This window comes from Prionailurus viverrinus, chromosome D3 (assembly GCF_022837055.1).
Source record: "Prionailurus viverrinus isolate Anna chromosome D3, UM_Priviv_1.0, whole genome shotgun sequence".
NCBI lineage: Eukaryota > Metazoa > Chordata > Mammalia > Carnivora > Felidae > Prionailurus > Prionailurus viverrinus.
The window spans coordinates 17,508,526-17,651,127 of record NC_062572.1 but is presented as its reverse complement, the minus strand read 5'-3'; the positions used below and the strand labels follow the sequence as shown (position 1 = coordinate 17,651,127).

General features: G+C 52.5%; 1 protein-coding gene and 1 long non-coding RNA gene across 6 annotated transcripts; one reads left to right on the top strand and one right to left on the bottom strand.

The window, feature by feature from the left end:
- Positions 1-24,636: 24,636 nt before the first annotated feature.
- WSCD2 (WSC domain containing 2) lies at positions 24,637-140,252 on the bottom strand. Of its 4 annotated transcripts, none has more exons than XM_047828258.1 (9): positions 139,850-140,252; positions 78,935-79,815; positions 67,630-67,744; positions 63,228-63,412; positions 48,690-48,811; positions 46,084-46,258; positions 39,831-39,995; positions 32,745-32,945; positions 24,637-26,672 (listed from the first exon to the last, which is right to left on the bottom strand). In XM_047828258.1, exons 2-9 carry the CDS (start codon positions 79,311-79,313, stop codon positions 26,320-26,322), a joined length of 1,695 nt encoding a protein of 564 aa, XP_047684214.1. In that variant the 5' UTR covers positions 79,314-79,815; positions 139,850-140,252; the 3' UTR covers positions 24,637-26,319. The 4 variants fall into 4 exon arrangements, with proteins under 4 accessions (XP_047684214.1, XP_047684215.1, XP_047684216.1 ...); XM_047828259.1 differs by lacking the exon at positions 139,850-140,252 and adding an exon at positions 137,832-137,942; XM_047828261.1 differs by lacking the exon at positions 24,637-26,672 and adding an exon at positions 27,777-28,879.
- Positions 95,620-100,532, top strand: LOC125149351 (uncharacterized). 2 transcript variants are annotated; one of them, XR_007145902.1, is made up of 3 exons: positions 95,620-95,958; positions 97,198-97,820; positions 99,683-100,532. It is a non-coding gene; the product is annotated as an uncharacterized LOC125149351 (long non-coding RNA). The 2 variants fall into 2 exon arrangements; XR_007145903.1 differs by having other exon boundaries at positions 96,091-97,820.
- Positions 140,253-142,602: the final 2,350 nt, after the last annotated feature.

Here is a 142,602-nt window from a genome sequence, read left to right as displayed (position 1 = left end):
GAGACAGAGGATGCGCGGGGAAGGTTAGAGACAGGGGAAGACACTGAATCCGAAGCAGGCTCCAGGGTCTCAGCACAGAGCCTGACGCAGGGCTTGAACTCACAGACCCAAGAAATCATGACCCTAGCTGAAGTCCCTGACGCTTAACCGACTGAGCCACCCAGGTACCCCCTCCCGGCTCCGTTTAAAAACGCTTTGACATAATCGACCCCTCTTTATTTGACTTTTTTTTTTTTTCTTTTTTGGCAGCTTTTTTAAAGATTTTACAGCTTTGACTTTTTTACAGCTTCCAGGTGGGGCTTGAGGAATGGCTAGGGGTTGCCTGCAGCCATGCTTCCCAAACTTGACTGCACGTGCAGACCCCCAGGGATCTTTATCTTGTTAGGATGCAGATTCTGACTCGTGGGGCCTGAGATGGGTTTCACGTTTCTGATTGCCTCTCAGGTGATGCCGCGAGGCTGTTCTGAGGATCCTGCCTTGAATAGCTAGACGCCAGGGGTCGGCGGGGAGTCGGGATCCGAGGACAGTCTGACCCCAAAACCTGCCTTCTCATGAGCCCACCAGGAGGATGAGGGAACAGGTACATTGGGACATCCGGCAGGGGAGGTGGGCCAGGGGAGCTGTAGCCTGGGAAACCTCCTTGGCATTTCTTTATTTTATCCTGAACTTCTGTGGCTGTTTTGCATTGGACGCTGTGCTGCATTTGAGCCTTTTCCGATATAGAAATAACCATGTCCGGTATTTTCGCTGCAAACTTTTTTTTTTTTTTTTGCCACGTAACTAATTGGCCGTAGCGAAGTTTTGCCGTAAAAGAGAAAATCACGAAGAACACAAGAAGGGCGTTCGTTACAAAGGACATCACGAAACACAAAAGAAGACAAAATGAAAATTCTGCTCTACTGCGGAATAACAAAATATTTGAGTGCATTTCAAGTGTGTGTAGAGTCCTGGCAATCCTGTGGGAGTAATCAATTTTCTGAGTTGTACCTGAGCACTTAACTTCAAAGTCTTTCGTTCGTACTGTCCTATTTGTTGTTGTTGGTTCGGCATCACATTTTCTTCACTGAAATGTCTTCCTTCGTTAAGACAGGTATCCGTTTCCCCATACCAGGATGCTTTGGGTTGTGTCGTGAAAGGCCTTGTACGCTATCCTTTGTTCTTGGCACATTGTCACAAGTGCGTTGGTGGACCTTTTAAAGTTCTGTGGGAAATGTGCGTTCAAAACTCTGTGCCTGTGTGTAGCCCATTAGGAGGGCTGAGATCAGTGGGGAAATGGAAGGGTCGACCAGTTGATAAAACCAATGAGCTGTCAAACCAAACTCTCAGCCGGCTATTTTGTTTTTTAACTGTTTCCAGCAAAATTGCCTTACAGCCGATGAGGTCCGCAGGAAAAATGTGTGTTGTAAAGATGCTTATGGCAAAAGTACTTAGAACCAAGATCGCAGTCCCCTCCCTGAAGATTCTTCTAGTACAACTGATAGTCCAGAAAGCAGTGACTCCCCATATGGTCCCACCAGTGGGTGGTGGGCATGTGTGATTGCTGGGCTGGACACCCGTTTACTGGCTCTTCCTGGGTCTGTACTGTCTGCCTTGGGCCCCGTCTCAGCCCGACTGTGTGAACTCCGAGAGGCGTGTGTCCTGAGACGCTTGAGGTGGGTTTTGTTAATGCAAGAATCCTGCGTGGAGAGCGTTCTATAGGAAACCCCTGGCACCGTGCCTCTGATTCTATCATTAGGGCTGGAGATCTGGGCTCCAGGGCTGGCCTTGCCTCTTAGCAGGTGTGTGACTCGCTCTTCCAGCCCTAGCTTCCTCGTCTGTAAATCGGGGCTTATGACAGCACCCCCCCCCCCCGCCGGGGCTGTTTTGAGACCTAAGTGAAAAAGGGGGGTGTACGACTGAGGGCACACCTGCCCATTTTAAGTGTTCACTAAGCATGTTGCTATCACAATTTGAATATAACCGTGTCGTGGGCCTCTAAGTGCTTCACGTGTGGCGTTCATTGATGTGCTTAGTTCTTTCCTCCCTAAGGTTCTGTTTGCTCAACCGTACCGTAAGAGAGTTGATCTAGTCCAGGGGTTGCCAGACTATAGGCAGTGGACCTGCACGCAGCCTCGTTTTGCAAATACCTCATGGATCAGGGGTGCTCGATCCTGCAGAGTCAAAAATCCACATGTAACTTTGACTCCTCAAACAGTAACTAATAGCCTACTGCCGACCGGAAGGCTTAGTGATAACATAAAAGTTGATTCACCTGTATTTTGTATACTAAGAGGTATTATGCACTGTATTCTTACATTAAAGTGAGCTGGGGGAAAGGAAATGTTATTGGGGATATCCTAAGAGAAATTGCACATATAGTCCTGTGCTGTAAGAAATCTACATATAAGTGGACCCGTGCAGTTCAAATCCGTGTTGTTTGAGGGTGAGTTGTACAGTTTTATTGGCCCACGGCCTTACCCATTCCTTTATGTACCGTCTGGCTGCTTCCATGCTATAAAGATTGAGGTGAGCAGTCTCAACAGAGACCTCATGCCCACAAAGCCTAAAATATTTGCTATCCAACCCTTTACATAAAATGTTTACTGATCTACTCCAGCGAATTGCAAACTTTTATTAGCTGATGCAGGGGACACTTTGGGTTGCCTCTCTGTTGCACGTCAGGTTTTCAGAGAAGCAGGCTCTGAAATGGAGTTTAACGTGCGGGATATTCCTTAGGGCGTGCTTTTGGATCACCACTTGTGCCAAGTGGGGAAGGAAGCAGAAAGAAAGAGGTCGATCTGTAATGCAGGCTCAGTGACCGCCTCAACTGACCCCATAGAGAGATAGGATGGCCTTTTGGGGTTGTCCTAGGTTGGGGTAAGGTGTTCAGCCCTTGAAACCCTACATTAATCAGTTGTTGGATGTCCGCTGTCCCGGGAAGGGTGCATGCTCCCTGGTGAGGTGGTTGTCTGCAGCTGAATCAGTCCTTAAAGGGGCTGACAGCTGAGGTCAAGGGCTTTATTGAAAGACTATATTGAAAGGGGTGGTGGGGCACCTGGCTGGCTCAGTTGGTTAAGCGTTCAGGTCATGATCTCATGGTTCATGAGATCAAGCCCCGCGTTGGGCTCTGCACTGCCAGCATGGAGCCTGCTTGGGATGCATATTCTCTCTCTCTCAAAATAAATGTAAGAAAAAAGAAAGGGGTAGCAGATTCCACAGTCTTCTCACTACCCCACAGATCTTCTTGACATCTGCCTTGCCATCAGAACTCTGATTTTGTGGGGCGCCTGGGTGGCGCAGTCGGTTAAGCGTCCGACTTCAGCCAGGTCATGATCTCGTGGTCCGTGAGTTCGAGCCCCGCGTCGGGCTCTGGGCTGATAGCTCAGAGCCTGGAGCCTGTTTCCGATTCTGTGTCTCCCTCTCTCTCTGCCCCTCCCCCATTCATGCTCTGTCTCTCTCTGTCCCAAAAATAAATAAACGTTGAAAAAAAAAAAAGAACTCTGATTTTGTTTGAAGCAGCAACATGATGAGCCCCCAGGATACATCCTGACTCTGTTAAGCCTCTCCTGCTTCTCGCCTGGGCCTGTGCCACCTATTTATTCTTCAGCCTCCTTTACAGCCAGCAGTGGTTTACTGGAGTCTAGTTCTGGCCAATAGAGTATAAGGGGAAGTCTGCAAGGATGGGGCAGTGTGGTTCTAAGAAAGACAGTTTGTTTTCTGATGGAAAGGGACAAGCATGAGAGAAGGAAGAATTGGCTGGCAGCCCCCCTCCGCTTTCTTCCTGCCTCAAATGTAGGCATTGATGCCTTGGGCTGTGGCAGCCATCTTGAGGCCATGAGGCAACACCTATGCATTCATCATCTTTTGATGATGACACTAAGAATGGCGAAAGAGAAAGAAAGACAGAAAGAAAGATAGATAGATAGATAGATAGATTGGATCCTTTGTGTCATTATATGAATCATTATATTGGGCCTGGAACTATCTACCTTCAGTCCTCTTGTTCAGTGGGATAATAGTATGGCAGGTCATTCCTTGCCCCAGGCACTGGGTTTTCATTCTCCATCTGTAAAATGGGATAAGAATAATACTTCCCTTGTGGAGCTGCTATGAATCATCAAATATCTTGGCATATTTAAAGTGAACTATATAGGAAATAAAGCCAAGGAGGATTCTATGGTAACTGATCTAAAGAGAGGAATGACAAATATAGTAAAAGCCATCGTTACCAATGAGATCACCAAATTCCTAGAAAGAAGCAGTTGGCAGCTTGAGGCAATTAGCTCTACAAGATTTCTCTTACCTTTTAAATATATAATACATGATACAGATATGTATATAAGGATCTATATAAAGATATGTATTACTATATATATATATATATATATATACACACACACACACATACACACTATGAGTTAGATATTCTAGTACTTACTGTCCCAAGCATTCTAAACTGATAAGGCAGGGGATTGTTTCATCATATGAAACCTTGCACAAAACTTCAATGTGTGAACAGAAAACTATCACAATTCTAGTTAAAACTAATTTGGCGACTTGCATCGCCCTCCTCTACTCCCCTCCTTCTGGACACTTTCATAGACCTTTAGAACCCTGAGGGAACCCTAGTTTCAAACCCCTAGAATGGGTGGTATATCAGTTACCTATTGCTACAATGATGCTGTCTAGCAACACAACATTTCAATGCACTTAAAAATCAGGGTTCGTTGCTCTTTCGTCTGAGCTGGTTGGCTAGACAGTTCTGCTGATCTTGGCTGGACTCCCTCTGATGTGTGGGGATGGCTGATTGTTGACTGATCTAGGATGGCCTAAGCTTGGGCAGTCGGGGAGAGCTTTGCTGGCATCCTCCAGCAGGGGTAAGAGGCATGTAAGAGGGAGATCAAAGCTAATCATGCAGGTACATTTCCCGCCTCTGGTTACATCACATTTACTAACCTCTCTCTGACTAAAGCAAATTACATGGTCAAGCCCAGAGTCAGAGTGGGAGGGTGCTTCAAAGTCCCATGGTGACAGGTATAAAGAAGGGTGAAAAGCTATGGCTTTATATATATACATGGTGTGTGGGTGTGTGTGTGTGTGTGTGTGTGTGTGTGTGTGTGTGTGTATCACCTGTGGTCTCGGAGAATCCTCCTGATTTTAAACACATGATCTTGAAACTCCATAGAAACCCGACCTTAAAAAGGTGGCTTTTTCTATTTCACTGGTTGGGCCTCATGGTGTGTTGTTTGTTTTTTTTTCCTTAGGGCTTATGCTGCAAAAAATTATGTGCTCTCAGATGTTCAGGCCAGCTAGCTGTTGATCAGTTCCCCCATTTGTGTGACTACAAATAGGACTTACCCACCATCTGTATCCCTAAGTTTAAGCACAAGACTAGAAACATTGCACTAGGGGGATCAAGGAGCTTATGGTCCCAACTCAAATTGCCTAGAGTGGGGAGGGGTGACTCGTAGTTCAGCAACACAGGAAGACTGTCAAACGTCCTGATGATATGAAATCAGCCATATAAAAGAGTGGAACTTAAGTCACAGTTCTGCTTGTTCTGTGATGCATAATTTCATCAGGATAAAAAGGAAAACACGAAGCATGCTTGTATATCTAAGTGAGGCTGACACAGCAATTAGGCCCTGTTGATGGGGGCTTGGTTTACTCTCCTGCTCCGAATAATTTATTTGTGTGGCACCCACACAGCTTTGTGCCACTGAGCACATGTGTTCTCACTCTCCTGTAAATACTTGATTTTTCTAGTCCTGCTCCCAAGTGGTTTCTTTCTTGGGAGCTGCTACCACTTGAAAAGTTCGTCCAAACAAACTGACCAAGACCTGGTCAGTCTTTTAAGGAAACTGTCTGCCTCTATGCATTTTGTTTTTATTCATGTCTTTCATTTTTCTCCTCTTTCACCTCGATTAAAATTCCCAGGAGGGTTGGCTTGAAGTTATGGGAGTCTGTAGAGAAACAGTGGGTATGGAGCATACATGATGTCTCAGGACCACGGACAGAGCACCTCCCGCTGTGTGGATCTCGTATGCCTACAACACAGCCTGTGGAGAACAAACCTGTTGTTTAATTTTCCTCTGTGTAGGGCACCATTTCATCAAGAGCTGGTTCAATGGTTAACAGCTTGAGTCTGGGGTTAGAATGTCTGAGTGTAATTTTGCCATCTCTCCCGTTACTAACCGCTTGACTCAGCCTCGGTTTCTCATCAGTAAAATAGAAATCATAATAGTGTCTAACTCCCTAGAGTTGTCGGGATTAAATGGCATGGTAAATTGAATCATTGGCCCCGATTCTTCATTCCTACTGGTTTGCATGCTATGAAACTTGGCAGTCGACAACATGGCTTGTTCATCCTATAGAATGGTAGCAGATGAGATGTAAACAGTGACAACAAATATGCTTAGAAACCCTCTCCTGTGCTTCTGTCCTTACCATGAGCAAAGCTTCCCCTAGGTAGTTGCTTCCTCGTCATCCTGGGCCCTGGGGTAAACCTATGGGGTCAAATTTGAACTCAACTCTCAATCTGGAACATAGAGTCTGGAGCCCCGTCTATCCCTGCCAAGTTGCAGCCCATACCTAGACCCATAAGAATAAATGATTGCCGTATCGAATCACTGAGTTTTAGGGCTGTTTGCTATGCAGCATAATTGAGGGAGTAGCTAACCAATAAAAGTAAAACAAAGTATGTAATACACTTAAAACAGTGCCTGTACAAAGTAAGTGAATTATTCATTTTGGCTCTCCAGGTCATCATTATCAGGAGATGTGAAGATCAGTGGTACATGACTAAGATCTGGCCGTCTGGCCTTGGGCAAGTCATTTAACCTCACTGGTCCTCGCTTTGCTTGTGTACAAAATGAAGCTAGGAATGCCCCTTCTGAGTATGTCTGAAATCATCAAAGGAGATCTGAACCTAAAATGGTATTGGAAACTATAGGTTGGTCAACTGTAAAAGCAATGTGATCAGGTGCTTCTGCACATCAGCAATGTGATCAGGTGCTTCTAACACATCCTATGTGTTAGAAACAACATTCAGATTATGAAATCCAGTCTGAAGACCCAGTAATACCAATGGGGGAAAGAGCCATGAAACCAAAAAGCTTCTAGTTTTAAACTGATTTACCAGTGCAACCCTTTTTACTGATTTGATGCTAATTCCCAAATACAGAGTCAGGCCTCACCAAAGAAGTCACACGCATTGTGTAATTAAGCATCAGGAGAAGATCCAGGTAGTTCCCATCCAAATAGCTCTTGGGTCCAAGAGACTCTCCAAGTAGTATCTTGTGATGGCTGGAAAAAAAATGCTTCCATGAGCAGCATTCTCTTGGAATAAGGATCTTGATTTTGCAGGTCACTTTGAAAAGGTGTCTAAGTTACTAACAGACACATAACAATAGTTACACATCTAGCAAAAGATGAGCAAGCTGTCTACCAGCTGGAAGAGGGAATGAGACTGAGAGCAGATGTGTTCTGATGGTGGGGGTGAGGTAGGCTGGAGGGACAAAACACAAAACATGAAATCCAGTCAAGCAGGAGGAATTCTGGGGGGGGGGGGGGTGCGAGGAAATAGACAGTGGTAATTGTGGAAGGTTGTAGGAATTCTCAATATGCCTGGGTTCATAAGAGCATGTGGAATTTACACAAAGATTTCTTAAATCGGATGCAAGAAATACTAAAACAGAAGAACTGATAAGTTGGGCTTTGTTAGAATGAACAATTCTTCCCCTTCAAAGATGTTAGGAAAATGAAAAGGAAAGCCACATACTTAAAGTAAAGCCCTTACACCTAGAATATATACAGAACACTTATAACTAATAAGAAGACAACACAATTTTTGAAAGGGGCCTATTATTTATTTTAAATTCTAGTATAATTAACATGCAGTGTTATTAGTTTCAGGTGTACAAATAGTGATTCAACAATTTCATACATGACTCAGTGCTCATCAAAATAAATGTACTACTCTTCATTCCCTTAACCTATATCAAACATCTGCCCACTCCCTCTGGAAAACACCAGTTTTTTCTCTATAGTTAAGGGTCTGTTTTTTGTTTGTTTTTTCCTTTGTTTCTTAAATTCCACATATGAGTGAAATCATGTAGTATTTGTCTTTCTCTGACTTATTTCACCTAGTATTATATCCTCTAGATCCATCCATGTTGTTGCAAATAGCAAGATCTCATTCTTTTTTATGGCTAATATTTCTCTGTGTGTGTGTGTGTGTGTGTGTGTGTGTGTGTGTAAACACCATATCTTTATCCATTCATCTATGAATGGACATTTGGGTTGCTTCCATATCTTGGCTATTGTAAATAATGCTGCAATAAACATAGGGGTGCATATATCTTTTTGAATTAGTGTTTTCATTTTCTTTGGGTAAATACCCAGGAGTGCAGTTACTGAATCATATGGTAATTCTAGTTTTAATTTTTTTTAGAAACCTCCATGCTGTTTTCCACAGTGGCTGCACTAGCTTACATTCCCACAAACAGGGCACAAGGGCTCCCTTTTCTCCACATCCTTAACAAAACTTTTTGTTTCTTGTGTTTTTGATTGTAGCCATTCTGGCAGGCGTGAGGTGGTATCTCATTGTGGCTTTGATTTACATTTCCTTGATGATTAGTGTTGTTGAGCATGTTTTCATGTCTGTTGGCCTTCTGTATGTCTTCTTTAGAGAAATGTCTCTTCATGTCTTCTGCCCATTTTAATTAGATTGTTGGTGTTGTATATTGGTCTTGCATAAGTTCTTTATATATCTTGGGTAATAACCCCTTATCAGATATATCATTTACAAATATTTTTTCTACTTGGTTATTGTTTTTATTTTGTTGATGGTTTCCCTTGCTGTGCAGAAACTTTTTATTTTGATGTAGTCCTAATATTTTATTTTTTGTTTCCCTTGCCTTAGGAAACCTTTCTAGAAAAATGTTTTTATAGCCAGTGTCAGAGAAATTATTGCCTGTGCTCTCTTCTAGGATTTTCATAGTTTCAGATCACACATTTAGATCTTTAATCCATTTTGAGTTTATTTTTGTATATGATGTAAGAAAGTGGTCCAGTTTCCTTCTTTTGCATGTAGCTATCCAGTTTTTCTAACACCATTTGTTAAAGAGACTGTTCTTTACCCACTGCATATTCTTGCTTCCTCTGTCAGATATCTATTGACCATATAATTGTGGGTTTATTTCTGGGCTCTCTATTCTGTGCTGTTGATCTATGTGTCTATCTTTGTGCCAGTGCCATACCATTTTGATTGCATAGCTTTGTAGTCTATCTTGACATCTGTGGTTGTGATACCTCTAGTTTTGTTCTTCTTTTTCAAGATTGCTTTGCCTATTTGAGGTCTTTTGTGGTTACATACAAATTTTAGGATTATTCTAGTTCTGTGAAAAATGCTATTGGTATTTTGATAGAGATTGATTGCATTAAATCTGTAGATTGCGTTGGGTAGTATGGACATTTTAACAATACTTGTTCTCCCAATCCATGAGCATAGGATATCTTCCCCTTTGTACATGTCATCTGCACTTGCTTTCATCAATGTTTTATAGTTTTCAAAGTACAGGTCTTTTACATCCTTGGTTAACTTATTTCCTAGGTGTTTTATTATTCTTGGTGAAATTGTAAATGGGAATGTTTTCTTAATTTCTTTTTCTGCTACTTCATTATTAGTATATAAAAGTGTAACCGATTTCTGTATATTGATTTTGTATCCTGTGACTTTACTGAATTCATTTATAGTTATAGTAGTTTTTTGGTGGAGTCTTTAGGGTTTTCTATACATAGTATCATGTCATCTGCAAAAAGTGAAAGTTTTACTTCTTCCTTACCAACTTGGATGCCTTTTACTTCTTGTCTTTACTTCTCGTCTGATTGCTGTGGCTAAGAGTTCCAGTACTATGTTGAATAAAAGTTGTGGGAGTGGACATCCTTGTCTTGCTCTGCATCTTAGGGGGAAAGCTCTCAGGTTTTCCCCATTGAACATCTGGATTTTTCATATATGGCCTTTATTATGTTGAGGTGTGTTTTCTCTGAGTCTGCTTTGTTGGAGGTTTTTATCATGAATGGAGGTTGTACTTTGTTAAATGCTTTTTCTGCATCTATTAAAATGATCATAAGGTTTTTGTTCTTTCTCTTCTTGATGTGATGTAACACATGGATTGATTTGTGAATATTGAACCACCCTTGCATCCCAAGAATAAATCCCATCTGATTGTGGTGAATGTTTTTTTTAAATATATTGTTGGATTTGGTTTGCTAATATTTTTTGAGGAATTGTGCATCTATGTTCATCAGAGATATTGGCTGTAGTGGTTGTTTTTTTTTTTTATTGTTTGTTTTTGTACTGTCTTTATCTGGTTTTCTTATCAGGGTAATGCTGGCCTCATAGAATGAATTTGGAAGATTTCCTTCCTTTTCTATTTTTGGAACTAGTTTGTGAAGAATAGGTATTAAATATTTTTTAAATGTTTGGTTGAATTCACCTGTGAGGCCATCTGGTCCTAGACTTGTTTGCTGAGAGTATTATTATTATTATTGATTGAATTTCATTGCTAGTAATCATCTGTTCAAATTGTCTACTAATGATTCAGTTTTGGGAAATGATATGTTTCTAGGAGTTTATTTCTTCTAGGTTGCCCAACTTGTTGGCATATAATTTTTCATAATATGCTCTTATAATCCTTTGTATTTATGTGGTGTTGGTTGTTATTTCTTTGCTTTCATTTCTGATTTTGAGTCCTTTTTTTATGAATCTGGCTAGAGATTTATTAATTTTGTTGATCTTTTCAAAGAATAAGCTCCCAGTTTCACTGATCTGTTCTATGTTTGTTTGTTTGTTTGTTTGTTTTTGAGTTTCTATTTCACTTATTTTTGCTCTAATCTTCATTATTTCTATCCTTCTACTGGTTTTTTTTCTTTTTCTGGCTCCTTTGGTGTAAGATTAGGTGTTTACTTGAGATTTTTCTTTCTTCTTGAGGTAGGCCTATATTGCTACAATCTTCCCTTTTAGAGATGCTTGTGCTGCATCCCAAAGAGTTTGGACCCTTGTGTTTTTATTTTCTTTTGTCTCTGTGTATTTTTAAAATTTCCTCCTTGATTTCTTGGTTGACCCCTTCATTATTTGGTAGCATGTTATGCTACCGATATGATTAGATTCCTCCATGTATTTGTGTTCTTTCCAGATTTTTCTTGTGGTTGATTTCTAGTTTCATAGTATTGTGGTCAGAAAAGATCCATGATATAGTTTTAATCTTCTTGAATTTGTTGAGACTTGTTTTGTGGCCTAACATGTAATCTATTCTGGGGAATGTTCCATGTGTACTTGAAAAGAATGTGTATTCCACTGTTTGGGGATGGAATGTTCTGAATATATCTATTAGATTCATCTGGTCCAATGTGTCATTCAAAGCCACTGTTGCTTGTTTTTTTCTGTTTGCATTATCTATTAATTGGGATGTTAAAGTCCCTACTATCATTGTATTCCTATCGATTTGTTTCTTATGTGTGTTAATAGCTGCATTATGTATTTGGGTGCTTTCACGTTGGGTGCATAAACAGTTATAATTGTTACATCTTCTCTATTGGATTGTTCCTTCTATGAGTATATAGCATCCTTCTTTGTCTTTTGTTACAGTCTTTTAAAATCTATTTTGTATAATATTAGTAATGCTACCCCACCCTTCTTTTCACTTCCATTTGCATGATAAATGTTTTCCATCCCCTCACTTTCAATCTGCATGTGTCATGAGGTCTGAAAGGAGTTTCTTGTAGCCAGCCTAAATATGGGGCTTCTTTTTTATCCATTCCATCACACTATGTCTTTTGATTGGAATGTTTACTCTATTTACCTTCAAAGTAATTATTGACGTGTTTGTACTTATTGCCATTTTGTTATTTGCTTTATTGTTGTTTTGTAGTTCTCTGTTCGTTTCTTCTCAATCTATTTTCTTGTGGTTTGATGGCTTTCATTAGTAATATGCTTAGATTCCTTTCTCTTTATTTTTTGTATATATGTATTACAGGCTTTTAATTTGGTTACCATTAAGTTTATATGTAATATCCTATATATAGAGTAGTCTATATTAAGTTGATGGCCACTTAGATTTGAACCCATTTTAGAAGCACTAAATTTTTACTCCTCCCCACCACAACACACATGTTTTAGGTATACGGTGTCATATTTCACATCTTTTTATTTTGTGAATCACCTGCCTGATTTTTATGCATACATTTCATTTTTCTGATTTTCTTCTCCCTACTTTTCTTACCCCTGTTTTGGTCTTTCTTTGTCATTCAAAGAATCCCCTTTAGCATTTCTTGTAAGGCTGATTTAGTGGTGATGAATTCCTTTAACTTTTGTTTGGGGAAACATTCTCTCCTTCTATTCTGAATGATAGCATAGCTGGATAGAATATTCTTGGTTGCAGGATTTTTTTTCCTTTTAGGACTTTGAATATATCCTGCCACTCCCTTCTGGCCTGCAAAGTTTCTGCTGAAAAATCATCTGATAGCTTTATGGGGTTTCCCTTAGATGTAACTGTTTTCTTTTCTCTTGCTGCTTTTAAAATTCACTATCACTACATTTTGCCACTTACTATGCCTTGAGTGGACCTCCTTAGGTTGATTTTTTTTTTTTTTTTTTTTTTTTGAGGGCTCTTTGTGCCTCCTTGATCTGGATGTCTGTTTTCCTTCCCCAGATTTTGGACGTTTTCAGCTATTTTTATTCAAGTAAATTTTGCTCCCCTTATTCTCTCTCTTCTCCTTCTGGGACCTCTATAATGCAAATGTTATTACACTGATGATGTCACTGAGTTCCCTTAATCTATTTTCACTTTTAAAATTCTTTTTTCTTTTTCCTGCTCTGCTTGCTTGATTTCCATTACTGTCTTCTAGCTCACTGATCCATTTTTCTGCTTTCTCTACTTTACTATTTATTCCCTCTAGTGTATTTTTAATTTCACTTACTGAGTTAATCTGATTATTTTTTATATTTTCTATCTTTTTGTTGGCAGTCTCCCTGAGATCCTAAGTCTAGTGAGTATCTTTAGGACAATTATTTTATATTTTCTGTCAGGCATATTGCCTATCTTTTTCATTTTGCTCTCTTGCTCTGATTTTGTCTCCTTTCATTTGGGACTTCGGCTTCTGTCTCCTCATGTTGTCCAACTTTCTGTGTCTGTTTCTGTATACTAGGAAAGTCAGCTATGTCTCCTGCTCTTGAAAGTAGGGCCTTGAGGAAAAAGAGGTCCTGCAGTAAAAAGGACAGAGTATTTGAATAGATACTTCAGCAAAGAAAATTTAGAGCTAGTGAGTGTGTGAAAAGATGCACAACATCATTCACGATTAGAGAGATGCACATTCAAACCACAGTGAGTACCACTCACATCCAATAGGATATCTAAAAGTAAAAAGACAGACAACACCAAGGGTTGGTGAGGATGTGACTTCTCTACTGCTGGTAGAAATAGATAATGGGACAGCCTTTTGGGAAAACAGTTTGGCATGTTTTTTAAAATAAAATTCAACATCCATTTGTGATCCAGCAGCAATTCCACTCTTAGATATTTACTCAAGAGGATGAAAACTTATATCAACACAAAGATCTGTATGTCAACATTTATAGCAGCTTTACTGATAATAACTCCAAACTGGAAAGAAGTCAAATTGCTATCAATTGGTGAATGAGTTAAAAAAAAAAAATGTGGTATGTCCATACAATGGAGTACTACTAAGCAATGGAAAGGAGTGAACTCTCGATACTGATCATGCAACAATATGGAAATATCTCAAAAGTATGAAGTTAGCTGAAAGAAGAGAGACTTGTATGATTCCATTTATATGAAATTCTGGAAAATTATAATGATAGAAAGCAAACCAGTGGGGGAGGGCACAGTGGAAGGAGGAAATCAACTGCAAAGGGCATGTCAGAACTTTTTGAGGAAATGGTAATGTTCTATAGCATGAAAGGGATGGTAATCCTATGATTATCTCATGAGTATTAAAATTCACCAACTCCTATACGTGAGATTGGCAAGTTTTGTTGTATGTAAAATATATTTCAATAAAAGTGACCCAAAAAACCCACCGAGCTCGTGGTAAAGAAAATATTAATATTGACAACAATAATTAAATCCCTTTAACGAGTCAGATGCTCTGCATACATTTGTCTTCTTTTCTAGATCTAGGAAACACATGCTCAAAGGTATGGAACAACGTTCCTAACGTCACACATCAGGGAAGTAAGTGGCAGAGCTGGGACTTGAACCTGGAAAGGTGAAGGCACAGCCTACACATTTTCTACAGGACCCCTCAACTGGGCTCTGAGACCAACAACCTACCATCCTGTGGCTTGGAAATGGAGTCAATTGCTGGGGAAAGATGCAACCCTAACACCTGAGGAGCGCCTGGTTTCTCCTTGGGAATTAGCTAACAATTACCAAATCCATGCATTTAATGAGGTGGAAAGTGGCCTATGATAACAGTAATTAGCACTTAACATTGCTCTTTAATATTAGCTTGCTTTAAAGGCATGTTTATTAAACACTTTCCACAGCCCTGGGAGGCAAGAGAAGGATGGAATGGCTGGCTTTCCAAGAAAGCCAACCGAGGTGAGGAAGTGGGCACGTTATCTTCCAGGCCAGCCTCCTACCAGCCTTCCATAAGAAAATAGTGGCCTCAGTTCATTCAGCCAACAACATGCAGAGAAAGGGCACATGGTGGGTGAAAGATCTCTGATTCACAGCTTTGATGTCAGGGAAAGTAGGTGTGAAATGCGGTATGCCTTTTGGCAAGGCCCTTCCCCTCTCTGGGCATGTTCCCCCAGTGGGTTAGTATGCGTGATTCCAAGCCCTGCATATGCCCCTTGAATTCCCATTCCAGGGATGACTGAATCCTTAGGGGATCACCCAGTTCAGCACACTGGTTTTGCAGAGGGAGTGACTGAAATCTGGAGAGGGTGGAGCCTTGTTTAGGCAGTCTTTCTGAAGCAAAGTTTAGTTCCATGATTTAGGGAGGGTGGAATGAATAGGTTTGGAATGAAGGAGGAGTGGCTGAAAAAGCCACTCTGTGGTTCAGTACTCTTGGGACAGCCTGAATCTGAGGGAGGGCTGGACACATTTGGGGAATATGTTGGATAAATAGAACTCACCAGTGAGTGAGTAAGGGTGTGATGATAAGTAGGTTGTAAGCCAATGAGTTTCCAAGGAGCGAGTGACCAAGCGAATGAATGAATGATAGGCCGTACTTTCCTGTTTCTTTGCATGCTTTGTGCATTTTTTGTGGACAGCCAGGCATTTCGAGTATTATATATAATGTGGTAACTCTGGAAATCAGATTTTCCCCCCTTCCCTGAGGTTTGCACCTGTTGATGGTCAGGGGTTGCACCTGTCTGTTTAGTGACTTTTCCAAACTCCCCCACCCCCTATCCCACAGAGATTGTATTCCTTGTCAAGTGTGGTCACTGAAGCGTCCACTCGGCTATCCCAGTGGTCAGCCCGAGACCTGAGCCCTGTCATTTCCTTACAATGCAAACATTCAGTTCTTTTTTTTTTTTTAATTTTTTTTTCAACGTTTTTTATTTATTTTTGGGACAGAGAGAGACAGAGCATGAACGGGGGAGGGGCAGAGAGAGAGGGAGACACAGAATCGGAAACAGGCTCCAGGCTCCGAGCCATCAGCCCAGAGCCCGACGCGGGGCTCGAACTCCCGGACCGCGAGATCGTGACCTGGCTGAAGTCGGACGCTTAACCGACTGCGCCACCCAGGCGCCCCAACAAACATTCAGTTCTTAAGTCATTTTCTTCACAAAGCATTGTCCTGGCTGTTGGAAGTCTTGGATTAGGGGTCAAAGCTTTGATTTTTGTCCAGAGTTGACTTCATCAGGGTTCGAAAGTTTGTGGCGGTTTGAGTGGAGGCTCTGATTCTCCGAGCGGCTTGCTCCATGATTTCTGGTAATGCCAGTGGGATACAGAATTCCCAGTTAGTCACGGTTCCCCATCCTTCCTATTGCCCCCCACCCCCCGTGCCAAGTTAGCTGCCATGTAATGCTGTCCTGGTATATTTTTCTCCGAGAACTACCTCTCTCTACGTGTCTCTAATAAAAGTGTGAACATTAAATAAGGGATATGAGAACCCCGTGTTTTAAGAAAATAAAAGGGGGAGAGTATGTTTCTATATGGAAAAGAGGAATATTATTTTGTGCTCCGTGTGTGGATTGACTGCATGCGTATAACTCACTTGCAGTTACTCATGTGGTTTTTCTCCTTGGGAGAGTGGAGAAAGGAAGATTTTTGCCCAGTCTAGCTGAGCCAGTGTCCCCTGGAACCTGCTAGGAAGCGAGCCCACAGGTAGGGGCTGGGGGTGGGTCAAATGAGCTCCTCCGGGAAGATCATTATTGTGACATTAACCGCCAAAGAGCCTCTTGGTAACTCCCTCCCTCCCCTGCCAACCTGTCCTCCACCCTTTGTCTCAGAGTCCCTCCGGGTGACCCAATTTCACTTCCTAGGAATTCATTCTATGGCAGAAATCACGTCAGCCAAGCTCACGAAAGTGAGGCAGATCGCAGAGGCGGGAAAAGCCACTTTCAGGTCAGGGCTGCCACTCAGGCAGAAGGGTGACCGCTCCGCTTTGCTGAGCACCTACTGTATGCTTTAAAAAACAAGCTCATCCCATCCCCCCAGCGGCTCGGTGAGATAGGCACCATGACTTCTACCTTATAGAAGGGAAAACCAGGACGGTTTCTTCACTGGCGGAGGTGAGATGTGAACCCAGCTAGGGAATTGTATGTCCATGGTGCCGCACTTGTTTGCTCACTTCCGTCTATGCTCACTTCCAATCAGTTGCGTCTGGTGTGGACAGTTCTGTGAAGGCCCCTATTCACATCCTCTTTCCTGCCTTGCCTCAAGTGCGTGCTACACACCTTGCTTTTGGTCCTAGGCCTCTCGAGTGCCATGAACTCCTGCTGCATCTTGTGGGGACCCCCACAAGGGAGTCTGAAGCCCCGCTGAAAACCCTTGACCAGTGAAGGTGGAGAGCTGATGGGCAGATGGGCCTGGGAGGCGTTCTGTAGACTTCTCAGGAGGTCCTGGTGAAATGGCCCCTTCCCTTCCCCGCATGGCCCTCAGCCAAGACACATAATACACATAACATGTAACATTGGCCTTTTCTTCTTCTTGTCTTGTTTTCTCTGCTCCCCGGGGTCGCCCCTTGATGAAAGGACCTGCACGCAAAGCCTCACCCCAGCTTCTGCTTTCAGGAGACCCCACGCAAAGGCAGGCAACATAGATTTCTTGGATCAGGAAGCATTCTGGAGATGGATGTTGGGATTCTGATTGGTGAATGTAGGAGGGGTAGGTATGTAATCACAAGGTGGAGTTTTGCACAGACTGCCAGACCAGACATGCCCACGAGGGGGTTGTCTGTCTTCTTCAAGACAATCCTTATGCCCAGTGTCTTGCTTCACACTGATGGGAGAAGTTCCTACACTTTGGGGCTAGCTTACAAGCTACCCAGGGGGAAACCGTCCCATGAGCACACTGTCGTGCTAAGTTTTCGGTGCGACAAGACCCCTCCACGCGACAAGACCCCAATCGTGTCCATTGAGGCTGCTATAACAGAACGTCACAGACTGAGAGGCTTAAACGACAGGCATGGGTTTCTCATGGTTCCGGAGACCGGAAAGGACCCGCTTCCTGCCTTCTTGCTGGGTCCTCCCTTCGTGGAGAGAGGGAGGGAGGTTGAGTCACTTAGTGTCTTTTTCTCCATTTATAAGGGTATTAATCCCATCATGACCTAATCTAATCCTAATTGTCTCTAAAGGCTGCCCATCCTAATACCATCACACTGGAGATTCGGAGTATACCTTTTGGGAGGACACATTCTGTCCTTAGCAGTCTCTGGTCCCTCAGGTTAGCCAGTGAGAGATGCTTCTCCTACTTACTAGAAATTGAATCCCTCGGGGCGCCTGGGTGACTCAGTCGGTTGAGCACCCAGCTCTTGATCTCGGCGCAGATCATGACCTCACCGCTCATGAGATGGAGCCTTTCATCGGGCTCTGCGCTGGCGGTGTGGAGCCTGCTTGGGATTCTCTCTCTCCCTCTCTTGCTGCCCCTCCCCTGCATATTCTCTCTGTCTCTCTCTCAAATAAATTAAAACACACACACACACACACACACAACAAATCGACTCCCTCATTTGTGAGATCTTCCCCAACACCATTAATAACAGTCATGCTAATAAAGAGAATAATACCCTTGTTCTTTCCTTCTCCTGTAGAGATGGTCCTGTGCCCAGGACAGCAAGCCCTGTAGTTCTATTTCATAATCTCCATTTTAGAGATGAAGACATGAAAACCCAGGATGTGTAGCAGCTGGCCTCAGGTCACACAGCTGAGTCCCAACGTGAGTCAGGTTGGATGTCAGAGGAGCTCTGTATCCCACACCTCACCCAGTTCACTGAATGAATGAATAGCTCCCCTTTAAAGTATTTTTTAATGTTTATTTTTGAGAGAGAGCGAGAGAGAGAGAGAGAGAGAGAGAGAGAGCGCCTGCGCGCGCATGAGTGGGGGAGGGGCAGAAAGAGAGGGAGACACAGGATCCGAAGCAGGCTCCAGGCTCTGAGCTGACAGGGCTTAAACCCACGGACCACGAGATCGTGACCTGAGCCGAAGTCAGACACTTAACCGACTGAGCCACCCAGGCACCCCTACCCTTTCTTGACATTACCCCAGAGACTGTCAACCTTGGCACTATAACGTTTTCGGTCAGGTCCTTCTGTGTTGTGGCAGGAGCCGTTCTGTGCGTTGTGGGGTGTTGAACAGCATTCCTGAACTCTACCCAGTGGATGCCAGTAGCACCTCTCCCTCCCCCCACTGCGACAGCCAAAATTATCCCCACTCATTGTTAAATACCCCCTGGGGTGCAAGATCGCCCCTGCTGAGAACCCCACTATTGGAGGTATCACGTTCGGTTTTGATTAAAGCTAGGATTCCGTTGCCCTCATTTGGAAACCACTAGATTAGATGATTTTTTAATTTCCTACTTCAGGTCCCAAGGGGTTTACACGCTTCCCTGAAACTACGCACAGAACTCTGTGTGCGTGGGTACACGTGCATGCTCATGTCTTGCCAGGGAAGTAATTCATATTTTCATGGTATTTTTTTTTTCTTTTTAATTTTTTTTTCAACGTTTATTTATTTTTGGGACAGAGAGAGACAGAGCATGAACGGGGGAGGGGCAGAGGCAGAGGGAGACACAGAATCGGAAACAGGCTCTAGGCTCCGAGCCATCAGCCCAGAGCCTGACGCGGGGCTCGAACTCCCGGACCGCGAGATCGTGACCTGGCTGAAGTCGGACGCTTAACCGACTGCGCCACCCAGGCGCCCCTCATGGTATTTTTAAGGTGGCCTGAGAACCGCCTTCTGCAGTCCCTTTCCAGTCTGATGACTGGGCCTTTGGGGTTTTCAGCCCCTCTTTCTCTTTGCTTCTGCCCCCTACCCCAGTGTCCCTGCTCCATTGTCCAAAAAAAAAAAAAAAAAAGCATCTTGGTTCCTCCTTTCTCCATTCCTCCTGGGGAAGAAGCTGTCACCTTGCCTCTGGGGGCTGGGGAGAGTGGCAGTGAAGGGAGGAGGAAAGAATTTCTAGAGAATCACTGAGCTGTGGAGTAAGAGATTATTGCCGAGCTGTTGCCATGGGGATCTATAAATCAGCCTTGCTGCTTAGAACCCAGAGCCGTCTGGCACACCAGCTCCCTGCCTGCTTCCCCAGGGGCAGCCTCGTTTGCTTGCGCCACACCCCCCCCCCCCCCCTTCCGGGGTCCTCAGCCCCGGAAAGGCCAACCCTTCACAGGGTCTCTTTTCCTCTCTCATCTCCTGTGCTTCGGCCTGTCTTCTCCCTATTGTCTTGCCAGACCTGCCCCTTCCTTCTTGGCTTGGGGCTCATCTCTCCCCCTGGGAGGCAGGGTAGTGATTAAATATACAGACGCTGAAGCTCGACCGCCTGATGTCAAAGTCCAGTTCTGTCATTTCCCAGCTGTGCGACCTTGGGCAAACTACTTACCTTCCCTGACCCTCAGTTCCCTGATTGCAAAAGGGGGAGACTGAGTCTCTGCCTCCCAGGGTCCTGGTCATGACTCAGGGACGTTACACGTGTGAAGCTTCTAGCTCAGTATATCTATAACTAGTACTCCAGAATATAACTAGTTCTCCATAAATATTAGCTCTTCTCGTCGCTGTGAGTAGTTTCTCATTTCCATTTCTTATCAGCCATTGTCCAGGCAGCTGGATCCTTCTATCCATTCACGGCAAAGTTTGTGAGAGCTGAGGTTGGTAGATAGTGTTAAATGTGATTGAACAACTCATTCTTCCATTGGCTAAATGTTTGTTCATTATCTAGTCTTTGTTCGGAGGTGAAGGCATGGTTTCTGTCCGAATAGAGTTCATACCCTGGTGAGAGAGAGACGGGGGCGGTGGAGCAGCTGGGGGGGGGGGGGGGGGGAGATCCCAAATTACTGAAGTGATAACAATGGCCACGTCCAATGCTGTGATCCAGGGGGTTAGAGGAGGAGCTGAATTTGGTCTTTGTAGTCAGGGGAGGCTGCCTGGAAGAGGAAGAGCCTGAGCCAGATCTTAAGGAGGCAAAGATGTTAGCCAGATAAAGCCTTTCCAGGAAGAGGGGACAGTAGGAATAAAGGCACAGAAAAGAAGCATGAGGACAGTGCACCTGTGTGCTTGGGGCCACCCCCCACCCCCCACGCCACCAAAAAAAAAAAAAAAAAAAGACAACCCTGCTTGATTTGGAGCATTTGCCAATATCCATGGTGTAAATATTGTCACCACAGCCAGTTTCAAGCTCCCAGTGCGACATCACGGAGTGTGAATATGAGAAGAGATGTGCACAGTTGGTTCTCAGGGGTCCGTAGGAGCGGGCTATGCCACGCCACCGGCTTTGGGGACTCAAGCAGGGGGTCGGTAATTAATTCAGTATTGCTGCAGATAGAATCCAGCGCAGCCAAGGGAGTAATAACTCAGGTCTGCTTTGGCCGCTGATTTGTGGCTCTTCTCTGAGTCCCAAAGCATCAGCCTTGAGTATTCCTTAACTCCCTGAGAACAGTCCACACACACTTCCGTCACACCTACTATGTGCCAGGCGCTGAGCTAGCTCCGGGGGTACAGAGATCATAATGCCAAAGAGCCAGGATGCACGGATGATACCAACCACGGTGCACTGTCTGCTGCAGTGACTGCCCAGGCTGGCAGGTGTAGACACCCCTTTGCCTCTCGGCAAGCACAGAGGGTCCCTCCCACCCACTGCTGGGCTCCGTCGTTGGGGGAAATCTGACTCTGAAAGTCTGACCTCAGGCCTGGGCATTCCGAGTTTTGGAAGCCCAGGTAACTGGTTAGAGGTTGGGTGCTAACTTGGGTCACAGAAGAGAATCTGGTCCTGGAATTGCCCCCCCCCCCCCAGTTTAGGACACTCCCAAGTGTGGTCCCCACCAAGATGGACTTTCTCTCGCGCTTCTGGCCGACTGTTCGTTCCCCATAATTATTTAGCACATGACTCCAGAAGACCCCTGAAATCATTTTGCTACACCACATTCCATTCTATAACGACTGTTCGTTTCAATTAGCCGTCAGAGGCCTGAGGTAGAGACGCTGGGCCCTGCTCGGATACATCACCACCTTTGTTTGAAATTGGATTCAAGGCAGCCGGGGCGTGGGGGGTGGAGTGGGGCGATAAATATTTTATCATTTCTTCCTCCCCGATGTTCTGCTGGTTCTCATTTCCACGTTTCTCCCCCTGCACGGCAGCAGATTGCCGACTATAAATTTGAAGGGAAAATAGTAAACGTGCGAACATGATAAATAAACATGTTGCTTTTGCGGGGACGGATATTATCATCCAGATTTATGGCTCTCCTCGCCTGCCCGTTTTATTGCATTTGGGGAAAAGCCGAGCGAGGTTTCCGTGTTCCATTGATCAACTATCTGCCCTTCGCCCTCGTCACCCCCCAACCCCCCTGAGTCACTGAAATATCAACCTGGACCGGGGACACAATTTCTCGCCCAGGAAGTGAATGCATCTTGACAGGTGTTTTCTTTGGGGACAGATATTTATAGCTGCAACCACGACTGCACCGCTGGGCACTATTGTCTACACCCGCCCCTTCCTCAGTTCTCAAAAATTGAACATATTTTTGTTCTCCGGGTGGGGAAAAGTGGCAAATCAATGATTTAAATCTCCGCTCCTCTGTTTCTCTCTTTGTGCCTCTTTCTCTGCCTCTCCCTAGTCTCCCCCTCTCCGTCTTCCACCTTCTGGAAGGTCTCTGGATCATTCCCAGGTTCAAATCCCAGCGTTGCCCCCGATTTCTGTGTCACCCGAGCAAATGACTGACCTTCTCTGAGCCTCTCGCCCTCGGGGCCACGCCTTTTCTCTGGTGTTCCTCGTCACCAATTTACAGGGAGAAATTTGGGAATTATTTCTATGCCTGTCTCCACCTTCCCTCCCCGGTCTCACCCAACTTGCTTGGGGACGAGGGGCTACATCAGCTTGCCTCCTTTTCTCCCTCCCGCACCTGCTCCTCCGCCCCATGTTCTCCGTCTGTCACCGACCTCGACCCGGGACCTGCCCCGGCAGAACCTTGGTGGCCCCTTTGCCTTCTTGGCTGCTGCCTCTCCCCACTTCCAGTCTGTCACCAAGTCCTGCGGATTCCTCCGTGTGCCTCTCTCTGCACCCCTCCCCAGCCCTCCACCTCTATTTTTGAGTATCCCCAAAGTGACAGGCATTGAGCGGGTCTGGACCACAGTCCCGTCTCAAGAGGATCGCTCCAGCGGGGGTCTTTGCCCCGCCCCCCTCCCCCGGCTTGCCGCGCCCCACCCCCACCCCGTACTTACTGTAACAGCTAAGGGACACCCCGTGGAACCCAGGCCTGCAGTTCTGTTGCTAAGGAAACCACTTCCTTGGTTACCGGCCTGGGTAGCACGTTGCCTCACTGTGTCTGCCTCCAGCAGCGTGGCCCCCTGTCTCCCCGGGAAGATGAGGAGGCGGCAGGAGAGGACAGCAGGGGTGGGGGGTGGTGAGCAAGAGACAGGCAGAGAGAGAGAGAGATGGAGAGATGGAGAGATGCTTGCCCAGAGCAGAAATCAAGAAATCGCTCCGGACAAAACGGAGGCAGAGGCGAGGCGAGGCGAGGGGAGGGGAAGGGCGGTGAGGGCAAGACAAAAGAAGTTTAATAAGCAGCTGGAGGAAATAACAGCGCAAAGAGCGCCGGAGGGCATGTAAAGACAAAGAGCCAGAAAGAAATCGATGCGAGAGCGAAGGGGTCCAGGCCTCCCCGTGGGCCCTGCCCCCCAGCATCCCCTCGGCCTCCCCATCCTTCTCCCCCTCCCACATTGTGCCCCAGAAACACGTTTGCAGCCACCTCCTGGGTTACTGGAAAATTCGGGAAATCCCAGCCGTCAGCAGATGCCGGGCGCTGCCTGGTCTCTAGAGGTGACAGCAGGATGAGCCAGGGGTCCTGGCTTCCGGGCTGGGCATGCCCCCTGCGCTGGGCATCCACTGGAACCCCCAGCTTTCCTTCCTCCGATGCGCTGGTGCCGTCACTCTGGATGTGCAGAGGGACTTTTCGGGGAAGGCCCTGACTGGCCAGTTTCTGCCATCACCTCTGTGGGACGTGGGCCGGTTCTGGCTAGTGACTGGGCATCAGCATGCAATGCCCCAGTCCACCGGGGTTGAGAATACCCTCCTGGGGTCAGTCACAAGCCACCTAGGGGCTTTCCTTCTTTGCCCCCGCCCCATCCCCCTCCTTAAAAGCTTTCCGATTACGTACAAGTATCTGCTCGGTACTTGGTAAAATGTAAACTGTGGGGACCAGGATTTTTTTGTCCCTTTTTAAGCCTCTAGAAGCTAGAGGAGTGCCTGGCCCACAGTAGATGCCCAGTAAAATATTTGTTGAAGAAACGAGGGAATGAATGAATGTTGCCTTGGTTCCTTCTGGGTCTGACCTACAGATTTGATTCAAGAGGATTGCCGAAGTGTGATACAAATGGGCAGAAATTGGCCAGAGAGGAGGTTGCCTAACTGGCCATCCTGGCCCCGGCCTAAAGGGGTAGGAAACCCCTTGCCCCCTGCCCTGCAGTGATCTGTGGTGGGAGAATATGGCAGAGAGTCTGTGAGATCTGAGGAGGAGAGTCCAGGAAAGCATGGGGCTGCAGGTTCCACGGCTTCCCTCCCTTCTGGCCAGGGAGGAAGAGATCATAGAAAGGGGAAAGGAGATTGGCATAGGGCTTCAGGGCTCAGCTTGGGACCAGAGTCAAGGCTCTGTCTGAGGTCAGATGAGGGCCCAGACAGCGTTCAAGGTCAGAGCCCAGAGTGACCAAGCAAAAGCCCCATCCAGGACTAGGTCTGGGGCTCAGTCTGTGGCCACAGTCAAAGCAGTGGGCAGATTCAGGCTCCATCTGGAAATACCATCAGGATCCATTTTGGAGGCGGGCCAGGGTTTAGCCTATGACCCAGGTGGAGTGCTGTCGGTGACTTGGGTCAAGACTCCGTGGACACTTATACCTCTCTCTCTCTCTCACACACACACACACACACACACACGCCCATTTGTGAAATCGCTTTACACAACACTCCATGACATGGTAGAATACTCAACAAAACTCGCTTTTTAATGATGGTGTTGACCTGAGGAATCTTCGGACTGAGGCTTGTGGCCTGAGTGGCCACCAGCAGAGCTGGCCCAGGTCTTGGACCAAGAGTCACCCCAGAGAGCGCTGATCTCTAAGTGGGAGGGGAGGCCACGCCCTCGACTGCTTCTCAAAAGACTAGAAATTAGCCTGGGTGGGGGGTGGGGGAAGAAACATGGTATAAAATACATTCAGGGCCCCCTGGCTGGGCCCTGCGGTGGCCCGAATCCCACAGCTGAGGGAATCAGGGAAGAGAAACACAGGCTCAATCCCTAAGCCCTTCTCTTCGAGTGGCCAAGTGCCAAGGGGCAGAACGTATTAGTTCTATTCCTCTTAAAAAAATATATCTCTTTACACGCTCCTTCTCCCTAGTCTCTTGGGTATTTGGGAACGAGCATTTTTACCTGCCCCCCGAGCCTTCGAAGGGGCCGAGTGGGGGGGCTGCTCCAGACAGAATAGCAAAGATCTGTGACCTATGGCTTTTGCATCTACGTGGTAGGGAATGAGACAGGTGCACGGGTATGGGCTGGATGTGAAGCCACTGGTATCCGAGGCGGGGGAAAGATGGGTCCTGAATCGATGCTTTCAAAGACAGATAATTAGCAACCCAGGTCCTTGAGAATCCTTTGGTTTGAGGTCTTAACCACCAAGGGGGCAGTGCTTGTATGGAAATGAAGAACCATTCCCATTCTGAGGGAGGCCAGCCCCACTTGGACTATGACCAAGGGGAGGTCAATGGTCTGAGAAGGTAGTAGGGTCCTGGTCCCACCTGATTTGGAGCACTTTGCTCTCTCATCCGGATAGCAAAGGACCCACTGGTAGGGGTCAGAGGGCAGTGTAGGATCAATGTGTTGGGCGCCACAACAGAGAGCTGTGCTACTCAAGATTCTGCATGTGGCCATCCTAGTGGGGTAACTATTGGCGCCTGAGAACCCCCAGAAGGGAGATCAAAGATCCCAAGGTCACCTTCTGGCTACAGCAGGGGAAGAAAAGGGCAGAATTCCGGCCCTAGAGGTGGCCAACCAACCCGATGGCTTCTCAGGAGCACTGTGGCGAGAGGTGGGCTCATGACAACAGCGGCCCCACGCGGTGGTGCCTGTTAACGTCCTGTGAGCATCATGGCCTCCGCACCCCACCCGGGGTGAGACCCTTCTTCAAACAGAAGCGGCCCGGATAAGTGTTGGTGCCTGTGATTCCGGGGGTGGAGGGGAGAAGGTGGGGGGAGGCCGTGAATGTTCAGCCCAGAAGGGAAGAGAGTCTGGGGCCAGTCCCTTCCACCCTGGCATCGAGGTCCTTGACATCTGCAGTGGGACATCCATGTCCTGGGGCCACCGTGAGCCCTCCCTCCCACAGGTGGGGCCCAGAGTGGCGGGGGGGGGGGGCAGAGGAGACAGAAAAGGGTCCACGTGGCTAGAACGTCTCCAAACCAGGGGCCCCCTGCGCCTCCAAGGGTGGGGAGCGCCCAGTCTCTTCCCTCGAGCCTCCTTGGTCATGCAGCAAAGTCACTGAAGGCCGACAGCGGCCAAGGGGATTGTCCCCAAGCCAGAGAGAGAGGACAGATGGGTTGGGGGGGGGGGGGCGTCCCCAGGAGTCTCGAGACCCCCGCTCGGGCGGGACTCCCGGCCCCTTCCCCGCCTGATGCATCATCTGGGGTAGTAGTCGTCGGGAACGCCGGTGAGGTTCCTCCCCTTCAGGGCCGCGTCCACCATCTTGATGTAGGCAGAGATGACCTTCTGCATGTCGGCCGTGTAGGGGTCGTACTCGAGCTTCCGGAGCCCCGAGCGCTTGAAGTTGCCGTCCTTCTGGCTCTCCACGCACAGCAGCCGGTCCTCCCTGACGGCCACGCCCAGCAGGCTGACCATGCGGCCCAGCTGGACGAACAGGTCCCGCTTCAGGTCCTCGAAGTGCACCACCAGCACCTTCTTGCCGAACTTGAGCCAGTCCAGCGTGTGAGTGGCCCACCACGGGGCGTAGTTCCGCACAAACTCCGGCCACTCTGGAGAGAGGAGGCAGGGCCGGGTCAGAGGGAGGAGGGGCTCTGGGGGCAAGGGTCAGGTGGCAGCGGACGCAGTGACTGACAGCGACACCCTTACCCAGTCCTTCGGATCCCCAAACTGGCCTGATTCCTGCCCCCTCCGTGCCGCCGCTTCCGCCTGGAAGGTTCTTCACCTTGTCTTTGGGGATAACACCACCACTCGTTTGGTGCTCACTGTAGGCCCGGCACAGACTTATCCATAAATACGTGTATTTACTGTACCTTCTATATGCATTTGTATTCACATACAATAAGCGTATGAATAGAGCTACTCATTCATTTATTCCTCACGATTCTGTGCGACGGGTACACTCGTTTTCATTAAACAGGAAAATAAAAGAGGCACAGAGAGGTTAAGTCAGGTGCTCTTGGACACACAGCTAATCATCGGTAGAGCCAAGATGGGACACCAGCCTGGCTTCAAAGTCTAGGCTTTTCACCATCAAGTTACCCTGTGTAGTAGCAATTCTCCTCTTTGGTAACGGTTATCTACTCCCAGGTCCTACGATAATAGGACCTTTGTATACGCAAGCGGATTAAAGCATAGGAGGTTTTGAGCATGGGGCCCCAGGCCCAGGAAGTGCTCAATAGGTGTTGACTCAACACTATTCCTGTCATTATCCTGAGATGAGATCTTGTCTTCCCCGGCTCTCCTGGCTCTGGGCTCCGCAGCCCCCTTTGAACTCCCCGCGTATGTCGTCTCTGATGGACTGGGCTGGGGGTAGAGTCGTAGTCAGATGCTCTATATCGTCATCTTTGCCTTCGTGTTGTTTCTCTCCTTTTTATCATCATACACTATGTCTTGTTTTGTGGCGTATTACCTTGCCAGGGGAAAATGGCAGGGTGCATTGTCACCAGCATCGGGAAGGTGTTTGGGGATGGTCTGACTCGAAAGGCAGGCTACAGGAGAATGTGAGTGAAGGCTTGGGGAAACCCTAGAGAGGACCTCAAAGAGACACCAGCCAGCCCTGGAGCTGCTGAAACTGACAGAACAAGAATCTGGGTAACTGTGGAAGGCGATCACAGAGGATGCTGGAAAGGCAGAAAGGGATTCCAAACCCCCACTAGGACAATCAGAGGGGGCAGGCGCCCCAAAACGCTGAAGCCAGACCCTCTGCTGCTCACAGAAGCACCACCGCCCTGCCCCCTCCAGAGGGATTTGTTTATTGAACGACAGTCTGGTGAGTTTTGCACGCTGGGTTGGGGGAGCCCAACTCGTTCTTAATAACTAAATCCTCAACCTTTGCTGGGTGATGGGTGCCCATGATCTCATTTAATCCTAAAAACTACCCTGCAAGGAAAGGGCTACTGTTCACTTGTATCACCAGTGAGGAAACCGAGGCTCAGAGAGGGTAAGTGACTGGCCCGAGGTCACACAGCCCCAGGCAGCACCCTCCAGACCAGGCCTGTCTGATCCCAGGTCCTAATCCTTCCCAGGCACCAGGAGCCTCACCCCCACTGCCTTACACCCAGCAGGGGCTCGACAAATGCGTGTTGAACTAAATTGAAATTCCCAACCGCCAAACTGTGACGTGATGAAGGGCTCCTCTTTCTTTGCAGAACACATCAAGACCTGTGGAGAGGCTCCGGCTCTCCCAGTGGCCCCCCCTGGAACACCACCGCTGCTTGGGAAATCTATATCTTGGTGACAAGGATAGATTTTATCCTGACGATAAATTATTTACAATGTATCTGGCTAATTGGGCCCACACTGTTGTAATGGGTTAAGACCAGATGTATGAGTGATTAAAAGAACATATAGCATGTGTATAGTTTTTTTTTTTTTTTTCTTTTTAAGAATCTCTCCACTCCTGAGTCACCTCACGGCGTCCCGGATGGTTGAGGACACCTGCTGCTCTGATGGCAGAGGCCCAGGTGGACGGAGATGGTACTCAGTCACCTAGTAACACGCAGATCGGATTTCCAGGCTTGGCCGCTTCTGACCATCTCAAATATTTGCTGGAGGGGGTGCTGCGCGGTGGTCGTCGAGGAGAAGGAAGGACCCGCCTGCACGGTGGTCAGAGTCCTGCAAACGGGGCTCCTGGCCTTCAATGCAGGCGGGCGGAGACAGCATGGCATCCTTGCTGACTGGAGATCACCGGGGGATGGGGCCGTATGTTGCCTGAGCACCTACTATGTGTCGGCCACCTCCCCTTTTCCCAAGAAGCCTGGAGAGTGAGAATTGGGCCCATTTTACACACAGGAAAAAGGAGGCTCAGAGACACGAAGCCAGTGGCTCAAGGCCACACAGTAATCACCCAAGACAGGATTTGAACCCTGACTGAGCCCGGCTCCTGCCCTCCTAGGAAACCCTTGGGGATCAGCTCCTAGTTTACCACGGCTCACTTCACCTTCGGCTGTTCTACGACTCGGGGTCTGTTCACGGACAACTTGGGAGTCAGACGGACAGCATTCGCGACCCCTTTCCTCCCTAGAGTAGCTGAGGGGCTCGGTGGGTCTCCCGGTGGCTCAGTTTACCCATCGGCAGAACAACTGCGCGAAGACCTCCGTCCTGGGCGTGCTGGGCAGAGGGAATGGAGTAAGCGCGGCAAAAACCCTGGCACCCAGCCTGGGATACAGCAGGTGCTCCGTAAGTGCTGGCTACGGTCACCATCATCCTTGATGCTGGTGCCCTGGCGTCACCGAAGTGCCCCAGGTGCCCCACCTGTCGCATCAGAGCTTCCGGGCAACACCCGAGCTGCCTCGGCAACAGCTGTGTGCCTACCCCAAAGATTGCCATCCTGGCTGTTCCTAACCCACTTCGTCAGAAAGAAGGATAAAAGGTGAAGACAGATGCCCCGATTAGCACAGGATTCCCGGTAACTGATCGCTGCCTTCAAAGCGGGTAATAAAGGCAAGCCGAGCCACGGACCGTTGGTCACCAGAGCTGGTTCCACTGGAACGGTCCCACACGTGAGCCTGGCAGGGCCCCTCGGGCCCCTCTTTGCTCCCTCTTGTCGAGAAGAACCGGGGCCTGATTAATAGCTTAACTGCACTTAATTCCCCACGGAATCATCAAACACAGTCTGTTTCATTAGACAGATCAGGACGATTCACCTTGTGTAATCATATCACATAAAACTTTGCTTTGGACCCACTCCAGGGAGATTGTAAAATTAACGTTATGGAACCAAAAATGGGGGGGGGGGGGCGGGGAGGGTTGCAAGGGCCTTGACCCAGCTCTAAAGGGGAAGGGGGCAGAGGCAGGGTGGGACGGATGTGCTCAGCAGCTAGGGGGGCTCTGCTCTTAGGGAGGTGACCGTCACCTGCTAGGGGAGGGCATTCTAAGCCAGGTGTTCTCAAACTTGCAAGTGCCTAGGAAGCTTCCCAGAGAATCTTGTTAAAATGCAGATTCCCATTCAGGGACCCTGGCAGGGGGTGGGGGAGGGCTGAGATGTGCTTTTTGAGAAAAGCTTTTTAGAAGCTTCCAGGTGATGGACACCACTGATCCACAGGCCACACTCTGAGCTGCAAGGTTTTTATGAAGGCAGTGGTTCTCACGTTGGGGCATCAATGTGTATCAAACATCTGGAGGGATGGGTAAGACCCAGATTTGCCAGGCGCCCGCCCGGAATGTGACTCCGCAGGTCTGCGGTGGGGGCCGCAGAATGTTTTTCTAACCAGTTCCCAAGTGATACTGATGTTGCTGATGCAGGGACCCTAAAAGCAAGGGTCTCAAACAAGTCCCTCCAAGGGCCAGGCGTTAAAGCAGAGAGAGAAATGGTTCTTTGGGGGAAGGCTCTCAGAGCACTTAAGACCGGGGTCAGGCCTGCCTGGGAGGTGATGCAGTGGAGAAGCCCCCCCCTCCCATCCTGGACTGAGGTTGGGACCCCAGGCCCCCAACAGGAGATACATTTGCTGGAATCTCTTCTCTCCCATCCCCTGCAGCCTCGTGGTTGAACCTGTCCTGACACCTCCCTTACCTTTGGTTTTCAAGCTCCCAGCTGCCTTGATCAGGAAAGAGGCAAGGGGCTCCTGGGAACTGGAACTGTCTGAGACCAGGCGCTAAACCAGGAAAGCAGCAGTGAACTCATCAGGAGGTCAGAGACCCCTCAAGGTAAGAGAGCCTGGTAGCTAACGCCTGGGGTTGAACCCCAGCTCTACCAAACCCTGGGGCCTCGGCCGGTGAGGTGAATAAGCCTTCCTGGGATGGTTTCCTCGCCTGTGCAATGGAATGCCACCTTGACCACAAAAGCCTTTCTTCCCTCTTCCGGGAATTAGAAGGGTCGAATGCCATGAAGCATGTGAAGTGCCTGGCCCCATGCGAGCCTCCCAAGTGAGTCCCCTCCCTTGTCCCTGGGGACATCGGGATACATGGGAGCCAGAGAGCTGGATTCTACTCCTGCCCTAACGACCTTGGCAGGTCCCTGCCTCTCTCTGGGCCTCGGTTTCCCCATTAATAAATAGACAATCAGTGGTTCTCAGTGCTGCCTGTATCCTGGATGCTTTAAAAAATACCGATGCCTGGGATCCACCACAGCAATGGTCCGGGTGCAGTCTGGGCACTGGGACTTCCCCACACTCCTCCAGGGATGTTGACGTGCAGTGGGGGCTGGGGACCCCTGGGCTTGGTCAGCCCCAGGTCCTTTCCAGCTGGACCAGCAAAGTCTGTGCTCAAGACAGGCCCTCTGCCCTGGGCGCCTGCAGACTTCTCAGCCTGGCCCTGAGTGGTATTCATTTTCGATTATTCTGTAAGTAAATCGGAGGACCTTTCGGGGAACAAGGGCACAAATGTCACCGCCTACGCTTCCACCCCGGGGGGGGGGGGTGCAGTGAGGCAAGGGAAGGTGCAGAGGACTCCCTTGGCTGAACTGGGAAGCCAGGGCACGGTTGGCCAGACAGGCACAAGAGTCTTAATGAACGAGGTCACTGCTGCGGGTGTAACTGTCGGATTGCTCAGTGCATACCATCCCGTCAAGTTCCGGTCCTCTCTGGGGAGGGGCCAGGGCTGGAGAGCAGTTGTGGGGAGTCGGGGGGGTGGGGATGTGGAAAGCACCCCTCAGTGTTGAGGCTGGAGCAGGCTGGGTAAGGTGGAGAGAGCTCACATTTACAGAGCACCTACTGGCCTGCGAATCCCACCGTTCCATCGACGTTTTGCCCCATCCGTTACCACTGTGGTGGTGAAGGGCCAGGGCTCAGAAGCAAGACTTTCTGGGGTCAAACCCCAGCTCTCCCGCGTCCTGGAGAAGCCTCTACACCTCCCTGAGCTTAGCTTGTCCCAGCTGTAAAAGCAGGGTTAAACGAATGGGGTTTCAAGACTCTCGTTACTGCGATGGCGATACGGGTGGAAGCCGACAGGGGATTCTGAGAGCCAGAGGGATTAAAGATACTCAGGAGGACAGAGCTTGGGTCTGACGGTAAAGCTCTCTCCATTATCGTGGGCCACCTCCCTATGAGACATTCATCCACACAGCTGTCATCTAAGTACCAGAGGTGAATGTCAAAGGCAGATCATATTAAGATTCACTGCTTGGGGGGGGTCAACGGTCACCTCCCAGCTGCGTGACCGGGCGCGGGTCACTTAACCTCTTGGAGCCTCACAACCCAGAGTTGTTAGGGGTGGTTCACCGCAGTGCTGCTCTGCGAGTCCTTAGGAGCTCCTAAGTGACCTCATGGCCACCAGCCACCGACCCGGGGCTGAATTCAGGCCTCCTGACTCCCAGGGGAAAGGGCTCCTGAAACGGTTTCAACCCATCCCATATCAATCATGTGAGGGTTTCTATCTCCTTCACGAGTCACATTTACAGAGTGGTTTTAAAGGGTTAAATTCTTAGAGCCTCACGATGATTTACCCCCATTTTATAGATGGGACAAACTTAAGTCCAGGGGAGGGAAGTGGCGGAGATTGGCATTGAACCCAGCGAGTTGCTCCTGGGCCCAAGCCGAGGCCCTTGCCCGCTGCCCTAGGGCATCACACTGGCTCTCAGCAGGGGACGCTGGGGGCGGGGGGAACGCGGGGGGCCTGCCTGGATCCCTCACGGCAGACAGCACCGGCCGCTCACCCCAACCTGACGCACCCCCCCCCCCCCGTACCTTTGCCCTTCCAGTGGGCATGTGCAGCGAAGCCGATGTGGCCGCCGTACTTGCGATTGAACTCTGCCATGAGCGCCTTGTAGGGGTTACGGATGAGCAGGATGGCGGCATCGAAGGCCTCGATCTCCTTCTGGCCGCTCTCGTGCGTCTTGATGCAGATGGTCCTGCCGCTGCACCAGTGGTCCCGCTCACCTTTGAACCCTTCCCATGGGCAGGGGAAGGGGGTACAGGGCCGTGAGCAGGGGAGGCGAGGAGTCCCGCCACACCCTGCCCACCCAGGCCGCCTCTGTTTTCCTCCCACGTTCATTCACGCTCCCATTCCTTTCCTCCTGTATTTACTGAGCACCTACTACGTGCCAGGCATTGTGCTGGGAGGTGGGGATAGACTCTGCAAAAAGGCCCATGCGTCTCGCTGTCGTTGGGAGCCAGATTCTGTAAACCGTGACCGAAATAAACGTAACGAACCACAGCGCTGCCGAAGAGGCATGGGATGCTCGCTGAGGCACGACGAGAGGCACCTGACGGTGACACACTGGGGGAGCCCTCTTTGGATGGACTCCCCATCCCCAGGCACGGCCGGTGAGTCGCTCTGGCCGCTGGGATGAGGACAGAAGCGGGTCTCCATCAAAGCCCCCAGGTGCCCCACACGCTTGTTTACTCTCGTCTGTTCCTCCATCGCTGCGAGAGGGACGTGCACTAGCAGGCTGTTGGTCCCAGATGGTGAGAGACTCAGGGAACAGACACGGATAGAACCCACGGCCTGGAGCTGCGCAGCCCAGCCCGCCTAGCCAAGATCGCGGACCTAGTCAGGCGGCATCCGGCAAAGTTTCCTGGAGGAAGAGGTGCTTAGGCTGACATGTGAAAGCCAAGGAGGAATCTACTAGCCCGAGAGAGGAAGGGAAAGGTGGTGGGAACGGCAGATGCAAAGGTCCGGGGGTGGGTCGGAAGGAAGGTGCCACACGAGTGACTGCTAAGAGCAGAAAGAGGGGAGTGTAAAGCCAGATAGGACGGTAGGGGTTGTGACCAAGAGTTTAGCAGGAGACCACAAACATTAGGCAGCCCTTAAAAGGATTTAAGCAAAAGAGAAAGGGACATGATCAGATTTTCATTTCAAAAAATGGGGATGGGGCGCCTGGGTGGCTCAGCTGATTAAGCCTCTGACTCGATTTCAGCTCGGGTCACGATCTCGAAATCTGCGAGTTCGACAGAGATGGGCGCCTGAAGGTACGGAGCCTGCTCGAGAGTCTCTCTCCCTCTTTCTCTCTCCTGCTTTCTCTTAAAATAAACTTGGGGGCGAAAAAAGCTGGGGAAATGGGAGAGATTTTATAGATGAGGAAACAGGCAGAGAGAGAGATCAAAGAACGTGCTTTGACTATACAGGCAGCGAGAGGCAGGGTCAAAATTCAAACCCAACTCATCCAGGCTCCTGAGACTGAGTTCTCCAAGTCGCTTAGATGGCATCTTGCAAGCCGGGTAGAAATGGTATCGTACCGGCACCTTCCGGATACCGGCTGTGTTTCCAACTCAATGTTATTTCTTTGGCCTCCGTGTCCTCATCCATAAAATGGCACCATGCACCTTCCCTTTCACAGGGCTGCTGTGAGAAACCACTGAGGCACACAGTTGTCCGTGTTTCGATAAACAGCAGCTCAAAGAGAACAAGTCTAGGGGCGAAGTCACGGACTGAGGAGCCACCCTGCGTCCTCAAACCTCAGAGTTCATTTTTCTCTCTCCTGGCCCACGCACGAAGGTTTCTGAGGCTCTGCCTTTGGCTTTTAAGGTGGATTAAGATGAGGCCGGCATGGGACCTACTTCTGTCCCTGGAGATCAGGCTTCAGAAAGGTCTGCCCCCCCCCCCCCCCGGGGTCACAAGGTAACAACGCCAGGAATGGAATGTCATGTCCTGAGCCAGATTCTGTCCTGGGACTTGCCCAGTGAAGCTGTAGGAATTAGTCCAGCCCTGCAAATCGGCGCTGGCCCGTGCCCACAAGGAAACGTGAACCCACAGCCTTTGAGGCCCACGGGCAGCACGGTGTCATGGGCCACTGAGGAGTGGGGTCTGGGAGCTCAAGCGCGAGCCCGGGACACAGAGGATTTCACGGCGGGCAGTCACACATGGCATCGGTAAAGCCCCTCGTGACGCGGACGAGGGGCTACCCAACTATGATTTCATTCTCTCTCTGCCAAAATCTATGTCACCACCGGCACAGCAACAGAAACACAGACGCAGGGGTTGCACAAGAGCGCATACAGGTTCTCAGAGAAGAAAAACTACAATGTGGCAGAGGGGTGAGACTAGTTTCAATCAGCCCCCGGGGGCTGCTGGGACCCTCGATCACATTTCTCTTTGCTACGGGATGGAGTCAACCTCGCACAATATTTGTCAAGATACAAAAAACTAAACACCAGAGAAGACCTGCCTTGGTCTCGGGTTGCCTGAGAAGTTAGTTTGCAGGGTACCCTGGAAAAGTAGGGAGGTGGAGAAAATTCCACTTAGCACAGTGCCTCCCAGAGAGAGGAGTTCTGCGTCTAGGGAGGCGCCTTTGAGAAGCCACATGGGATCCACATGCCTGAGGACCTAGCTCAGCTGTCCGCCAGGGAGGGACCTGTAGGTAAAGACAGAGCAATCAGGCGTGCAAGCCTGGGGCCAGAGCGGAATTGCGGAACTCTACCACCAGGGGGCGCCCTCTGGCGCCCTGTGGGACTCAGGACCCAGCAACTCCACTGCATCAGTGTGAAAATACTATTAGAGTTGCGGGTACATTTTGCAGTGAAGGAGACTGAGGCACAGAGAAGGGCAGAGACTCCACCCACATTCCTGCAGGCCCCGGAGTTTACTGGGGCACGAAAGACCTACTCCCGGCTCTGGACACGGACACCCTGGAGGCTGGCAGTCCTCCAGGGATAATGGGGTTTATTTTGAGGCACTTCTCAGAAAACTGGTCCTGTGTCAGCAGGGCCAAGAGGCTGCCTCCCCAGTGCCCTGCCCCACCTGTGGGCCCCCAGGGGCAGAGAAGGGCCCTGCCCAATCTGGGCAGTCACCCAGCCCCTCCCACCTCTGGGTTCTGACAGGCCACAGAGCAGCAGCCTGCACTTGGGGCTGTGGGGTCCCTGAGATAGGAAGAGGGACGGAAGCGGGGGGTGGGGCGGAGAAGAAGGGGAGAGAGAAACAGACATCAAAATAAGGAGACAAAGATCAGAGGGAGACAAAGACCAAGCAAGAGACGGACACAGAGAAAATCATGGTTTGCAAATGGCCAACCTCCCTGGGTAAGAGGAAGAGAAGGCAGAACTCAAGGGGTATAGACATGTGGGTTCTGGGCGGGGAGAATCCATCTACCAGTCAGTCATTCTCTCCCTCCATCCCTCTTCTATTCAACAGTCCCTCGTGGGGGCAGACTGTTACCAGGATGAAGGAAGTCGAGGTTGCCAAGAAAGTGAAGGACAGAGAAAATTCCAGGCAGCCCATCAGAAGTGGGAGGGCCCTGGGGGGGCCCCCGGGGGGCCCCCCCCCCACACACACGAGTTTGTTCCAGAGGAGGAAATCGAAGGTTCAAGGGGCAGGGGACAGACCCCCAGTTATCCAGCTAGTTAGAGGCAGGGAGGAAGGAGGAAACTCCAAAAGTTGCCAACCAGCAAAAGTCCGTGGAGGCTCCGCTCATCATACAGAAACCACCCGCTCTGGGCCCATCCCTTCTAATCAACGGCCTCTTAAATGTCCCTTTCACTGTGCCCTTCTCCCCACCACTGTCTCTGCAGCCGAAACGTCCCATCCAAACTCTGTGGCCAGAGAGGTATTTCACACATGCACATCTTAGCACAGACCCCCCCCTGCCTAGAACCCCTCTTCACCCCACTCCCTGCACGAGCCTGTGGCCCCAGGATAATGTGCACTGTCCTCAGAGGGCTTGCACGGGCTTTGCCTGTCCGGTCCCGGCTGCCCTTCCTGCGCGCCCCCCCCTCCCCAGCCCTTCCCCTTTCCAGCACCACCAGACTATTTGATTCACCAATCACACGGTCTCCTCTTCCGGCTGTTCCTCACATGTCCGCCCACCCCCGTGGCTTCTGCCCGGGACTCCCTCCTCCGCTTTCGGGTGAGTCCTGTCCACCTTCTGCACATACAACCCCCACCCAAGACTGAATCACAAACTCTGTAAGCACGCATCCCAGAGCCGGGCCCATAATGATCAGCATTAGTAACAGTGACACGACATTTACAACAGTAAGGGCCCCGCTACAAGGAAGGAGAGCCCTGGATACAAGGGAGAAAAGCAGGAAGACGGGAAGTCGGCCAGAGACGCTGCAAAGGGGGATGTGACCCGCAGCTTGGGGAGCAGGTTTCCAGGCAGAAGAGCTAGGAGGGGGGTGGGGCCCGAGGTCCCAGGGAGAGGAAACCCACGTGCAAATGGCTGGTGTGTTTTCCACCTGCGAACTCATCATACCTGGGGTCTGATGTGTGGAAGGGGCGGCAGACTGGCCCCCCAGTGGGGGCAAATTCACTCCCCGCCCCCCTACTCCAGGACCCTCCAGCTCTGAGGACTTCTTTATGCTGTGGTGGTGGCAGGGACGTGGGGTTAGCAGAACCGACTGATGCTATGGGGGGGGGGGTCCTCTATGCACCTGTCCCCCACTGCCAGCCCCCAACTCCCAGGGCCAACTCACTGTTCCCTGCAAGGGCTCAGGACACAGGAAGCATTTTGAAGCCCCTCACGAAAGGGGAGCTGTTCAAAAAGCTTCAGCTGCCCCTCTCGGAGGGACCTGAAGAAACGTGCACACGGTGTGAGCCTGAGGAACGGCCAGGGAGGGTGTATGTTCTCCCTCTCTCTCTTTTCCTTTTCAAAATTTTAATACACACCTCGCCCCCCTAATTACCAACTCTTGATATTCCCCCAAGACTCGAGTGTAAAATACACGGTATTTTTTTTATTTACTTATTTTGAGAAAGAGAGAACGAGAGAACAAACGGGAGGGGTGGGGGGGGAACAGAGGATGTGAAGTGGGGTCTATGCTGACAGCAGACAGACCGAGGTGGGGCTTGAACTCACGAACCGACCTGAGTCAAAGCTGGATGCTTAACCGACTGAGCCACCCAGGTGCCCCTAAAACACACAGTATTTTTTGAATGCCGTGGGTCCAGAGGTGAGAATACTGGGCTCCCGGTCTAGGAGCCAGGGGCCTCACTCGGTGCCCGAATCACCTGGAGAGGTTCTAAAAAACTGACACCCTGTTCCCCTCGTAGGATCCTGATGGAAATGGTCTCAGGTGCAGCCTGGGCATCAAGACTTGAAAAGCTCCCCGGGTGATTCTCATGTGTCGTCAGAGGCCAAGCCCTTTCCTTTGCCTAATAGTTGACTGTCCCCCGTTACACGTCGCTTAAAAAATAATGTATACTTTACAACATAGCCTCACACACACGGTCTCGTTATATTTCTTTCAAAACCGCTAGGAGTTCAGTGTGGACATCCCTACAGTATAAATGAGGAGACTGAGGCTCAGAGAGGCAAAGAAATATTGCCCAAGGTCTTGTACCGGGTAAGAGTTCGGTCTGAAAATTCAATCCCCTGACTCCATTTTAAGATTGTTTCCCGTGGTCCAACGTTAGGAGGTTGAATTAGACCAGAGGTGGTAAATACCCGGCAGGTGGCCACACTGTTCCCCTTCCTACACCGTCAACCGACATCACTACTAGATTAAGGCACTTTGGTTTCTGGAAGAGAACAGAACCTCAGAATCCTTCTTAACACTTGGATTCATTGGAATGAATGCATGAGGTGATACCACTTTGCATCCCTGGACTAAATGCTCCTGAAGGACCCTCCTATCCATAACATTCTAGAATTGCATAAAGGAATTCCATCACAGGAAGGTTAGAATGTGAGCCAGCCACGGGATGCTTTCGGAGTCGGCTTCCCCGCTGCCGCTCCCCAGGGCAAACCGGAGAGAGTCCCGCCTGTGCCCGGGTTCCTCCCAGCAGCTCCCATAAAGGCAGCTCAACTCAGGGGTTAGGAGCAGAGATACTGTTGAAAGCCAGGCCTGGGTTCAAATCCTGGTATAAGCAAGCGAGACACCCAGCTTGGAGCCTCATACATATTAAGTGCTCAATAAATGACCACTTATGCCAAAACTAAAGCCCGATCGATATACAGAAAGTCGGGATTCTAAGCCCGACCCCCCTACCTGCTGCTAAGCCCATCCTTCAACCCGTCCCTTGTCATCCTTCTTGTCTTTCTTTCCTCCCGCTTCCTACCCTCAGACAGACGCCCCCTGGCTCTCCCGGAGCTGGGATTGAAGGATGGGTCTCTGTCAACACCAAGCTGCGTCCGGCCAGTGCCTGGACCATAGTATTCACAGCCTCCATTTACTGAACACTTACTCTGTGCTAAGCCTGTTACACATACCAACTCACTAACCTTCACAATGACCTCACCAAGTACATACTGTTAGCTCTGATTTGCGCACGATGACACAGGACCAGAGAGGCACAGAAGCTGGCTCAAAGTCACACAGCCAGGAAGTGGTCTTCATCTGGTTTACAGACATAAAGACCCACAGCCAAGGGCTGCCCCACATATGTTCCCCTGATATTCCCCCGGCCATGTCTGGGAGGGGGCTTCACGACCCATGGGTATTTCATCCAAGACATTCAGTTCCCCAGTGCAAACCCCCAGGGCTTTCTTGCCTATGACGGAGAGGTAAGGATGTGGGCTCTGAAATGCAGACAAGACGCCAGACCAACAGCAGGTGCTCCATAGGCACCCCCAGAACGAACCTAGTTTTGTACCTCTGTATACAGCACAGGACTGCTGGTCAATAAAGGTCTGTGGTGAGGAACCTGCACCTAGTAGGTGCTCAAGGAGTGTTTGTGGTGACCTCAACAGAGGGAAGGTACCACATGCGCGCAGTAGGTGCCTGATGGCACAGAAGCTGCTCAGGCGATGTCGGTGGGCTCTAAGGGGGGGGGGGGCAAGCGCACAGTAGGTCTTGGCGAACGTGCCCGGGTGAGTGGAGTGGCGCACAGTAGGTGCTCAGGAAGGGTATTCCCATGCCCTCCCGGTGGGTCCTCTCTGCTCCCCTCTGCCTCCTCACCTTTGTTGTAGAGAGAGCCGTCAAAATAGTAGCTGCCCGTATAGAAGCCAGTGGCCAGCTCGATGAGGTGGCGAGCCCACGTGTTGCCAGCGCCTGGGAAGCTGGCCAGAGCGATGAGCTGCTTGGACTTGGCTGGGAGGAACCTTCTGTCCATGCAACGGTTGTCTGCAAAAGGCAGGGCACGGTCAGGGGCGGACAGCGCCCGTCCGGAAGGGACCAGGGCCTTGAGCCCCATCCCGGCCAGCTTCCCAGCCATACGACCCAGTGCACAAGACAGAACTCCTTCCGGGCCTGCCTCCCCATCTTTAAAAGGAGAAAATGGTTCCTCATCACAGGATTGACGTGAGGGTTACATCAGCTCATGGATGAAAAGGGTTGATCACCCAGCAGGGATTCAATGAACATCAGCTACAAGGAAGCATCTTCTCTCCTGCCTCAGTTTCCCCCCGGAACAGCGAGCCGCTCCCTCACACCGCCCCCAACTCCACCGTCCTTTCCTCTAGATGCAAACCCTCATACGGCATCCACCTACATGGGATCCAGTCCAAGGTTCTGACCTCGGCCTCCAAGTCCCGGGTGGCCTGGCTCCTTCGTCCTCCGGGGCTCATCCCACCCCCCCTGCCTGCCGGCCCTTGGGGGTCTCCGCACTTCCTATCTGTGCCCTGCTCCTTCCTGACTCGGCACCTTGCGTAGGAGCCTTCGCTGCCCTCCCACCTGCCTTTGCCAGGCAGACTGGGGCTTTCCTCCCACTCCGCTGAATCAGCACCGCCTGCCTTCCCTACTCCCTGGGCTGTCATTCTCGAACATGTCCGTCTCCCCCGTATGGCTCATCTCAACTGTTACTCGAACGACTATTTGTTTAGTGGGAGACCCTGCCTACATTGCTTTCTGCTGCCTCCCCAGCACTTTCCGTATCATGTGGCATAGAGGAGGGACGATACCGGTGTCTTAAAAACGGATGGATGGACAGACAGACACGTAGATGGGCAGGTAGAAGGATGGAGGATGACCATGTTTACTTTGCAGGCATCTTGTACGGGCTGACATGATACATGTGATATGTTAACGCGCTAAAGTGCTCGGAGCGGGTAGTTGGTTTTTTTTTGGCCTTCAGCTTCCTCATCTGTACACGGGGTGGGGCGGGGGGGGGGGTACCATTCTGATTCTCTGGCTTTCCAGAGTCCTCCCAATGCTCCTGTTGTCAGAGCCTCAACACCTCCCACTGCAGCCCGCCCCGGAGCTGAGAAGGCACCGCGGTGGTTTCTTCTGGCCCCTACGGATGTAAGGGAAGCTGAGGGAAGGCCAGCACAGGGGACTCTGCAGCGGAAGGGGACAGGAGAGAATCCTAGAGTTGGGGCTCCAGCCCTGCCTCTGCACTCTGGGCCAACGACCTCAATCCTCAGTTCGGGTTGTGGACAACCCCCTCTCCCCTGCCCGAGCTCACCACACTGCTCCGCGTTCTACTCCTACCCTCTCTTCCTTCCCTCCCACTCCCGGGGGGGGGGGGGGGCAGAGAAAGAGAGAGAGAGAGAGAGAGAGAGAGAGAGAGAGAGAGAGAATCCCAAGGGGGCTCCTCACCCAGGACTAAGCCCAATGTGGGCCTCCATCCCACGACCACGAAGTCATGACCGGAGCCGAAATCAAGAATCAGACACCCAACCGACTGAGCCACCCAGGTGCCCCCAGATCACTCCAGGATTAAACACTTCTGTTTCGAGGAGCCACTCTCTGTCCTCACCCCGTTTCCACCCCACTGCTGGCAGACTTGTCCACACTCTCCAATCCACTTCCTCCTACTGTTCCCAGCAGCACCATTCCGGGCTCCAACCCGCTGCTGCAGGGAGCCTGTCCCGCCCGAGGCACCGGTGACCGCCCCCTGCTCAGCATCTGATACCGCCCTCCATCCCGTCCTTCCCAGAATTCCTCCCGAGGTTCCACATGGTCTTTCCTGTTCTGCCAGACCTGCCATTACTGAAATCTATGAGCCACACTGATGCCTCGTAACGGCCCCTCGAGGGAAAAGTTTGAAGTCCTGAACTGAAATTCCAATTCCTCCGGCGACTTGCTGGGTGACCTGGGGAAAATGATGGATCTGAGCCTCAGTTTCCTCACCAATAAAATGGGACTATTGACAACCATGGTGTCCTCAGGCGGGTCAAATGAGGGTGTGTGCGTTAGCACAGGGCTCTCCCACATAGGGGTGCCAATCAACTGTGGCTCCTACTAGTCCGAGGGCCGGCTCCCCTCCCCCACTGCCCAGGTTGAATCTGTGCAGAGCACAGCCGACTTCAGAAAAGAAGAATCCGGTCTTTGTTGAAGCCAAGGGGGTATCTGGGAATGGTTTTCGTGGAAACATACTGCAAACCAGCCTAGGTGTATAACTTTCCGGAGCATGGTACAGTCTTCTATTTTAATAAACATTTATTCATTTTTGAGAGACAGCGTGAGCTGGAGAGGGGCACCGAGGATCCGAAGTGGCCTCTGCACCAACAGCAGTGAGCCAGACTCGGGGCTCGAACCCACGAACTGTGAAATCGTGACCCAAGCTGAGGTCACAGGCTCGAGTGACTGAGCCACCCCCGCGGCCCAGGTCTTGCGTTTTGAAAGGGGCATGAATTATCCACTTGTCACTGAATAGCCCATTTAAAACGGGTGCATTCTACGCTATGCAAAGGTCACTTCAAAAACCGTAAGCAAATATTGAATTAAAATTAAGGATACGTACCCTGAAGTGTCTCAGTGTTTGCACCTGAACAGCTGACCCTCAAACAGCACGGGTTTGACCTGTGAAGGTCCACTTATCTGCAGATTTTTTAATAAACACAATAGGCTACCCTAAATGTGTTTTCCTGAAGATTTTCTTAACACTTTTTTTTTCTCTAGCGTATTTACTGTGACACAGCACACGATACACGGAGCATTGAGGCTTGCAAATCAAGAGCAAGCCGTTGGTAGTTACGTGTTGGGGGGAGTCAGAAGTGACATGTGGATTTTCGGCTGTGCAGGGTGTCAGCACCACCCCAACCCCTGACTTGTTCAAGGGTCAACCGTACTTTGAAATGCATGACGAAGACAAGGACCAAGGATGGCGAAATGGGAGGTGGAGGATAAATGTAACAGAATGTTGACAAATGTGAAATCTATGGGACACATTATGGGTGTTTGCGGTAGGATTCCTTTTTTTTTTTTTTTTTTTTTTTAATTTCCTGGAGGTTGGACATTTTTCCATCATAAAATGCTGGGAGGGAGGAAAAAAATCTGGCCCCTCAATTTCTCCAGAAAACAGAATGCTCCATTCAAATACTTGAATGGGGGTCGCCTGGGTGGCTCAGTCGGTTGAGCGTCCGACTTTGGCTCAGGTCATGATCTCACAGTTCGTGGGTTCGAGCCCCACATCAGGCTCTGTGCTGACCACTTGCTCAGAGCCTGAAGCCTGCTTCAGATTCTGTGTCTCCTACTCTCTCTGCCCCTCCCCCGTTCACGCTTTGTCTCACTCTGTTAATCAAAAATAAATGTAAAAAAAAAATTTAAAAAAAAAACAAAAAAAACAAATACTTGAATGGGAGGCCAAGACCCTCCCTGAGTTATAAAGGCTGTTGTTTTTAGCCCTAAAAAGAAAGTTTATTTGGTGCTTAAGCTCCGTCAATCAAACAAACGCTGGAGGCAATACTGTAGAGGACTCTGGAATCAGACAGACCTGGGTCTTGGTCTAGGGCTGGTAAGGGGGAGCTGTGTGATACTGAACGAGTCTCTTCCCCTCTCTGAGCCTGTTTCCTTACCTGTAAAATGGGGCTAATCACTTTACAGGATTAAGTGGATAAGATGTGTGAAGTATTTCCAATATATGCTGAGAAGCTGTGGTTAAGAGTGGAGCCTCAGGGGGCACCCGGTGGCTGTCGGTTAAGCCTCTGACTTCGGCTCCGGTCATGATCTCACAGTTTGTGAGTTCGAGCCCCGCGTCGGGCTGTGTGCTGACAGCTCACAGCCTGGAGCCTGCTTCGGATTCTGTGTCTCCTTCTCTCTCTGCCCCTCCCCCACTAGTGCTCTGTCTCTGTCTCTCAAAATAAACAAATGTAAAAAATAAAAAATAAATTTAAAAGAAAACATTAAAAAAAAAAAAAAAAAAAAGAGTGGAGCCTCAGGACCCAGACTGCCTGGGTTTGACTCCCAGCTCTGCCCTGTCCTAGCTGTGTGACTCTGGCCAAGCTACCCAACCTCTCTGTGCCAGGTTGCATCAACTGTAAAAGAGTAATGATAGCAATGCCTCGGCCATTGGACTATCGTGGAGGATTAGAGGAGTTAGTGGCTTAGACCGTTTCTGGCACTCAGGTGTTCAATGACCATCTAGTTCCTGGCAGGAACATGAGTGTTTAGCACATAGTAAATGCTCAATAAATGGCAGCCGAGACGGACCAGGCTTTTGGCAGCCCTAATAAGCCACAGGCCTCTCAAACCTCGCCAGCGTTGAGGAGCTGCAAGCCTGACGTGGAAAAACTGGAGACCAGTAATGGCCTGGGGACGCGGCACAGGGAAGGAGCAAAGTCATCAATGAGGGGCTCTTTATCTGCTATTGAAAAGGCTCCAACGTCCGTTCCCCGTCCCCATCAAAGCCATTCGCGGTCATGGAATGATTCATCTACGTAGAACTCTCCGCTAGGCTAGGGGACACAGTTCTGCACAGACTGACAGACACTTCCTGCAGGCGAACAAAGGCTCGTCCCCCTCACGGGAGTGTAAACAAAGCCGAGAGCCACACTTGCTAAACTGATTCCCGCTCCCTGGGCTCTTAGCAGGACCTCAGGTGCCACGGAAGCAGCCACCGATGGCCACCCCTGGTAGCCCCATGGGACCGAAAGGGGGACAAGATTTTGCTGGGGCTGCCACCAGCTTTTGGCACCTCTGTGCACATCAGGAAAAGGCGCTCTCTCCTTCCTCTGGGCAGAGAGAGGCACTTCCATCCAGAGGGCAGAGCACGGGCTGGCTTTCAGGCACCACCTTGCCTGTAGGTTGTGCCTGTGCAGTGCCCAACCTGCCCAACCATACGGGGTGGCCCGGTTCCTGGGAGATGAAGAGGAGTCCAGCCCAATGGTGTTCTATTGGGTCTCCAGGCTTCAGGGGGTATGGGGAGTGTTCTTTACACTGGGGCCAGGGCTTTCTAGCAGGGGCTCTGGAGTCAGAAACATGAAAACAAACCACTCTTGTACATGTACAGTTGTGGCCAGTTCTCACCTCCCGGGTCTTGCTTCTCCTACCTGGAAAATGGGGATGATATTGCCCTGGTCGTAGACTCACTGCAGGCTTTACATCATTAAATGAGCTGAGGCTTCGCACAGGACCAGTGCATAGTAGGTGGTCGGCATATTCAGACATCGGGGTAACCCCTCACGGGGTTCCCTTGGGCCGAGTGTCCTGTCAAGGCACCTCTCCAAGAGCCACCCACCCGTCGTGATGCCTCGGTCAGGGGGGATGGTTTTCATCTAGAAGTTTTCTCAGTGGCGTGACCTCAGGCAAGGCCTTGAACTGTTCTGAGTCTCAGTTTCCCTACCGTCAAGGGGCAGTGATGATTATTCCCGCCTCCCAGGAGAGCTGAGGGGATTCAGAGAGAAAGCGTGAACTAAGGACTCAACACGGACTCTGGCGCAAAGAATGTCCCGGAGGCGCGTCCTCAGCACCGCGGCCACGGGCTGGCAGCCACAAGGGGCGGAAGGGCAGCTGAACAGGAAGTGGGGGTCCCACCAGCAAAGGGAGGGAGGGGGGCAGAAGTGGCACGTGTGAGACACAGAAAGAAGAATTTATACCTCAACAGACAGACTCCTAGAATTCAAAGGGCTCTTGGAAGTCCACATTCTATAACTTCATTTTACCGATGGGGAAACTGAGGCCCGGAAAGGGGAAGTGGCTTGCCCAGGATCCTGCGGCGGCTCTGTGTTGGTCCCCCAGGTCCCCCACGCCCAGCCCTGGGGACGTCACACTCAAGCTCACTGCCTCCACTGCAGGAGAAGAGCCACCAAAGCGGGGGGCTTCAGTATGCGGGACAGAGATGAGGGTCTGCAGACCGCCCCCCCCCCACCTGAGGCCCTCCTTCCGTTGCCCGTCAGGGTCGCTAAAGCCAAGTTCCCCAGCCCCCCGCCCCCCCCCCCCCCCCCACCGGTCTGAGCAGCACCAGCGGCACGAAAGGGGCTGACCGGGGCACCTCCGGGGAGGGAAGCCCCTGGACAGCATCCGGGGGTCAGCTGGGGGAGCCCAGGCTTACCTTGGACCTGTGTCTGGTACACGATGAAGTAACGGGGGGTCCCGCAGCTCTCGAACTCCTCCGCGCTGCACTTCTGGGCGCAGAGCTGCTCGTCCTCCCGCTCGTGAAGCGGGAAGCGCGTGGTGGGGAACCCGCAGTGGCAGGCGGTGCCCGCCAGGGCCGCCAGCGGGTACTCCTGGAGCGGGACACGGGGAGGAGGGAGGTCACCAAACCGCGGGACTGACCGGGCTCCCAACGCAGAGGAGGGCTGGCGTTCCCAGCGTCCCCTTCGCGGCCAACTTCACTCTTACAGCTCTGCCCCGCCCAGCGCGCCTCCTACGCGGCTTTATTAAGGGGTAACTGACAAATAAAACCAGCACCGGCGTCCACGTCCACGCCGTAGCTGCAAACACTAGAGAAGGAAACCCGTGTGATTCAATTGCATCGAGGCCCCGAGCCGGGTGGGCTCCGCTTTTCCTGCAAAGGCGGAGACTAGCGGAAGGCGGAAAGTACTGGAGACACCTGAGCTCCAAGAGGAAGCTTTCTCTGGGAGGACCGGAAGGAAAACTTACCAGGAAATGTGCTGCTCACCGTCGCCCGCCCTGCCACCGTTAAGTCCCCCGGGCCCCAGGGGGGACACGAAGCCCACGCCGTGGGAGAGGCTGTGTGAGCCCGTTCTTTCACGACAAACAGGCTACTGACAGCCACGTGCAGCCACGATTTCGTGGCGACAGCTGCTCCCAATTGCTTCATTTGTCCCGAGGAGCAGCGAAGCGGGAGCTGGGGGGGGGGGGGGGGGGGGCTTGGATTCGGAGGGGACTGGGCTGCCCCTTGCCCGACTGGCCCCTGCTCCAGATCCGCAGCCCTGAATCCTCCCCGATAGCGGGTCCCAGGAATAATCTAGTAACAAACCAATTCAGCAAGCGTGGCACCATAGGATCGGTTTCTTTCTAACAGACATTGAATAGGGACTTCACCTCTTAGCAGAGACAGAGAGAAAGAGGGAGGGAGAGACAAAGACGCTGGTACGCAGGTGGGTCTGCGTGGGCCGTGACTGATGGCATTTTCTAACAGGTGATAACATAGCGAGCCTCCCCCGATATCCTAGATCTCCTCCACCCGTGGCACGGGCAGCGCTGTACCCTCAGTCACTTAATCCCTGGGATTTTTTTTCCTTCCCTAAGGAGATCAGAAGAAACTGGAAGAGGGAGGTTTGCAGGGGGGGGCTTCCTATCCACCCACATACCCTCAATTCCCAATCCCACGTGCAGTCCGACCCTTTGTTACACGCTGCTTTGCCCTGCATTGTCTCACTGTTGGCTTCCCACCTGCAAGCTCCAGGGCCCTCAGGGACCGAGGACTGTCCACCTGGAGGGGATGCCATGGAAGACGGGCATCCATGCCCACCCGAGAGAGAGTAAGCTGGATCAAAAGCTGGTCAAACCTCCTAAGCCTATGAACTTGGCCCCTGACTTTCCAGCAAGCAAGCACTCAGGAAATGCTTGGTGACTTGAAGTTGCCTGCCTGGAAGCTCTGGAAGCCTCTCTGGGGAGGGGGAGGGGAGGTCTCTAGGGTAGCTCAGAAATTCAGAGCGTAGGTGTGGCAGGGGCCTTCCCCTGTGCGGGCCTTGGTTTTTGTCATCCGTGAAATGGGGGTGAAAATTCTCAAGTCCAAGCCTTGACGTGAGAGGTGAAGCGTGAGATCTGTGCTCGGTGAGTGGCAGCCCTCTGCGTTCCTGCGAGGTGTGCCTCATGGATCAGGGGCCCCCCGTGAGGGCTGGGCCAAGCAGGACAATTCAGTGCAGGTGGGGCATTCGGGAGTTGGGGTCCAGGCTGGAGCACCCAGCAGGAGCCACGAGGCAGGCCCCCCCCACAACCGCCAGCATCTTTGAGGACAGACACGCCATCTTGGTGACCGTGCATCCCCAGCACCGAGCACGGGGCCTGGCACAAAGGAGGTTCTCGGCATGGGCAACCACCTTTCTGTGGTGGGGGAGGGGCGCTTCTGCTCGTGCAATGAGCTCACCTTGAAAGAAGGACAGAGTTCCTCAGACATCACTGAGTGCCAGTGTTGTGCCCAGCTCTGCTCTGGGTATGGGCGGGGGCATCAGTGTTCAAGGCACAGCCCCTACCCTTGTGGAGTTCACTCTCTGGTCAGGGAGGGAGGATCTCGGGCTGAGAAAGGACCCACAGATCATCTAGTCCAACTTCAATCCAACGCTCAACGTTCTGGATGCCACACCTGCCCTGACTCGACGTGCTTGCCTCCGGTGACGGGGAGCTCACTCTGTCCCAGAGTGGGGCTGCCCTTGCCTTTCCCCGACAATCGTCTACTCATGCCTGTAGGCCCAGTTAGAAGGTCAGCCTCAGGCCTGAGCATTCCCCACAATTAGAACAAACCCGCTTCCTCAGGGGGAAAGAAATCGACCCCCTGTAACTTCTGCCCCTTAGATCCACAGGAAACTGTTGCATTTCTCTCCCGCGTCACACATCAGAGGGATGACCCCCTCATCCTGCCCGAGCTGCGGCTTCTCCAGCCAAGCACCCCCTTTCCTCCAGCTGTTCCACACTGTTCCCCACCCCCCCCCGCCCCCACCTGGAGCTCTGTGAACAGGACCCCGGGCTCACCTTCTCAGTGCAGAGATCCACGCACTTGTCCACGGACATGTTCGGCATGGCGGCTGTCACGGGCAAGGCCAGGGAGAGGTTGTCGGGCCTGCGGAAGCAGCCTCGGAAGACAGCGCTTCCATCTGGAGGGCCAGAGGGAAAGGCGCTTTTATGTATTTTTTAATGTTTGCTTATTCTGAGAGAGGGTGAGAGGGCATGTGCCTGTGAGCGAGGGAGGGGCACAGAGACAGGGAGAGAGAGAATCCCAAGCAGGCTCCGCGCTGTCAGCTCACAGTCCGACTTGGGGCTCGAGCTCATGAACTGGGAGATCACGACGGAGCCCAGGTCACGGGTCAGACGCTTAACTGACTGAGCCAGCCAGGTGCCCCGAAAAGTGCTTTTAAATCGAAGCCCAGAGAAGGCAAGAGTCTTGCCCAAGGTCACACAGTGTACCAGAGTGGAGACGGATCGGCTACATAATTCAAAGTCTTCTCAACCCCGGCATCTTTGTCAATGGTCCCGCGATGTTCCTGTGGGGCCCTACTGCCCCCTTTTGTCAGCGTTCCTGTGCCTTATTCATCCTCCACAACGGTCACCCCCCATTCAGGGGGATGATACACGCCATGGAGGATTTTCGTGATCCCCTCAGGAGACGGCTGCTCGAGGATCGAGGGAAGGAAAGTACCCAGGGCTGTCTTCTCCCTCCCATCATCCTCTGCCCACCCAGTGCTGAGCACCTACAGGTTACGAGGGATTGATCTGCCGGAGGGACCGCCTTTAAGATAACCAGATCAGGCACACAACAGGGAATTCGGAGGCCGCACAGTCACCCCAAAGCAACAGGCGGCGATGGTACCTGAGGCCCGGTTTGCCATGAGCAGGACCTGAGACAGTGTTTTCTTGAGGTGCGCTCTCAGGAGAAGGGAGCAGGGGAGAAGCAGGGCAGGAACCGAGCAAGGATGTCACCTCGGCTGGGTCCCACCCAAGCATGAAGACAAGCCGTGCCACAGCCGGTCCCACTGCAAGGAAAGGGGCCCGGCCTTGGCCGTGTGTCCCCCCTTCCCCGCCGTGCATCAGATATTGGCCGTGGGACACAACGTCCCGGGAGAGCCCGCTCCCCTGGGGCCAAGGTTTATTTTCGCGCAAGTGGGCAGACGTGAACCACTGGCTGCTGGCAGTCACTGCAGGGAAAGGGGACGTGGGCGGGCCCCTGTGGCACCCACTGGGGGGGGCACACAGATGTACAAATAAGGACATTCCCCACCGCACTCACTCGCATTAACACGTGGAAGGCTGGGAACCGCCGGGTGCCCAAGGACGAAGCACCGGGCAAATAAAATACAGACCACCACCACAATGGGACTCCATGCGCCCACCAATAATAACAACGGCATTCAAGGCTCCTTTAGAGAGCTAAAGATGCATTCAAGATGCTAAATATAAGCAGAGACTATAAAACTGCCCATATGACCAATTATCAATTTTGTACAAAAGTGATCTCTCAGGGGCGCCTGGGTGGCTCAGGCGGTTAAGCGTCTGGCTCTTGACTTCGGCTCAGGTCACGATCTCAAGATTCTGAGACTAAGCCCCACGTCGGGCTCTACCCTGACAGCACAGGGCCTGCTTGGGATTCTCTCGCTCTCTCAAAATAAACAAACATTTTAAAAAGGCTCATTTATGTATTTATTTTTAACGTTTATTTATGTTTGAGAGAGAGAGTGCGGGGGTGGAAAGAGACAGGGAGGGAGACAGAGAGTCCGAAGCAGGCTCCAGGCTCTGAGCTGTCAGCACAGAGCCCGACGCGGGGCTCGAACCCACGAACTGTGAGATCATGACCCGAGCCGAAGTCGGACGCTTAACCGACTGAGCCACCCAGGCACCCCCATAAAAAAAGGTGCTTTTTTTTAATAAAAAAATGAACCCTCAACATTAATCTCTAGAGGGACCTACACAAACATGTTGACAGCCACAGTCATCTCTGAACGGCAAGCATGATGGTCGTTTTATGTCAACTTGGCGAGGCTATGACGCCCCAGTGTTTGATCAAACATACGTCCAGGTGCTGCTGGGAAGGTCCTTTGTAGATGTGGCTAACATTTATAATGAGTTCACTTTGGGAAGACTTACAGGAGAGTTCCCTTGAGCACAAGGGTGGGCCTCATCCAATCAGTTGAAGGCCTTAAAAGCAAAACCTGAGGTTTCCCAGAGAAGGAATTCTGCCTCAAGGCTGTGGCATCAACTGCTGAGTTTCCAGCCTGCTGGTCTGCCCTAAAAATGTCGGGCTTGCCAGCTTCCACAACTGCATGAGCCAATGCCTTAAATAAGTCTCCTAACGTATATATAAATAAAACTCCTACAAGTTCTGTTTCCCTGGAGAACGCTGACGAATGGAGTAGCAGTATAGGCAATTTTTATTTCCATCTTTTTAAAACCCTTTTCTTTTTCTACAGTGAATATGTATTTTTTCAATGTCATTAAGACAAATTTAAAAGTTTTTAAATGCCCCTGTCAAATTTACCAAAGGGTTCATGATGCCCATTTAATTTTTTGCTGTTGTTTATTTTTGAGAGTGAGAGCGAGCGAGCATGAGTTGAGGAGGGGGAGAGAGAGAGAGAGGGAGACACAGAATCCGAAGCAGGCTCCGGGCTCTGAGCTGTCAGCACACAGCCCGACCCGGGGCTCGAACCCACGATCCGTGAGATCATGACCTGGGCCGAAGTCGGACGCTTAACCAACTGAGCCACCCGGGCACCCCCATGATGCCTATTTAAAATTGAGGTCAGCCATGCTCACGTTTGAGTTATGTGAACCTTTCCAGAACACGGCTTTCACGTAAAACCAAGGACACCGTTCACACAGTGCAGATCAAAACCAGGAGCACAAAAATAGACGTCAGTTACCGAGTGCCTACCACGTGTGAGCTGCTGTGCTGGGAACTTCACAAACATCACCTCACTGCACCTTGGGGAAAACTCTGGAAGGCGGGGGGCAAACTCTCATTTTGCAGCCGACAGTGGCAGGACTTAGACCAGGAGGTCATGGGACCAACCTAAGGCCCCCACCGGTGGCAAAAACTTACTGTGGATCGCTGTCAGCAACAAAATGTCAGCCCTTCGGAAAAAAGGGAGCAAGTTAAAGTTGCAAACACGTATATGCCCCCACTCGATACGTCTGTCTCTGGGTCTCTCCGGGGAGTCAGCCCGCCCTGTTGGCATATACACATCTATTCACGTTCACGTGCAGGGAAAGGGCTACGGAATCGCTCCCCAGGCAGAAAGACGGTGGAGGAGGGGGAGGGAGGGCGTTCGGGAACGATCGGCTTAAATGTCAGCTGTCACCCTAGTGATTCCTTCTACCACCTGGCACCCAGTAGCCCGAAGTCATTCCTCACAGAGGCAAATCCAGCAAACGGAGAAGACATCTGGAATTTGGTTAAATGGCTCATTTCCAGAGCGCGCCGCAGGCTCGCACCATCCAGTTCTCTCTTCCCTGCTTTCCTGGAGCCCTCGCTCCTGCTCCAGGCTGGGGAGGGAGGTGGCGGGGGCTGTGGAGGCTGGGGGTGGCCAGGATGCTGCTGACTCGCCCTGTGGTCCTCCAGGCCTCGGTTTCCCCCCTTATGCATGGCAGGGTGGGAGACAGACTATGCAGATTGCTCTTCTGGACAGGACAGCCCTCCAGCCCCCAAATGAGGAACTGCTACCCCCCAAAGGCCACCAGTGTCCTGTGTGGGGAACACGCGACAGCCTCCCATCCCGTGGCCCAGGATGCTCAGAGGGAAGCCCCATAAACTCATGAGTCATCCCGAGGAAGATTCGATGATGCTCAGAGAACGTGCTACCCAAGGGGAGGTCAGGGAGGGGAGCCAGGCATTTGAGCCAAAGACTCGCAGCAGTGAGGTGGGAAGCCCAAAGCAGGTGCACGGACCCTCGCTTACCCAGAAAACTCAGCTGTCAGCCCACTCGGGTCACGGGGCAGAGAGACCCCGCCTTGCTTTTAGAAACAAGGGAGGTCGCCTTCTCTCTTCAACTCTGCTACTATTCACTGAGTCCCTACTGATGCCAGGCTCCCTGCTGGGTGCCTGGGATCCACTTAACCCTCACAGCACCCAGATGGGGTAGATGCTGGGGCCTCTCCCGTTTCACAGACGAGGCGCCTGAGGCTCAAGGAAGCTGCCTTCCAGTGGCACAGAGCGATCAAATGACGCAGTGAAATGGAAGCCAGGTTTCTCTGTCTCCCAAGTCCATGCTCCTTCTAATAATAACGATGCTGTTATGATAATGAGGCGCTTATAGTAATATCAGAGTATCCCCGTTACGATTGTGGCTCCTGAATTATCAGTCGCGTGCTATCCTCCGGGAACCAGGCTGAGCGCTCCCAGGCGTGGCCTTGTTGAACACGCACATCGGCTTGCGATCTCAGGATCCCCATTTTGACAGATGAAGAAACGAGGCTCAGAGGGCTGAAACCACTCGACACAAGTCAGCTGTGCCACTTGAAGAGGCAGAGCAGATACTGGAATCTAAGCGACACGTCTCCTCCACTCTGGAGGGTATCATCGGAGGCTGTGTGCCAGGCAATGTGTAAACACTTGATATACTTAAAGTTTTAGTGTTTACTTATTTTGAGAGAGAGGGAGAGCGCACGCACACAAGCAGGGGAGGAGCAGAGAGAGAGGGAGAGAGAAGCCCAAGCAGGCTCCACGCTGTCAGTACAGAGCCCAACGCGGGGCTCGATCTCACAAACTGGGAGGTCATGGCCTGAGCTGATATTAAGAGTTGGGCTCTTACCCCACGCACCCTAACACTTGATATACTTGGTCCCCTATCCCCTACAAGGAAGGTCTCTTTCTTCCCCATTATACAGAAGGGGAAAATGAGGCTCAGAGGGGGACAGTGACTTGCCCAAGGCCACACAGGTGACAAGTAGCAGCTTCTGGATTCCAACCCAGGAATGTCTGAGCTCAGAGTTCTCACACTCTCTGGGCTGTCTCTCCTTAAGAAGCCACCCCCGGGCCTTGAATCGGCATTTTCAAAACACTGGGCCATTTATTTTGTCCCAGGATCCTGCCCTTCACACTCGCTCCACTTAATCATTCACAAAGTCAAAGCTGTCGCCCTGGGACATCTGGACACTGGAGTCGGATTTCTTGGAGCACCAAAAAATGCCCAGGTCTTGACTCTGAGTCTCTAAAACCACATTCGAATTAACCTTCCTCTTTCCCACCAGGACGCGAATCAAGAGACCATCTCCCCCGGGTCATGGCTGAGGCCGCGAAGGTTGCTACGGGAATCAGTTTTGGGGTGGAGGCTAAGGGTGGCCCCTTTGGGACTGGGGCAGTCCTGGGTACACTGTAGGGATCCGAAGCCCACGACCTCTTACCCTCCAGGGTGCTTCCTTCATGGATCCCCACCCCCACCCTTCTGAGACTGTGCTGGGGAAAAGAGTTGTGTCAGAAGCGGGGGGTGGGGGGGCGGTGTATGGGCACCCGTGGGGTGAGTGCATCCGTCTGCCCATCAGCGGGGCGGGAGGGGCTGATCATGAGATTAGCCATGGGCCTGGCTGTAGTGAGGGTGTGTCTGGGAGGTGGGACGTGTGTGCATAAGGTGTGTGACAAGGAGGCAGTGTGTGCATCTTGTGGACACGTGCGGTAACGTGAGAACCGATCCGTTTGGGCATGTGAATGCTGAGCACCGAGCCCACCAATGTGGCCACGTGGCTCTGTCTCGGTGGGAATGTAGGACCCTGAGGGTGTAGACTGTCTCCTGACGGTGGGCATCTGTACGTGACCGTGTGGTTGTGCGTGGGACCTCTACCACGGGGCAGAGATGCAATCCTCGGTGATCTCTCTGGGTTGCCTGACAACCATGTAGCTTGGGTGGAGAAGGGCTCTCTCTCTCTCTCCTAGCGGAGGGCCGGGCTAAGCCGCAGCCAACTTCCCCCCCCAGACAGGCTCAATGCCACCAGGGGTTGGGCATTTCTCAAAAATTCCCTGAACAGCCAGGACCTCAGATCCTGCAAGCATGTCTGTTTCCCCAGTGCGAGGCCACTTCATGCTTGTACCGTACAAGAGATAAGACCACAAGGCTCTCCCCGGGATGCTGAGAGCACGGGGACCCCCACGCCTGGAGCACGCAGCCGGGGCACTGCTGGGATCTGTTTCAGTCCTGTGTAACCCTGAACCTGACGTGAGTCTCTGCATAGGAGTGTGTCTGCCCATGGGCACGTGACAGCTGGCGCCCCGCCCAAGGTGGTCTTTGGGTCACCACTGCTAGGAGTCACCCCTACATCCTCTTGCAGATACGACCCTGAGTAGCTGAGGTCACCGGGGCATCACTCAAGGTCCCGTGAGCCCACACGCGTGCATCTGGACCCCACCCTGGCCAAACACCCTGCCTTCAACACCCCCAGCTGGGGGGGCCTGGCTCTTGGGCTCTGGCTGATGGGGCTACATCAGCCCTGCATCTGCAGGTGGCCTTGAGGGGGTCGGCCCTGACCCAGGGGCTCCAGAAGAGGCACCAGTCTGGCACCACACCAAAAAGCCATAGCACTTTCCTGGAACTGACAGGCTCGGGACGAGCCGCCTAGCTAAGGAGCGGAAGCCTAGCGGCCAGGAGACACGAGCTCTGGTGCCATCTCTACTTCCCTTCCCTGGACCTTGGAGTCTGTGCCTGTCACGCAGGCAGCTCTTCCCATAGTGCCCTTTGGCGGCTATCCCCTTCCTCGGTGTTCGCCCTTGGGCAAGTTTCCTCTCCTTTTGGGGCCTCGATGTTCTCATCTTTAAAATGGAGGTGCGAATACTGGGTGGCTCACTCTGAGACGGATATGCCTGAGTCCGGTGAGCCCGAAGTACAGTGGAAGGGGCAGGTGAAGGTCGGTGGACCGGTCTCCTTGCCTCCTGCCCTAAGATTTAACCCGAAAAGCAGTGGGGAGGGGGCAGGAACCTCTTCCCTGCCATCTCTCCATGTGATTTCCTCCTTTTGGCCTGGACGCCTGGACGAAGGCCATCTGCGGGCCGCCAGACTGAGAGAGTGGGAAGGCGGAAGGAAGACCGTAAGCCCAGTTCCACGGAGGTTGTCTCCCTTTGACATTTAAGCATCTGCTAATGAGTCCCTGACCCTACCAGCTTAGAGAAGAGGGCTGAGTTGAATGCCTCGAATACCAAATAAGGTGAGGTTTCAAGGAGCCAGAGTGGGATGAGGAGGCATTGCTTCGAGTCTCTCTTTGGGCTATGTGTGTCCAAGGGTGTGGTAAGGAGGGGACCAGGTGCGGGAAGGCGGTTCCAGGAGCAGTTGGCCTGTTGGATGTGGGGTTTTCCTACAGTCCTGCCCATTCTGCTTTTGGGGGGGAAACCTCAGGGTCGCAGAGGGCTTCCTGATGTCCGGCAGGAAGGTGGGGTTCTCAGGGATCAGGGGAGCACTCTGCAGTCCATTTCTCTCCGCAGGTTGCTCTCTGCTATGGCTTGGTGGTCAGAACATGGAGAAGACATTTAATTCTCCCACGCCCCCCCTTTCCTCCATCTGTAAAATGGACAAGTGGTCCTCCCCGTCAGCGGTGAGGCCTTCTCATTACTTGGGTCTGCAAAGGAAGGAGAGGTGGCCAGTCAGGATCCCTTGACCTTCCTAACACTCTTCTGTGATAGAATTTTGCACTCCCACAGCATGAACAGATACCTTCCCGTTTGCAGAAAGCTCTGGTGCCCAGCAGAAAGAACTGGCTTTAAATTCAAACGGGGGCGCCTGGGTGGCTCCGTCAGTTAAGCGTCCGACTCTCGATTTTGGCTCAGGCCATGATCTCGTGGTTCGGAAGTCTGAGCCCTGCCATCGGGGCTCCAGGCAGGCAGTGAGGAGCCCACTTGGGATTCTCTCTCTCTCCCTCTCTCCCCACCCCTCCCCCAATCGCATGCACTCTCTCTCTCTCTCTCTCAAAACTAACTAACTAAATAACTAACTACATAAATAAATTCAGACAGACCTGGGTCAGGTACTTACTAAGCTGAGTGTCCTTTTGGGCAGGTGTCTTCACCTCCTAAGCCTCGGTTTCCTCATCTGTAAATAGGGATCACATCTGCGCTGCACGGTGAGAGTGGAGGTCCCATGTGATGGCATTTAACGTGCCTAAGACCTAACCAGGACTCAGTAGCCCTCCCTGCTCCTTTCTCCTCCGCTTGTCCATGATGTGTGAAGGGTGGCTAGACTTTACAGAGCAGACGCTCTCAATGCCCGTGTCAGGGCCCCTGGCGCTCCCTGTCCTGATACAGATGGATAGCGACCCACAACATATACCCAGGACTCTGCCTTAGGGCTGGTGAAGACAGGCTGGGCCATGTCCCCAGGGGCCACCCTCAGCCAGTGACGGGGGTGTGCGGGAGGGTAAACGCTGCAGCTTCCTGCCCCTCCAGGGGGATACCTCTGAAGCACGTTCACCACCGTCTCCCCGAGCTCCCCAGTGGGATTAACTTCGGCTGTCTTCAGCGTGCCCTGCTCTGTAGCGGACCTTGTTTCGGCTCTTTCCCTTCCTTGTCTCACTCCTCCATCCCTCCCAGAGATGCATCCTGGGGTCACTTCCCAAGCAAACCAAGGTTCCCATCCTTGCCTCTGGGGGAACCCAACTTAAAATATCTTTGGATCTCGGAGCACTTGTAATCCCCCAGGGAAACCCCACGTGGAGTTCAGGGCCACTGTTCTTCACAGCCCAGACTCTCTGAGAATGGTCCCCCTGGACAACAGCAGCAGCCCTGGGTCATGTCTTCCTCATGGCCAATGTTACTACACACTCACGATGGTAATCACATCAGCTGTGCTACATCTTGTACACACTGTATCTCAATTAATCCTTGCAGCAGCCTGTGAGGTGGACCATACTATTATCCTGTTTTGCAGGTGGAGGCCTCGGAGATGTAACGAGATTCAACTGCTTTTCCAGGTCACACAGCCAGCGGGGAGCAGAGTTGGGATGTGACCCCAATCCTATCCGACACCCCATTTTGGTTTCCCACCCCTCTGCCGTTCTGTGGGAAGCCTGCCCAATCCTAACACGGTCGGGGGCTCCAGAGACCCCATACCAGCCACCTGAATTTCCCACAAACCCTCTCCGGGCCCGCAGCAGGGGCCCCAGCGTCACAAAAGCCCATGCCCCACATTCTGTAATGTCAGCTCTTCATTGCCAGGCCAGCTGGGATGGTGCATGACCTCGGCAGCTTGAGGCTTTTACTAGCAAGAGGTGAGCAGAGCAACTGTTCATCAACTCTCTTTGCTGGGGGCAGATGAAGAACAGCCTGGAACCAGCTGCAAGTATCTCTGAAGTCCTATCATCTCTTTGTTCCGAGGCTTCACAAAAATGAGGTAAATGTCACCAGGCATCAGCTTAAAGGCAGGCGTGGAAGAGTTCCCCTTGGTTTGAAAGAGGCCACCACCCCCTGGGTAATTAGGCCAGGCTCTACTGCATTAAAGATGCCAGCGAGGAGGAAAGGCAGTGAGCTGGGAGCTGCTAACGGCCACCTATAATCAGAGAGAGATTGAATTACACAAAGAGCCTAACTGTCCGAGAAGAATTCAAACCAGCTATTTTTAGGCAGCACCAAAGGCTCCTGAGGGCTGTTGCAAATTCAAACGGCTTGAATTGGGTGCTACGTGGAGCACACTAAGGAGTTTTCATTCTAGGAAGAAAGGGGCATCACAACGGCTCAACAACCTTGTGCTATGTGCTTTCTCGATTTTATCTCACTTGGTGGTCACAGCAATCTTTAAAGGTTGGAACTGTTCCCATTTTACAGATGAGGCGCTTGAGGCTCAGAGAGGAAACAACGTGGCCAGAGTCAACACGGCAAGTAAGTGAGAAAGCTGGGATGGAAGCGATGTCTGCCTGATTTCAAAACCTACGCTGCCCCCCTAGCCTTTGTGGACTCTGCTTAGGGGCGAAGAGCAAACCAATTCTCCCCCCCTCAGGATGCAGAAGGAGGAAATTTTTCTAGCTGTCATCTCCTCGACCCTACACAGCAGAACTCATGAAGATTCATATAAATTATAAAATTCAGGGGTCCCGGGCACCTATTAAAGTGAAGGAGAGACCTCCAGAACTGGCAAAGGAGGAGCTAGGCATGGTCCATCCATCCAGTGTGACCTGCCACGAACATCTGAGGCTCCCCTTGGCAGAAGCCACCAGAATGGAGGATCAGTGAGCACAACACAAGTACTGCACGAAATTCCCCTTCTAACTTTCAAAGACAAAAAAAAACTGCCAAGACTAACAGTACACAAAATACACTGTGTAAAGTGTGAGCCATAAGTCAAGGATCTATTTTTTCCATGGTACTGTAAGCTTCATAATACTTCCACCAAGACAGAAAACAAACAAACAAGCAAGCAAGCAAGACGAAAAGGTGCTGAATCCTGGGAGAATCTGGCCTGCCTGCAGTTTTGGGGGCTTTAGGCTGCACGAAAGGACGGTCAGCACCATGGACAGCCACCCAATGGGCCCAACGTGTATCTAACACATTCAATGTAGTTCTAAGGAATCTTCTAACACACATCTTGCAAGAATCTTTCAAGCAAATGAAATTTCTTGCAACATCCTGTAAAGCCGTAACGTTCTCAAATCGCTGGCAGGTCTCTGCCCCTGGGAGGAGAGCTACACTTGCTGACACATTTAGCAAACTGCTGTGAAAAATGTAATCCAACCAAGAAGGAAGTCCATTTCTCGGTTCTTTTGTAACAAGGGCAAAGAGTCCACGTGCCTGAGAGTCTGTGTCAAGGAAGAATAGCAGGGTGCCTGCAGACATTTGCTCTGCTAACCTTTTAATGCTCTCACTACTTACTGTAAGAGCATTCCATCACCTCGGAAACACGTAGGCTGCCTCCCTATGCAAGGTGTATGCCCCACCAGTGGTGCTTGGGAGACAAGAAGCCTCCTTTGGATCTTTCTAATCATTAAGAATTCTGTGCCACTGCTCAGGGAGACGCAGTTAAGATACATTGTTGATATCAACTAATGACTCTACAAACGGAATCCGGTTTCCACCATACCTGTTTCCTGGTGTGTTTACTCATTTCCCTGCCTGCTATAATACTCGCTGCTATCGTGTGCCAGTACCTCGGAAGGCCTCCCTTTCTGATTTACTTGTGTATAAATCGTGTCCAGGAATGGGAAGCCAAAGGTGCCACTGGGTTCTGACCCAGTCACAAGGACACTGGCAATTCTGTTTTGCTTCGAGTCTGCAAATGGGGCAGAAGGAGAGATCAGAGGTCAGGGAAAGGAGGAGGTAAGCTAGATCCAAGGAGTTCTCCCAAAAGAGAGGAGATGAGGTCCAGAATCCCTTATAAGAGGTCAAGGTGTCTACAGCACTGTAGTGAGTGAGCACCCAAACTAGCGGTCAGGGAGCTGGGTTCCAGCCCAAACTCCGTCCCTAAGAAGCACTGCGGCCTTGGAAAAATCATGCCTTCCCATCATTTCCTAAAGCTACCTTTAGGCTTTTGCACACCCCATTCCCTTTGCCTAGACTTCCCTCCCACCCCTTGGCAACTTCAGTCTGGATATCCTCCTCTTCCACACCAGGAAAAAATCCCATGCATCTTTCAAGGCCCTAATCAAACAGCCTTCTTCTGTGCAGAGTTTCAGTTTCTAAAGCTGTAAAATGGGACATCAGCATATAAGAAGGTGTTTCCAATAGGGCACTCAACACATGACCTTTGCTGACCCTGGACTTTTTGTTCATGGCTGGAATATATGGCTCTCCCTCTCATCCAGAAGTCTCCTTAAAATGGGATCCCACCCAAATGTCGCTCCCTCGGCTCCTGAAGACAGAGCCCCTGCCATTCCCCCATATATACACCCCCATGCTTGAACAGACCCCATTGGTGCCGGATCTGTTTCTCCACTAGACCATGAGCTCCCCAACCGTGGAGACTGTGCTTTATTCTCCACTCATCCTCTCCATGCCTAATCCCCGTGGATGCTCATCAAGTGTTTTGGTTCAATGAATGGTCTCCATGTTCTCTCCAGACACCATGGTATCAACTGGGCGCCCAACAGGAGTCTCGATTTGGCACATCGTCAACCATCCATCTCCTTATCCAAGCCACTTCCGTTCTTATCTCAGCCATAGCAGCCTTGAGGTTAATAAGGCTTCAATTTTCTTCTGGAATCTCCAGCTGAAGGTGCCCAAGCTTCCAATCTTGTACAGTGATGATTCGGGACAACTGCGGTGGACTTGGAGAAGCCTAGACTCCACCCTCAGCAGACATGACTACGTTCCCCTCTTGGACATAAATATAAAAGACTCCTTTCTCAGAGGGAACAAAACACCATCCTGGGTAACTTTTCTGCTGCCGAGGTGGGCAAGCGGAGGCATGCAGGAACATCCCCGCCAGCCTCAGGGGCTACTCTGCAGCACCCACACAGCCCCCCCACTGCTACAAGGGCAAGACACACCCCCTTGTACAGAATCTACTGTCTTTGTGTGTCGAGGCTTGTATACTTCAACGGACCGAACATCTTCGATGGCCTGTGACAGTGTGCTTCACATCAGGTGATCACAATAGTGTGTGTGGGTGCGCGCACGCGTGCATGAAGAGAGAGAGACGGGGGGGGGGGGGGATACGTCCAGGTTATCCAGTCAATCTGAACATTAACCAAAAGCAGGTCTGGCTGATATCTAACGATCTACATGGCCTTATTCTTGTTATGCAGCCCATCGTCATCCACCAGGATGTTGTAGCGGCAGCAGCCTTCTCACTAAATGCCCATGATTTTAGGGCCATCTCTTCACATAGTCAAGGTCACCATAAAAATAACATAAATATTGGCATAAGGGGATCAGTGTGAGGACGGTAGTTTCGCCATCAAATTAAAACCTCGTGGGGCGCCTGGGTGGCTTGGTCGGTTAAGCGTCCGACTTCAGCTCAGGTCATGATCTCACGGTCCGTGAGTTCAAGCCCCGCGTCGGGCTCTGTGCTGACAGCTCAGAGCCTGGAGCCTGTTTCAGATTCTGTGTCTCCCTCTCTCTCTGCCCCTCCCCTGTTCATGCTCTGTCTCTTTCTGTCTCAAAAATAAATAAAAGATGTTAAAAAAAAATTATAAAAAAAAAAAAAAAAAAAACAACCTCGTTACGCTAGCGGCCAAACGAGGGACTCGCTGTGTGGCCATTCTCCCGCCTGGGTTTCATACGCTATCTCGGCCAGCCAGGACTCCAGCCCCGGGGGTGAACTGAGGCCCCCGTGGGGAGGCAGACGGTGCTTCCCCTGGCAGCAACCCGCACCTCTGCAAACTGGCAACACGCGCCACCCTACTGAGCGGCAAAAGCCCGAGTGGGGCTTCGAACACACCGGATTTGGGAAACGGAACACATGGCCAAGCAGACCCACCACGAATTTTTATCAACAATGGCATTACCATGGGAAAAGCCTGTCTCTACGTTCCGCCAAACCCACCTGTGTCCTGGGCAGGCAGCGTCACCTCTGCTGAGGTCTGAGGCCTTATTATTCAAAGTGTGGCCCCTAGCCCAGCAGCCTAGCGTCACCTGGGAGCTCCTCAGAAATGCAAACTCTCACCCTGACCGGCCGAACCCGAACGTGCTCTGTAACAACATCTCCATAGGGTTCACGGGCACATTCAAATGTGAAACGCTGGCCCAGGGGTCAGAGGTGTGGCTGCGGGTTCCTGTCCCTGCCTCAGGGACTGCATCGGAAGGGTAATCGGGAGAAATCCAGCCCTCCATCTCCTGTCAAGGTCATCAGCAATCTTCACAGGCTTGCGGATCACCTTTAAATACACTGTGTGGCCTTGGGCAGGTTTACTTAAACTCGATAAGCCTCAGTTTCCTCGGTGCAAAATGGGAATGATTAACACTGGTAACCACTTACGGAGGCTGTAAGGAAGAGCAATGAAATTGGGCCTGTCGTGGGCTTGGGCCAGTGCCTGGCACAGAGCAGATTCCTGCTAGACAGACATTACCTGTTCCAGAAGGGGGACCGAGGGACAATGTCTGCGGAAGAGGGTCCATGCTCACTCCCCTCCCTCCCTCCGTGTGGAAACTGAAGAGCACGTCCAATAAGACCGAAGCAGAGCATGAAAGACGTGGGCCCTGTAACTGGTTTAAGTCCTCTGCTGCTTATGTGACACTGACCCTCAGTTTCCTTTACTGTAAACTGGGAGTTAGAGAATAATAGCGCCCGTGTCCAGGGTCACCGTGAGGATGTGCTACTCCACATAAGGCACCGAGAAAAGGACCAAGTGTCTGCTTTTGTCATTATCTCTGTCTGCATCACCATTAGAGACAATACGCTTTCAGAAAATCAGGAAGGCAGGCCGAGCTCAGGCTCCAGCTCACTCTGTCAAGGAGGAAGACAGGGGAGGAGGCGGGAAGACAGGAGGCCGCTCTGGGTGGGAGGGAGGGGGACACAGCTCGTGGAAACATCCGAATTCCACGGATCAAAGCGTTCTTCGGCAAGGGCCGCGGTGGAAGGTGGGGCGGGCGCAGGGCTGCGGGGAGTGCTGGGGAGCCCCAGCAGGCGCAGGGCAGGGAGCGGGCGGCCTTGCGGGGAGGGGCGGGGCCAACTCACGTACACCTGCGCGCAGACTCCTGGGCCAGCTGCAGCCGGAAGACGGACAGGCGGTTGGCGCCGCCGCACACGCTGCCGCGCTCGCCCTTGCACTCCATGTCGCACTCGGCCTCGCTCACGTTCGTCGCCTGGATCTTGTGGCCGCAGTAGCACTCCGCACCGAACTCCAGCCCGGCATACAGGTAACCCCTGGGGAAGGCTGCTGTCAGTCCAGGGCAGCTACCACCATGCAGACCCCGGGGACAGGGAGGCTCACCCAGCAAAGTGGAGACCTGGGGCAACTGGAGGGCTCTGGGGACAAGGACCCCCAGGGACAACCCCCCCCCCCCATAGCCACACCGTGTCCTACTGAAACCCACCTTATACACTTCCACACGTGGCACACTTCACACACACACGCGCGCGCGCGCACACACACACACACACCCAAGCCCCGGGGCCTTCTGTCCCAACCCACTCCCTTGCTCCTCCCTGCCTAGAGCCGTGCTCCAGAGTCCAGCCCCTTTATTGCAGGAAACATCCCCCAAAATGATGCCTCCATGTCCCTTGAGAAAAGCTGGAAGGAAGGGAGGAGGCAGGGACTCTCGTATCCCCTTGGAAGATGGCAAAACCAAGGTCACATATCCAGCCAAGGAAAAAAATTCCTTTTCCTAAAACTAAACAAAACAAAACTCCAGGCACGGCAAGGTTTTTGACTTATTTTCCCCTTGGCCTTGGGATCGTTTCCTAAAAAGGACTCTGTGGACACTCGTTCTGTAAACAGATGAGACGCCACGGCCTGTCTTGGCTGTAGCAGGTAGGGGCGAAGGGAGAGGATTAGGACAAGCCCTCATCAGCGCCTCTCGCCTCGGAGGTGGAACCAGGAAGGCTCCTCCGGCAGCAGCCTGCAGAATGCTGGCCACATAAGGCTGGCCGGAGGGGAACGGTCAGCTCAGGTCGTGACTCTGGACACCTGAGGGCAGCTGGAGAGACAGACCCGCCCCGACTCGTGCCCCCACACGCCTCAGTGACTCCGGGTGGCACCTGCCCTTGCCTGCTCCACACACCCGCCTGGCCGGGTACAGGGAGAGCAGCTTAAACCAAACGGGTGTCTCGGTGCCTGAACCCCACCGAAATCCTGGGGCTCGGCCAGCCTGCTTCCACCCGTCTTAGTCTTCCCGTCTCTCTGAAGCCTGTGCTCTGGGCTACCCTGGACCCCTCTCATGTAACTGGACCCACTAACAGAAGGAACGATTTCCAAGGGAAAAGAAAAAAAAACCACTTCCAGTGGGTGTTATAACTCCAGAGCCGGTGGGAGCTTCCTCCTCGCCCCTCCCTTGGACAGGAGACACCTGCCACGTCAGGACGCACAAGCGGGCCCCAAGGACACGTCCGTGTGGTGAGGACCCGAGGCCTCAGGCCACCAGCCAGGTGCGTGCCTGTCTCGGGAAGGGATTCTCCAGCCCTGTCCAAGCCCTCAGAGGCCGCAGGTCTCCGCAGTCCCTTGAGAGCAAGCCCATGGGGACACTGAGGCAGAATCATCTGGCTAATCCCACTCCCGGGCCATTATTTCCTGACACCCAAAAATGGTGTGGGATGATAAACATAAACGTTTGTTGGTTTAAGACACTACATTTGGGGATCATTGGTTGCCCAGCAACGGATAACTAATTTGGGAAGGGAAACAGAGTGAGCCTTGCCATCCTTCAGGCCACTGGGGTGTCCCTGGGAGCGCCCCAGACTACTGATCCCGACAAACCTCCTGTTGCCCTTGCCGGGAGGATCTTTCCAGAATTAAAACAGATCATACCTCTCCACTCTCTAAACCAGCCCCCGCCCCCCGGGGCCTCCACCGCAGGCAAATAAGCTTCCAGATGGCTTGGCTCAGCCTACCGACCCTCCTATCTGGGGTTCTTTAACATGGACGGCCATTAGGATCACCCAGGGAGCATTTTTTAAATGCCACACCTGGCTCCCATTTCGAGACAGTCTAATTTAATTGGCACTGTGACCCTAACGTGCAGCGGAGTGTGAAAATCAACGCAGCGATGCTCTAACCATGGTCCCAGGACCCGCAGAGCCTGGACAGTCTTGGAACTCATGAAAAATGCAAATTCTCGGGGCTGTACCCCAAGCCCGCTGAATCAGAAAGTGAGAACGGGCAATCTGGTTTTGCAAGACTCTGGGTGATGTTTGTGGTCACTCCGGGCTGAGGACCCTGCCCTAGATCCACCCTCCCTGCCCCTCCCCTCCCCCGCCCTGCTACCTACTGCCTCATTCTCAATGCCTGGCATCGGGTAAATGTTAAGTAAGTATTTGCCGAATGAACGGACACCACTCTCCTGATGAACGCCTCCCAGCGGTTCCCCCCTTGCCTGTGGCCAAGCCGGATGCTTCGGGTGGCATTCAAGGCTCTGTGTCAGCAGGCTTCGGCCAGTCTTGCCGCTTCCCCTCTAGACAACTCCCCTTGGACCTTCTGTGCACCCCCTCCCCACTGCCTATGCAAGGATGCTGGCTATTTAGGATGTTTCAGGAGTTCTGATCTTTGAGTGTGCTGTTATTTCTGTCCTCCTACGACTACCTAGAAAACTCCTATTCATCCTTCAAAACCTGGCTTAAGACCTCACCTCTGTAACTCTTCCTGAGCCCTCCATTCCCTCAACCTTCACGGGCCCCCTGTACTTTAAATGGCACCCTCAGCCCAGCACGCATCACGCTTGAGGTCTCCATACACTGGTGTCCTCGATCCGTGCAATGTGGATCACAACATTCCTGCCTCTCGGGGTCTCGTGGTGGATGAGAGTTAATATCTGCCAAGGGCCGAGAACAGTGCCTGGCACAGGGAAATGCCCACCACGTGTAAGCTGTTGGTTTTCTACTGCCCAAGCCTGCTCATGCCTCTGTCTTCCCAACTAGCTGGGGAGCCCCCCACCGAGGGCAGGGCTATGGCAGACTCATCTCTGCACCTCCAGCACCTCACACACACGTGGCAGGGATAAACATTTGCTGAACTGAAGGGGATTAAGTGAGTTCATCTGACTCGTCCTTTGATGCTTGGCTGTCACCTCCTGGGACTCCTTCCTGACACCCCAGGCGGGCTGGGGGCCCTCTTCTGCATTTCTCGTCTGCGATTCATTCCATCTGAACCCTCACCCCGCCCTACTGCCCTTCTCTGTTCACATGTCTGTCTCCCCATCAAGGCTGTGACTCCATGGGGCCATGGACGCTGTGGAATTCACCTGGGTCTCCCCACGGTCTGACAAATAAATTAATGAATCGTACCATCAAGGGCTCAGAGACCTTCCCAAGCTGGAGACAGCCCTGGGCTCAGGCAGATGATTATAAAGGGGACAGTGTTTCCTCATGAAGGACACAGGGAGGAGTCCCTCGGCCACCCACTTGCTCATTTCCACGACAGCCATGTAGCTGAGGTCCTCCAGAGTTGGTGACCTCAGGGCCAGCCGGCTAGAGTCTGAAAGTGAGCATGGCAGCAGCCTCTTCAAAGCTATTCCGGGTCCGGGGCGCCTGGGTGGCTCAGTCGGTTAAGCGTCCGACTTCAGCTCAGGTCATGATCTCGCGGTCCGTGGGTCCAAGCCCTGCGTCGGGCTCTGTGCTGACAGCTCAGAGCCGAGAGCCTGCTTTGGATTCTGTGTCTCCCTCTCTCTCTGACCCTCCCCTGTTCATGCTCTCTCTCTGCCTCAAAAATAAATAAATGTTAAAAAAAATTTTTTAAAAAAAAAAAGCTATTCCAGGTCCAAGGCGGCAATGCTGGGGCCCGGGCCTGGACTGAAGGTCCCATCGCCACCTGCCAGTCTTTTGGGGCCTCGTCCACCCTTGGAAAGTCAGCTCCCTCCCCCAGTGCGTGTTCTCCCCGAGAACATCATTTTCTTCTTCAATTGGGAAACGCTGTGTTTCTCCCTGGGGGAAGAACAAGGGATTACGCACCCCTGACCCCCAGGCTCCCACCTCACCCTTCCCGTGGGCATCTTACAAGCCTCCCACTCAGATTCACACCTCTGGGCTTTTCCCACACACAAGCTCAAGTCCGGACCCTCGCACACACATTCACAAAGCCTCCTGCACACACAGCCGCTAGTGTTTAAAGACCATTCCGTGTGTGCACTAAGCTTACAAACATGACCCGCTGACTCTGCACGCTGTACGTACAAACTCCCACCCAGGCCACAGCGTCCCATGACTCCACGATCACAAACTTCCACAAACCACCTCCCGAACAGTCCTGCTCATCTGCACGCGTGCATGCACATATACACTCACACGTGCACGTGCACATACACACACCCTCGTATCACTCTTTCCACGGGGCCACGGGCTCATCCTCCACTGTGCCCTTCCACGGGAAAGGAAAGAACACCACGGAAGGAAGGGGTCTGAAATGAATGGAGCCTGGGACGTCGGAGCCCTACCGTTCTGCACAGTTGTCCTGGCAACGGAAGATGGTCATCTTTTTGTAGTCGAAAAAGGACACGCCTCGCAGGGCCCGGCTCTGGGTGTCATCCAGGTAACAGCCGATGTACTTGGCTTTGGGGAGAGGAGAAAAGTCAGGTCTGGCTGGGGACCAAGCAGAAAGGGTTTCGCAAACCAGGGGCAACCAGCGTCCCTCTGGTTATGTGGCTTTCTTGACCTTTTGGTACCAGCCGCTCCCTCTGAGCAGAAAAGCAGAAACGAGAGACTGAAAGTCATGTGTGCTGGCTGACCCTGATTCATAAGGGCAGCGCAGGCCACAGAGGAGGAAGGGACTCTTCTGGGTAGCCAGGGTTAAGACCAAGCCCCTGGGCCCTACTGGTGACAACAAAGCACGCGGGAAGCCAAGCCAAGGTCATTCCCTAAGCGCCACGCAGATGAGACCCACAGTGAGACGGCTCTGAAGAGCTTGACATGGCTGAGAGCATGCTGTCGTTTCTACAAGCTGCCTTAAAATGTCTGTTTTTCCCTGGACACATGGACTGGGATATCTCAAAGGCACCGGGTCAGAGAATACTAACCCAGTGAGGCCAAAATGGAAGGATCTGCGTAAATGTTTCTACCGCAGCGTCTGACACACGATAGGCACAAAGGTATGATGAGGAACGAGAAACCGGCCATTCGCTGTGTCGTGCCGTACTTCATAGTTTGCCAACACGCGGGCCAACGTGAGTGCTTTCATCCAAAGAAAAGACTTTACATGATGTAAAACCACCAGTAAGAAACCATACACAACAGGGGCGCCCGGGCGGCTCGGTCGGTAAAGCGTCCGACTTCGGCTCAGGTCACGGTCTCACAACGCGTGGGTCCGAGCCCTGCGTCGGGCTCTGTGCTGACAGCTCGGAGCCCGGAGCCTGTTTCAGATTCTGTGTCTCCTCCTCTTTCCGCCCCTCCCCTGCTCGCTCTCTGTCTCTCAAAAATGAATAAACATTAACAAAAAATTTAAACAAATAGAAACTATACGCCACGTTTTCTTAAAGTAGTAACTGGGTTTCTGTACTTCATGGTAAACAGTAATTCTCACATGAAGACCACACTTCACAGTTTATACAAGTCTCTCCCCATATGTTCTTATAATTATTATGACCTAGACATGTGCTTTGCTAAGTGGTTTCTACTTCCTGTCTCACTGAATCCTTACAGTGATCCTCCAAAGTAAGTACTGCTATTCCCACTCTGTACAGAAGAGGAAACTGAGGCCCAGGGAGGGGAAGTCACTTGCCCACGGAAGCACAGCTGGAGGTGCCCACGCGGAGCCAGGGTGGACCTGGGCGATCGGGCTGCAGAACCGATGTTCTGAACCACTGCTCCCATCTTCTGAAATCCGAAGATCCTTGCGAGGCCTCACATGAACAGTGGGGAGTTCATGCTCTCGGACGACTGAACAGAGGCCCAGAAAAGTCACGTGTCTGGCCCGAAGCCTGTGGCTCACTGGTGGCAGAACAAAGATTTAAGTCCAGGTCTAGGGGGCCCTAAGCCAGCACTCTCTCCACTATTCCATTTGGAAGTAACTGGAAGATCCAGCCAGGTCCTTGGGATCAAACAGCCCTCGCGGGGAAATGACTTCGGGAAATACCGCGTGCCACTTGGTCACTTTCCCTGGCTGGCCTGCTGTCTATTTCACCCACGGGCTTGTGACCCCCTCGCTCACGGTGAACAGCAGGGTCTGGCGGGGGGGGGGGGGGCGGGCTCGCTCCCAGGCGGTCGTGCCCCCCAGCGCGGCCCTGCTAAGTGCAGAATTTGTCAGCCCCGCTGGAGATGGGCCTCGTCCCGATCACTCTGAATTTCTTCTCTAAGACAGAGGTGATAGGGTTGACTGAAGAACAATCCCTCTTTAAGAGAAAGCTCGCCTCCCTGGAGCGGGGACGTCAGATGGTGACAGCTCTGGAGAAGCCCACGTCTTGTCCCTGCACTTGTTCAAGAATGTATGTCCCTGCCGTCACAGATGGGAATCCCAGCCCCTGGACTGGGGCGTGGGTGCTGTTCACACCTGAGCTGGGAGGCAGCCCCTCTCGTGAGCATGTCACACTAACTTTAGGTCAATAATTCACTAAAGGGCAGAGTGTCCCATGTATGTAGAAGGGGTGGGGGCAGGGAAGAGATTGGGGGAGGGAGAGAAAAGATAAAAGAGGGAAGGAAGGAGGAAGGGACAGGAGAGGGAGGGCGAGGGAGGGAGAGGAGGAGGAGGAAAAAGGTTTTTGGGGAGCATGAGGTCTTTATTGTCAGATCAAAAGACGGTGTGTGTGTGGGTGGAGCACGTATTGAGCACCTACTATATGCTGTCTACTAGGGGCCATTCCTCATTTTTAATTTTTAAACGTTTAAAAAAAATTTTTTTTTAATGTTTTATTTATTTTTGAGACAGAGAGACAGAGCATGAACAGGGGAGGGTCAGAGAGAGAGGGAGACACAGAATCTGAAGCAGGCTCCAGGCTCTGAGCTGTCAGCACAGAGCCCGACGCGGGGCTCGAACTCACAGACCGTGAGGTCATGACCTGAGCCGAAGTCGGACGCTTAACCGACTGAGCCACCCAGGCACCCCAAACGTTTTTAAAAATTTAATTCCAGTTCAGTTAACCTACAATGTTCTAGGAGTTTTGGGTGTACAATACAGTGATTCAACGATTTTTTTTTAAAGAATTTTAAGTTTACTTATTTGTTTTGAGAGAGAGAGAGCACGCGAGTGGGGAGGACCAGAGAGAGGGGGAGAGTGAGAATCCCAAGCAGGCTCTGCGCTGTCCGCAAAGAGCCCAACATGGGGCTTGGCCTCAAGAACCGTGAGGGCATGACCTGAGCGGAAATTAAGTCAGACACTTAACCGACTGAGCCACCCGGGTGGCGTTCCCCACCCCCTTTTTCAAAAGTAGGCTTTATGCCCAGTGGGGAGCCCAACACAGGACTTGAACCCACAACCCTAAGATCAAGACCTATGCCGAGATTAAGAGTTGGACGCTTAACGGACTGAGCCACCCAGGTGCCCCTGATTCAACAAATCTGTACATTACTCACTGCTCATCGTGACAAGTGTCCTCTTGGTCCCCAATCCCCTATTTCGCCCATCCCTCTACCCACCTCCCCTCTGGTACGATCCATTTATTCTCTGTAGTTAAGAGTCGGTTTCTTGGTTTGCTTCTCTCTCCTTTTTTTTCCCTTTGACCTTTCGTTTCTCAAATGCCACGTATGAGTGAAATCGTATGGTGTCTTTCTCTGACTAGCTTACTTCGCTTAGCCCTATTTTAAAATTAATATTGTCACACACTTGTGAACTCATTTTCTAGATGAGAAACTAATTCCAATGACCGTCACACCTGCCTGCCATAGAAGCGAGTCTGGAGTTTGGGCACATGGGGTAGGTTCTGACTGCTCGCCATTGGCGTTACTCCTGTTCCTCCTCTCTGCTCAGTAGAATTAGAAGCTATGGAATCTGCCCAGGTGCTGACACCCCGTAAGGGTCTCGCTTGAAATTTAAGCCCAGGTCTCTTCTCCAGCCCTTTCACACGTGGGGAGGGTCCACTTCCTTTTGGCCCAAGATCACTAAAAGCCACACTGAGGGCTGACTCAGAGAAATGCCAGAGCCCCAGATAGGCCGGGCTTGAAGCTGGATGTGCTGTGGCTAAGGGTGGTCTCACCTAAGGGTGAGGGCAGGGGCGTTTGGCTGTATGTGGGGCGGTGGATCGTGCTAGATGAAATTTTTATAATCAGTCACACCAGTGAGAGTGTATACGCGCAGGTACAGGCACGTGTCCACTCTGGAGTGTAACGATACTGTTTGTATCTTCAAAGCGCCCCCTCTTCCTGTTTTTCTATTAATAGACCTTACCCGCCAATTACATTGTCCCTCCCACCAGCCAGTGACTGATCGATTGCTCCGGGAAAGGGCACGCGGCCCACACTTGGGATTCTCACAGATCAAAGACAGGAGAGAGCAATCTGTTTCCCCTGGGTTGTGACGTCGGCAGCCCGTAAGCCCAGAGCTACGAAGCCACGGTCCCTGGCACCAAAGCCTGTCTGTTTGGGGAGGTGCAGCGAAGGCAGAGGCAAGCGGAGATGAAAAGTCAGAGAGAGAGAAAGGGCACAAATCGCTCCTTTGAAACTCCAGTCCCTTCTGCAGCTGGTTGACAAGACACAATACGTGTCCTTCTTTAGCTTCAGCTGGTTCAGGACGGGTTTTTGTCCCTCGCCACCAGTGTGGCACTCACGTATCAACACTCCAGCTAAGGTGCCCGAATCCACCCAGCCATGAGGGTCTAGACCAAGTCTACGCCCATGCCTGTCTGTGCCAAAGCCGCCCCTTCCCATGTGCCACAGCAAGTCTCGGCTGGGGAGGAGGACGTTTCTGTCCCCACCAGAGAGAGCGCCCAGGGGAGGGTGGGAGAGAGAGGGTCCCTCGGAAGCCGGCTGGGATCTGGCCTGAGGGCCATCTGCCTCAAAGCATGGGATTTTAAATGCTGTACCACCTGCTCTCTGTCCCCCCCCTCCAGGCCAGACATCAGTGTTCGATGTCTCGCACAACAGGTGCTCAAAGCCTTTTTAGAGGAACAGACAATCCTCCGTTTCCTCATCTGTCAACAGGAAGGGGGGGGAAAGAGACACAGTCTCTCCTTAACGTCCTGGAGAAACACAGGCGTGTCACACACTGTGACCTGATGAACTGGCTGAGCTCCGCGGGTCAGGAAATGGACACCGAATCAGTTTCCTTCCCGTCCTGGGCAAGGGCTGGTTCCTCCTTCCCCCACAGACCCTTCCGCACAGGCTGTGGCCAACACAACTGCCATCCCCACCCCTGGCATCTGTCACCCTGCTGACCTCATCAGTGCACTTGTCGCCAACCTGCTCCAGCCAGCGCCTTGCCTTCAAATCCTGCTGTGGCGGCAGAATCTCCCCGAGATGTGGGGGGAGGTTAGGTATGCAAAACAGGGAGAAAATCACAGGCCACTCGAGGGGGGATAAATGACTGAGTTCACACAATCTATCAACTCATCTCCGCAGCTATCCAAATATCGCTGAAATGGCAGAGTCGTCCCCAGCTGTCCCATTTATCTCCAGCACAGGAACCAGTGAGGGGTGAGCCCGGGAGAGCACAGGCATCCGGAAAAGAGCACTCCCGACTGTGGGGGTTTTTTTCCTTCCCTTCCCTTCCCTTCCCTTCCCTTTTCCCTTCCCTTTTTCCTTTCCTTTCCTTTCGTTTTCTTTCTTTTGCTTCAATTAATCTGCCCTTTCAGGAAATTTTGCTCTCTTCAACAAAAGTAATCTGTTAGAAGGATAACTAAACTGCTTTGTATTTCTCTGATTTACTGTTTGTGAGTAGATTCACAAACAGGAGGCATTACGCTGTGCTAGAAGACAGCCAGCCCTGGAGTCAACCGGATGTGGGTTCCAATCCTGACACTGCCGTGGCCTTGCGGTGTGACTCAGGCTCTTGGAGGTACTGTTCTCTTGCCTGCGAAGTGGGAATAAGAAAGAGGTGATATGGGTTGAACTGTGTCCCCCTCCCCCCACCTGCCTCCACCAACCAAAAATCAGTAAGTAAGAAGACAGGCTGAAGTCCTAAGCTCAGAAGCTCAGTGTGCGACCTTATTTGGAAATAGGGTCACTGCGGATGCCATCTGTTAAGGTATGAGGGCATATCGGAGTGGGGGCAGGGCAATCACTGTGACTGGTGTCTTTATAAAAGGATGGCCACCTGAAGACAGAGCCACAAGGAGGATGCATGTGAAAATAGAGACAGAGGCTGGAGTTTTGCTGAAGCAAGCCAAGGAATGGCCACAGGTGCTGGCGATGCCAGAAGCCAGGGGAAAGGCATGGAACGGGTTCTCCCTTGGTGTCTTCGAGAGTGCACGCCCCTGCTGCCGTCTTGATTTCGAACTTCTGGCCCCCAGAACTGCGAGAGAACACATTTCTGTTGCTCTGAGGTACTCTGTTACCACTGCCCTGGAACACTAATACAACGGATACTGTTAAAACGGACTATAAACAGGATTAATCTATTCACGGAGCCTTAGCACCAGGATCGGCAAGAAACTCAAGGAAGAGTTCTTTTCTCCGCCATCCTGGATTCTCCATCCTTCAAGATGACCCACTCCGGTGCTGTCTGGGTTTCCTGGCACAGATAATGAAATTTTCTGCTCGTACCTGGGCTTCTGTGGGGCAGAAGGGACGCATCTTTCACTTTGGCCAAAGCATACAGATACTACAGACTCAGCGCCATAATCTCCTCCTCCAGGAATGCAGCCATGATACACCCCCATGACTGAATGGGATCCCTCCCTTGGGATCCCTGATGCCCTGTCCCACCCTACCACAACGCTTTTGTAAACCATTTTCCAGGTACTGGAAAATTTACTTTTTCAAATTAGAAAAAACTTAGACTTATCATAGAATTTTTAACACAATGAAAAGGTGCTGTCATGGGGGGAAGGCAAGATACGATGCTATATATATGTAGAAACGAAACATGTGCTTTGGAAATACGCACATGAAAGAAAGAGACAGAGGGGCGCCTGGGTGGCTCCGTCGGTTAGGTGTCCGACTTCAGCTCAGGTCGTGAACTTGTGGTTCATGAGTTCGAGCCCCGCCTCGGGCTCTGTGCTGACAGCTCGGAGCCTGGAGCCTGCTTCAGATTCTGTCTCCCTCTCTCTCTCTGCTCCTCCCCTGCTCGCACTCTGTCTCTCTCAAAAACAAATAAAGATTTTAAATTTTTTTTTAAAAAGAGTAAGAGCTTTAGACTCAGACAGAATTGGGCTGGAGTCTGCTCCGTCTCTTAGCAGCTGTGTGACACTGAGTGAATCACTTAACCTCTCTGAGTTTCTGTTGAGCCCCATCTGTGAAAGGGGCTCAAATTCCTGCTTGATGTGAAGCTGAGGGTCTGGATGCACAGTCCCTGACGTAGACCAGACCCTCGACACCTGCAGCAACAGCATCTTCAGCTGGAGAAGACGGGGAGCGAGTGCCCGGACGTTCCTTCCAAGAATACGGACTGACCCTCCCCCAAGTCCTTCATGTTCGGACTTCAAAATCAAACTGGATTTGGCTTCTGGCTCTGCCTGTGACTGGCTGTGTCACCTCAGGCAAGCCACATCACCTGTATGCTTCTGCATTGTCTTCTGCAGAATTACGATATTGATGACAATAGCTGGCACGTATTCGTGGTACAGGGTGCCACACTAATTTATCCTATTAAGTGCTTACTGTGTGCCAGCCTCTGAGCCGAGCGCTTCCTGTGCCCCGAGAAGTGAGGTGATATGATGGTTAGGGTTCAGGTGTAAGACTCAAACCACCAGGGTTCAATTAGTAGTTTACCCCCTCCTCCAGCTTGAACAACCTTGGGCAAGTTACTTAATTTCTCTGTGCCTCAGTTTCCTCCCTACAAGATGGAGTTAATAATAGTGACCTCACTGGGTTGCTACGAAAATTATGTGACATAAGAGATGCAAAAGACTTGGGAGAGTGCCTGGCATTTAGCACATAATCGATTTGTCTTACACAATCATCACGACAGCCATCTACTCTTATGGACTTATCCCCAAGAGGAAACTGAGGCTCAGAGAGGTGAAGTGACCTGCCCAAAGCTGCACAGTCAGCAAGCTGCAGAATTGGAAGGTGCACCCTGATTTGGCTGCTTAAAGCACAGGCTCTCCCAAGGCCGGGGGAGATCAAGGACCCAGCAAGGTGCATGGCACATAGTAGGTGTCGCTCCACCTCAGAGCGGACTTCCCACCCAGCCCCAGCCCCAGCCCCACCTCTAGCCTGGAGGCAGCTCCTCCCGCCCCTCCTGGCCTGTGATGAGCTCTGAATCGTTTACAGCTGAAGTCCCGCATCACTGCATCAAGCAGAGCCCTTGCCAGCTTCAGAGAAAAACCAAATGTGTTCAGCGTCAGGTCAGAGAAGCGTTCGTTTTTATTAGCGTTAATCTAATACGTTGTCTTTCCTCGCTGAACTCTGAATAAGTTAATCAAGGACAGGCTGGATTTGTGTTTTCTTAATAACGCCGCCTGATTCCGAAGGCTGCCTGCTGTGAGCTCTAGGCTCCGGGCATCTTTCTTATTTTCTCTTGCTTCTCTCTTTACATTTTATAAAAATACATAAGATTTCCAGGGGCAGAGGGGTTAGCGTGGCATCGGAGGCGGCCTGCAAGCTTTGGAATTAAATGAATCTTGTTTCAGATCTCAGTTCCTCACTTCTACCCGGGTAGCCTGCGTTTCTGAGTTTGAAATTCTCCTATTTGTGAAAGAAAATAACAATAGTGTCTAACTTTCTGAGTTGGGTGGTAATGAAAGCAATGAAGCTCTTACAACATGGTCCAGCCCATAATGATCACTCAATAGACAGTAGCTATTATTACTTCTACTGATAGTAACTCACAACCAGGTCACTATTAAGTGACCTAGAATCATGAACCAGGAGATGCGATAAGCATTTTCCATAGATCCTTCCATTCAAATACGTGACGAGCAAACAGGACAGCGGCTGGCATAGAGTAGGTGTTCAAGAAATGGCAGTCATTTCTGGTAGAAGTGGCTGTGACAGTTTATTCTCACAACAAATGGGAGGTGTTGTGAGTGTTGTTGGTTATCGATGCACCACTCCATCCCCATTCCATCCGGGACCTCAAAAGCACAGGTGATCACCATTCACCTAATGGCCCTGATAGGGACCATACTGGGTGGGGGGTCAGGGACAATTTCCGGGAGGCGAGCTAAGCTGAGAGCGGAAGGAAGAGTGGCGTTGACCCTTGGAGGCACTCCAGACAGAGGAAGGGTCATTCATTCATGTGTCCATCCCATCATTCCTTCATTCCACAAGTATTGAGACAAGTTATTTATTGAGCACTGGCTCTGTGCCGGGTGCTGTCCCTGGTGCTGAATGAAGAGAATGGGGGAAATAGGACAGGCAACATTTCTGCCCTCATGGCACTGACAGTCTGGTAGGGGAGGCGGACTACAAACAAGGAAGAAACACATAAACAAGACGCTTTCAGATGATGGTAAGGTCTGTGACAAAAATAAAACCAGGAAATATGGTTGTGACCAGGTACAAAGTGGGGCTGTTTTAGTTAGGAAGGCCTCTCTCGGAAGGCGAGGTTTGACTGCGGACCCAAAGGAAGGGAGGAAGGGAGCCATGCAAGGATACGGAAGAAGAGCATCCCAGACAGAAGAAACTGGTTATACAAAGACCCTATGGTAGGAACAGGCTTGGCACATTCATCGAATGGCAAGAAGGACAGTGGGGCAGGGTGTGGTGGTGCGGGTGGCAGGGGGGGTGGCGTGCAGAGCCCTACAAGATAAGTTTGGAGCGGTGGCCATAACAGGGGGCTCTGGAATTTATCCTAGGTGGGGTAAGAGCATATCCTAAGGTGCAGGCTTGTGACGAACTTTGGGATTTGTAAACTACTAGGAGTTCAGGGGCGCCTGGGTGGCGCAGTCGGTTAGGCGTCCGACTTCGGCCAGGTCACGATCTCGCGGTCCGTGAGTTCGAGCCCCGCGTCGGGCTCTGGGCTGATGGCTCAGAGCCTGGAGCCTGCTTCCGATTCTGTGCCTCCCTCTCTCTCTGCCCCTCCCCCGTTCATGCTCTGTCTCTCTCTGTCCCAAAAATGAATAAACGTTGAAAAAAAAATTAAAAAAAAAAAACTACTAGGAGTTCAGAGTGGCTAGGGAGAGATACAGCTGGGTGGGTGAAGAGAAGCCACTTCACATTTTCTCCATTCTGTGTAGCACCTCGTACCTCACCTGGACCGAGAAGATGGGGTCCCTCCCGCCAGCAGGTCCACGAGGACTTCCTGATCACCTCTAAGACCCACAACGTGCCAAGCACTGTGCTGGGTACTTTCCTAACCAGTGTCCCAGTGAGCTCTCAGGAGATGCCCAGAAGGGAGGGGTCATTATCCCCATTTTACAAACAGCAAAACTGAGTCATGAGAAAGTGAAACTATTTGCCTGGGCCACATGGCCGGTTGGGACAGAAGTGGAACATGAATCCAAGTCCCCCAATCTGTTCTGCCACGTCCCACACTCTCTTCCACCTCCCTGTGAATGCCGGGTTCTTAAAGAAGCAGAATTCTAGGAGATCCCCGAGCGTGGGAAGGTGGGGTCCCCTGGATGGCTCCCGAGCCCAGTACAGGGTGGGACCGAAGCCGGGGAACGTGCTCCCCTGTGTGAGTCCCTGCCACTAATCCCGCTTCCCTCCATGGCGGAAGAAGGGGTTTTCCATGAGCTGAATCACAGCAGAAGTGTGATATATGGCAGGGAACACAAAGGCTGGGGAGGTTTTCCTTCTGTCCTGATTGGTGCTGGATCCTCCCAAACCATCTGGCCTGGATTCTCAAAACATGCCATGTGTGTTCATCTCCAGAACTGCAGGGTTGCAGGCTCCTCCCCCGCATGCTGGTCAGCCGGGCGGACGTCGGCAGACTCTGGAAGGCGGTCCAGGGGCCAAGCGTTCAGGCCAGATGTGCCTCTCCCCAGCTGTACGGCCCTGGGCAAGTGTCTCCCTTCACCACGTCTCAGTTTCCACATCTGTTACCTGGGTGGAGGGTCACACCCCTTGTTCATGAGGTATAGTGGAAACCGAGTAAGGTAACGCGCTCACAGAAGAAAGCCTTTTTCGACTGAAAGGCTAAGAAAATGTGAGGAAATACCTCCAGGGCAACGATGCCCTCCAACTGCCATCACCAAGAGATCCGTCAAGATGGGCCGACAGGCAACACGGTACAGCAGAGCCACGGCATGCCGTGGAAGCCACAGCTCACAGAGTTCCTGAGCCTTCTCACGGGCAATGCCACTGACTAGCTATGTCACCGTGGGCTCTTGGTGCCTTGGTTTCCTCATCCCTAAAATGGGAATAACAGCACCTTCTACAGACTTGTGGTAACAATTCAATACACATTAAAGTGCTTAAGTACCTGGCACATCGTAAGTGCTCAGTAGATGCTGTTTTAATGTCCATGTGTATTTATTTAACAAGACTAAAAAAAGGCTGCGAGGAAATGTCAGACTTTGAACTCTGGCAGATGTAGGGTTCAAGTCCACGCCTGGCTGTTTACCAGCTGTGTGACCTTGGGCAAGCTATTTAATTTCTCTGGGCTTCAAATGTCTCCTCTGAAACGGGGATGAGAGCGAACCCCTGGGCATGTCTACAGCCGTGACTATATGGCAGCCGGTTCCTATTCAACACTGAAACCTGGTGGCGGTCACTGTATTCTTCTCACCCCCTCCCTTCCCCTTGGCCACCTTCCCTGTCTGCCCCTCTTACCTCGCTCCTCCTCCTTCTCCCGGACGATCCTCCCCTTGAGGGCTCGGCTCCAGGCTCCACCGTAGTCACCCAGCTTGGCCCTCTCGCTCCCGTCCTTGCCCTTGAACCAGGGTCCGTACCTGCGGGCAATGTTCGAGGCTTCACCCGTGTCCCGGAAGCCTCTGCCCAGGTGCAGGTCACCCAAGAAGGGCAGCTCAGCGCCTTCGGCCTGGACCCCCGCGGCGGGGCTGGCCTGGCTCTGGGAGATGGCAGGCTGGCCCACGAAGCCAGAGTGAAGGAAGACCAGGCTCCCGGCCGTCAGGTAGAGCACCAGGAAGGTAAAGAAACGCACAGGCTTCCTGCGGAAGTACCGCTGGAATTTGAACCAGAGCTTGGCCATAGCAGGATCATTCCGGACTGGCTCGCTGGGGCTTGGCTGGCGGAGGGGGGGGGGGGGGGTTCAGGAAGGGGATGGAGGGGGGCTGCGTTCCCAAAGCTTCCCTTCAGGATGGAACCCCTGGGGGTCTGCAGTCTTATTCCTTCCGCAAAGGTGATGCCAAGAGAATGGAGCCCTCCTGAGGTCAAGGTGAGCTTCCTGGAGCCACAGAAGGGACCCCACACCCAGGAGTCAGTCCCATTTTCCTACATCTTGTTCCTCACGTCAGAAAGCTCCCAAAGAACTTGGATAATGGCAGTCGCAGGAGGATTCTGTCGGTCACCAGCACTGCAGCTCACTTTGCGATTTTTCTTGGCTCTTCCGGCCTGTCAGGGCTGGATTGTTTCACCGAGGGCTATTTTCTGGCCCCTTTCCCAGCTGGGGGTCATGCTCGGTGTATCCACCTCATGGAAACAGTGGCTGCCGGGTTTCCATCTGCTCACGCATTAGGGCTCAGGACTGCCACCTGCAAAACAGCACGGACACGGGCTTAAGAAGCCTCCTCACGGAGGCCAGAGCTCAAAGCGTTCTTAAGCCTTCTCACCACGAATGCAGAGCCCCGAGGAAGGGAGGGAACCAATGGCCTGAAGCACCCAGCAAGTGCTTGGATGGAGGCCCAGTCCCGGGTCTTCTAGAACACCTGCCTTTTTCTGTAAGCCGAAGTGGGAATTTGGGGGCCTGTCTCCTCCTGGGCCCTCGTTTTTGGACACACTTTACCTCGGACAAGCGCAAGTTCTTAGGGCCCGCATTTCCTATATGTTTGTCAAACATACACTGATACGTGAACTATTTTAAGCCTAATAAGTACTTCCTAGGGTCCCTGCCGAATTGCCTGCTGGACCTGGCTGATTCGGAACCAGATCAAATTCATTCTTTTTTGTTGCTGTTTTTCCAGCAAATGCTTAGCGAGCACCCCACTACGTAGCAGGTACTGTCCTAAGCGCCGGACATAAAGCCGTGAACCAGAGAAACCAAGTCCCTTCCTTCACGGGGCTCACATTCCAGTGGGAGAGATCAAAGCCATAGCCCCTCTCCTCTACCCAAGGAAGAAAAGGAAAAGAAATCTGATTTAGCGACATAGCCATCACTCGGCATTTATTTAGCATCTACAGTCCACCCAGCTCTGTGCCGAGCCCCCTACATGCGTTAGCTCACATGGTCTTCCCAGGGTTCCTAGGGGAGGAACAATTTCCCCACTTCACAGATGAGGAACCTGAGGCCGCACAGCCAGTGAGTGGTCGACTTGGGAATTGAACCCAGGACAGTCCAAATGCAAAACCACAGCTCTTAACCACTGCATTTTTGGCCCGGCTTTTGTCCTACATGGGCTAGATGTCACTTGGGGATTCAGAGATAGGCTCTAAAGCAGCAGCCCACCTCCACAGCCTCCCAGGGACACTGCTCACTGTCTGACAGGGCCCCTCAGGGTGTGGTCCACAGAGCATCTGATGCATGATCACCTGAGAACCTGGTTAACTACGAAGATTCTGGACCTCTCCAGCCCAGATTTCTGGTAGAAGGGGAAGTCTACAGGTGTAACAAGGTGCCCTCAGGTCATGGTGACAGGCACGGAGGGCCGAGGGCACTGCTTTATGAGTAAACGTTAAGGATCATCAGCCAGGAGGAAAACAGAATACGAATCAGAACACCGAATACTCCTTTTGGCTGGTGCGATTTCATGTTATCACCAGCAGGGGGCCTCATGACAGTCTTGGCCAATGTACAGGACTAACTGGCAGCCAATGGCTGATCTGAATGGTAACAGCCCCTCCGGAATGCAGACAGTGGCATGGGGGTTTAACTGTGGTTCAGGGGAGATGCCATCAGTAGTCCACACGCCATCCCATTCATTCAGGTACTAAGTGCTAAGCACCTACTATGCAGTTATTGTGCTAGGCACTTGGAATAGATAAGTGAAAAAAAAAAAAACAGCTCCAAATTTTTGTGGGGTCAAACTACCCGTTTCTCCATCGCTCCGTCTATCTGTCCACCGCTTTAACCCATCCATCAGTCCACCTGCCCGCCCGTCAAGTCACAATCTATCCATCCATCCACTGTCCATTCCTTCATCCCTCCATCAATCCACCTGCCCGTCCGTCCATCCCTCCACCATTCGTCTGTTCATTAATCCACCCGTTCACCTACCCGTCCATCCAGACCGCTGCAGCCCACGCAACCATACCGCTGTCACCCACCCATCCACCTACCCATTCTCCCATCCATTCAAAAATGTGCATTGCTTGCCTACTGTGTGTGCTTGGGATACCGAAATAAATAATCCAGAGTCCCCCTTTCAGAGAATTCAGAGTCTGCTGAGGGAGATAGCAACTCTAAACCACCACTGTACGAAATCACTGCACTAGATCGTGCTAAATCCTGTAGTAGATGTAGAAGATACAGAACAGCAATTAATAGCTAATGTTTACTGAGCACTTCACAGAGCCGACGTTGCTCTGAACACATACATACTCTGAATCCTTGCAACATTTCTATGAGGGAGATCTGTAACCATTTTACAGAGGAGAGAAACGAGGCTCAGAGAGATTAAGTAATTTACCCAGGGCCATGTAGTTGGCGGCGGGGGGCGGGGGGGACTTGAATGCCAAGTCCAGGAGTCTGGACTATGTTCTATCTGCGTGCGTGCGGAACCACTGAAGTTTCAAGGTCACACTGATACTTTAAACCAGGCAGTGGGTGGTGACCCATGGTATTCCGTGGAGATCACACACACTCCAGATGTTTCTGCAGCTGGGCCAGGATGAGAAAAAGCCAGCAGCCATCATGGGGATGGGCAGAAGGACACCAGCCCTTCCAGAAGCAGACGAGGGCGTGGGCTTTGGAGGTGGACTGACCTGGGTTCAGATCCCGCCTCTTCCACCCGCCGGCTTGTGGGACTGGGTCAAGACACCTGTTCTCATGAAGATCCTCACCTGTAACGTGGGTGTAAGAGTCAAGACACCTCCCCCCAAATATATTTGCTGGGAGGTCTGCACTTAAAAATGTAGGAAGAGTGCCTGGCACACAGTAGGTGCTCAAGAAAAGCACCCCCTAACCCCACTCCTCTCAAGGGCACATGTGAGCAGGCTTCAAAGGCATTTGCCACAGCAGCTCATTTGCTGCCGTGGAGACGGCAGAGATTCTGGCTGTTGTGTTCCCTGTGGCTTTTTGTCTCTCTGAGGATATTTCTGGGTCTAGTCCTTTTTTGTTGTTCCCTTCTTGTTCTTTTCTATTTCAACACATCTTTTCTCTAAGTGGGTGCCAAATGGGTTTTAAGAGGATAATGAGCTCATTAGAAGCTGGCAGGGAACAGAAAGAGACAGAGGCATTGGTGGTGTGGGGAGTGAAGGGGACCCATCCGGGAAGGGACTGTGGGGAGGGGGGCTCCTCCAGGGGACAGGGGGGCGGTGCTGATTTGAGCCACCCACGCCACCTGCCAGTGCTGGGAGGGAGGGCACCCGGAGGGAGAACACCCCGGAACCTGGGCAACATGGGGGTGGGGGCGTCCAGTCTGTTCTCTCTCCGTGTTAGCCCCAGCATCTGGCACACAGCAGGTCCTCAAGAGGTGCAGGAAATGAGTGAGAAGAGTCAGGGGACTGACCTCCCCTGGGGGCTTAAACCTAAACCCTGTCACCACAACACTGGTGACAGCCTCAGAGAATGACACTCAGGGCTCTGTGAAGGGAGTGCCTTTCGTTTCACAGCTCTGGGTGGTCCTGGAGTTCAGGGGGCCCCGATGAGCCACAGCCCCCACTCCCCAAGGGAACCCCAAAGACTTCTCTGCTTCTCACCACCCTCTGTCATCCTCTCCCCATCCCCAAGCCTCTGTCTCTTTCTCTCTCTCTAGACAGAAATCCTAACCCCAAAGCGAATGCGGAAATGAAATGAACGGCCATTTATTGAGCACCTACTATATGCCGGACGCTGCATTCAAAGACTTTACAAACACGTTCTCACAAACTCCTCCCTCCCAGCAACCTGTGAGAGCAATGGCTCTCCCCAGCCCACAGCTGGCACATGGACAATGCCCCCGGGGAAGGGGGCACGTGTTGGCCTCCACCTCCCCGTCTCCACTTGCCTGTTACACGTTGGAAGCCATAATCCCGTCAGCATCCTGTCCTGTCACAGGAAGCCTTACAGAAACCCATGAGCCTGAGCAGGGGGCCCGCCCTCCCTCTCTCTTCAGCCGGGCAGGGGCCCACGCCTCTGTGAGCTCCACTCTTCTCTTGTGAGCCGACCACAGTCTTCCTGCTGGGGTCCTGGGAGGGTCCGGTGAGATGCCCACCCCAGAGGCCTGGAGTTGGTGCTATGAGCGATCAGTCTCCATCCCTCTCCATTTTGCATGACAACCCCCTGAGCCTCAGTTTCCCCATCTACTCAATGTGGCGGATGACCCGATCCCTCCCCTGCCTCCCTCCCAGGGCTGGCGGGGGTTCCCAGCACCGTGAGGGCAAGACGTCCCCCCTCTGCAGGAATGGCAGCATTTGGTTACTGCGGTTCGTGTTTCCAGCTGGAGCCTCGCAGCGTCTAAACACAGCCTATTTTTAGCACCAGAATGAACTTCTGGTGTTGAGCTGCCAAGAAAATAACTGGTGGGGCAGAGCTACCCTGTGGGAAGGGAAAATAGGAGGTGAGCCGGCCCCGTGTCCCCCGGGGCCCCTGGGAGGGGCCGTGGCACTTCTCCTTCCAGATGGCGGGGGCAGGTGCGTCTGGCCAGAAGTCCGTGAGCCTGAGCAGGGGGCCCGCCCTCCCTCTCTCTTCAGCCCCCTGAACTTGACTTGAGGGCCTCAGTTGACCCCGGTGACCATCCAAGCCTCTCCAAGAAATAGCTCCCCAGAAACCAGGTTTGTCAAGTTTGGGTTTCTCCACACTTCTGGGCAGGGGACACACCTGGGGGTCTTCAAGCGACTGGGAGCCCAGACCAGAGACGAAATTTTAGCGCTGGCCTAATGGGGACGTCGGAAATCAGCAGTGTCTGTTGTTGAGCGTTTACTATGTGCCAGGCACCGTGCCTTATTTCCACCGTGCCATTTAATCCCCTCTAGAACCCGGTGAGCTGCTTATTAACCTCTCTGTGCCTCAGTCTCCCCATCCGTAGTATGGGGGAAACAGTCCTACTTGTCTCATAGGGTTCGTGCGGGGACTACGCGCGTTTCACCGAAGCGTTACCTCTTAACGGTAATAACGCGTAGGGAACGTGTACGGTTTTGTGTGCCCAGCACCCATTTTGTTTTACTGGTAGAGGGACCCTATCTTCCTTCACAGGGCTTCTCCGTCATCGGTTCTTAGCCTGTATGGCTGGGGCAGAATGAGTTCCCCTCCCCAGCTGCTGCCACACTCAACCCTGTCGTCTCCTGACGCCTGTGTACAAGCAACGCAGGGTGCACCTATACCCGGGAGTGGCGTTCCTAGGGCCTGCTGTGCGAACATCTCACGACTGCCCTAAGAAATGCTGGTGTGTTTTCCAAAGGGCTGCAGTGACCAACTACCCCCAGTAGCCTACGGGCGTTCCTGTTCTTCCAGATCGGCACCGTGGCTCAACACTGTCAGCCTTTTTTGGTTTTGCCAATCGTTCGGTAGATCTTTCACAGATTTTGTGTGCGCCCCACCCATAGACTCAACTCCCAGACGCTACCTGGAAGGAACAAGGGGAGTTGGGTGGGTAACCGCCCCGGGCCCCCTCGCCCCTGCGACAGGAGAAATGAAATGTCAGGCCGTGTGGATGCAGGTTCCCTCACTTTCCCCAGAGGGATTCAGCCTCAGTCACTCTCAGCGGTAGCGGACGGGAGCACCCCTGTGTTGGCTTCTTCCCTGCCCCGTCTCTCTTCCCCACTCAGGGAAGGAAAGGAGTCAGTATGCCCTCCGCCTCGGAAATAAACTACTTACCAATGATTAGCGTGTGTGTCAACTATTTGGAATATATTGTGATTCATTCAAGCTTTTCCTTGTCGGTAGGCCTATGAGATATTTCCAGTTTTCCTCCCTGATAAATAAGTAATGCTACGATGAACCTCCTGTAGGTAGATCTTTGTCCAGATTCCTGGAAAGCAATACAGGACCGCTCAATAATGATGAGACGTAGTTACGATCACACCCATTTTGCGGATGAGGCAGCCACGGCTCAGAGAGACGAAGGGACTGGTCCAAGCACACGGCTTGCGAGACAAGAGCAGGGATTCAAGGGCAAGACTGTCGAAATCTCAATGTTGTGATGCAGTGGCCCACACCGTGTGGACCCCATGAACAGCTAGAGCCCCTTACCCACTCCGCCTCTCAGCTGAATCCCAGCCTCGATGGAAGGATCCTTCCCGAGCTTGGGGACGTGGAAAACCGTCCCTCAAACACTTCTTCTCCAGGTAGTTTACTCAAAGTTCAACTCCTTTCATCAAACTTCCTTCTCATCCTTCTTGCTCCAGGACCAGCCCCTTGGCAAGTGAAAGAAGTTACAAAACAGCCCAAGAAATACCATTATAAATGACGACCTTGTGGTGACGGTCTTTAGGAATCTAGAATTTTATTAACCCAACTAACCCCGGGGAAGAACTTCACACCCCTACGTGGTGTGTGGACCCCCTCTGGGACACACCCGTCCCCTCACCGGTGTCCAGAGTATAATGACACCATTGCGTCCATGATGGACCCTCGGTGTCATTCTCCCCAGTGCCTGGCCGACCCTGTGCAAAGGTGTGATGGGTACTTCAGTCAGCACATGCAGAGTTGCTCTGGGGGCCAAAAAAGTGGGATTATCGTGTCCAAGACTCTGCACATCTGTGTGTGCGCCCACAGGGGAAACCTTGCTCCGGCCTCCTAAAACCCAAGCATGTGCTGCCTTCCGCACACTCGCCCGGCCGCCAGGAGGAGCCCTAGAGCCCCCACACTTAGACTCACCCACCACCACCCGGCATCCACAGCTCACCATCCGTGTCCATTATCATTCATCTTTCCCCAAATTCAAGAAAAATAAACGAGAAGGCAAAGTGCCATTAGCTTAATGGCCTTTAACACCCAGCCATCTGCCATTATGTAATTAAATAAAAAAATCAAAAGGAGCATATGGGGCCCATTAAAAATAAATATTAAAATTTCGTTTCCCCGGGTAATGACTCCAGTGCCTCCTGTTCCACGGGCAAACTTTATGGCCACCTTCACTTGTTGCAGAGAAATCAGGCTGCGCCACAGTGAAGAGAAACCACCAGGGAGGAACCACAGGAGGGGGTCAGACCGAGGGTCGGACATTTCTGGTTTGAACCTGCCCCAGCGACACGGCGGCTGGGATCTTCAGCAAGTGGCTTCTCCGAGACTCAGTTTCCTCATCTGCAAAATACGACCGATCTCCCCCCGCTGGCTAGAAAGGTCTGAGGGTTATATGAGCTAACGTGTGTAAAATACACAGCACCATAATAATAGCACGTGCTAGTACGTACTAAGCACCTACTGTGTGTCAGGCACTGTTCGAGACACAATTTGTTTCATCCTGATAACCTAAAAGAAAGGTCTCCTTTGTTAGCCCCCGATTACAGATGAGAAAACGGAGGTTTAGGAAGGTTAAGGCACCTGTGGTGAGGTCACACAGCCAGAGAGCGGCGGAACAAAGTTCACACCCGGGCAGTCCGGCTCCAGAGCCTGCATTCTGCGGAGACCCATAACGATTGCTCAACAGATGGTGATACTCTACCCCCCCAACTCTGGCCAGCTCAACAAACCATCCGCCACCCCTTCTCACGACAATCCATTTGCCCAGACTTCGTCTCAGAAAAGGATGAAGGTTCAGTGACTTCGCTGTGGTGCATCTTGACCACCCAAGGTCGGCGTGAGGGACACATTTGGGGGGGGCCCGTCTAGTGAGTGGCCTCTACCCCCTGCTCATGGAGGCAGCCCCAGGGGCCATGTTTGTACCGCACAACGTGCCCACGGGCACTGCTGGTGACCACAGGGGAACTCAGATATAAAACTGATCCATCAATACATCCTCCCCCCGCCCCGGAACATGGAGTTGGGATTTGAAACATGGACTATCTCTGCCCGTCACTTAGACTAGAAGCCGTCATCACATGGCCAAAGAAAGAGCCAAGAGAGGAAAACAGATGAGCACAGAGACCGAGGCAGAGGAGCTGAGAAAGTCTGGAGTTCCTGACCCATGGAGGGCCAAGGGCCGGCCTCCCAGGGTCAAGCGTCTCTGAATGAGACTGAGATGTCACTGAATGACAAAACCTGAGTACCTTTCTTACTACGGTGCTGGGTATACAGCAGGGACTCAATAAGAGCTGAAGGTAGTCTTCAAAGGGCAACCATACAAAACTAAACATACTCCTACCATCTTACCCTACGATCCAACAATCATGCTCTTGGAATCTACCCAAAGGAGTGGAACCCTTAGGTCCACACAAAAACCTGCACACAGCGGCTTACAGCAGCTTTGCTCATCAATTGCCCAAACACGGAATCAACCAAGATGTCCTCCCGGGGGGTAAGTGGAGAAATAAACTGTAGTACACGTGGACAACAGAGTATTATTCGGTGCTACAAATCGAGCTACCAAGCCATGAAAAAACACGGAGGAACCTTACGCGCAGACCACTCAAGTGAAAGATGCCAGCCTGAAGAGGCTATATTCTGCAGGATTCCAGCTACAGGACATTCTGGAAAAGGCAAGACTACAGACACAGTAAAAAGATGACTGGCTGCCAAGGGTTGGGGTGGGGGAAGGATGGAGAGGGGGAGCGCAGGATTTTCAGGGCAGGGGAGTATCCTGCATGATACCGTAATGGTGCAGACACGTCACTGTGAATGTGCCCAGACTCAAAGCATGTCCACCACCAGGAGGGAACCCACGTGTCAACGATGGACTTCGGGTGATAATGACGGGTCGGCGTAGGTCCACCAACGCCCCCGCGCGGACGCTGACGGCGGGGGTGGCTGTGCGGGGGCGGGGAGGGGGGTTTATGGGAAATCCCTCGACTTTCCGCTCCATTTTGCTGTGAACCTAAAAAACTGCTTTAAAAAGTCTACTAAAAAGGGGGGTGGCGGTCATACACCTGGAAAGGCGGGACCGAGAAGAGCAGATGTCAACGAGCCCTTAAATAAAACTCGGGGCTGGGGGAACGAGCGGAGCTGCAGGAAGGGACGGAGTTGGGGAGGAGGGGTAAGAGGGGGAATGACAGCTCTTCTCGTCCAATCGCCTGATGAAAGGAGCCTGATCCCCTGGCCGCCCCAGCAGACAGACAGCTGGCAGGCCCTCTCGGAGCCCAGATCACTTTCCTCCCCAAGAGGGACTTCTAAAGAAAGGCCCTAAGTTCCTATCATCAAGCCATCTGGAGTCATCCTTCTCCTCCAGGAGATGCTCGGTCGCAGGTCAATTAGTGCACATTTGCGTAGAGTTCCTTAACAGGTTGCTAATTGTCTGGGGGGGATAATGGATGGCTGTGGTGGTCCCGGGCAGAATGTTTACCCGCAGGGGCAGACCTACAGGGGGTATCAGAGAATAGGGAGAAAGGAGGGGAGGGCAGGGGAGGGAAGGGAAGGCATGGAGGGAACAGAGTGAACCCTTACTGACTCGCATGCAGTGAAGGAGAAGTGTTATTTTGTGAACCCTTGGGTTCAGGTGTGTGTGTGCATACTGGATCCTAGCGGAAAGTGCCTTTCTCGCTGTAGGTTCGTTGGAATTACTGGAAAGCCCCAGTGATGGAGAAAAGCATGGGGCGGGGGGGGCAACTTTGAATACGGTGGGTGCAGAAGGACCCACTGGGAAGGCGGCATTGGAGCACGGAACTGAAAAAACCAGAAAGGGGGCAGCCACGGGAAGATCTGGGGCAAGACGGTCACAGGCAGAGAGGACACGGTGCAAGGCAGGAGGTCGTACAGGGGCCAGCACATCCCAGAAGGGGGAGGGAGGCAGGGGCTAGGGAGTGTGTGGACCCCACCCCACAGGGGCCTTTCTGAATTACACTGTGACCCACGCCTGTTTCACCCGCTGGACCAGCGAGGAGGTGGAGGAGGAGGCCTCTAAGGACCCTCCTGTCCCAGGGGGCTACGGCCAATGACTCAGTGAGTGGCTCTCCAAGGATGAGCCACAGTCAAGGAGTGTTTGTTGACTAGCAGAGCTGAGAGCAGGCCGAGGTCCTGGCCCTTAGCGGGGATCGGTGGTGGCTCTAGAATTTCCTTCTAGGTGGGGCTCAGGGGAAAACTCTGACCAGAAGGGCAGGCTCAGGGCTTGACCTGACACCATACAGGATGGCAATCACTTGGATGAGGTGAGAACATTCATCACTATCAGAGGTTGGCAAACTCTGACCTTGGCCAAACTGGCTCCTGGCCTGTTTTTGTCAGCCCTAGAGTGAAGAATGGCTTTTATATTTTAAAGGGTCACGAAGAGGAAGAAAGACAAGCAGCAGCAGCCAGCATGCGACCCCCAAAGTCTATAATATTTACGGTCTAGCTCTTTACAGAAAGGTCTGTCAACCTTGATCTTTATCGGCAACGGAGGCTGACGGTGGAGATCACAGGGGAGAATGGCTCAGGCCCGTCCCCAAAGCTCGAAGAGGAGGTAACAAGGGGTTGGAAGGAAGTCTGGAGATCCTCGGCCTAGCAAACAGTCTCCTTTTCCAGAAGGGGAAACTGAGGCCCAAAGAAATTCAAATGAAATGACCCCCATCCGTGTGCAATGCCTCCCGTGGCCCTGAACCCAAGTGAAGGTTCTAGAAGTTGCAGCTCGTACTATTACTACTATTGTTATTATGTTCCCATAGTAGAGGTCAGAGGATCCTCAGAAGCCAGTTACTGTTAGTCTGACAGTTTACAGATGAGGAACCAGAGGCTCAGAGAGGTTGAAGGGTGGCCCCGGGGTCACACAGCCAGGCGAGGGCCACACCGGTTCCCAGCCCACACCTGCTGGCCTGCAGCTCTCTTCCCCATGCACACACCTCTCTCCCTGCTGCCCCCTCCCCACCCCCATCCCCACCACGAGCCAATCGACACTTGCTGGCTCCACACTGGCCAAGGCAGAATTAAACTCTAATTTAGGAACCTTGACGGCTTCCGTTAGCAACTCTTCCCGAGAAGAATTTTTCACCAGGGTTTCCCCTGCAAGAACCCTGGCTCTCACCCCCAAATCCTCCAGCCCAGTCTTTCTTCCCAAGCCAATGTGTGTGTGTGTGTGTGTGTGTGTGTGTGTGTGTGCACGCACATGTCAGTGTGTGCATGCCTGTGGCTGTGCAGGTGCATACGTGTGTGTGTGTGTGTGTGTGTGTGTCTGTATAGGTGTGTATATACATGTGTGCAGGTGTGTGTATGTTTGTAAGTCTGTGTCTCTGTATGTATGTGTGTGTGTATGTGCATGCAGGCGTGTATGTAGATGTGTCTGTGTGTCTGTGTGTCCGTGGGGGGGGGGGGTGGTCTCTGAGCCCCCAGCCCCAAGCTCTCTTCCCTCGCAGAGCACCTACCCCCTAGTCCTCAGAGCAGAATTAAAATGGGGGCTCACAGTCCATCAGAGCTGGAGGGAAGACCCTTCACAATCCCCAGGCCACTTTCCTCATTGACAGATAGGGAAACTGAGGCCCAAAGGGGGCGGTGGAGTCAACCAGTGACTCTTCCCAGACCCAGGCCTCCTGAACCCCAGCCATGAGCCTCGATGCCCTCCCTGGGAAAGAAGGAAAATGGACAAATTACTACTTACTGTGTGCACCTACTGTGTGCCGGGCCCTCCCAACGACCCCGTGTCACTGAGCCTCCCCAGTGGCTATCTGGCAGGCTGGCTTTCTTCTCACTTTACAGATGAGCCATCAAGGTGGGGGAGGGGGTCAGTCAACCGGCCAGAAAGCAGAGGGGTGAGTGGCACAGTAAGACTCGACCCCGGGCCTGTCCAACTCCAGAACCTTAGTCATATCATCCACATGTCAGTGCCTCTGACTACAGGACCATCCTCTGACCTCTGCAGGCTGGAGTGTCCAGAAGGCTTTTCTCTGCAGAGTCTGCTCAGCAAGCTGGTGCCCCCTCAGCTGGGAATGGGGGCAATGAGCCCCTTCTAGAAGCCACAGGGGTCCTCAGACCCCGGTGGTATCTTCACCATGTCCTTCAGTGACCCAAGGACACTGCTGGCATCCAACAGAGAGACGTCCCCTCCCACAAGGGTAACTGCTGCCAGAAACTGATGAGTACTTCAGCCCCCTGGTTCACCCTCTGGATACCATCCAGAGGCGGCATGGGAGCACACACATCACCAGAGACGCACGCGTGCGTGAACACGTACGTCCCCACGCCCGTCACCCGCCCTCACGGCACACGCACATATGCACACACCCCTATTTCTCCATCCCCATTCATGGCACATGGCAGGGAGGCTTCAACCCAACTCACGGACGAGAGACAGCAGACACTAGAGATCTGCCCAAACACGTTTCGGGTTGCAGCTAAAGCCGGAAACCAAAGCTTCTCATCCTGACCAAACCTGGTTTCTTATCCCCTGGGATTGCCAAAAGAACAGAGGAGTGGACCAGAACACCACCCCTGGACCCCTCGGCCTCCAGATTTACAGAGTGTAGTCTCTGGTTCCGGAGCCCAATTCTAAGATTTTACCCCAGTGCTCTGTCGTAAGATTGACTATAACGTTCCCTGCCAGGATCCCCCGCGCCCCCTGCACCTGACATCCTGTGCTGGGATACCAGGGTCGGCTTCAACGTTGGTAGGTTCTCAGATTCTGAAATTCCCTTCTGAGGCCCAAAGACCCCAATCTCCTCCTCCCATGCCAAGGTTGAAATTCTCCCCGGGAGACAGCCATGCCTCGCTGCCTTCCAGTGACCAGGATGAAAGATGTGCACATGAATTATACATTTCCAGGCATCTCTAAATTGCTCGGCGATTACAGAACACCAAAGGTCAGCTTGCCTGGGGCAAGAATGTTCCCTTCGGCAGAGAAAAACAGCTGGATGGAAACTCACCAATGTACATAAAGACATTACCTCTTGCAGAGTAGGTGTAGGAGTGATTGTGTGTGTGTGTGTGTGTGTGTGTGTGTCATTTTGCCTGTCTTCTCTTTCTCCACTACTGGCCGTGGTTTAAAGAAACAGACGGAGGGTGCAGGAGTTTTGAGGTCACCGAGACTTGACTTGGTATCTTGGCTTTATCACGAGCTCTGAGAAGGGGAGGAAGCCACTTATGTCTCTTAAGCTGTAGGCTCCTCATCCATAAACTGGGATGAGAATGGTGGATCCCCGCGGCATGGACCGTTTGAAGGATTCTTCCAAGTAACGCACGTAAAATGCTTAGGCCAGGGCCAGGCACACCGCTGGATCTCAACAGGATCGCAACTCCTGTTAACTTTGCGTTTGAATCAACATAGGCAGCCAAGGCTCGCCGGAGGGTGCATGGGTTCTGGAACATACTGGAGTCCCTGAAACCCTCCTTGTCAGTTCACAACTCAAGACCACGGCAGGGCAGGCCCCTCTCTGAACCTCCGTCTTCCCAATCTATAAAATGCACAACTATGCCACTTCTCAGGGTCCCCCATGGGCATCTGGCACCAGAAGACTAGCCTCACTATTGTTATTATTCTTCCAGCTAGTTAGCATACAGTGTTAACATTAGTTTCAGGTGTGTGATACAGTGATTCGACAATTCCATACATCCCGCAGCCAGCGCTCTTCAGGCCAAGTGCATGCCTTCACCCCGTCCCCTATTATTACCCTCAGCTGCCAGAGAACTGGCAGGCAAGGAGCAGGGAGAGGCGCACCTGGGGCGCAGAAGTTAGAACCGGAGGCGGCTCCTGCTGTCAACTTATTCGTGATTCTTCTAAAGGAGAGACCTCACCAGTCTCAACATTAATAGGCTGTTGCTGTCATGATGTCTTTAAATTTAGACAAACACCCCCCCCAAACACGCATCCACCCACGCACCCCCAGGAATAAATCTTCCCTGGGGAGGAGGGAGGAAGGTCTGTCTCCTTACATCCTGGGAGGGAGGAGGCAGGGGAGCTGGCTGTGTGCTCAAGGCTGCAGCAGCCAGGCGGCCGGCGGGGCAGGGAAGCTCCTCTCCTCCCTGCCCAGAGCGCTGGACAGCACGTCAGGGCACTCAGGCGCTCAGCCCTGGGGGCTCAGGGGCAACGCTAGCACACTCAGCGAATGAAGCTGATGACCACTGAAGCCCGTGGGTTCGAATCTGGACACCGGAAGACAGGCGTGGTGTCCTGGATGAAATGGGCAGCCTGTCTGAGCTGGGGTTTCCTTGCCTGTAAATGACGTGGTCACAGGGCCCTTTCCCTGGGTGTGCTACCTGTGGGGTCCCGTGGGGGACCCCACACTTGGAATTCGTAACAATTACCGAACAGGGAAGCATTTGCACTTTGCATGAGGCCCTGCAAATGACAGGGCTGCTCCCGGGGGGCTGTGAAGGTTGGAGGGAGCTCGCGTCTGAAACTCCTAGCCTGGTGCAGGCACGAGGCAAAGATTCATGTCTGTCTCTCGTTCCCTTTCCTATTCCTGCTCCAACCTGTCAAGCTCGTTCTATGACTGTGTGTCCCAAGGCAAGTGGTTTACCCTCTCTGTGCCTTCAGTTTCTCCCTTGGAAAGCACAAAAACAAAGACTGCCCAAAATGTCTTCTGGCTCCTCCTTACTGATGACCGCCCCCCCACCCCCGTTCAAACTACAATTCACTCACTCATTCCCTCAACAAGCACTCGCTGCGTGCCGGCCACCTGCCAAGCCAAGATGTGCCTCGCAGGCCTGACCCGAACCCGGGGATCCCTCTAAGGTGAGAGTCTATCCTGCAGAAAGTTCACAGATGCATCATCTCCGGGGGGAAAACTTCTCCTTCATCACCTCAAACCACCCCTGCTCTGATCCACGGGAGCCCGATAGTCTCCCCCAGACCCCTGTGGCGGGGGGGAGGGTGGTTTTATTTCTCCATTCGGCAAACATTTATTGCGTATCTATTGCGTGCCAGGTGCTGTGGACCCACCCCTGAAGAAGAGGAGGCCTCTGCCATCAGGAAGAGGACAGATGACCATATTTTTTAGCTTTTAAAGTCTTGGGGGGTGGGGGGGAGGGGGGAAACAGGCGAGGCACAGAGGGATTTTGAGGGGTGACGGATGCCTGTATATCTCCGTTCTGCAGGTGGTTCCACGGCCGAGTGCACTTGTTGAAACGTATTCACTGGGTGAATTTTACTGTAGGTAAATTATACTCAAAAACTTGCTTTTTTCCTGCTATGCCGGCCGAGCGACGAAGGAAGGGATGCTTCCAAGAAGACCAACACCTGCTCTCTTCTCATCCCCGGCTCCTGGGTGCTCACCTGGAGGGAGGGGGTGGCTCAGGCGGGGCAGGGACAGCTCCCATGAGCACCTGGGTCCCCACGTGACCCTCCTCTCCTGGCCTGCTGGGCTCCAAGAGAAGGAACAGTCAGGGTTATTTTTGCTCTGAGAAGGAGCAGCCATAGGGTACTTTCTCCCCAGGCCGCCGCCACCCCCTGCTGGGTTTACATAAAAACACATTTGCCCAGGGCTTTGTTTCTGCATTTGCCTCCTCGGACCGATCCTATGAAACGTGGGGAGGTCTGATTATCTGGCTGGAAGCCGCTGATGGGTGAGGGCAGGCTGAAGGAGGGTGGTTCAGGCACGTGCTTCCTCCGGGTCCCACGGAGCCCTGGGGTCTCTGCGCAGGGGTGACAGGAGTGCTCACCGCGCTCACTGGTGCCCGCACCTGAGCTTCTCAACCTTGGCGTTACTGACATCCGGGGCTGGGATGATTCGCCGTTGAGGGGGGCTACCCCGTGCACTGCAGGATATTTACAAGCACCCTGGCAGACTTCCGCCTACGAGCACCCCCTCCATCAGTCATGACAATCAAAACGGTCTCCTGGGGGCGCCCGGGTGGCTCAGTCGGTCAAGCGTCCAACTTCAGCTCCGGCCATGAACTCACAGTTCGTGGGTTTCAGCCCCGCGTCGGGCTCTCTGCTGTCGGTGCGGAGCCTGCTTCGGATCCTCTGTGCCCCCTCTCTCTCTGCCCTTCCCCACTCGCTCGCTCTCTCTCTCGCAAAAATAAAAATAAACCTAAAGAATGTCTCCACTGTCAAATGTCTCCACGCAACGATTCACACACGCAAGCCCAGCTCAGTATCCCTCTACCTTCCAAGAGCCACCTGAAGACAGAATTGACTCTTTCTCACCTCTGTATCCCTGACTCTTTCCCCAGTGCCCGACGCATTGGTATTTTATCATGTTTGTTTATTTTGGAGAGAGAGACAGAGTGCCAGTGGGGGAGGGGCAGAGAGAGAGGGAGACACAGAACCCGAAGCAGGCTCTCGGGTCAGCACAGAGCCCGATGCGGGGCTGAAACCCACGAGCTGGGAGATCGCGACCTGAGCCGAAGCCAGACGCTTAACTGACTGAACCCCCCAGGCGCCCCTCGACACAGTCGCGTTTTAGAGGCTCAAAGCCATCAGCGGGATGGGCTGACCGTGGCAGAAAGAGTGATGTTGATAGTCCCCAGCTGCCTTGGTTTGGAGGACGCTGTCCGGTAATCAGATTCCAGCCACCGCGTGTGGATTTGAACCTTGTGCCAGGCTGTTCCCACATCACCGCACCCAGCCCCAGGACGGAGGTCTGTGACGGTCTCCATTTTACAGGTATGGAAACTGAGGCACTCAGCTAGCGACTGGAGCCAGGGTTTGAGCCTAGACATGTCTGACACCAGAGCCCAACGTCTTAATTATCCAACTCCACTTAAGGCAGCTGCAGCCTTCATTGTTTTTTTTAAGGACAAGACGGGGAATAAATAGTGACAAAGATTCTCTGCTTAGCGAAGCTCTACTCAGCCTTCCCTGAACTTGTCTTCAAGTGGGCATCTCTGCATTGTCCAATTTTAGCAAGAATCCGGTCAAGTGAGTTGAGCAGAATCCCCAGCCCCCATACCTGATCACCTTCAATGCCGGGCCACCCCACCCCACCCCCCCCCCCCCGCCCCCATCCCCCAGGTAACGTCTGATCACCTGACCCGCCTTCAGCACGAATCCTGTTGGGTCAGGTTAGCCAGAATCCTGCCTTGTTCCCGATGTTTCCTAGTCTTCTATCCACTGACCACCCCCCGACCCTGGGCTCAGCTGTACGTGCCCGCTCACCCTGCCATGTTCGGGGTGGGGCTGCGCCATCCCACGGTCTCTCTCCCCCTTGTTGCCACGGTCTTGAATCAAATCTGCTTTTATCCCTCCAACTCAGCTCAGTGGTCAAAACGCAGAGACCCTCCCAAGATGAGTACGGTCAGGAGCGTGGACTTGGGTGTAAGACAGACCAGCATCCGAACGCCGCTTGGCCACTTACCAGCTCTGTGAGCTGGGGCGAGAGACCAAGCCTTGATTTTTAGTCATCTATAAAATGGGGACAATGACAATAATGCAGCCCAGGGTTTCTGTAATGATTAAATGAGACAATGCTGTAAAGGGCCTTTCTGGAAAGGTCTGGAAAACAGCCTGTGCACAATAAATATTGGTGGGATGGGTGTGCAAATAGGCTTAGGGGAGAATGGCCCCAGCTAAGGTGGAAACCAGAGATAGAGGGGAGTTTGCATCAGATCAACCAACAGGGCAAGCGTGTTCAAATCCCAGACAGTCCCCACCACACACACACACACACACACACACACACACACACACACACACACACACAGTGAGCCAGCAGCCAGCTACTCCTCAATGGCCTCCTGCCCATTTGACCGCATCAAATGAAGGTGCGCTGTGTGTGCTGACCAATGACAGGCTGCCGCGTTGGGTAAGAGGCCCCTCGGGCCCCTCTGAATAGGCGTCAGAAGCCAGCTGACCCCCTGGAAACTACATCACCTAATTCAGCATTCCCTGGCCCCTTCCAAACAGACACACCGAACACAGGCGACTCTGACCTGGTCTCAGCTGAAACCACTCTTCTGGGAACCACGGAGAGGCCCCACCGTCCCTCCCAAGCCTGACCAAGGGCCAGGACAAAGGGGGCGGGGGGTCCAGGCCATCCGTCATAGAAGGTTCCGCTTCTCCTCGTTAATTCAAGAGCATCCACGGCTCCTGCTGAGCAGCTGAAGAGCTCTCTGGAACCTCTTTTCAACTGAAAACAGTAATTTGCAAGAGCTCACAATGCAAGCAGCAGACGGGATGCACAGTTGAACCACAGCCACAGCGGCCTTTCTCATAGCCCGCAGCCTGTGGCGGGGCTCTGAGGCTGGGCAGCTGCCACGGGCCACCGGGAGGGTCCGCGGACAGGAGGAGGGCACATGCTGACAGCTCCCTGGAACCAGCTGGGGTTTTTAATGCAAAGGGGCGGCAAGCCTATCACGTCTGGAATATTTTCCAAATAAGAAATAACCAAACTAGGGGGCTTAATACAACAGAAACGTATCTTCTCATAGACCTGGGGGCCAGAAGTCCACAATCAAGCTGTCGGAAGGGCTGGTTCCTTCCGGAGGTTCTGAGGGAGCATCCGTTCCGTGCCTGTCTCCTAACTTCCGGTGGGTTCTGGCAATCTCTGGCGTTCGTGGGCTCACAGACGCATCAATCGAATGTCTCTGTCTCCACCTTCACGTGTGTTCCCTCTGGGTGTCTGTCTCTGTTTTCTCTTCTCATAAGGGCACCGGTCACTGGGTTGGGACCCACCCGATTCCGGTAGGACTGCACCTCAACTCATGACACCTATTTCCACAAAAGGCTCGATTCTGAGGTTCCTGGTGGATGTGAATTTGTGCGGGGGGGGGGGGGGGTATCGCTTCTGCCACTTGCTGCTAGACAAGTGACTTAGCCTCTCTGGTCCTGTTTCCTCGTCTTTAAATAGGAATAATTTTAAGACTGTTGGGATGACTAGGTGCCATAATGCACTATAGCAAGTGGTCACGAGCAAAGGCCGCAGCCAGATGACCTCTGCCACCAACTTGCTGTGTGGCGTCGGGCAGGGTGACTAACCTCTCTGGTCATCCGTTCCCCTATCTGTAAAATGAGGAGATTAACAGAGATCATGGTCCTCCTCCGCCTCCCACTGTCCCAAACTCTTAAAGGTGCCTGAAGGCACCACAGGAGTCCATGGGACGTCTTAGGATTTTTAAAACCCTAGAAATTACACACTAATCCTCAACAGTGGTACAACTCTGTGTTTGGGGGCTGGAACTGGATTAACTCACTGCTATAGACCATCCCTCCTCGAGACAAGCAGAATTTCTCGAGAGTTATTAGTGTCTCTGACGGATTTGTTGGGGTTTTTCTTTTTAATTTAGTGGGAAAAAATCTTAAAATCACAGAGTTTGTTTAAGGAACAAAAATCCTGGGGTGCCTGGTTGAGCGTCCAGCTCTTGATCTTGGCTTAGGTCATGATCTCACGGTTCATGAGATCAAGCCCCGTGTAAGGCTCCACGCTGACAGCACAGAGCCTGCTTGGGATTCTCCCTCTCTCTCTCTCTCTCTCTCTCTCTCTCTCTCGCTCTCTCTCTCGCTCTCTCTGCCCCTCCCATCCATATGCTCCTCTCGGTCACTCTCAAAATAAATAAGTAAACTTAAAAAAAAAAAAAGAAAAAGAAAAATCTTTCCAGTCACAAAAGGGAAAATATACAAAGACCATTCTCGGGGCTGGAGAGGTTTGGGCTCCACAGGGTTGGTGCAGATCAGCTCATTTAAATTTTTTTTTAATGTTTATTTATTTTTGAGACAGAGAGAGACAGAGCATGAATGGGGGAGGGGCAGAGAGAGAGGGAGATACAGAATCGGAAGCAGGCTCCAGGCTCTGAGCCATCAGCCCAGAGCCTGACGCGGGGCTCGAACTCACAATCCGTGAGATCGTGACCTGAGCTGAAGTCGGATGCTTAACCGACTGAGCCACCCAGGCGCCCCAGATCAGCTCATTTAAATGACGACAACAACACCTTTCAGTTATGGACTGCTCACTCAACGCCAGACATTATTTTCACCACCGTCCACCTCGCCTCTCATTTACCCACAAAACAACCCTAGGAGGTAGGTGTTAGTACCTTCGTTTCACGGTTGAGGAAACGAAGGCCCAGAGAGGGGCGGTGAGTTGCCCAAGGGCACACAGCTGGTTAGGGGCTAGCTGGAGATCTGAATTCAGGTCTGAAACCCTCAAACAAGCTGTTCGATTGTTAAACTGTGAAATCTCACTTCGCTGTAAGCTCTAGAACAGAGGACGGCGACGTGAGCCGTATGCATCACCTAAGATGTTCAAGCAGCCACATGACAAAGGGAAAAACAGGTGAAACTAGTCTTAATCATGTACTTTAACCCAAAAATCTAAAATATTGTCATTGCAACATGAAATAAACATAAACGTTGTGATTAACGACACCTCCTATATTCTTTGCCTCACACGAAGACCTCAGACTCTGGTGGGTGTCTTACACTGATGCGCATCTCAGATCACGCCATCCACACCTTGATGGCTTGGTGGACGCACGGCGCCGGCGATCCCGCAGAGGAAGGTGTCGCTCGGCAGATCTAGCTGTTTGTGGATTTGCAGAGCCGGGCAAAACGCTCTAGACGCATCCCACTCCAAGTTAAGACGCGTCACGGCTGCCGCTCCACTGGCCTCCTTAGGTGGGAGGCGAGGGAACCGGCGAACTGTGTCTCTGGGATCCCAGCTCTCCAGGTACCAGGTGACTCACCCCATGCGCCCCCAACCTCCAGCTCTCCTGCGTTCCCCACCCCAACCCTGTGGTCGGTCCCGGGCCGCTCAGCTGAGGGCCCGCCGGGGGGCTGACTGAGCCCAGCCCGCTCTGGGGCCAATCTGGGCTCACGTGATCTTAGCCCGGGGACCCCAGGGATCCGACCGAAGGAGCTTCTGGCGGCCAGCGCGACTGGCACGGCGGCCCGTGCCCAGCTTTGAACCCAGCTCAGCAGCTCCTACCTGGCAGAGTTGCCCCCGCCCTGTCCCGGAAGACTGGGCTCCTCATAAACCTCCTCCTTCACAGGCTTGACGGGAGGGCCCGATCAACAGCCGTAAGGATCGCCTTCATCTCTCGAACATTTACGTCAAACGCTGAGCGTGTGCCAGAGATGTGCTATTTTTATTCCATTTTACAGATGGGGAAACCGAGACTCTGGGAGATGAGATCACTTGCCCAGCATTGCACGGCCAGCAGATGATGGATTCTGTGACAACAGACCCTTGTTCACAGGGAAGTGGTGGGGATGAAAGAAGTTAGTAAATTAAATGAAATCATTCAGAAGAGTGCTGTGTATCTAGCGTGCTCAGCGGATTTTGCTCCCGTCACCATCACCCCATCCCCATTTCCATCATCCCCATCATCCCCATCCCCATCATCCCCATCATCATCGTCACTGCCATTGTTTCATTCATCACGGTCACCATCACCACTGACGTTATTCCCATCAGCCTCATCCTCGCCTTCTGCCTCCCCACAGGTGCTGTGACCGCAAAGCAACACGGGGCACAGAGTGGCAGGGCTCACCTGGAGAAAGTAATAAAGTGACTTAAATCCAATCAATAACACACAAAAACAAAGGTCAGGCTGAACGATGGTTCTGGTCTGGGACACACACACACACACACACGCCCTACACCCAGGACATCCGGTTTGGCGAAAGAACACTGCCAGCACACAGCGTTGAGCACGCCTCGGGGGAGAGACAAATAAGCCAGCCGCCACGGGTCCCGTGTCATTTATTCTTCCCTTCCCAGTACAAGAAGGCTCGAGGAGCCCAGCGTCCATCTTTGGGCTTCTCGGCCACCCATGGGGGAAGCTGCCAAGTGAAATAACCTCCCTCGGGTCCTTAATGGTCTGCTCAGCAGAGGGGGGCCTTGTTTGGGGTGTTCTAGTTATTTATTGTTACCAGTGTTGCCAACCAAGTTTATATAAAGTCGCTGCAGGTCAAGCTCTGGGCAGAACCAAAGACGCCCTCTCCGGCTGACTTTGCTCTCAGCCAGGGAGGTGCCCGCTCGGTGTCTTCTTCCTCCCTCTATCCCTGACCCTGCAGAATTGACCAGGCCAGGGGCCTACCCCCCCCCCCCCCCCACAACACGCTGTTCTTCTAATGAGCTCTTTAAAGCCAGTGACACCGTGGTCATCATGGATTCGCATGCAGGTATTTGTGCGTCAGCAAGGCCTTCCTGAACTTCAAGGCTCTGGGTGGGGAGGGGCTGGAAGGAGCAAATCGTGGAATTGAAGAGACGGGAAAGGATTTTAGCAATGCTCAAATTTTTATGCACAAGCCTCCCACTCTCAGTTTCGCACCGGCCTTTCAAGGTCGGCATTGCTGGTGAGGACCTGTGGACAAACCCAGCTGCACAATTTGGGGCTCTCAGCAGAGCTATGGGAGTTCCCTAGAACATCAGACCTGGGCCATTTAGGCCACAAGTTTTATTGAGCACGTACTACATGCTAGGAAATCCGTGAGTAATGACAGAGAGGAGAGAACGCTATGAAGCCCCAGTTCCATGGGTCTTACGTGACAGGGGACTAGACGCTTGATTTCATTAGCTCAATATTCCACTGAATGTCAGAACCATCTCGATTTCAAACTAGCATTTACTGAGCCCAGTTCCTGTGTTAAGTGCTTACTTAAGTTACACAGGGTAATGAACTGCAACAACCCCATGAGACAGGTACTGCTCCCTTCATCCCCATTTGACAGATGAGAAAACTGAGGCACAGCGAGGTTGACAGACTCGCCCCAACTCATTCGTTGAGAAGCTGGGAGAAACGGGACTCATACCTGGAAGCCTAAAGCTACAGAAGCACACGGAGGGACATTCAACCCCGTCTTGGGATGAGAGATCAGGCTGTGCCCCGAGACGTGCAGCAGTGACCAGCGAAGGAGGCGGGGACAGAAGGAAAGAACATGAAGATACTGGCCCAGGGAGGGTGAGTAACTCGCACGAGGGCTCCAGGTCAAAAGTGGCAGAACAGGAAGAGCAGGCCCCAAGACTTCGGCCTCCAGTCCCGTGTTTTCGGCTCCCTTTTTATACCCTTGACCTCATGAGCCCTGCTCTCTAACCAGCTAAGCTAAACCAGGGCTCAGCAAGGGCCCAAAATAGCTACAGCTCCCGGGCAAAATTAGTGCCGAGTCAATCTTGCCCCATTCATCACTCTGACTCCAACCTTGTTATTTTCAGGCCACACGGCACTGGGAACGAGGGGGAGAGAGGGGCGGGGAGGCAGGGAGCGAGAGGGGGGTGCTCCTTCAATCCTACTGCGCTGCTAGGTCTCTAACGGAAAATCCGTCACTTCTTTGTCTCAGAAAGGCGTCAGGACACTTTGACTGCAATCCCAGCGTCCTTTTACTCCTCGCTCCCTTCTTCCAGCATCGGTTCCCTACAGAATCCACACCTCCTCCCCCCAGGGTGGTTTGAGTAGGGCTAACCCCAGATCCAGCTCCAAAAATGGGTCCTGACTGGCCCAAGCCAATCGACATAGCCCATCTCCCTTTCTCACTGCTGGCTGGTTTGGGAATGGGCAGGTAATCTAATTAGAACCCAACGAGACTGGCTGGCAGAGGTCCTGGTCTCCAGTGGATGAGGGCATCCAGGAGAAGTGATCTCGGGTTCCGGGGAGTATCTTGCCACTATCGGAGAGCCAAGGACTGGGGAAAGGTAGAGATGCAGACAAGCCAAGATCTGATGGTCTCTGAGCCTGGATCAAGCCACACCTGAAGCAGGAAACATACTTCTGGATTTTAGTATCTGTGAGCCAAAATAAATTACTCTCTCGTTAGAAAGTCCATTCGAGTTGTGTTTTTGCCACTTTCTACATAAGGAAGTTTCACCTATGGCCGTAGCTGTTGCAGGATTTCCACACAGGATTTGTGAAAATCTGTGGTCTAGGCTGTGGGAAACAGAAATCTAAGACAGAATTACAGTTGAGAGGGAAGAGTTTTCTTTTTTTTTTTGGTTTGTTTTTTTAAAGTTTATTTATTTATTTTGAGAGAGACAGAGAACGTGAGCAGGGAGGGGCAGAGAGGGAGGGAGAGGGAGATAATCCCAAGCAGGCTGCACACTGTCAGCACAGAGCCCGATGCGGGCCTCGAACTCACCAACCATGAGATCGTGACCTGAGCCGAAACCAAGAGTCGGACGCTTAACCGACCGAGCCACTCAGGCGCCCCAAGAGCTTTCTGAAACAAAGATTTGGGATGATCAGGAATCCAAGAGGCAGAATGGGCTCCGCAGAGATTTTAAATGCAGCCCATGGCTTCCTCGACAAAGAATAATTATAAGCATTTTTGTCTATTAAATGTCTGGGTCTTGCATTTTGTGCATTATCTAATCTGGTCGTTCTTATGTCTGGAGGCAGGGGTGAACATTCCCATTTACAGACAAGCAAACGGAGACCCAGAGAGATGTGGCATACCCAAGGCACAGGGTGAGTAGACCGTGGCACTAGGCTTGGAACCCAGAGGGGTCTGACAGGGACACCCCCCTCCCCACATCACAGTCTCCCTGACAGCAGGTGCATGGGCAGCTCCTGTTACCCTCCAGTGGATGAGATTTAACGTCTGGGCCTGTGAACAAATGACAAAGTGTGAATTTCACCAGGACCATATTCTCCACTTAACCTTGGCAGGATCCCAAGGGCAATAAACACTCCCCCAGAATGGCAGAGGGCTTTGCTGAAGCTAACAGATGACTTTGCTTAGGAGTAAGAACCCTAACAGAATTGCAATGCAGGAATATCCTGGGTGTTGGTTCCCGCTAACAGTCACAAGATTCATGAGATGTCCCCATCATGGTAATACCAAGGTCAGGGTCATTCAGTGGGAACGCCAGAGGCCTCTGAAGCAGGTGCCATGATGAGCCCCTTGTACCAATGAGGAAGTTGAGCCTCAGAGAGGTGAAGTCACTGACGCAATATTACAGAGCTAGTGTAGGATTCAAACAAAGGTGACTTTTTAGGACTCCAGTGTTTTGCAAGGTGTGGACCTGACCTTGGCATGACAGAAGATTCCAACATTAACTGATATTCAATCGCCAAGTGAGAAAGTTATTCCTTTTTAATTTTCTTTCAGTGTCTCTGATGACATCTTGGGAAAGTCTTGGGATGCCTGGATGGCTCAGTCAGTTAAGCGTCCAATTCTTGATTTCAGCTCAGGTCATGATCTCACAGTTGGGACAGAACCCTGTATCGAGCTCCTCGCTGACAGCACAGGGCCCGCTTGGGTTTCTCTCTTTCTCTTTCTCTCTCTCTTTCTCCCCCTCCCCCCACTCCTGCTCTAGCTCGCCCCACCCCCGAAATAAATAAACTTAAAAAAAGAAAAAAGAAAGTCTCCCTTTGGTGCTAATAGTTCTTTAACGCATCCCCAAAACTTGCCAATCTGCCATGAAGACAGCGAAAAGCGTCAGGGGCGTGGCCCCTGGCTGGTGACAGTATCTGGCTAGAGCTGATCAACTTGGTTTTCCTTTCGTAAGTATTTATCATGATTAACCTCTACTTAGGGCAAGTCTTATTGATTTCATATTTGCAGGTAAGTTAACTCCTTCAATGAGCAGTCTTTAGCAAAAAAGTAAGTCAATTCGAAGAAAAGCATGTAAATGTGGCAAAAATCTCAAAGGGAGTGTGCTAAGTTTGGAGGAAATCACCAGACTCAGCTGAACCCAAACTTATGTCTTACCAACTCAGCAAAATGGGGGAGGGGGCCAACACAGAAAGAATGAGTCCCGAGTGAAAAGCAGAGTGTCCCCCGCCCCCTTCTCCATTTGTACCCACGTCCCACTTGCTCGAAACCACCAGGTCAGATGATGCTCTCCTGGGCTGGGAGGGAGGGACCCTCGCACCTCCTTGTCTCATAATCCCGGTTACCAGCGCAGCACAGCAATAGGGAATGGAACTTCTGGAAAGAAAGCTGATGTGGGGGCAGAGAGGGCTAACCCTAAGATTAGCTGCAGGCCAGAGAACCGGGGGATCTACTGAAACTAAATAGCCATCTGCCCCATGATTCTGCGACGCCACTCCAGGCATACACCTACGAGAAACGGATGCTTCTATCCTTCCACAGGACTCGTACAAGAACATTCCTAGCAGCGCTGTTCATGACGGCCTCAAGCTGGAGAAACAAGCCACACGTCCTTCAACAGGAGAGCGGATGAACTTGAACGGCTGATACGTGTAACGGCATGGGTAAATCTCACAGACATAACGTGGAGCTAAGGAGGCGTGCACAAAAGAAAAGACGCTCTTTATGGGAAGTTCAAGGACAGGCAAACTAATCCTTGGTGACAGAAATCAGAATGGCGGGTTACCCCTGAGGGGTATTCAATCAGGAAGGGGTACAAAGGAACTTGCTGGGTGAGGAAAGATATTCTAGATCTTGACCTTGGCGATGGTGACATGAATTCTATAGGTTTGTAAAATGTACTAATATTTGATTTTACCGTATGTAGGTTGTACCTTCATAAAAAAAATTCTTCAATCCCCCTTCCCTGAAGGTCTGGGGTTTAAATAAATGAAAGACGGGGTGCCTGAGTGGCTCAGTCTGTTAAGCGTCCGACTTTTGATCTCAGGGTCATGAGTTCAAGCACTGTGCTGGGTTCCACACTGGGCACGAAGCCTAGTTCAAAAAATAGTATAAATAAAATAAATTAAAATAAATTCATGAAGACTACTAGATCACAGTGACAATGCCAAGCACTCCCTCCCAGGGTCCAGGGCTGGGATAAGACTGGAACCCCACTGGAATGTCACCCAGGTCAGCATTAATGTCATTATCATTCATTCATTCAATATGGCTGGGAAACCTCTCTTACGCTGACGAGCTCTCAAGACATTCTTTAATCTTTCAGTTGAGCACCTTTTATTTCTTCTCTATGCGCAGCGAATTCATTCACTGTGGCTGTGGTAACAGACACAGCAGCTTAAAACAACACAGATTTCTTCTATTAGACTTCCACAGGGCTGGCTCCTGGAGGTTCTCTCGGAGAATCTACTTGCTTGAGGCTCCCTGGGGGCCACCTACATTCCCTGGCTTGTGGCCCCCTCCTGGTGTCTGTCTGACTTCTTGTAACTGTCTTCACATCTCCCCTGACTCTGACCCTCCTGCCTCCTTTCTATAAGGACTCTTCAGACAACTCTGGGCCCTTCCAGGACAACATCCCCATTTTGATTCGAGATCCTTACCCTAATTATATCTGCAAAGTCCCCCTGACCATGTTCATGAGTTCAAGGGACTAGAACACGGACAGTGTTGGTGGGGTAGGGGCCTTACGCAGCTGACCTCACTTACAACAGCCTAGACTTTTTATTTACTTTAAATTTTTTTAATGTTTATTTACTTTTGAGAGAGAGAGAGAGAGAGAGAGAGAGAGAGAGGGACAGCACCTGAGCAGGGGAGGGGCAGAGAGAGAGGGAGACATAGAATCCGAAGCAGGATCCAGGCTCCAAGCCATCAGCACAGAGCCCGACATGGGGCTCGAACTCACGGACTATGAGATCAGGACCTGAGCCAAAGTCGGATGCTTAACTGAGCCACCCAGGTGCCCCAGCCTAGACTTTTAAAAAGAGCACAGATTTTGGAATCAGGTCAGACCCATCTGGGTTCAGATACCCATCCTACCACTATTAGCTTCGCGTCCTTGGGGGCGTCGCTCAGTCTCTCTTGAGGTCATTTCCCTGCCTATCCAGTGGGGGTATCACTACCCTCCCTCTGGGGTGCTGGAGGACAGGTGATGTACGAGGCAGCTGGCATGGATCCTGGCTCTCTGGAAATGCTTTTGGTGAAGAGCCTGTACCTTCGGTGACGTTCAGTGAATGATTTCTTTTCTCTCAATACTTCCCGCGGTGAGTGGTCACCACCTGCCATCATCTAACGGACTTACAGGATTGGTGACTGTATCCCCTGCGCTGTACTTTCCATCCTGTGACTTCTTTTAGTTCATAACTGCAAGTTTGTACCTCTTAGTTCCCTTTACCTACTTCACTCGCTCTCCCCGCCCCCACCCACCTCGCCTCCGGCAAACCACCAGTCTGTTGTCTGTATTGACGAGTCTGTTTCTGCTTTTTTGTTTGGTCGTTCGTCTGGTCTTTTAAACTCCACCTGTAAGTGAAATCACATGGTACTTGTCTTTCTCTGACTTATTTCACTTAGCCTAATTCTAAGGCTAAGGCCCTTCTAGGTCCATCCGTGTTGTCATGGATGGCCAAGATTTCATTCTTCCTTAACAGCTTAGTATTCCACTGTGTGTGTGTGTGTGTGTGTGTGTGTTTCTTGTGTGGGTGTATCAGATCTTCTTTATCCATTCATCTACTGATAGACACTTAAGTTGCTCCCATATCTTGGCTATTTTTTTTTTAATTTTTTTTTCAATGTTTATTTATTTTTGGGACAGAGAGAGACAGAGCATGAACGGGGGAGGGGCAGAGAGAGAGGGAGACACAGAATCGGAAACAGGCTCCAGGCTCCGAGCCATCAGCCCAGAGCCCGACGCGGGGCTCGAACTCACGGACCGCGAGATCGTGACCTGGCTGAAGTCGGACGCTTAACCGACTGCGCCACCCAGGCGCCCCTCTTGGCTATTTTAAATATGCTGCAATACAAACAGAGGGGTGCGTATATCTTACCAAACGAGTGTTTTTGTTTTCTTTGGGTAAATACCCGGCAGTGGCATTACTGGATGATACGGTATCTCCGGCTTTAATTTTTTTTTAATTAAATTTTAATTTAATTTTAAATTAATTTAAATTAATTTAAATTTTAAATTATCCCGCCATGGCTGCACCAGTTTACGTTCCCACCAACAGTGCACGAAGGTTTCTTTTTCCCTACATCCTCACCAACACTTGTTAGGTCTTGTTTTCTTGATACTCGCCATTCTGACTGGCGTGAGGTGACCGCATCACGGTTTTGATTTGCACTTCCCTGATGATGAGTGATGTTGAGCATCTTTTCATGTGTCTGGTGGCCACCTGGGTGACTTCTTTGGAAGAATGTCCATTCAGGGCCTCTGCTCATTTTTTTCATCGGTTTTTGTTGTTGTTGTTCTTGTTGTTGTTGTTGTTGTTTTTGGTGTTGTGTATGTTCTTTATATATCGTGGGTATTAACCCCTTACTAGATATGCCATTGGCAATTATATTCTCCCATTCCATAGGCTGCCTTTTGGTTTTGGTGATGGTTTTTGCTGTGTAGTGAATGAGTGATATTGACGGGGGGGGGAAAAGGCACCTACTAAGTGCTTCTACTCAGTCTGTCTGACTATAAAATCCTTCAGAAATGTTCTTGTAAGTCCCCAGGACTGGGCAGAGCCGATCTGGAGATGAGAAAGGGAAGGACCGAGCCCCCAGGCCTTCCAGAAAATGGAGGGGATGTCTTCTTCAGAATGCTGGGGGAGGGCAAGAGCCGAGTCCCTCCCCTAACACGGAATACATACGCATCTTAGCTTTTCTGGAGGCTGCCTATCGTTTATCAGAGGTGGGATTTCCTTGGCACTTTGAGGAAAGCACATGCCCAGATGCAGAACAAAATAGCTTTTTTTTTTTTCTTTTCTTTCCCCGAAAAGCAGAACGTGGCTCATACATGTGGAGTTGGAATGACGGCTTGGTGAGCCCTGGGGACCAAAGACGTCGTTTTTATCTGTGTGGGAAGCAGGTTAGAGGCACTAACGTACCTCCTCTCCCTAACCCCAAATCCCTTTGCCAAAGTGCATGCAGACAATTATGCCACATGTGAACCTGAAGCAGGATCTGTGACCCCCTCCCCCACCTTATCTTCCCCAGTGAATGGGCAGGACTCCCAAGAGCCTGGGGAGTGACGGGAGCTACAAGGGAAACACTGGATAAGCCCAAAGGAGGAAATGACAGCAATATGGCCAATCCCATTTTCACACCCGGAGGGAATCTGAGACCACCCTCTCTTTTTCTACCCTCACCGGAGCTCTGTGGCCAACGGCCTTAGCGTGGACAGTCTTGCGTTTGACCCCATGTCTGCCACTCAGCCTCAGTATGACCTTGGGCGGGTAACTTCCTCCGTCTGTGAGCCTCAGCGTCCTCATCTGTCAAATGGGGACGACGGCAATGATAGGGACCATCGGGAGAGTCAGGGAAGAGAGGGCACAGTGGAAGGGGAAGTGATCCCTACACACAAGGGGTCCCATTATTCTCATCACACAGAGTGTCCACGTTACAAATTAGGGAACCGAGAGGCCCAGAGAGGGAAAGTGATTTACCCAAGTCACACGGCCTCACCAGTAAGGGGACGGCTCCTAGCTCTGACCAGCTCCTGACCCAGCATGAGCAACACAGGAATGGCAGGACATACCAGGGACAGCAATCACGACGGGCACCGCGCAGCGGGCTCTCTGCACCCGGCTCCGTGCTGAGCCCCTGCGTCCATTTCTAGGGTTGCTGACAAAGTGCCACAGGCCGGGTGGCTTCCACAACATGAATTTATTCTCTCCCTGTTCCGGAAGCTGCAAGCCCAAGATCTGAGTTGGCTGCTTCCGAGGTTGTGAGGGCAAACCTGTCCCACGCCTCTTGTCCGGCTTCTGGCGGGTTGCTGGCAATCGCTGGTGGCCCCTGGAGTATCTCAGAAGCCCCGCCCTGATCTCTGCCTTCCCGTCCCCATGGCGTTCTGCCTGTGTGTGTCCGTGTCAAAATTTCCCCTTTTTATATGCACACCAGTCATATCAGATTAGGACCGCCCCCCTCCAATAGGACCTCATCCTCATTTAATGAACTTTAACTACAATGACCCCATTTCCAGTTAAGGTCACGTTCTGAGGTACCGGAGGGTTAAGATTTCAACCTACGAATTCTAGGCGGGGGACACCATTCAACCCATAACGGCCCCTAAGTGCCCGATGACGTTTTCCCACGACAGCTCTACGAGGTGGTTAGAGCTAGTAATTCTACTTTACAGATGGGGAAACTGAGGCTCAGAGAGCAAGGCTGAGGGCCGCAAACTTGGGAGGTAGATGCCTGGGTTCGGATCCTAGCTCATCGGGGGCAGAGCTGGGATCTGAACCCAGGCATCTACCTCCCAAGTTTGTGTGCCCGATCATCCTGCCGCTCTGTTTCTGTGGACTCCTGCGTTTATTACATGGTATAGTGTAGGTAATAAAGTATAATACAGATAGTATAGTATGCGATAGACAGCATAGTATGGATGGCTTAATATGCACCGTTAGTATAGAGAGTATAAATAATGCAACACAGACAGGAGAGCACAGATAGCACAGCACAGATAACATAGCGTAGCATAGAATACTCTAGTATATATCATATCATATCACATCTAGCTACACCATAACCGGGAGAGGATTTAAAGCAAGCCGCGCGCACCCCAGGCCTCGGGCTCTGAGATGAGTCCTTACAGCAGCCCTCCCTCTGCCTGCCTGTCCTACCTGCCACCCTCCTGCAGGACCCACATTGATCTTCACCGGGGGTCTCGAAAAGAACCTCACGGCAGCCTCCAAAGACCCGGAAGCCCTCACGTCTGGTCCAGCACGCTCCTAAATTAACTAGAAGGCCGTAATGAGCTGCGGCCCCCGTGTCCCCACATCGGTGTCTAATATCTCCAGGAAGGCTCCAGCAGGGCCTCGGCCGAGCAAATCCTGTGCCTCAGTGCCGGGGTGACCTCTGGAGTCCTTGCAGGCAGAAATCCCCACAGCGATATCGAACCCTTGGACTCCACTCCCCACCGCAGGCGGTCTATACTGGAAAATAGTCAACACTGACAAAAACAAATGATGGCAAGGACCTTCCTCCCACACCCACATTTCCTGGTGAGAGAGGCCTCGGCGGCCGCCAGGACCCCCCTGGGGCAGGGAGACTGGATTCCTCCCTTGGCTGAACCAACTCATCGTCCAACTGGAATAATAAGAACCTCTTACGATCAGGCAGTCCGGGGCAATTCAAGTAGGGCTTGGACCACGATGAGCTCACTGATTTCATAAGACAGTCATTCATCATGTAGTGAGAGTTTGTCGAGCACCTACTATGAGCCAGGTCCTGTGTGCTGCAGATGCACAGACAAGCAAGACACAGTCCCTGCTCCAGGGGACTCATGATGGAGTGGCCAGAGGCAACTATAATACTGCGGAGCCCCAGCAGCCATTCTCCTCTCCGTGCCTTGGTTCCTTCATCTGTAAAATGGGCACAGAGTCAAATATACAGAAAGCACGGCGTGTCTCTTGGCTATTATTCTCATCAGGGCTGTGCTGGGAACACAGACAGGGCTAAGGAGGGCTGGCTGGACAATGAGGTGGCAAGAGTGACACCTGAAAAGATGATGTCACATGAAGAACAGGAAACCAGGGAGAGGGAACAGCCAGGGCAAACATTCAGGGGCAAAAGGGGCTCCATCAGTCTCGGACAGAAAGGAGGCTAAGACGGCTGGTGCGTGGGGAGTTTCCATTTGATGCTAGGGGCAGCAGGGGGCCCTGGATTCATCAGATCTGTGATTCAGGAAGAACTCTGGCTGCAGTATGGAGGGTGTTCCAGGAATCCAGGAAAGAGAGTGAGGTGGTGGCCTGGATCAGGGTAGCTGGAGGTGAGTATAAAGACACAGGGAAGGTCCCAAGTGGGATACTGGTTCCCCCAGGGCAGGGACAGGGTCCATCTTGTTCACCACGGTGTCCCTGGTGCCTAGGACAGTGGTGGGCACATTGCAGGTGCTCGGTAAGTACTTGTAGACTGAGTCAATACGGAGAGCGAGGGAGACAGAGGATTTGGGTAGGATGACCCGGACAGGGGCAGAATGTCGGTGCTGTGAGGACGGATGCAGGGCTTGGGGGAGACACAGAGAGGACCCCCTGGGATACGAGAACCCCATTCGTGCTCCTGTAGGACCTTACTGCCACCTTCCTCTTTTCCATCCAGAGATGGAAATGGAGACTCAGACAGACAAAGCAACTTGCCTAAGATCACACAGCACAAAGGGGACAGACACTGGGCTCTACATCAAGTGTTCTTTTGACCACTCCTCAGCCCGTCCCGGAGGCCCTGAGCATAAGGACCGCAGAGGGGCTTGTGGGGCGGGAAGAAGGGAGCATGCTCGCATCATGCCAGCTCGTGTTTCACTGCTTAGAGATGCAGGGTTTCCTCCGAAGTAAAACCTTGCAGCCAAGTCAAAGCACCGCCTTCGGTCCTGGCTGTGTCTCAGCGACGCTCTGGCCTTGAACCTCCCAGAGTCTCCCCGTGCACCCGCCACCTCCACTCCAGGGGCAATGTAATCTCTGGGTGTCTGGTTCCCCGCCACACTCCGGGAAGGAGGTCAGTAGGGTGAATTGCAGCATTAGCATAAATAATTGACCCAAAGCGGCGGCAGCCACTGAAGGACTTTGTGCCCAGCCCACGCCAGGGTCCGTGGCCTCAGACAGCCGGTAGCTTCAGGTTGTATAGAGAACACAGGAAAAAAAAAAATCTGCTGAGTGGAGGATGTTGGCGGACTTCGTCCTAGCCTCAGATGGCCCTGCAGCTGGCTGTTTGCATGGCTTCGGGGGAGCCTCCCACAGCTTACAAGCCGATTTCCAGGGGGGGAATGAATTTGCGTTTGCTCTCCCAGGTTTCGGTCTTCCCCATTTCAAGCAGGCGTCCGGGCTCGTTGTGAGACCTGGCCTCGGGAATATATTTGCAGGGCAGGAAACAGAAGCAGACCACAAACCAGAGGCTGTTCTGGCTCCGTGGGAGGCCAGAGCAGGGCTGCAAACTCAAATGCCTAGAGGGGCCAACGAACAGAGAGGGGGCCCCCCCGCACGCACAAGGCCTGGGGGAAAGGACGGGAGGACGGTGCCTTGTACTCAGCTCTGGCCCGACTGAGGTTACCGGGGACATCACACGTCTTCAAGAGATACCGGACATCTGGGTTTTTACATAAAATATTCCATTCTTTTTTTTTTTTTTTAAATTTTGGAAGCTAAACTAATTTCAAAAACACAGAAAAGGCAAACCTATGGAAAGATTTAAAAGATCAGTGGTTGCTGGGGGTGGGGGGAGGGAGGGGACCCAGGAGTTTTAGGGCATGAAGCCATTCCCTCTGATACTCTGATGGTGGGTGTAGGTCATTACATGCTGGCCAAAGCCCAGAGAACGTGTAACACAGAGTCAACTCCCAACTCTAGGACTCTAGGTAATGATGACGTCTCGGGCACATCAGCTGTAACAAAGGAGCTAACAGAAGACATGAATCACAGAGGAAGGCAGGGTGGGGGTGGGGCCGAGTTGAAAGACTACTTCCTGAACTCTGCACTTCCTGTTCAATGTCTCTAGAAGCCTAGAAATGCCCACTCCCAAATAAAGCCTATGAACTACACAAACTAACAAGCCCGGCAAGCAACAGTGAAACATCTGGGGGGCTCCTCCAACCCCAACAAGCGCCCATCTGCAAGGTCTTGGCAATGCTGGAGGCGAGTCGGAAAACCCCAGAGCCAGAAATGCCAGTCTGGACACAGGTTGGCTCCCCCTCCCCAACTCCCAGCTTGGCCCAGAATGAGCAGAGTTTCCAGACCTGGAGGAAACACGCAGGCTGAGGGCATCGTTTGATGGTGCAGGTGGATGTCCCTGGGGATGTCCCAGGGTCAGTCCCTGGGGATGTCTACCCATCCAGGGTGAGGGAGCCCCAGCAACGAGGAGGCTTCTTGCAACCCAGTGGAGACTCCACATCGGATTTAAGGTTACTTACAGAGATTTCAGAAAGTTAGAATGTCTGGCAGACCCGAATTTGTTGGCTTAAATAGATTCCTCGATACCCACCGCCCACACCTGTCCTCTACGGAATGTAGCAGTCTGTCAAACCAGATTCCTAAGTGTGCTGGTTCCTGAAATGGTTCAACCCATTCTTGGAAAGGCACTGCTCAAATCCAACCAAAATTCATCCGCAGACCCCTCTGCTACTGGGTCCGGTCCACAAGGAAACCAACCCATGGGTAGCTGGCTGTCGAAAGACCAACTGACAGATAGAAGAAACGGCCGTGACGGTCCCAAGAGGGCAACGCCTACCGAAAAGCCCCTCCTGGAACCAGAAGCCCCCCGAAAATTCAGCGGTGAACACATGGGCTCTGTGAATCAGACAGACCTGGGATCAAATCCCACAGTCGGCACTTCGGAACTGCCTACCGCGTCAGCCACTTCGCCAGAATGGTCTTAAACACCTTCTAACGGCTCCTGCTGGTTGGGTCAACTGGGCACTGAGCTGGCCCGGCTGGTTACCCTGGGAGTGACCCACGGCATAGAGGAGGCAACAGTTCAGAGACCCCAGGGGGCCGTTCTGAGGTCACCTGGTCGTAAGCAGCAGAGCAAGGGGTGTAGCCAGCACACGCTCTTTCTCCCCCTCTTGGTGAGGAACCGAACCCACTGCCTTCATCAATCTATTCGCGTCACGCAAAGCCAATTAGCAATGATAGTTTTCGTGCACGTGGGGTTTTTAGTGTTGGCAGGCATTTAAGAACCATCTTAAAAATAGTTTCGGAATATTACATCTGAGCACTATCTGAACCGCACCAGAGAGCTTGCTGGCGCAGAACGGTAGGGGAGTCAATGTGCGTTTCAGAGACCGCCCCCCTCCCCCACCTGCCCCCCCCCCCCCCACACACACCTCCTATACGTAGGGTCTCCACAAGTTCCCCACGGGCCCTGCATGGCCCTGGAGAGGCACAGGCTCTTATCTGATCATCTACATCTTCCCCAGACAACGTGGATGGCAAGGTAATGATAACAGCAGTTCCCGTTGTTATTATTTACACAGCACTACGTGCCAGGCTACGGGCCGCGCACTTTGCGCAGATTATCTCTTTTAAATCTCAGCACAAACATTTGGGAATGCACTTTTTTTTTAAGTTTATTTATTTATTCTGGGGGGGGTGGGGAGGAGCAGTGAAAGAGAGAGAGAGAGAGAGAGAGAGAGAGAGAGAGAGAGAATCCTAAGTAGGCTCTGAGCTGTCAGTGCAGAGCCCAACACGGGGCTCGAATTCACGAACCGCGAGATCACGCCCTGAGCAGAAAAGCAAGAGCTGCACGCTTAACCCACTGAGCCACCCAGGCGCCCCAGGAACTCACTTTTGTTAGTATCCCCTTTGTCCACCCGAACACTGAGGCTCAGACAGGTGGTGTCATCCACCCAAGGTCAGGCAGCTCCTAGATGGTGGCTCTGGGATTTGAACCCAGGTCTATCTGATTCACAGAACCCCCATGCTCACCATTGAGTTTTCGGGGAAGGAGAGGTTCTAGTCCCAGGAGGCGCTTCTCAGCAAGCTCTGACCTCTGGGGACTGTCACGCCTTTTCTTCTCTCAGTCAGCTGGTCCTTCAACAACTAGATAATGTGTTGAATCCTTATTCCGGGTAGGGCGTGATGGCTACAAGGCTGGATAAAGCTTCTAAGAGCCACGATGGATGCGTGCACATGGTGCGAGGTGAGGCCCAGGGAGAACACGTAAAGCTGGTCCTGGGGTGGGGTGGACCCCCCTATGGTGCCCCTGACAGCATCGCATAGGCTAACCATCCACGTCAAAGCTTTCCAGTCTCGTTACTGATGCACCAAGGGGCTAAAACCAAAGGCTCCCCATGTCTGAGAACCCAAGGAACGGTCCCCATCACACAGACTAGGAAACTGATGCCCCCGGACAGAATGAGACCTGCCCAACGTTACAGAGCAGACCCAGAACCCCAGTCCCTTCACTCCTTCCTCTGAGTTCATCCCACAACGTCACCGTCATGGCTAATGCTATGTGCCAACTTGACCAGGCCGTAGGATGCCCAGACATTTGGTCAAACATTACTCTGGGGGTGTCTGTGGGGGGTGTTTCTGGATGAGATAAACATTTGAATCAGTAGAGGGAGGAAAGCAGACTGCCCTCCCCAGTGTGGGTGGGCCTCAGCCGATCCTTTGGACGCATCAGTAGAATAAAAAGGCAGAATACGGGGGCATTTGCTCTCCCCTCCCCACCAGTCCCCCCACCCCCACCCCATTTCCTTCTGTCTTCAGACTCAGACTTACACCGGAACCCACACCACCGGCTCCCCTAGGTCTCCAGCTTGCCGACCACAGATTAGGGGACTTCTCCACCTCATAACTGTGTGAGCCAATTTCTTGTAACAAATCTGTCTCTCCCAGCCTCTGTCTTATACATATACGCACACGAACTCGTAGTATTCTGCAAGGCACTTTTAGGTGGTGCATGTATCAGCTTTTCTTAAAATGTCACTAGTTATGTAATTGTTTTGATGGGAATAGTGAGAAAAATTACGCGAGAAAAATCACAAATGAACATCAAGCCTTGGTTTTACATGTATTGTCGCTTACAATGACGCTGAGTAAAACAGTGAGATGATGTGAGAGCCATTTAATGGCACATATGCAGATCTGGGGAAATTCTTTTTTTTTTAATATTTATTAATTTTTGAGAGATAGGGAGGGAGAGAGTGTGGAAGCCGGGGGGCATAGGGGGGGCAGAGAGAGGGAGACACAGAATCTGAAGCAGACTCTAGGCTCTGTCAGCACAGAGCCTGACACGGGGCTCAAACTCACGAACTGTGAGATCGTGACCTGAGCCAAAGTCGGACGCGTAACCGACTAAGCCACCCAGGTGCCCCAGATCTGGGAAAATTCTTGAGGCCAAATCAAGAAGTGGTGGAGTCTGGGAACATGATTAATCCAAAAAAGAGACATTAATAGAGGGGATTTTAGATTTCTGGGCATGGTGGTAGGAATACGTTTTTCCCTCTGAGAAGATTCTAGAATGCTTTAGTAGTGGGCAGAACTGGCAGAATAGTGGTTCCAAAGATGTCCAGGTCCTAATCCCCAGGACCTGTGACTCTGTCACCTCACATGTTAAAGGGACTTTGCACATGGATTGAACTAAGGTCCTGAGGTCAGGGAGATTATCCTAAATTATCCAATGGGCCCAATGTCATCATAAAGGTCCTTGTAAAGAAGAAGCAAATAAGGCAGAGTCAGAGAAGGAGATAACGACAACAGAAGCGGAGACCAGAGTGGCACGACTGATCACTGGCTTTCAAGATGGAAGTGGGTCATGAGCTAAGGAATGCGGGCAGCTTCTAGAAGCCGGAAAAGGCCAGGACCTCTAGACCTCCCCCTGGAGTCGCCCAAAGGAACTTGCCCTCCCAACACCTTGATTTTAACCCCGTGAGGCCCATTTTGGCTTCCGCCCTTCAGAACTGTAAGAGAATAAATGTATGCTGTTGCCACCCATCAAGTTGGTGTTGATTAGTCACAGCTGCAACAGCAAGTTTCCAACAGCTTCCAACACCCGGGGTGGGGGGCTGAGCCCTCCCATGCAGGGCATCTGCCTTCCCTCCCTCATCAATGACGACAATACCTTCACCCTCTGGCTCCCACTGGGTAGGTGTGCGGCCTCACGCTTCACGGAGACTAAGGAAAGCCTTCCAGAACTGAGGCTGGTGGGGACATCGCCTGTCTCCCCTCTTCTCCGCCACGCTCTCTGCCTGGGAAGTGGTCCACACGGACCCCATCAACAGGCTCTCTGGGTCTCTGGCTTCCACCAGTAGCACAGCAGGAGGTGAGAAGGTGGGTAGTGAGCGGTCAGGGCACGCCTTTCCCCAGCGCCGCTCTCTCTGCCCCCCCAGCCCCCCAGGGTTGGCTGAGCCCCTCTACTGGATGAGGCTGGCTGAACCCCAGCTCCTGGAGGTGGTCCTTTCTACACAGCTATTTCCGACCTCCGTTCCGAACCGGCACGGGGAACAGCTTCCTCTGTTACTCACCCTGGGGTGCTGTCCCATCCCTTGTGATTTCCCCACACCGCCCCACATGAAACTCTCATCCTCTGCCCAACGTGAGTGATCCCTTCCCGCCAGCCTCCCGACTGATACCCCGGACAACGCAAACGTGACGCAGGCAAGTTGAGTCGCTTGCCCGAGCTCCAGAACCAGGCCATGGGAGAGCCGGCGCTGGAGCCTGGGTCTGCCCAAAACTCTCCGCCAGAAGTCGGCCCGGGGTGGCCCACAGGCTGTAGGCTACAGACAGCCAGGAGACGACCCGTATTTACCTATTTTTCTATTTGAATTCATTGCCCACCTTAACGGACCTGCAGCTCTTGAATACAAACCCAGAGCTCCTGCTTCTCTTAAAAGAGAAAATCAACCAGCACCGTGCTAAGAGCTTTTGTGGGTTAACGGTTTAACCCTCACAACAGCCCTGTCAGGGAAGTGCTAGCACTAACCCAGGTGTCCAGAGGGGGAAACTGAGGCACAAGGTCACACCGCTTGGGTGAGGTCACTCAGCTAGCAGGGGGAAGAGCTCGCATCTGAAGCTAGCTCCCCGATCAGCGATCAGCGGTGGTGACTGGAGCGGTCGGAGGTGGCACGGGCTCCCAACCTCGTCACAAACCTGCCTGGCCCCTGAGGCCCCTGAGGGCGTGAGTCTGCAACCCCTTCCCTGGGCTCTTCCCCGTCTCCCTCTCCTGGAGGCGGTGAGGGAAGAACACCCAAGCCCTCCCCTCAGGGCCCTGGGACGGACCGGGCTCGTTCCTGGAGTCACCTTTATCCCAGGGCAGGCCCGGCCACAGACAGGCGGAACCCCTCACGCCACAGCCGGCTCGCCGTGCAAACCCTGCTCACGGCTAGATCACCCTGCTGCCGCCCAACCCCGACTTCTCCAGCCGCATCGTGGATTTCTGGTTGCGTCCAGCGCCGGGCTGGAGCCGGGGAGCATGTGCTGCCCAGCCCTGTGCCCAGAAACACAGAGCCCTTGTTCTCCTGGCCCCCACGCTGCCCCGCTCGGGCTGGACCCTTGCCTCGGCCTGTCTGAATGGGGCCTCTGACTTTGTCCTTCCTTGGGCACCATCCCCTATCAGCCCGCCCGCCCATGGGCAGAGGCACTTCCTAAAAAAAAAAAAAAAAAAAAAAAAAAAAATTCCCTGAAATCTGAGCTGGCAGGGCCTCCTCCTCTTAGCGCACGGCCTTCGGAATGGGCAGTTTTGTTGGGTTTTGTTTCCTCTCCTTCTCCTCCTGGCTATTCCTCCAGTTGCTGCCTCTGAGGGTCCCAGGAGAGGAGAGGCCGGCTAAATGCCCTCATTGTGAGAGAGACCGAAGCACCCAGACGCCTTGAGACTGGTCCAGGAGGGCAGGGCCGCCCGCGAAAGGGGATCAGCGGCCCTCTTATCACTGAGCAGCTCCCCCAGTCTGGCCCCGGTGTGGGCAGGGGGAGGGCGGGGACAGAGAGAAGGGAACTACCAGAACGAGCTGGTCAGACCTCAGGGGAGGTGAGCGCAATTTCTAGAAAGAAAAAAACCAAAACGATGAGAAGTGTTATCTGGCCGAAGAGAGCGATGAATTGGGCCATTAGGCTGTGGAGTAGGTTTTCATCTTCCAAACTCCCAGAGATTAGAAATGCAACTGGATTAGTCCCAGGGAGCACCTCGGTGGAGTCCCCGGCAGGCATGTGGTCACTCAGTATTTGTGCGGTGCCCTCTCGTGCAAGGCGTTCTGGGAGGTGCCTGGAGAGAGCGCCACACGGAAGGGGGCACCAGGCAGAGTGAGGCCCGGATGCCAACCCTTGAATATGATTCTAACTGGTTACGTACCTGGGCAAGCCCCTCCCAACGGAGAGGGTAGGTCAGATGATCATAGCTCATCCACGTGCAAACAAGAAAAGAGTTCTGGAGGTAGATGGTGGTAATGGGAGCCCAACATTAGGTACAGCTGACCCCTGCGAACAGCACGATTCGGGCTACGTGGGTCCATTTACACACAGACTGTTTTCAACATACACAATATGGTATATGAGTGTATTTTCTCTCCCCGATGATTTCCTTAGTGACGATTTCTTTGCTCTGGCTTACTTTAAGATTATAGTATATAATATACATATTATATATAGTATAACATATATATAGTATGATACACATATAGTATATAATACACATATATAATACACGTATATTTGACATAACACATAAAGTACTGTGTCAATCGACTATTTCTATTATCGATAAGACTTCCAGTCAACAGTAGGCTATGAGCAGTTAAGTTTTGGGGGAGTCAAGTTATAAGCAGATTTTCAATTGCAAGGGGGGGTGTCGGCACCCCTTAACCCCAGAACCGTTCAAGATCAACTGTTTTAATACAACTGTATACTTAAAAATGGTTCAGATGGCAAATTTTATGTTACGCGTACAGCTGACCCTTAAACTCAGGTCAAAGGAGGGACCAAGGGCCACGTCGCAAACCTTCCAGCGGCTACGCTGGGAGGCTGGTTCATGGCTCCAAACAAAGGGGCTTTTCTTCCAGAGCTCACGGAGGTCCACCCAGAGCACGTGCCCAGACTGGCCACGCTAGGCCACAGTCGCCACCCACGTAAAGTGCTGGGGACAGTGCCGGCACATTTAGGTGACTAGTAAGTAAGTACTTGCTCACTAAATTTCCATGTGAGGAGTATACAGCCTAACAGGGAGGCTCCATAATGTTCATGGTCTGGCTGGGGCTCCACAAAGAGGTACTTAGGATGCTTTGGATTCCAGGGGCTCCTGGGTGGCCCAGCCAGTTAAGTGACTCTTGACTGCGGCTCAGGTCATGAGCTCATGGTTCGTGGGATCAAGCCCTGCGTCGGGCTCTGTTCTGGGTGTGGAGCCTGCTTAAGATTCTCTCTCTCCCTCTCTCTCTCTCTCTGCCCCTTGCTTGTGCACGAGTGCTCTCTCTCTCTCTCTCAAAATGAATAAGTAAACATTAAAAAAAAAAAAAAAAAGAAGTGAGAGAGCTCCCCTCCGTCTCTCGGGAAGGCTGGGTCTCAGCTCCCTCATCCGTCCAGCAGGCTGTGCACACGGCTTGGGGGCTAGCTGGGAAATCTTGGGTGGTGCTGGTGTCTATTAAATGCTTCCGCTCCAGGCTCACGGGGAAAGCTTCCGCACGGAGGGCGGGAGGAGAAGAGAAAATGTGGGGGAATGAAAACAATCCAAACCAAACCAAAAGTGCAAAGCGACAGCGCTGAAGGGAGCCAGCGTGGAGTCCTACTGTCTTCGGCTGAAAAGAAATAAAACCCCCTCCATTTGCTCAGGGGTGTGCTGACCTCACCTCCCAGGCAGGTCGGCTGTGACGCCCCGGCCCCATTCGGCCCAGTCCCCTGCCCCTGGCTCCGGTTGAGATCAAGGTTGAGGCGGCAGAGGTTTCTCTGGCCAGGGGGCCTTGTGAATTTCACAGGCAGGACGCTGGGAACTGCGGCCTCGATAATTAACGCGTCAGTGGGAATTTTTGATCACTTGTCCTCAGCAGACAAAAGGGAAAGGTAAGACTCTTCGGGGTGATGCCATTATCTGGAGTGGGCTGCGGGGGGCGGGGCGGGGCGGGTGGGGGGGCTTGTACTTGCTTACAAGTCGGCCTCAGACTCCAGAGTCACACAGGCCCATCCCCGGCTGTGCGCTCGGGGCAGCTCACTCCACCTCTCTGAACCTCAGAGTCCCCACTGATAAAGATGGGATGATGCCAGTAATCTCATGACGTCGTCGGGGCCTTCCATAACACGATCCATCCTGGGGGGCGCCTGGGTGGTTCAGTCGGTCAAGCGTCTGACTCTCGGTTTCGGCTCGGGTCACGATCTCACGGCTTCGCGAGTTCGAGCCCCGCGGCGAAGTCTGTGCTGCAGTACGAGGCCTGTTTGGGATTCTCTCTTCCTCTCTCTCTGCCCCTCCCCCACTCGCGCAGTCTCCGTCTCCCTCGAAATCAATAAATAAGCTTAAAAAAAAAATGTTTTTAAAAATCAGGCGATCCGTCCCAACCACGGTGGCTGGCAGGTAGCAAGTGCTCCGTAAATGGCAGTCATTACGGTATGAGGGTGTCTGACGCTTGAAAAAACACTCTGAATTTGGTTTCTAAAGACCCAGGGTCTAGCCTGGTTCCACCACCCACTCCTGTGAGGTTTTTCCTCACATCACTTAACCCCTCCGACCCTTCTCTGCCATACGATGAAAGAAGTACAAGCCGTGGAGAGGATTATGACGAGGACCGGGATTATCACTGTGACAAACACAATGGCAGCTGTAGTTATCGATCAAGCCGACCGCTTAACTACTTCCCAAATCCTTCCCTTCCGTGCAGGCTCGGGCCGCTACTCCCACTCATTCATTCAACCAACAACTGTTCAGGAGACACCACGGAGTCAGGCTTCACATTCCAGGCGCTGGGGGGAGACGACGGCAATGGACCCCAACGGGAAACCAACATTCGAGCACGATGGGGTGTTTTTTTTTTAATATATTTTTTAATGTTTATTTATTTTTGAGAGAGAGAGAGAGAGAGAGAGAGAGACAGTGCGTGAGCGGGGGAAGGGCAGGGAGAGAGGGAGACACAGAATCCGAAGCAGGCTCCGGGCTCTGAGCTGTCAGCACAGAGCCGGACGCGGGGCTCAAACGCACGAACTGTGAGATCGTGACCTGAGCCGAAGTCAGAGGCTTAACCAACCAAGCCACTCCAGGCACCCCTCAGTGCAACAGGTCCTAACTGGGGGTGATTCCATCCCCGTCCCCTCCTAGGGACACCTGCCCACGTCCGGAAATGTGTCTTCAGCTGTCAGTGCCTGGGGGAGGGGACGCTACCGGCATCCGGCAGGTAGAGGCCAGGGATAACCCTCAATATCCAACAATGCACGGTAAACCCCGTCCAACAGAGAATTACCAGGTCCCAAACATCAACAGCCTCGAGGCTGAGAAACGCCATTCTCTGGGAAAGCAGCAGAGAGTAAACAAAGTCAGTCAATCAACCAAAGGGGAGATTGGAAGGTGGGAAGGGCTGTGGGGGAAGAGCCAAGCTGGGCCAGGATGCCAGGATGCCAATGGAGGAGGTGAGAAGCGGCCAGATTTACTGAAGGTCCTTTGGGGGGCAGGAGAGGAAGCAAGAAGTCAGAGGTGAAGCTTCGAGCCTGAGCATCTGGAAGGATGAGGAAGTGGTCCTACCCAGTGGTCCCTTTACATCCACTCTTACCTGCCCCCTCCCCCCGTCAGTCTCCTCCTTTGTCCACATGGCAGCCAGGACCGCCTTTAAATAGAAACTTGGTGCCTCCAGTCCCCTGCTCTGTTCCCTCGCAAGGTTCCCAGACGCCTGGTGGGTGCCCACCCTGACCCAAAAGGTCTACCGTCACATGCCCTTTCTAGTTCTTGCTTCCCCTCCAGCCCTACTCACCTCCACCCTCCAGCCACAGTGCACCTGACTCACCTCCTCACCACACCAGGCTCTGTCTGGCCTCTCTCACCTGTCAGGAACGCCACCTCCCTCCCCACCCCCCCACCCTGACCCTGCCTGACCCTATTCCTCCTGCCAGGTCCCAGGTCACTCCTGCCTGACCCTATTCCTCCTGAAAGCCTCAGTTTAGATGCCACCTCCTCCAGGAAGTCTTCCTGGACCCCCTCTGCTGGGTGAGAGGTCTCTTCTGGGCAGGCTTTCACACCACCTGGTGCTTTCTCCCCTGAAGTGGTGATCTCCTGGTTTGGATCTCCCTGCCTCCTCTGCCAGGCTGTGAGTTCTGTGCGAGTGGGCATCAGAAGCATCTAGCTCACCCTGGGCCAGCCATCCAGGTTTGCCTGGGACCCAGAAGTCCCCGGGATGCTTAGACTTAGTGCTAAAACAGAAAATCCCAGGGACACCTGGGTGACACAGTCGATTAAACATCCGACTTTGGCTCAGGGCATGATCTCGCGGTTTGTGAGTTCAAGTCCCGCGTCGGGTGAGCTCGAAACCTGCTTCACGTGAGCCCCGCTCCTTTCTCTCTCTCTCTGCCCCTCATGGGATTCTGTCTCTCTCTTGCACCCTCTCTCTCTCTCAAAGCAAAAACAAACCGAACAGAAAATCTCAGACAAACCAAACCCAGTGGATCACCCCAACTGCATCCCTGATGCTTTGCAGAGTCTAGTCCGAGGTAAGATCAATTCACGTTTGTTGACAGAATGGCGAGCAGGAGATTTACGTACGTTTCCTAAAGGGATGGATGAAGTTCGTCATCAAGGAGTTAATAATCCAAACCATGAGCCAGACTTGTAGAAGCCTCTGGAAGCCCTTGACCCCATTCCATTCTGGCCCAAGCTCCAAGGTCCGGTAACAATCATAGCGTTCCTGCTCTCCAGCCAGGGCCCAGATTCAAGTTCAGGATCCAGGCCCACCCTCCTGTCTGCACAGAAAGGGAGGTCAAGGCCGTGGGCAAACAGCCAGGACAGCAAGTCCCAAGACCTAATTCTTCTGGACCTCTAGGCCAGCCCACCCTGGGCAGCACTCAGCTGCCCCACCTCGGGGCCCCACGGCCTGATTCTTATCCCGTCCCAGCCCTGTTATCTGACCCCTCCATCCAGGACAGCGTATCTCCCTCTTTTGGTAGCCTACAGAACCAGAAACTCGAAAACGCTTCTCGGGTTTTATTTTTCTCCTTCTTTCACGTTTTCTTTTTTTTACTTTTTCTGGGCCAATCAACCCTCCAACCTTATCACGTTCTGAAAAAAGGGGCTAATCGTGTCCTCTGGCCAGGTGGAATGGCTTAAACTCGGTGTTGCAGGCACCCCTCAAACACTAAAGTCGGGCTTCTATTTCAAGCCTGTTGTAATGAGAATCGTATACTATGGGATCATCCGGGAGCGTCTTGTTCGCCTGGCATTGCTCTTCTGTGATCCACCCTTTCGTGGCAGGTAGCCGGACCGTGTTCCTTTTTACTGCCGTGTGTTATTCCACGGTGCGACGGAACTTCCCCTCACGTGGCTCTTTTACCGTAAAGGACATCTGGCTACATTTCGGCTTTTTCACTCTAATGGTGTTATTATATGAGCATACGCATATCCTCACATACCTATCGTGACAGATTCACCAGGAAGTAGAGGATATATACATACACCCTGATTTTTGTGGAGTCTATCATCCCAAAGCGGAAAAGAAGATTAGAGGCGGTCTCACGCCACTTCGGCAAACACTGCCAAGTGGTCTTCCAAAGCGGCCGAGCTAATTCACGCTCCTGCCGGCAGTGTATGAGGGTCCTCGGCCCCCCTTTTGTTTATTTTTTTTTAAGTTTTACTTATTTTGAGAGAGAGCGCGCGAGGAGAGGAGGGGCAGAGGGACAGAGAGAGAATCCCAAGCAGGCTCCACGCTGTCCGCACAGAGCCCGATGCGGGGCTCGAACTCCCAGACGGTGAGATCGTGACCTGAGCCGAAACCAAGCGTCGGATGCTTAACTGGCTGAGCCGCCCAGGCGCCCTCAGCCCTCCTTTTAAATTTCAGGGAATAACCACACCCTTTTGCTGCACCGTGTGGCAGGTTTGGAGTGTGAGCCCAGCAGGGGGGCTCGGGGGTGTTGTGACCCTCACCCAGAGCAGACAGTCCGGTAGAGGCAACACGGGGCAGTTTAAATCGTCACTCAGCGCTAGAATCACAGACCCTGAAGGACTGATCCAGAGTTTGGAGAGCTCATGGCAGGGAGATCTGACCCGGTCTAAGGGAGCCCCAGAGCAATTCTCAGAAGCAATGCTTCAGCCAAGACGCAAAGCAGGAGCTGCAATTAACCAGGTGAAGAAGGGTGGCGATGGGGAGGGAAGCATGCCGGCCAGATGACACAGCGTGTGCAAAGGCCCCGAGGTGGCGGAAGGGAACGAAGTCTTTTCAGGAGCGAGGGAAAAGAGGGCCAGGGAGGTGAAGAAATTTTCCTGAGGTGACACAGCATGTTAGCAGCAGAGCTGGGTCTAGACTCCGCAGCTAAGGGGTCCTTACACCCATCGGTTTGGTGTATATGCCCAACTGATTCCCTAAGGAGGTAGACCCCCTCTCCGAAGAGCCACGACCTCTGGATGCACACAGGCTGGAGTTCAAATTCAGCTCTGCGTGCCCTCACTCTGTGACCTCGGCGAATCCTCTCACTGCTCAGAGCCTCAGTTTCCACACCCGTACAAAAGGTGATCGTGACGGTAAAGCCGCAAGCCTCAGGCTGCTGTGAGCAGAAAAGGGCGTCTGTGCTGGGAAAGGGCCTGGTATGTAGTATATGCAGTATGTTTATTAGTATATGCAAACTAATGCAGAAGGAGCAGAACCAGCTCCCAGGAGAAGCTGAGCTTTGCCGAGTACCTACTCTGCGCCTGACCCCTCCTCAGGAGGCAGGAGCTCCGAGGATCCCCGTCACCGAAGAGCACACAGAGACTCAGAGAGGCAAAGTGACCTGCCCTCAGTCACACAGCAGACAGTGGGAGCCAGGATTGAATCCTCCCTCACCTGGAGGGACGGCGGTTGAATTACCTTCTCAGCCTCTGCAGGGGAAGGTTGATACCAGGAACTCAACAGTGTGAAGCAGGAAATCAGAGAGAACGCTAATAATCTCGGGCAGCAAAATGAACCGCGTCTAAGCGGCTGTTCTCACAGAATTCCATCCACAGAGCCTGTTACAAACGGTGCAGCTCACAGTGTAAAGGTCCCCCTGTGACCATCCAAGAGGATGCTGAACGTGCATGACCCCGGTTTCCAGAACACTGAGCCGGGTGTGTCTTCTGAGGTCATCCACAACACAAGCTCTCTACGGTTCAGGCAGGACAGGCTCCGTGTCCCCTTCGCTGGGGACACCTGACTTTACAGCACTGGTCCAAATACACCCACGGACATGCTTGTTTGGTCTGTCCTGTGTGTTACAATCAGTATTTCCTACTATATGAAGGGACCATGAATTTGACTAAAAACTTGTATGTTTCTAATAACTTCACAAGTAGCGTTTTAAAATCTAGGACAGTGTGCTTTTTTTTAAATTTTTTTAAATGTTTATATATTTTTGAGAGACAGAGCACAAGCAGGGGAGACACAGAATCCAAAGCAGACTCCAGGCTCTGAGCTGTCAGCACAGAGTCAGACACAGGGCTTGAACTCACGAACTGCAAGATCATGACCTGAGCCAAAGTCGGATGCTTAACCGACTGAGCCACCCAAGCGCCCCTCTGCTGCTTTCTTAGTGTGAGGAGGGATGGCGGGGGGGGGGGGGGGGGGGGGCAGGAAACTTCTTTGTTTGCATATACTAATAAACGTGAAAATTATGTTTAAAAAAAAACAAAAAATAAAATAAAATAGAAACATCTGAATTTGGTGGCCAACATTTACAACTGGGTGAATCTTGCGTAAAGCCTCGGAATCCTCTGGGCGCCTGGGTGGCTCAGTCGGTTAAGCATCCGACTCTTGATTTTGGCTCGGGTCATGACCTCACGGTTCATGGGTTCAAGCCCCACATCGGGCTCTGCGCTGACAGTGTGGAGCCTGCTTGGGATTCTCTCTCTCCCTCTCTCTCTGCCCCTCCTCTGCTCTCTCTCTCTCTCTCAAAAAGTAAACAAACTTAAACAAACACAAACGTTGGAATTCTCTTGGAAAAAACAGTGGAGAACAGGTGGCCACCCAGGGCTCCGCACTCCCCTGCGACAGTGGGCTGGGACTAGAAGCAAGAGCCTCTGAGGACGAGGCAGCTGGTCTCTGCTTCACTACTGTCCCTCTGCTCTGTCTCCTTCCCATGGGACCCCCCCTGCCCCTGAAGGGGTCTGCATATGCGACCCCTCCCCACCTCCCCTGAGCCATCACAGCTTTTGGCTGGTCAAGTGACACAAGAGGGGAACCTGTTATGGACAGTGGCTTTCAGAGCTGGAAGGGAAGGGACAGGTCCAAGGCTCGCAGCAGTCAAGGGGACGTCCAGGCCGAGTCTCCTGGGCAGGGGTGTCCCCATCACCCTAACTACTTGCAGAGCACCCCCCCCCGCCCCCACCCCACAGCTTCTAGAATCCCGTGCCGGTGGCAATCATCGCCATGGCAATACTAACGCGAGTCAGCACATAGCGAGGACCTCGCGTGCTTGAACTCATTTCAGCGTCCCAGCAACTGGTGACAAGCAGACGGCCTACCAAGAAGTCATTTTAGTCTGCCCAGCATTCACTTCCCCTTCTTCGGTTCCCCGGGGCCCCATTTTCCCTTCGGGGACCCATCCCTCTCCCCCTGTTGGTCTTTGTGGCTTAGGAAGCAGCCAAGAGTATCTGCCCCACCCCCACAAGGCTCCAGGGGTCACGTGACTTAGATTGGGGCCAACTTACATGTCTCTGTTTCTTTGGCCATGGTGACTGGCCCCAGGAGGCCCCAGGGCTCAGTTCCAGCACTTGCTGGAACTGGGCTTGCAGCTGGCACCATGTAAACATGGAGACACTGATGGGCATTTGTGCCCAGAAGACAGCCAGAGCCTGCCTCGGTAGGAAGCGCACACAGAGAAAAGGAGAACCAAAAAACCGTGAGGGAGGGAGGGAGGGAGGGAGGGAGGAGGAAGAGAGAGAGAGAGAGAGAGAGAGAGAGAGAGAGAGAGAGAGCGCAAGCGAGAGAGCTGTGACACAGTTGAGCCCCTGGACCCAGCCACACCTGAAGCTAACCTGCTAGTTACACGAGCCCAGATGTTCCCTTGCGTGCCTCAGGATAAGAATGTAGTGACGTTTCAGATGAATCTTCTGTCTCTTACGACCAAAAGAATCCTGGTAAGTATAAACACTAAGGTCATTTCCATTTTACATGAGTGACCAATTGCAGGCTAAGGGGGTTGACGTAAATTACCCAAGGCCACACAGCTGTGAACTGCTAACAATGAATTTGAGCAAGATTTTGCCCTAAACCTAAAGCACTTAGGTCAGAAATCTCATGGGTCTCTTACGGCCGTCCCCGCGCCGCTCGGAGCCCCGAGTTAAGGATTTTAGGGACAGTGTATGTGCAGAGCTGCTGGGAAACTGTGGTGTGTTGGGAAGGCCAGGAAGGGAGGGGCGGTGGCAGCATGATGAAATATATAATTATTATTTAAATCAGTTCAGATGCCATAAGGAGGAAAATCAAAGCTTTCCGTGGCATTTCCCCAGTGCCATTTTTAATTCTCTCTTATCGAGACACGGCTGGGATCTGGTTTTCAAAAAGAAAAAACTCCTTTAATTAAAAAAAAAAAAAAAAAAACAAATTCTCTAATAAAAGTTAAAATAGCCTATAGGCCATCAGGTGACAATGGAAGGAAGACGGGGCATTTCTGCAACTTAAAGCAGATTAAAAAACTAATTTGTTGACTCTTTTTTCCGAAGCTCACCTCTCCCTTAGAAGGCTGTGTGTTTTGCATAACGAGGCTGAAATCCTGAAATCACTGCCGTCCGCTCGGCTCCCTCTTTGTTGGGATTTCAACGGGCTCCCACCTCACATGGGGGTGCGGGGTTTTTCTTGCGGCTCTGACCAGGATTTAATGCAATCATTTCACACTCTGCGCTTCAAATCTTTACAAGGCTCTCCACTGCTACAAGGATAAAGGACAAAACACATACGCAGTCCACAAGACCCTGAGAATTGTCCACTTTCATCGTGTACCAGCTCCTCCCCACCCTAAAAGCCCCGGCGTCCGTGTCCCTGGTTCACGCCAGTCTCCTTCCTACCCCAGGACCTTTGCACATGCCGCTTCCTCTGTCTTCCCATCCTTCGCCTGGTTAATCCTGCTCAGCCTTCGGATCCCAGCCCATTTTTCTCTTTCTCAAGGCAGCCTTCCTTTCAAAGGCCCTCATCTGTGCCTTGCCGGTGTCAGGCACCTTGCCTCCTGACAGTTACTTTGACTTGTAACCACATGCAGGACAGCGTCTTGTTTTTGTCTCCACTGTCTTCGCAGGGCTTGCATACAGCAAGTGCTCAAATAAAGACTTGTAGAGCAAACAAACGGGTGAACCCCGCCGGGGGTCGGCATGCCACGGATTCTCTCAACACCAGGACTGCCCTTTCCCACGTCCACGGCCCTGACCCATGTTCTCCCAGCTTGTCTCAAAATCTGCCCACACGTCCGCCTTTGGGTGTGCATGGCGCCCGAGGCAGGAGACCAGGCTGAGAAAGACTAGGGGCTCTAGGGTTGGATCCGCGTTTGAGTCCCGGTTCTGCCCCTCTAGCCTGTGCCTTGCTAGATTCGTTCTTGTTGGATGGTTTGCCAGCTGGAGTCACCTTCCAGGGCCTAGCACGGAACCAGGAAGCTCTCGTATGAGGTAGGCACCCAATAAAGGAACGCCGCATAAATGAACGGATGCCCAAATGTGCTTTCGAATGGAAGAGGATGCTCAAGTTCAAAGAGAAAAACTTCCAGGCGATGCCCCAGCTGGTCTCAGGAAGATGCAGCCAATGGCAGCCTCCTTTCCCCTACGGGTCCTGAACAGAGGCCCAGGGATACTTTAATGCCAGGAGACACCTAAGCTACGCCCACGTGAGCAAACGACTTGTCTTTCTGGCTTAGATGATCACACCGTGTACTTACTGGCCACCGGGCGTGATCTCGCCGAATCCCCGTAACAACGCATCCCAGCTGGCAGGATCGTTCCCATTTCAAAGATGGGGAGACGGAGGCACGGTGCGCTCAAGCAACTTGCCAAAGATCGCCCAGCAGGTAACTGGCAGAGCTGAGAACGGAACGCAAGCCTGTTCAACCGTGCAGACCAAGGTCTTGGTCCCTGCTCCAAAATCAGACCGGAGTGAGGCAGGCCACTGGACACGGGTGTAGAAGGTGCTGCTGTCGTTCTCTGGGGCCGTGGCATCGACTAGGCTGGCTCATCACCCAACTCCATCCCAGTGTCTTGTGCTGGAGGGCCTTTCTGCACGCGAACCAGCGGACAGCCAGAACCCCGCCTCGTAGTGCCCCCGCCAGCCTGCTTTCTGCAGGCGGCTGGCTCCCGAATGAGATACACGCGACGGAAGCAAACGTCCCAAGTCGCACGCCGAGCACAGACAGAGGTGCTCTGGTTTTTCAGCAGCAGCGTTAGCCCGTTTGCAGCTGCACACCACCCCCCCCCCCTTTTACAGATGAGAACACTGAGGCCAGAGATGGAACCGCTCACTGGCTGTTGTGAAGAGACCGGCACGGGAACACCCAGATTTGCCTGGGTGTTTCAAAGAGTGTTTATTTCCTGAGCTCCCACCATGTGCCAGATACTCTCCTAGGTACGGGAAGATGTCACTCACTCAACACCGTAAGAAACGAAGTGTTCCGTCTCAGAGAATTTTCAGACACCTGAAGCATCGCACACAGAAACATGTTATCAGTTAACCACGGGGACTGAAGTATTTTATACAATGAATGATGCTTCACCCTTCGCTCTGCCAACCGAATGGGGCTCACTGGTCCTTAACGCCATCGCAGAAGCCAGCACCTTTGCTGTTCTCCGATAGGGCACACGGTGTGACACTGAGCGGGAGAGAAGAGGACAGAAGGGGACAGAGGATTCCAAGCGGGTTCCAGACTCTGGGCTGACAGCAGCGAGCCTGACGCGAGGCTCGATCTCACAAACGGCGAGATCATGACCTGAGCCCAAGTCGGATGCTTAACCGACCGAGCCACCCTGGCGCCCCTTCATGCTCATTTTTATAATCTCTTCATCTGTACCTTGTTCTCAGGCTGCCAGCTGTCACTCCTGGCTGCGGTCACCATGTTTTCTCTACCCACCCACACATGTCCAATCTGCTCCCTCTAGAGGCTACAAGTCTGGGAAATCAGGTCACCGAGCTCATCAGAATGGTGTGCAAAGTATGAGTAAATAGTCTCTGAGCGAGAAATGCTGGCTCTTTCCTGATACAGACACTGTGGCAATTGAATGGGATGCCTTTCTTGTTCTATTTTTTTATATAGCAGAGTTTCCAGGAAATACGGCCGCAGTCATTACGGTGTTATGCTTAAAAGCTTTTTGAGAATGAAAGCAAGTCCGATGGTTCCAGAGGTTCTGGATTTTCTCTCTGTCCCACAGGATGGGCATTCAAACAAACGACAAAGAACCCAGGCCATTCGCTCGTCAATGGACACCTTGTGCAGGGAGACATCAGGGCCATCCCGGCACAGTAGGGCTCACCTTTGGGACAATCTAAGAGAAGGAGAAACACGAATGGTCTGCCATCTCCAGAAACTACATGGTTCATCATGGCAAACGTCGTGTGGCCCCAGCTTCCTGGAGGTCCAGGGGCTGTGAATCTGCCAATGCACACAGTCCTAGCGCCTCAGGTCCATGTGAGTCACCTGCCCTTCAGTGTCCTGGGGGGGGGGGGTGACCCTCTGGCCATGCACGGTCACTCACTCCCACCCAGACCGCAGCCTTGCCCACAGACCTGCGCTGGCCATCATCAGGCCTGTGAGAACGGGGCCCAGTCTGGCTCGTGACACGCCCACGTTAATAAATCACAGGGAAGAGAAAGCAGCCTGCCTCTGAGGGGTTCCTGAAATAGCTCATCGCCTCCACCTGGGAAAGCCAGTGGCCACACAGCAGAGGGGGGACACAGGAGAGGCCGGGCACACAGGTTTTGGGGTCAGTCAGACCTGGGCTCAAACCCCAGCTCTGCCCCTTACTGGCTGTGTGACCCTGCTAAGCGAACGAACCTCTCTGAGCCTCCGTGTTCTCACCTGAAGAGACAGGGGTCCTTTAACTCACAGGACTGACTGTCACAAGGACTCAGTCAGAGAACAGCAGTGAAGCTCTGATTCACCCTACAAACGGAGGCCAGGAGGATGATTCCCATTAGCATCACCATCATTATTCTCATCCTCAGGAGGGTCCGCAGAACAGGATCCTGCGGGACAACCCTGGAGCAGAGGCACAGATCTTAAGACTCTGGGGCTATGCCGCCTACGAGAAAGAAAATGGGACCATCAAAGGCCTTACTGGTAAAGTCCTTAGCAATTACGTTATCATTCCTCTCCCATTCTCCAGATGGAAAAACCAAGGCCCAGAAAGGGGAAGACTTGCTCAAGGCCACAAAGTCAAAGGGTGGCAGAGTGGGCACCCAGATCCTTCACTTCCCATCCGGAGGCCCTTCTCGTCACCTGCACTCGCGAGGCTACACAGAGAATTTAAAGGAATCAGCAACCTTAACAATATACCTGGGAGCTGTGCTAGAAACTTGAACACCTGGACGTGAGAAGCACACGGGGCCGGGCCCTCCTGCCGCCTAGGACTCCAGGATGCATCTGTTGGAGTTGGAGGTGAGAAGAGCACCCAGCTATACTCCAGTCGCCAGGTGTTAAGACCCTAGTCACCTGCTTCCCACTGGCTGGATGGCCCTGGAGTGTCTTCCCTTCTCTGGGTCTACATCTCCCCATCTAAGAATTCTCCAAGCCGTAAACCTCTGGGGTTGCTACCCTCTTCCTGAGCCCCTGGAGGCAAGCCCCATGTACCACCTGATCCACAGTGATTCAGCCAAGTGCACTGACTTCTTGCCTCCCCACTCCTGGCTGACGCCCAGGACCCTGGCTGGGCTTTTTCGCTCGGAGGTCGGCAATTTTTTTTCCTGTAAGGATCTGATACTAAATATCTCAGGCTGTGCAAGCCATATGGACTCTGTCACAACTACTCAACTCGGCAGTTATCGCCGGAAAGCAGTTATAGACAATGTATTAATGAATGGCTCACCTGTGCCCCAATAAAACTTTATTTATAAAAGCAGTCGGTGGATTGGAGTTGGCCTGTGTTTAGCAAGCTCTGTTCTAAATCGTTCCAAGTGGGGTCCAACGCCTCCTCTAAGACTAAGGTAAGTAGCTTTTCCTGGTTTGCATGGGATTCTTCTGGTTTGGGCACTAAATCCCGCCTCCTGAAATACCTCACAGTTTCAGACAAAGACGGTTATTACCCGTGACCCCTGGTTTCGGCTACCTCGGCATTGCTCTGGCTATGACATTCAACTGTCTCCTCCATAAAAAAGAAGAGGAGGAGAAAGAACATGAGGAAGAAAAGATACCGTTTATAGGGGTTTTCCACGCGCCAAGCACAGTGTGAAGGACTTAGTCAACATGACGACCTTTGATTTTTCAACAGCCAGATGGGAGGGCTGAAGCTGCTCCCAGGAAGAGGTCAAGACTAGGCTGGATCCCAGTCTCTTCTGCCTCCTTCCTCCTCTCCAAACTGTAGGCGCCTGAGGACAGAACTGGGGTCTCTCACCTCTGTATCTTCTGTGCCCAGCACAGAACAGGACAGTTGTAAGATTCTGAGCCAATACGGATTATCAGCAATCACTGATGCTGAGTGAATGAATGTGGGAATGAATGAATGAATGAATGAATGAATGAACAAATCATTCCTCGATCTAGACAGACCCTTCCCACTTCGATGACATGATTCATTCCTGCCTATCCAGCCTCCAGGTGCGTTAAACAGAAAAGGCCAAATGTATGCTATGCCGTCAGTCCTGCCGAAAATGCCTGCGGGCACTGGGGAGGCACTATGACATCATCGTCTTCAAACACGTGTCTCTGGGGGAGCCTGCTTGGCTTGGTCACTTAAGCGATCTGCCCTGAATGTCAGCTCCGGTCATGACCTCATGGTTCACAAGATCAAGCCCGGCATCGGGCCCTGCAATGACAGCACAGAGCCTGCTTAGGACTCTCTCTTTCCCTGTGTCTCTGCCCCTCCCCTGCTTGAGCTCTCGCTCCGTCTCAAAATAAATAAATACGCATGAAAAAGATTTTTGAAAAAATGGTCTATGACATCAGGGATCTGGGTGCAAATTCCCGGGATGCCTCTTCTGGGCTGTGAGATGGGGCAATCTGTGCTAGATTACAGGAGAAGACAATAACAGAAAACTACCTCCCAGGGCATTGGGGCATGATGTCTGGTCAGCACTTCCCAAAACATCATGCATCATCATCCTTATCACCGCTGAGGTGGAGATGAGCGGAAAGCAAGGTAGGAAGGGGGATATCCACGGTCAGAAGTACAGGTATTCATGACGCAGCGAAAGAGGAGGAAATACAGACTGCTGCTAACTGCATCGGTTAGCTACAACCACAGCAACGGTGCGTAACAAACAACCATAAAACCCCAGGAACGCGCAATAAAGAACATTGACCTCGCTAACCCGCTTGTGGCCAGCAGGAAGGAGCTTGGCTGAGCTAGGCTCTTTATTGAGGTTTGGGCTCAGGGTGGTCGGACTTGTGTTCATCCTGGGGCCAGGCTGAGGGGCACCAGCGGCCTTGGGGGAGCTCTTCCCTTAGCCACGGCAGAAACGCACAAGGCGTTTGGAACGGACCTCGAGACCTAAGCTTGGAACGGACCCACAGTCACATCCACCTCCCGCTAATGACCAAAGTCAGTCACGTGGCCAAACCCAAAGTGAAGGAGCACCCTGAGGGAGAAAAATGGCAGAGCCTCACAGCTGAGGGCAGGGGTACAGGCCAGTGATGCTTCTATACCCCAATAACCAAACACCAGCCAAAGCTCGGAAAGGGGGCCCGACGCCGGCCCTGCCCTCCTCACCGGCTTCCTGTCCGGCCCCTGCCTATCAGCATGTGGTCAAAATCTGGAAGAGACCCCAAGCGCTCAACACTTACAGTCCTCGGGGACCCCATCGCCATCTTCCCAACATCTGGACCTGCTCCGGGGAGCCATTAATCTCAGGCAATTTCTTTCCTCACTTGATTTGTTTATTTAAGGAAAACAAGTTGCTCCTAATTAGAAACACTGCTGTCGAGACGTTCAGTGCATCCTAGGCTGCCTATTTTCAGACCTTCTGCCTAAAATTATACCTGCGCTCTTAACATCTGTGAGTTTTTCAGCAACCGTCCTGAGCGCGGGCTTTGGGTGAGAGAGACCCGAGGTGCCAGGGCGGGGTGGGGGGGGGGCGGTACAGGGACTTCAGAGCAGAGGCACTTGAAAAACTGCACACATAACGTCACGACAACCTGCTCGGAGCTGGCACAGATCACTGAAGCAACACCTGGTGGGTGCGCAGCACAACACAGTCCCAACCTGGGGGGGGGGGGGGCAGGGCGAAGAGTGGTTTTATTGTTTTTTTACTGTTTTATTTCTTTTTGAGAGACAGAGCGTGAGCAGGGGAGGGGCAGAGAGAGAGAGAGACACAGAATCAGAAGCGGGCTCCAGGCTCCGAGCTGTCGGCCCAGAGCCCGACGCAGGGCTCGAACCCACGGACCGTGAGATCACGACCTGAGCCGAAGTTGGACGCTCAACCGACTGAGCCCCCAGGCTCCCACAAAGGGCAATTTCAAAGGTTCAGAGACATCTTCTGTTGAGAAGCTCTTGGTAGTGCTTACACCCCCCCCCCCACACCCTTGTGGACACTCAGACATACCTACAGAGATGCACATGCTCAGAACACACACACACACACACACACACTATACACGCAGAAATCCTACCACCCCCACAGACAGGAAAATACACCCCAGGCACACACACACTCAGAAACTCACTCATACACAGCAGATGTGTGCAAAAGGTACACCGCAACCCCCAAACACACGTTCAGAGACACCTGCACACGGACACACGCTCAAATGGACGCTGCAACAAATACACCAGTACCGACCCTCAGAAACACACACGTACACGCAGAGATACAATCGAGCGTGCAATGCCACACACAGGCGCACACGCCCTCAGAGATACACGCATATACACACGGGGATGCACAAAAAGTTTACCCTGCCACACACACAGGCAGACACCCACAGAAACAGACACAGACGAGCTCACAGAGGTTGCACCCCAACAACCAGGTCCACACACGTACACAGAGTCGGGCAAGTGTGCAACGCTGTATACACATGTGCACAGACACAAAGGCACGCTGGAAGACGTGCAGGCTCTAGGCGCATACCACAAGTCCACACCACATCCTTGCACACGCGTGCAGGCGCTCACAAACGCCCCCACACACAGGTGCAGGCAGCTCGCACAGCTGCTAAAGCACGTCGCACTCAGGCAGACCCGCCTGGCCTCTCCGACACACGCATCGCCACACAGACCCGCCAGACCCACGTGTGCAGCCGAGCGGCCGGGCACCTGCCCGGTCACAGACACACGTCCAACGCGCATACACCCAACGGCTGCACGCTCCCAAGTGTGCACACACACCCACGCCTGCTCTGACTCACACAGGCACCCATTCCCTCACAGGCACGTGCACACACACACACACACACACACACTCGTAAATCCACGGACACGCAATCTCACAAGTACACACCCAGCCTGACACTATTCACGTGCGCACACACACGTAAGATTTCTACGTAAGTCAGACTCCCGTGAGCCCATGTGCACAAACCTTCGTGAGAACGCACTCGTTTACACACGCGCTCACACACAGCATCGACACACACACACCCACGTCCTACTCTGCCAAGAAAACAAAGTGCTCATTAGAGTCCTAAAAGTCAAGGCCACGGACTGAGCGAGCTCCCCGCAGAACTGCCTCTGCCCGAGTCCCTACCGCACGCCCACGAACTCACTCCGGGGCGGCCGAGGTGAGGTCTGCCTTCCCCACCAGTGGGCTCAGCATGGACCCAGGGGAGCCCTAGCGTGGGGAAGGACACAGATGTCCCAAGCCTCGGAACCAACTCAGAGAGAAAGAAGACTGACCAACCTACTGCCTTTCTCCGCAATCTCAGAAACCCTTCTCCCTTATCCCCCACCCTCCCCCCCCCCCCACGCACACACAGCACCTTCCCTGGCGCAGCTGTTCCTGTAGGGAACAGCAGCTTCGCCTGTTCCAACAGCCTCAGCAGACCGGGTGCCTGACATCCAGACCCCCTGAACTTCCTGGCCCCGGGTCCCTACACAGCCGCAAAGTTGAAGCCATGGAGACAGCTTACCTCCACCTTCTGTCGTCATGGCGACGCAGCAGCTGGGTGCAGGCATCCCTCCCAGACCTCCCCGAGCTCCCCTCTAGGAGCTGCTGGCCCAGCGGAGCTCTTATGAGGAAGCAGTAAGGGGGTGGGGATTGCAGGTGTCAGCTGATTGGAGAGAACAAGGGTCCTGCCCCCCCCCCCCCAGTCGCCATCACCTGCCGCTCAGGTGGGACAGGGACAGCCTCCCCGGGGGAAAACGGCACCCGCGTGCTCACACACGAGACCTGAAAACAGACAGCCCTGCTGCTGCCTGCCCGTGTCCGTGGAGCCCCAGTCCTCACCAGACTCTACAGTAAGCACTTTCCACGCACCATGTCGGTCCCCCACCCACACCCTTCCTAACAGGAACAGGGAACTCCCCGCCGTACAGACGGCCGAGGTTCGGAGGGCGAAGCAACTGGACGCACTCAGACGCCTCTTACACACCGAACTACGTTACGGGGTTTTGAAAACCTCATCCCTGATGAGCGCTCAGGGCCGAAGAGTGTCTGCACTAGGACCTCCGAGGACACGTGAAATCTCTCCATCTTGCAGAGGTGGCAACCGGAGCCCAGGGAAGTCTAGCGATTTGCCCAAAGTCACACAGCAAACTGACTGCAGTCTGGCAGCTCCGTCTTCTGACCCACAGACGAGGCTGCCCTGGGCCAGCGAGCACCAGCCTCTGACCTCAGGTCTCCGCAGCCCAGGGAGGCAGCTCCTAGCAGGGTCCCAGGTCAGAATCCTAAGCAAGAACAGAAGGTCCTGAGACCCCTACCTCAAGAACAGTCCCAGAATCGCACAGCGATGCCATTCCCCGGAGGCAGAGGCCCAGCCCAAGCAGGACCAGCGAACTATTTCCACCCTTCAGGTCACAGTCAGAAGCACTTCTACCACCTGCCTTACCGACCAAACAGTCCATCGAGATGACCCGAGCCCTAGGCTGTAGCCCCGGCTAAGAAGCACGATGCATCTAGAAGGCTGCGACCACTGGGGTGGCTCCAAAATGATCCTCAGAGACCAGGTGGCCTCTGTAGACCATGCATCTCGTTAGGAGGAAGAATAATCTGGCCGAACTCATGAGCTATGTGCCGGGCTCGGCAGAGCCTCGAAGGATCTAGATTGTGGGGGGACTACCCACTTCCCCAGAGCCACAGACGACGATGCCAGGAGCCTCTACCCAGCTGTCCATTCCAGCCCCTTTTCCACACAAAGTTGGTCCCTCCCCAGGCTCTGAATGGTCTCATTGAGCGGCCCAGGTAACTTCCGCCAAGTCTTTTGCTCATCTAAGGAGCTGCAGTTAATGGGAGGTGATCCCCACCTCTCCTAGGGTGTCCGCCAAGGAGATGAGTTCCTTCCTGGGATGACACTTGGGGCCGTGGGATTCTGACTGCGTGGGTCCCCCGTCCCCAGTCCTCTCCTCGCCTCCTGACACACACAGGGCAGGAATGGACAGAAGCAAGCCTGCAAAGCACTCACACAAAGCCCGTCCCCTGGGCAGCGCTGGATGCCGGCTCCAGACGCCAGGAAACCGCATGCACCCCAGCATCACCGCAACGAGCACCTCGTAAAGCCAAACTGGAAACATGACCAGCTCCTTCTCCCTCGGAACTCTGAACTGGCCAAGAAAGGGGGGTAATTCGTGAATTAAATTAAAGGGGCCCACCGCCTTCCCCGTGGCCCAGCTGAGCCTGAGAAGCCTCGAGTGCCTGCCTGCCTGCCTTTGGGGACCCATTGGGATGCCCGCAGGAAGGCCGCCCGGATGAGCCGGAATGTCCCACCCTCTGCCAGAGGAGAGAAAGTTTGTCATTTACCAACGCTGGGTTGTCACCACTCGCTCGGCTTTTCCCTACACACCTGACTCCGGGCGCCGAGCCCCCAGCCTGCGGGGAAGCGGCAGGACCTGGAAGCCCGGTCTTGGGGGCAGCAGGAATCGTTTCGCATCAGCTCGGCGCCCCGCTCCCCTCCGGAGCCCTCCCGCCCGGTCGGGGCGCCTCAGCCCTTACCTGGGGTCGCGGCCACTTGCAAACTCTGCCAGCGGAGCCCAGCAGGCGCCGGGGTCTCCCTCCGCGGCTCGCGCGTCCCGCTCGGCGCGCCCGCTCCGTGGGCGCCTTCCCGGCTGCCAGCTGCTGCAGTGGCATCAGGGAAAGCCGAGTCCGGATTTCCTCGCTGGCCGCCGAGCCCGCTCCGGCCGGGGCCCCGGGGGGCGGGGGGGCTAGCTCTCCGGGGCCGGCGCGAGGGGCGTCCTGCGCGCCGCCAGCGGGAAAGTGGAAGAGTGTGCGTCCTGGATTGCAGCAGCGGCGACAGCGGCGGCCGGGGGACGAGGAGGCGGTGGCGACGCCAGCCGGCGAGCCGGGGAGGCGGGCGGGCGGCGGCGCGAAGTGGAAGCCGGGCTCCCGCGAGCCTGGCGCCCGGGCGGGCGGGCGGCACTGCGGGCGCCCCGCGCCGCTACGAGGCCCCGCGCGGGCACCCGGCCCGGGGAGGGCGAGCCCGGGGCGCGCCGGGCGCGGGCGGCGGCTGGGCGCGGGGCTCCGGCCGCCTCGCCTCCCGCTCGCCGCCTCGCGCGCTGCCTCGCTCGCCGCCCGGACTTCCCGTCTCCGGCCCGAGCTCCCCGCTCCGCCGCCGCCACCGCCGCCACCGCCGCCGCCGCCGCCGCCGCCAGCAGCGCGCCTCGACCGGGCGCGCTCCTCGCGCGGAGCCACAGCACCGCCGCCGCTTAACTCCTTGCGTGCCACCCGGTGTTCCCGCGGCCGCCAGGCCTCCCGGCCTCGGTCTGCCCGCCTGTAAAATGGGCTCGCAGACCCGCTTCCGGGGTGGTTTGGAGAATTAACGGAGCCGATGAGGCGAAGGGCCAAGCTGCTGGCATTGAGGAAGCGCCGAATAGCTGGCAGAGGGTTTGCTCCTGCTGCTGCTGCTGCTGCTGCTGCTGCTGCGTTCAGGAGGCTTCGCAGGTTACCTTGCAAATAGCAACTGCCACAAAGGGCAGTTGGGTCCGTTGGTACTTCGTCTCTTGTTTTTACAGGAAGTAGGCTTACGCTGTGTGACCTCGAGCTTATCACTTACCCTCTCTGAGCCTGTTGCAGAAGATTCCTTCTGAGCTCTGTGACCCTGGGTCTCAGCACCCCTCTGAGCCTCTGGATCGTCCTCTGTAAAGTGGGAGTGATAGAGATACTGCCCACCTTCAAAGGAACTCCAGCAAATCTCCCGGAAGGGAGCTGCTGTCCTGAGAACCACCATGGAGAGAGAGCCTCCTAAATGCCAAGCACCTGGCCAATGTGGTTTCAAATACATCATCGCCTTAAGTCATGGAAACCGCCCTAGGAGGAAGCTAGTTCCAAATCCAGTTTTTCAGATGAGAGATTTGATCCCCCCCACCCCGGGGGGGTTAAGAAGTTCACCCGAGTTAGCTCGGGGAGAAGGTGTCAGAGCTGGTCCCTGGACCTTCTGACTCCAAAACCAGTATCTTGTTAAGCCTGGGACTGAAGGGGAAGCCCTACCATGGCCTACTGTTTGTTGGGAATGGCAGCAAGAATTAGCAGCTGCATCACTTTAATCAGAGCACATTTTTTCCCAATTAGAAAATTAATTCTTGGCTGATGTAAGTATTTCAGAAAATAGCAAATCACATGAAGGCAAGGAAGTCAACTCTATTCCCACCATCCAGAGGTAATGATTAGTAAGATCTTGATGGAGCTCCTCGGATCTTGTTTCTACACCTGCACGCAAAGGCGGTTGGCGCAAAGGGAATCATCCCATGGACACTATTCTGCATCAGGGGATGGGGAGTGCAACTCATGAATCCTTTGCTAAGGTTGTACCCCCCCCCATTTCCCCCAACCCCAACAACTCCAGATGCAATTACCCTGCTGCTGTAAAAAGCCTACCAGGGGGGCACCTGGGTGGCTCAGTCAGTTGAGCTCCTGACTCGTGGTTTCGGCTCGGGTCGTGACCTCCAGGTTCGTGAGTTTGGACCTGGAATTGGGCTCCGAGCTGATGGCATTGGAGCCTGCTTGGGATTCTCTCTCTCTCTCTCTCTCTCTCTCTCTCTCTCTTTCTCTCCCTCTCTCTCTCTCTCTGCCCCTCCCCACTCATTCTCTCTCTCTCTCTCTCTCTCTCTCTCTCTCTCAATAAATGAATAAATAAATATTTTTTTAACAAAGAAAAGAAAGCCTACCAGGCCGGAGATTGGGGCATCAGACCCAGTTACCACTGGACAAACCCTGCTCTGACACCTTCCATTCTCCCACTGTTCCTGTGCTTAGAACAGGAAATCCAATTCACTCATTTGCCTGGGGTGCTGACGCTTCTGAGGTCACACACACCTCCTAGCCTGCCCAACCCCATCTGGAGCAAAGCATTCCCACCCGGCCAGCCCCAGAGGGACAGAGGCAGGACAGGGTCTTAAAAGTGCAGGCGACCTACATTCACATCTGGCCTCTGTCCTGAGCAGCTGTCAACTCTCAGAGCCTCTGGTTCCCGTCTACAACCTGGGACGGAACACCGACCCCCTGGAGTCGTTGTGAGGATTACGTGAGATAAAGACCAGCAGACGCCCAATTCACAGCAACTGTTGCCAACAACTGTTGAGTCCTTCCTAAGTGACCGGCACAATTCCCACTAATGCTTCACAAGCACCTCAGGTGATAGGTATCGGAATTAGTCCATTTAGAGAGGAGGAAGCTGAGGCCCGGGGCGATGAAATCCTCTGTCCAAGGACGCACGGCAAGCTCATGGCAGAGTTTCGATCAGACCCCAGCTC

Excerpts from the sequence above, each read along its gene's own strand:
- WSCD2 (XM_047828258.1), bottom strand. The coding sequence starts at position 79,313 with ATGGCCAAGCTCTGGTTCAAATTCCAGCGGTACTTCCGCAGGAAGCCT. Across the intron at positions 48,812-63,227 it reads CCAGGAGTCTGCGCGCAGGT|ATGGAAGCGCTGTCTTCCGA; the intron begins GTACGTGAGTTG and ends CTGGCCCTCCAG. Across the intron at positions 39,996-46,083 it reads GTACCAGACACAGGTCCAAG|ACAACCGTTGCATGGACAGA; the intron begins GTAAGCCTGGGC and ends TGCCTTTTGCAG.